The sequence below is a fragment of the Cynocephalus volans genome, chromosome 2 (assembly GCF_027409185.1).
Source record: "Cynocephalus volans isolate mCynVol1 chromosome 2, mCynVol1.pri, whole genome shotgun sequence".
Classification (NCBI taxonomy): domain Eukaryota; kingdom Metazoa; phylum Chordata; class Mammalia; order Dermoptera; family Cynocephalidae; genus Cynocephalus; species Cynocephalus volans.
This window is the reverse complement of record NC_084461.1, coordinates 66636788-66780966: the sequence shown is the minus strand read 5'-3', so window position 1 is coordinate 66780966 and position 144179 is coordinate 66636788. Positions and strand designations below refer to the sequence as shown.

Below are 144179 nucleotides of genomic sequence, written 5' to 3'. Positions count from 1 at the left end.
GTCAAGTGCAGACTTCTCAGCTGCCTCCTGCAACCGGTCATTCAGCTGAAATGACCTTCAGCCACCCTCACCTTCTGCTCTTTCTCTGCCCCCTTCTGTAAGGACCAGTCCACATCCCTACTCGTCCACGAAGCCCTCCCTGATCCTTCCAAACTTGAGTCCCTTGAGTTTCTCTGGAGTTTCCTACCACACTGAGCTCTTGCTACCTCACGTTGTGGTTACCAACATTCCTGTGTTTTCTCTGTCCAGAGCTGTAAGTTACCAGGAGGGCAAGACTTCATCTGTCTAGCTGTCTCAGTGCCTTAATAATATGAAATTTATGCATACTGAGAGAATGCATGCTAATACATGAGTCATTTGTTTATCATCAACCCATTTGATTGGAATAAATCTAGCAAGAGCAATAATAATATTGTACATTATTTTCAAGGCACTTTAATTTCTTTTTGGGCATGTTTGAGAAGGGCAACCTGCTCTCTTTCAGCCTGAAATTAGAGCTTGAGCAGAATCCAAATAGGTGGGAAAATGAGGCCCCCCAGCTAGATTGCTCATCACTGCATAGAGTACCAGGGGCTAAAGGCACCTTGGCGGCCAGTTGGTCCCCGCTCACGGTCCAGATGAAGAAACTGAGGCACTGGGGCACTCACAGCTGTGAAATATCAGAGCTGGCACTCAAGGCTCTTCAGGTCCAGGCCTCCCAGGTACATTACACCACACTGATTTCAGGGCTCTCTTTGCTTTCTGTCTTCCACTTGTTTTATGGGGAAGGGGCACCCAGATGTTAGTTACTATCATCTCACCTCAATAACTACGTGTGGTTGGGCCATGACACATTTCCACGAGGCTGCAAAAATGGGCCTGTGACAGGAGCCATGCTGGTTTCATGTGTAACCTGACTCTAGAGATGGTGGCAGCTTCTCTAGAAGCACTGCCAGTGCCTTGTAGTCATCCCGTGGTGGGGTAGTGGTGGGAGGAGGGGGGCATGTGTGGGGACTGCGCCATGTCCCCAGTGGCATGTGGTTGGCTGGTATAGTGAAAATATTTTTAAATGCAAAAGCACAACACACACCACAATTTAATAGTTTCTCCTCTGAGGAGAGAGGTAGAATAATAGGATTTGTGAATAATACAACGGGGATTTCTAGTTATTCACATTGGCTCAGTCTGGGTGTTGAGTACCTGGGTGTTTATTATATTACTCGTACTCTTTGTGCTTCTTGGTATGTTTAGAATAGTATATATTTTTAAAGAAGACAAACCTTTCATTCCAGTTGGTCGTTCCCTGGTTATAATGAAAGCAACCGCATAAATATATCCCATCTCTTTCTCGGCAGGAAAATGAAAAAGATGTCCTCCATTCATCTTCCGTTGCCTTTTTTTCTCGCATACTCTTTGCTGCACTCATTTTTTCACAACACTGACTTGATGTCATTGACTAAAAACTACTCCAATACTGTACTCCCAGTTATTTTTGTGGGGGTTAACCTGCATTGCTGCAGTGAGAGAAGAGCTCTGCAGTACTCAGGCACAGGAAGTGAGAAGAATAAGCCCTGCTATAGCTAAGTCCGAGGTGATCCCCCTGGTTAAAAATTCCAGATTTTAAACAATTTTACGGGGAAAGGATATTAGGCTTAAAACTATTTGTATTACTCTACGTTATTCTCTGATCTTTGTTAATTCACATACCTGTGTTCTGCGTAGCTGCCATCCCTACTTAGGGATTCTGTAGTCTTTTTACTGAACTTCAGTCGCCATTTCCATGTATCCACCTAATCTATGCACTAGTCAGTGTTCCACAGTTTTCTCTCTTGATAATGTCTCAGTTTACTGCCCTTACTGCTATTGTTTACATTTTGGGATTGCTATCCAGTTTCCCAGTATGCTAGAGAGCATTTCTGTGACCACCTTTGTGTGAACTCCTTTTCTTTCTGGTCATTTTCTTGAGGTGTTGTTTTTTTTTTTTTTTTTGACCGGTAAGGGGATCTTAATCCTTGACTTGGTGTTGTCAGCACCACGCTCAGCCAGTGAGAGAACCGGCCATCCCTGTATGGGATCCGAACCCGTGGCCTTGGTGTTATCAGCACCGCACTCTCCCGAGTGAGCCACAGGCCTCCCCCTTGAGGTGTGGTTCTACAGTGGAATTAGTAGGCCAAAGAGTATGAATAGTTTTATGACTCTAAGTCCATTCCAATATTACATCAATTTATCTGAGATCCAATAATATTGGGTTTGTTGTTTTTATTATATTTTTTAATTTAATAGATATGTAATAATTATTAAAAGCTGTTAATTTCAAAATCTCCCAGATGCTCTTTTACCTTTTTGTCTAATTAGGAAAAGTAATACTCTCTCACTGTGAAAAAAAAGATCAAATGAGTGAAAGTGCCCTCTAAACCTCCACCCTCAGAAGGTAACACATTGCTTACATCCTTCACGGTATTTCATGGGCAGGCAATAGTTCTCCTCTTGAGACCACGGGCGCCATTGGGAAGTTCTTCAGAAACCCACCCAATCAGAGAGCATGGTGCTGACAACACCAAGTTAAGGGTTAAGATCCCCTTACCGGTCATCTTTATTAAAAAAAAAAAAGAAAGAAAGAAAGAAACCCACCCAATCAGTACAGGCTGTGTGTTTGGTGCTTTTCTCTTTTGCCTTACCTGTTATTTGATTATTTCCTTTCTCTCCTGACCTATAGCCGTACCCTCATTACCAGCTCTTTTCCCTGACAGAAAATAACCCAGTCTCCCAAAACATTACTTGCTTTCATTGACCTTCCAGTTGTAAGCTTATTTTTATTCTTCACAATCTGTGGTTCTATACCGAAGGAGTATTCCAGAACCTAGTTTGGACCCCACCCCAGATGATTTAAATCAGGACCTTAATGGGTGGGACCCAGGAATCTGTACTTTCATAACTGCCCAGGATTAACACCAAAGTCAAGGGCAGCAGGCCAGCCACCAAAACCAAAAAAAAAAAAAACAAAAAAAGAAAAAACTGCCTCAGGTGATTCGAGTATATAGACAGGAATGAAAACCACTGGGTTACTGTATTTTCTGAAATGATTGTTCTAAACCTGCGTGTTTCTACTTTTACACTAAGTGCTTTTTTCTTAATTCCCTATAAACTGGATCTGAGTCTTCTGCTGTTTTGAAACCAGTCACTTCCTTTGTATCCATTCAACACCATTCAGTCCTGAGAGCTGGTGGTAGATCTATAAGTTGTTTCTTCTGCCCCTGGTATACTTTTTGTGTTAATTTACAAGTTTCCTATTTGTTTCAAAGTTTCATGTTTTTAATGTATGATACTTATATTTGCATTACAATACCTAGTGGCTTAAAACAACAACCACTATTCATTTGTTCTGATGCTGCAGTGTGGTCAGGGTGAGTTGGGGATGGTACCTTCTTCAGCAGGGTAGTTGGACTTTTGTATAGAGTGTTATCAGGGCCTTGAATGCAAAAGTGGAGACTGCCAGGTTTCTGAAGGCCCACGCCTGCGATTGGCAGGGTGCCACTTCTGTCACATTCAATTGGCCACTAGTGTTTTTGAGAAATGGCTGAATTCCACTAAGCCAGTTCAGAAGTTTGAGATGCTAACTTTTCCAAAGAATAGTAAAATCTCATTAAGTCTAAATAATTGGAAGAATGGTGGCTGAACTGAGGAAAAGTTTGAGCCATTTAAAAAGATATTCAGCTTTTTCCTTTCAAGGCCATGTAGTAAATTGCAACAAATAACCACAGAATAGGACCAGAACCTGCTTAAAGGAACAAACAGGAATAATTTATAAATGTTACTTTAACAGTTTGCATGTAAGTGATGACTACTAAAGAAATTCTAGACATTTGGAGAAATACATTTTTATTAAAAGTAAGCAATATGTTTCCGTTAAACTCTTCATGTAAAAATTTGCATAGGAAATGTTCACAGGGCCGGCCTGTGGCTCACTTGGGAGAGTGCTGATAACATCAAGGCCACGGGTTCAGATCCCTATATAGGGATGGCCGGTGAGCTCACTTGGGAGAGCGTGGTGCTGACAACACCAAGTCAAGGGTTAAGATCCCCTTACCGGTCATCTTTAAAAAAAAAAAAAATTAATTGATTAACCCATTTTTACTGGTTTGTTGTACTTGTTTGGCATTATTTCTGTAGCTCACAGCAGCACAAATGATGACATCTGTCTCTCTCACTTTCCTTCCCCTTAATCTTTCATCTATCCAAGGCCAACAGAATGCCTCTGGCTTCTTGAAAATTGGAAGCATTTTCTGGCTATTGCTTTCCCTCACCTCACGCTCACCAATTTCACCAAATGATCCCGCACTTCCTTTGACCATCTGTGAGAAGTCCTTGTATTTGGCTGCCTTTGGTCCTTTTCTGTTCGAATATTAAGCATTTGTCCCTGGAGCTGGCCAATTAGTACAGCTGGTAATAGTGTGGTGGTATAACACCACGGTCAAGGATTCAGATCCCCATACTGGCCAGCTGTCAAAAAAAAAACAAAAAAACAAAATTGTTACTGATGATGTTTAGAAATATTGGGCCTTGTTATTTCTAATTCTGTTGTTTTACACTCCATCAGGCATACTGCTCCTGAAGCAGTTCCTAGGGCCTCTTACTTTTCTCTCTTCAAATTTTCTTCCTCCTTTGTTGTGTAAGGGTCAGGTTGTCCACCTGGCAGGTGACATGTGGGGGGTTGCAGACTGGTGAGGGGATGTTGTTGAGTAACAGGGAGGCTACTTGGGAAAACAGTCTGTGATGCTCTCAAGGCCATCAATGTGCTCAAAACTGGGGAAAAGAGTCTCTGGGGTAAATGGGAATTTGTTTGGAGACACATAAGGTTTTTCTTAATGAGTTCTCCTGGATGTGATTCAAAGATCCATAGGAAAAAGTGACCTAACCAAAAAAGAGGGCCACAGATATTTCTGCCATTTGATGTTACAGCCTATGCTGATGAAATAGCTTAAGTTCATAGCACAGAAGGCCTCCTCAGGCATTTCCTTGTTGGTGACCTGCTGCCCCCGTTGGGAGAAGTTGGGAACTGAAGCCTTTGATCCATCCTCCTCCAGTCCACTACGTTATGGGTCTTCATTGTCTTGGCCATCTTCCCCAGACATACTTTGTTACAGTGTTCTTGAAGACCTGTTAGGCCATAAACTGCCAACAGTTTGTCTAGTGAGTTTATGTTAACCCTAAGTAATGCCAACGCTCTTTATTTTATTTCCTGGTTGAAAATGGATGATTCCTAATTTTTTTGTGAACGATCTGTCCTTGTTCCCCTCTCCTTGTACCAAGAGGCTAAGCTAAAGCCATCTTTCTTGGCAGCCTTGAACTAGGAAGAAGTGCCTCCTGACTTGGCATTCTGCCTTAGCAATCTTATCCTTAAAAGGGAGTTTGGCTTTTTCATCTCTAAGGTCCCTCTGGCTCTGGTTCCATAAAAACATCTTTACCAGTGAGAAATGTCTCAGATATTAAAGGAGGCTTCCCTTTTAATGAACAAGATTTCTGGAAACAAAAAGAATGTGCTTGGAGGAGGGGCTGAATTTCAAAACAATTTTCAAAACATGAGATTTACCACTAGGAGGCACTGTTGACATATAAACAGTTCTGTCTGAGGCAATATTTTATAAATCAAAGGTTAAAAGAATGACTAAAGGTTACAATAATTTGTATGACAATAAAGTTCTGAAAAGAATATTAAAGGGACTTGCATTATATAAAGGAATAGAACAGTAAGTCCCTTAAAGTTTTTTCTTTTTTTCTTGGAGGCTGGCCAGTATAGGGATCCTGTATTACTCTGTTTCTGTTGCTTATAACAGAAATACCTAAAATTGTGTAATTTGTAAAGAAACAATATTTATTGCTTAGTTTCAGAGTTCGGGAGATCTACAGTCCAGGGAACACATTTGGTGAGGCCCTCGTTCTTCGTGGCCACTTTCCAGTGATACAGGTTATCACATGGTGAGAATGGCTTGAGCAAGAGAGATATAATCTTCTCAGTTGCTCTCCTTTTAAAGCCATCAGAACCACATTCATCAGTCCATGAATGGATCAATCCTTTCAGGAGGACAGTCCTCACAATCTAATCACTTCTTTAAGGCCCCACCTTTCAATACCATAATAGGATTTGCCACCCTCTAACACTGTTACAGTGGGGATTAAATTTCTAATACATGCAACTTTGGGAGACACATTCAACCCCTAGCAGATCTGAACCCTTGACCACTGTGTTACCAGCACCATGCTCTACTGAGTGAGCTAACTGGCCAGCCCTCCATTAAAGTTTCTACCATCTGTGAGTGAAAATTTAAATGTTAAACTAGGTTTGACAATAGAAGGGAATGGTAGATAGGAACTTTGCAAAAAAACCCAAAGAGTTTTCTCATTTCACCTCAGTCATATGCAACCTCTGAAAGTTGTGCTGCTTTCGCTCTCTTTCTGTACATTGGCTAAAGAAGGGTGTATTATTAATTCTGTTAGTAAGAAAATTCTTGAAATTTATTTTGTTTGAATACTGCTACCTCCTTTGTTAAAATTCCAGCATACCTGTGAAGTAAGTAGATAGTATTTTTTTTTTTTTAAAGATGGAGAAATTGAGATATAGAGATTTCTTGTTGGACTTACCAAATTGTTGAATTGAAATAACAAAAATACAACCAATATAATCTCATTGCTCTTCTTTTTTAATAGCTGAAGAAATTACAATGATAAAACAGTCAACCAATTGAAGAATGTCTAGAAAGCAGCATGAATTATTTTGGAAGGCAGCTATGCTCACCACTATACCACCAACGCGCTCAGCATGAATTATTTTGTAATACATGAAGGGTAGCCATGTTTATTCTATTTTTTTTTTTTCGGGGGGTGGCTGGTCGGTATCAGGATCCGATCCCTTGACCTTGGTGTTACAACATTGTACTCTAATGAATTTACCTAACTGGCCAGCCCCGCCATTCTTATTCTAATAGTCTTGCATCTTCAGGCTTGATCTCTCATAGGAGAGTAGATATTAAATCACCAGGTAGAAATATCATAGTTCAATCTAGGAAATCTGGCTAGAGTTTGACAATCTCTTTTTTCTTATTATACTTTAAGCTACCAAACTAACTCAAGCTCACTGCTCCTCAGCCTTACCAACTGGAATCATTAGGTGGATCCAGTGTCGAGCAGGATGGAGGGGCCAAAACAGTAATGTCTCCTCCCTTCTACCCACTGGTTGGTCCATCTGTTAGCAGTAGAAGTGGGTCAGGAAATAGAAGAAATCTGAAAGCAGGACTCTGAGCTTTGAATACTTGTTGAGCAGGCCCCATATGACTGACCTTCTTGTAAGAATAAACTTAAATAGGAGAGTCCCCATATCTGAAGTGTCCCATGGAAATGTTTTTCAAACTGTGGGTCAAAACCCACTAATGGGTCATAAAAATCAGTTTGAAGGGTTTCAACCAGAATATTTTATTAATAAAATATGACAGGAATAGAATAGAAAATACCAGAATGGATCACACACCTTATTTCAATGGTTATATATCATATGTTTTCCTGGGTCACTATATAAATTGAGTTTCTTACTAAGGGTCATGTTCAAAAGAGCTTAGAAGCCACTTTCCATAGCACTTTATCTATTCCTGGCTGGTTGCTGAGTCATTTATGACAGTTCATGTCCCATCCTCCCTGGTAGCCTACCAACTTCTTGAAGTGGGATTAACATCTGAATTACTCTGCCTATGAGACAGCTTTCCATAATACCTTACTCATGGTGGGTGCTTAGTAAGCCTGTTTAAGATTTATTTCCTATTTATTTAGCTTCTAACTAAACTTCTAAAGCATACTTTCAACATTGTCAAGTGCTATTTGTAATTCTATTTTGATCCACTAATACTAATTATATGTACAAGTTGACATTAATACAAACATTGCTTTTTAACCATCCATTCCTTATTTATAGGAACTGTGACCCAAACATACAGGAATATACCCAAAACAGGTTCCACTGAGGCTACTAAACAGATTTGAATTTCTGTCTGTCAAAGAGCTCTTTCAGCTGCTGCTCAGATGTGGCTTCTTTCTGCTGCATCAGCTCAGCTGTTCCTTTGGTCACTCCCCAGGCATCTGGCTTTGATAATGAAGGGTTGTATGGCCTGCCTGAGGCTATCTGAAGATTCTCCCAATATTCCTTCCTAGCCCTGTGCGAACAAAACGTACAACATCAGACTCCTCCCACAGTGTTGGTCCTTATGCCCCTGAGGTAGACTACATCCACAGAGCCATCTGCATTCTAAGAGTTTGTCCATTAACACACACATTACTCTGGATAACACACACATTAATCTGGACTTCCCCCCCCCCCCCCGAATCTGCAGGTCTAGTATTATTTTGAATTTCTTCTTTTAATATATGTATGAGAGTACTTCAAACAGTTTGTGGAAAGATTCCTATTATCTTTTAATTCTATTTTCCCACCAACTTTTGAAGTACCCTCATATAGGGATCAAAAGCTAAGAAGTTAGAATAGGGATATTTTCTATCCAATGCACACTACCTCCCCATCCTCATGTTCTAGCGCGTCTCTGCCTCATGAACCAGCTGAGTCACATCTGTTGCTCTTCCCAAAACCCAAGACAACACATCTGCACCTCTGACGGTGGGTTCTGCTTCTGTCCTTTTCCTTTATGTTTCCATTGTCTCCTTAAAGTTCAGGCCTCAACATGTCTGGTATCCCTTTTAGCAAGGCTTCTCACAAGACTATTCCAACATGCTCACTTGCAAATCTAACCTTTTTCTGGGCTGCTTGACACCCTACAAGCTCTTCACTGCCTAGGGATGAGGTGGCACATAGCTCATGAGCATGAATAAAAGTATTCCTCCTCCTCCCCCTGGAATGTGTCTTCTATCAAATTCTGTCTCAGGTATTGTCAAACTTCTAGTTTCTCAGCACACCATCCTCTTTTCACCTCTCAGTGCTTTCCTGTAGGCCGTTCCTTTGTCTGGCAATGTAATTCCTCCTTCAGAATTCAGCTCAGGCATCTGCTTTCTTAGAAATCCTTAATTAACACCCCCTCTGCCTTTTGCCCAGAGGGCCATCAGCTCAGACCCTGCACACCTGTGCACATCTTCATCCTTGAACTTACTATACCCATTTGACCTTACCTGTTTATCTGTCTACTAGACTGTTAACTCCTTGGGGACAGGGTTGTGCCTTGTCCAGCTTGCTACCTCAGCATCCACAACAGTGTCTGACAGCTGTGCTGAATTAATGTCTGCTGACTGGAGCGGAACTGCTCTCTCTGCTTGGAGGGCCCATCCTCCACCCACTTCCTTCTCTACCTGGTGGAAGCCTACTTAGCCTGCAAAACCCAGTCCCCAAACCCCTTCTTATAAAATACCTTTCTATTAGGCACAAAGTCATTGTTGTCTCCTGTTACTTTTTAATCCATGCCTCTGCTAAAGCACTTACCACAGTATAATGCACTGGCTTTCCCCGGTGGACCGTTAGTGTCTAAGCCAGGGTCCAGAGCTTTAAATTTCTATATTTCTGGTGCCCTGCATGCTGCCTGTCATAAAATTTGTTTACGTGTTTGCTATTCATGTCCTCCACTGGAGTGTAACTCTAAGGGCAAAGATCTAATTGAGTTTGGATTAGCAAACATAGTTTCAAGGTACTTACCTTGCTCTAATCCAAGGTTTGGTGTGCATGTCCAACCCACTTCCCCAGCTGCCATGTTTTTCTGAAGCTGCTGGCAAAAAGCCTCTTTCTGGGGCCAGCTCTTCTGCAATGGCTCTGATGTGATAGGGCTCAAATCCACAGCACCCGCCAATGTACCTGACCCCCAGATTATAGGCCTCTCGGGCATACTTGTGAATATCCCATCTGGTGGTAACTCTGGGCTCCAGTCCTATAAATTAAATAAGTTATCAATATTCAAATTCTTAAGTTTTTGAAACTGTTAGCTACTTTGTGTTTATATGTCCAGTTTTGCATGCTGTGGCATCCAGCTTTCAAGATGGTTCCCAATGATCCCCGCCCTCTAAATTTCTCATCCTTGTGCAGTTCCCTTCTGCATCCTATCAGGGTTGGTCCATGAGATCATTAGAATATGGCAGAAGGGATGGTATGTGACTTTGGAGGTGAGGTTATAAAAAACATGGTGTCTGCTTTCCCGTTTCTTGGAGCACTCATGCTGGGGGAAGCCAGCTGCCACGTTATACGAACACTCAGGCATCACAATGGAAAGGCCCATGAGCTGAGGAACTGAGGCCTCCAGTCAACAGAGAGCAAGAAACTGACACCAACTCCCAACAGCCAATCTAGTGAGCTTTGAAATACATCTCCCAGCTCCCATCAGGCCTTCAGATGACTATAGCCCCTTCCAATATGAGGAAGAGACCCTGACCCAAAGCCACCCAGCTAAGCTGTTCCCAAATTCTTGACCCATAGAAACCGTAAGATAATAAACATTTGTTTTTTCAAGGCACTAAGTTTTGCAGTACTATGACATACAGCAATAAATAACAGAAGGGCTTTGCTAATCTTCCTCCATGGTTCTTCCAGAATTATTATATTTCATAATATCTTACTTCTTCAAGAGGCCCTGTGGAGTATAGGATAGGTATAAGGACCTTAGAATGGAACAGGAGGCTGGCCATGCTCTGTCTCTGCTGACCTCTATGGCTTGATTTTTGGGGTGGACTCACACCCACTTGTCAAACATGCTGAGAGGCTCTATCCCTCTGCCTAGACTGCAAGTATTCTTTCACCTTATCTGCTTGGTCTCCCCATTAAAATTTGTTTCTACAGATAACCCAATGATGGTATCTTCCCCACATTTCCCAAACTCTGGAGCATCTAAGCAATATTCAAAATAGGAGTAAAGGACCTTGGAGATAACTGGTCTAACCTTATTTTTCTGAGGAAAAAATTAAGATGTAGAGGAATTCAAGGATTTTCCTAAGGTCACAGAACTCAGCAGCAGAGCTGGAACCAGACCAAATGTCTGCTGATTCCCACCCAGGAGGGCATCCTTTTTTTTCACCCACTTAAAAGTATACTAATTGGCTCTCTATTTAGATGCTGATTCTCCTCTGATTTTACATTTAAGATAAGAACTCTTCTTAGCTAACTGTTCCCATCTTTTCCTTCTGCTCCTGTCTAATATCAGAGGGTTTTTGGCTGCAGGGACAGAGACTGGGACAAGAGATGCAGAGACAAGCAGTTGTTTCTTCACTATGAAAAAAGCTCTATGACTCTATGTAGATTTATTTGAAATTTACCAAACAAAGATATTAAGGCTATTTATAAAATGTCTGTCTTACCAAAAGGGAATTCTGGGAGATCGATAAATCCCTGTTTGTTGCAGTCTGGGGTGTGGAAGGCCAAGGGCTGGCTCATCAGGTGGGCTTTCAATCGGGCAGCCTCCAAGCCCTCTTTCATGAGCTTCACTGTTTGTAAACTAATCGTGGGGTCAAAGTGGCAGTTCACACCAACGATGGAAGCTCCTGCAAGTGGAAGGACATTTCAGCTTTAGGGATGCACCAGATATACACAGCTCTCCACTCTATAATCGGGACGCTTTTATTTGGACTGATGAATTGGAAGTACAGCATTTGGTCCTCACTCCCCACAAACCTATCTTAGCTTGGAGAGAGAATGATTACTAGCAGGCAGGAAGTGCTTTCTGTGAAAAGTACTTTGAAGTGTCTGGTATAACTGAAGTGTCATTTAGGCACACTTGGCTGTCCATCTTTTTTAAAAAAAAATCATTAGAGCTTTTTTTTAACTTCAAGTAGTAGTAGTCAATTTTTCAACGTTTGACCTTATGTTGCAATGCAAGCACAGTAATTTTTCAACACTCCTTGCTGCTAGATTGTTCCTTTCCTTGCCATATTGCTCATTCGAGGTGCAAATCAATGTTCCCTTTCACCAGGCAAGTTTACTAATTCCACTAGCCTTCTTGGGTCCATAGCATGACATACTTTAGAAAAAAGTTTTTCAGAAATGTGTTTTCTAGGAATTTTGTGTCTAGGGTCAGTATTTTGGAAGAAAAACCTTGAAATCTTTTGACTTCAGCTACTCAGTGTGGTTAGCAGCCTATCAATCATTTCCACAAGCTTTTCATTCACATTTAGCCTCCTCAGATTCACAACTATACAGGATTGTCTTCTTATAGCTTTCCTGTAAAATTTGTTGCTGTATAGTTTGAGGTAGTGAGAACAAAATATTTTTTAGATACCTCCATTTTTTTTTAATACTTTCTTTATGGTCATTATGTTCTTAATTACTGTATACATGGACCAAAGATGATTTATCATGGCTGTCATTAGACATGATTTTGGAAGTTTTCTCCTCTAGAAGATTTGAGGACGCAACATGACATTATAATTCTTTTATTCCATCCTCTCAAAATGGGAAAAATTCCTAAGTAGAACTTTTCTTTGTTTTCTTTCGAATTTTAGAAATTGTGTTAAAACATATATCACATAAAATTTGGCATTTTAACGATTTTTAAGTGTACATTTCAGCGGCATTAATTACATTCATGATGTTGTGCAACCATCATCACTATTTCCAAAATTTTTCATCTACTCAGAGAAACTCTGTACCCATTAATAAATAACTCCCAATTTCTCCCTGACCCCAACTCCTGGTAACCTCTAGCCTACTTTCTGTCTGTGGGTTTGTCCATTCTAGATATTTCGTATAAGTGAAGTCATATAATATTTGTCCTTTTGTGACAGACTTATTTCATTTAGCAGGATGTTTTCAAGGTTCATCCCTGTTTAGCATTACTCAGCCATAAATAAAATTTCATTTCTATTTATGCTGTTTGCTCTTCAGTCAAAAACTGTGGCTACCTACTCTGAACAGAATGATGTGGAAGGATTAGATGCAGACCAAGCACCCCTGCTAATTTAACAATGGAAATGATGAAGGCCCTTCTCTGATCTTTTTGAAGAAAGTTTACTTGCTTCTCCCCTATTTATATATTTTTTCCATCAAAAATTAGGATTACACAATTTTATCCCTAAATCTACATATTTGTTATTGCTAATGACAAGTATGAATGTGACTTTCATGAAAAATCAGGAGTTGGATAAAAATCAGAAATTAAACAGACAGTCAAAATTTCTGTTACACAAAGTAAGTTGGACTCTTCCACTGACACTGAGTTATTCCTTGGGTTTAAAATGATGCAGTTTTGAAAACAGTCTGTGAGCTTCTCCTAATTGAAATAAAACCCAATATTAGAGATGGAAATTATATGAAAAGATATATTAGGTAGTTTATATTTCATATCAAAGGATTTTTTTAACCCACAGTGAGATGCTGGATATGTCAAAGAATTTTTGATTTATTATACCAATTACGAAAAGCAAAGCATACTAGTAATTTGTGAGAATGGAAAAACCTTGGCAAAGAGGGCAATTAACGTTGTTAATATTTAAAGACCTCTATTTGAGATAAGCTCAAAATAAAACACAACTTATCCTAATGCTTCCTTTAAGTTACTAAAACATTCTCACGTCTAGGTGTTAAACCTGCATAAGTCTAGTTGCCTTTTTTGGTGTGTGTGCATTTTTTAAAACCTTTTTTCCTCTGAGACTCAATAATGATATTATCAATAATTCTAAAAAAGTAAATTAATGGCTTTCCTGTTAACAGAATTAGTATACAGTGATTTATAGATGGATGTGCATTTGTATTTTCATGTTATTTTATTTTATTGTTTTGGTGGCTGGCCAGTAGGGATTCAAACCCTTTACGTTGGTGTTACAACATCGCACTCTAACCAACTGAGCTAATTGGCCAGCTCTCTGTTAGTATATTATTCTACACTTGATCTTAACCAAAAGGCCCAGTGGTAATACACATATTATTTTAAAAGATTCACTAATAGCAAACTGATTGAAATCTGTCATCACCTGCTTTCACCAGGCGCACTGCACACTCGCCAGGGGTCACACCGTGCAAATCTCCTTCTGGGCCAATGCACATGGTTGCCGCCACTGGCTTGCCAGATGCTTTCAAGGTTTCAACTGCCCACACAGCTTCTTCAACATGTTCAAAATACTGAAATAAGTGAAGGATATCGTACTTTTAATCTTGTTTCTCTCCAAACAATTTGGAAACTTATTCTATTGCTTAATAACTTGATTAGCACTAGATGAGTGTTTTTCAAACTCTTAAACGGAATAGAATAGAATGGTGATTTCTTACTGTGGATTGCAGTCAAAATGTTTGAAAACATTATATTAGATTAACTAAACCAAGTTTAGCAGAAGCCCTAAAATGGAGAAAGATTTCAAAAATTAAATATTAGTATTACTAGTTATAACTGTCAACTAAACCCACATAGTCCTCATGAAAGTCCACATAAATCCTTTTGCCACATGAAAGCAAGAGGTGGAGAAAATGTACTAAGGGTACTGGTACAGGGATTGAACCCTGGACCTTGGTGTTATCAGATGCTCTAACCAACTGAGCTAATGGGCCAATCCTTTGATTATATATTTGTTTACCTCTGCAATCAAGAAGTCCACATTCTTCTTCATAAAGACCTCTAATTGTTGCTGGAATATTCTTTTAACTTCAACTTCACTCTTGCAGCTAAGATATGAAGGTGTCTGACTCACGCCTCCTGCTACCAAAGCATCTCCCTCATTAGCCACTTGCCGGGCAATGTCACAAGCAGCTTCATTGACTTTCTGCCCCTAAAATGGGTGAATATATGATACATCTAAATTTTCATGTGAAATGGAAATAAAATTATTATTCAAACACCCACATCTCAGTTGTGTGTTTACAATAGTGATTTTATTCCAGAAAAATACAGTTATGGAATAGTTCAATGCTTTACCAAGTTGAGCAGTTTGCAGTAACAACAACACTAACACAAGCTGGGTATTCCTTATCTGAAATGCTCGAGACCACAAGTGCAATTTCCGATTTTTTTTTCAGATTTTGGAATATTAGCATTATACTGGTTCAGCATCCCTAATCTGAAAAATCTCAAATCTGAAATGCTCCAATGAGCATTTCCTTTGAGTGTCATGTGAGCGCCCCCAAAATTTTGGATTTTGAAGCATTTTGGATTTCAGATTTTCACATTAGGAATACTCAACCTGTAATAGTGATAACAACAATAAATCTAATGTAGTATCTAGGACATCATACCGAAGATGGTGATAGGGTAAAGGTTTTTACATAAAAGGATGTGTTCTGGTATCTTCCAATGCCTAAATTATACTTAGAAGAGTACCTAGCAAATAGTGGTGGTGGTGATGATTTGCTTTTATAATTAATAAGATTAAAATGACTAAAGAATTCATGACTTTGTCATTATGTATTTTCTCAATTAAATACATGCACAAGGTAAATGCATGACTAGTAAGTTCTTTTCTAATTATTCAGACATTAAAAATTGACCATTATCCTCAAAAAACAAAACAAAGAAAACCCTCAGAACCTAGCACTGTAGGTCAAATAAACTCATGGGATTTTAGAACTTCCTTTTCATTTTACAGATGAAGAAATCTCAGCCTTGGTGGGGGTAAACAGTTTGCCCAACATCACAAAGTTGATCATAGCTGAATCGGGCACTAATCCAGGTTTTTCCCCTACACTATGCCACATTAAAAAACTGTAAGGATGTAAGAATTTATAAAGGATGTTCAGTTTACTCACTAACTTAGAGACTGGGAGAAGGATTAATCAACAAAATACCTCTTCTTTAATTTGCTTCATTAAATGCCTTTCTGTTAATTTGCTTCATTAAATGCCTTTCTGTTAATTTTAGAGACTCCAGGTAAAACATAAAAGTGTTATTCTTATTTTTGTATTACTATTACATGTCTCTTATTTTTGTATTACTAGAAATAAACGAAACTCTGAAGAAGCTCAACATTTTTCTCTATGAGAACTTTGGTGATGAAATGTGTGTCTGTGACACCCTTCTAAGAGTTGCTCAGGTGGTGCTACTCACAGATATCTTCTCTGCAACATAGTTTCCCCTGTTCTCCAGCTTGTCCTCACTTGCATAGAAGGTGAAGGTCTGCATGACATTTGATCCAGCTCTGAGGAATTCTCGATGAAGCTGGCGAACTGGGAGAGTGAATGGGGAAAGGTATCATTTCTATCAGTATATTAACCCACGATGTTTTCAAATGGCTCTCAGATAAACACACATGAAAAGAACTGCTTACATATCTGGTTGCTTGGCATTTGCATATCTAGGGGGATAAATGAGAGGCAGATCTGGGGTTTCTTGGAAACTCCTGCAAACCTGCTATGGCTAGATGAATGGGTGGTCAGAGGCAGAGCTCACATTCCTGTATTTGCTCATTTTGTACATTGTTTATTTTATTCATTATTCACTGACTGTATTTGTGGAAGGCACTCACAGAGATAAGGATGAACAATCCATTGCCCTGTCCTTGGAGCACTTCACAGTTCATCCAAGAATAACTGACTACTGTGTGGCTGGGCTATGCAGGAAGTGGAGATTATTTCTACCATGGACAAGAGACAAAGGGACAAGGCAGGTCCCACAGAGGAGGAATCATCTGAGCAGCACTTCAAAGAATTCAGCACTTTTTTGCCAGGCAGAGAAGGTAGAGAAGGGCATTTCCTGCAGAGGGAACAGCCTGAGCAAAGACAATGAGGCAGGAAAAGCCTTGGCATTTGGGGGAATGACAAGTAGTTGAGTGTCTGGAGTTGAGGATATGTTGGAGCAGTGGTGGGAGCTGAATTGGAAAGGGGCTGGAGGACAGAGTACAAATGGTCTAGCACATCATTCCAAGGAGTCCAGGCTCCAGACTGCAGGCATCAGGGAAACGTCTACCATTTTTAAGCAATTGAGTGATGTGATTAGCTCAGTGTTTCTGAAAGATAATTCTTACAGCAGGGTGGAATAAGAATTGCAGCAAGGTTCCCAAACACAGGTCCATGGATGAATGCTGAGTGACAGAGTTTCACCAGCAGGAGGAAATATCGTGGGAATATTTTTCCATATAGCTAAATGTATTCAATTTAAAGAATTATCCTTTGCTCTAAAATAGTGGTCCTAAACCCTGGTTGCCCATTAGATCCCCTGCAAGGTTTTTAAAAATTACGGATATAAGGGTCAAATCCACATACATTCTAATTTAATTGGTTTGGGGTGTGGCACAGGCATTTAAAAAAAACAAACAAAAACATTCTCCAATGAATTCTTGTTTTCAGCCTTGTTGAGACTGCCATTCTGAGACAGTGGAAAAATATTCATTTTATAAAATGAGAGTGAGACTTAAATGGTGTTGTTTTGTCAGGGAAATTAACCACGCAGAGAAAGGAATCAGCAATCCTATATCAGTCCCTCAAATTTATTCTGAAATTTCAAGGCCTATACAATCCAAGGGTCAAGGAGCAACTCTATCAGAGGCTAGGAAATTGCTTGGTCACTGGAGTTCTTAGACCTTTAAGGGCTAAGACTGGAAATGAGGTTATACTCATCCATTCTGTATGCTTCTAGAACATAGAAGCCTCAGTTTTTGTTTTTAAATGAAAAAATAAGCAAAAAAGCTTTTGAATTTTAGAAAATACTTTCTAAGCTTGGAAGGAAGCCTTTTTCATTATTTAAAATTTTTTTTTTATTTTTAGGCAGCTGGTTGGTATAGGATCTGAACCCTTGACCTTGGTGTTATCAGAACCACACTTTAACCAACTGCGCTAACCAGATAGCCCTCTTTTTCATGATTTTTAGAGTCATGAAAACTTTAGTTCTCAAAGTTTAGTTCTTAAAAGCATGCTTAAATTAGTGGGCATCAAATTTGGGTTTTTTGGTTTTTTGTTTTGGTGGCTGGCTGGTACAGGGATCAAACCCCAGACCCTGGTATTATTAGCACAGTGCTCTAACCAACTGAGCTAACCAGCCAGCTCAAACTTGTTATAATTAGCAACAGAACCAATGAAATACATCTTATATGGAGTCTCCATGTATCAATCAGATAAACACGGAGCTGCTATGGTTGGAAAGGGGAAAAGGGCCTATAGATTAGGTTCCTGGATATTAGGATGGAACAGTTTATAACCAGGAAGTCCACCCACGTGGTCGCAGGGTGGATTTCCAGAGCTTCTGTGAAAAAACCATGAAAGGTATGCAAATGTTTGTGTACATGTACATTTTACAGTGCAGAAGGTTTATAGGCTTTTATCAGATTTTTCTAGAGGGCAATGACCCCAAACTCCTCGTTCTTAATTGATTTCATTATTCCATCATGCTTCTTAAAGCTGTAGTGCTTCTATTAGTATGACCAATCTTAGACTCACCAAGTATTATAACTGCATATTCCTCAAACTCCTCCAGACCCAGCAAACCTGAATTCATTGCTGAATTCAATGCTGCTTCCACTGGGCACAAGAACCATGACTTTGGACATAAACTTTAGCAGGAGAATTAGGCCAATAATTTCTGGATATCCTTTTAACTTCTAATTCCTGTTTTCCCTTATTATAAGGTTCATCCTGGATTCATCCTCTTACCAAGAATAGGATGTGACTGGTCCCTATGAAACAATGACACCACTTACACTAATTAATTACCTTCATTTTATGGCCTTAAACTCCTCATTATTATAGTTTTATTTTAACATCATAGATGCTAAATGTTACATGGTTATATATATATACAGAGGATAGTTGAATATTAACCTTCCAAATATAGCTTGAGAAATGCAAGTTTTTGAAATTTTACAGCAAACTCTAAAAGGGCAAGTAAAATTCTGCAATGTTTCTTCAGTAGAATAGTAAGTTTGCAGCAAAATCATTTGGGAGCAAAATGTTACCTGAACTAACATGAAGGTACTTATAATTGTATACCAACTAGTGTGGGTAGTCATACATTATTGTGCAAAAAAGTACTAATGAGTTTGATTACAAGGGCTGCTTCAGGGCCCAATGGGAGTATTACATAATATACAGAATATGAACTGTATTAACTTCCTAAAATCCCCAAATTTCTGGATTTCAAAACACATTTGGCCCCAAAATTGTTTGGATAAGGTATTGTAGACCTGTGGCATAATCTTCTCTTTCTCACTGCCTTCAGCACTAAAAAATCAGGCCTGGGAACCTGATATATAAAAATGTTTCAGATGAAATCCAGCTTGCAAGAAAACTCTTCAGGTTCTATATCAATTTTAGCTACCACTCAGTCTAAATCATAAAAGCACTTGCAGATACACAAATTCATTTGTATAAAATAGCATGAAAACTGATCACCCCTCTCATTCAGAGCATAAATGTTTTAAACACTTTTCACCTCCCCAAAAAGTCTAAATACAGCCACTGTCCTATGAGAACGGTCCTGTGAAGATGTGTTACAGGAGATTTGTCTTTTCTTTTCTTTTTTTTTTTTTTTTAAAAAGATGACCGGTAAGGGGATCTCAACCCTTGGCTTGGTGTTGTCAGCACCACGCTCAGCCAGTGAGCAAACCGGCCATCCCTATATAGGATCCGAACCCGTGGCCTTGGTGTTATCAGCACTGCACTCTACCGAGTGAGCCACGGGCTGGCCCCGGAGATTTGTCTTTTCTGATGTGTCTCATCGTCCACTGTGCTTGACAGTATTTGAAACAGATTATGACAGAGTCCAATATATGGGATTTCAGTCTGTAGCAGAAGGTATTAAATCTAACAACTCAGTATCATGGAGTTTTTGTAAATTCTTGAAAAGCATGGGCCTCCGAGAAGAAAAAGTAGAGCAAATGTTCAACATACCTAAACAAGCTTAAAATACTAAGGACAAAGATGGCCAATAGATAAAATGTGCTATTTCCGCATTAATAAAACCAAAGAACATATCAGAGCAGTTTCTCCTGAGCTCCTCTAATACATAAGTTTTTTTTTTTTTTTTTTAATGTGGCTAACAAAATTCAAACTTGTGGTTTAAAAAACATTCTTATTTATGGGCTGGCCCGTGACTCACTCGGGAGAGTGTGGTGCTGATAACACCAAGGCCCTGGGTTTGGATCCCATATAGGGATGGCCGGTTAGCTCACTGGGTGAGCATGGTGCTGACAACACAAAGTCAAGGGTTAAGATCCTCTTACCGCTCATCTTTAAAAAAACAAAACAAAACCAGTCTTATTTTGTCCACATGACAGGGTCTGGGCAAGGGTTGTTTATCAATAATATCCGTTTGGCCCATTAAATGTTTTATTCTGAGTTTAACTCAGCAAGCAGACCATAAGAAGCAAACCAGAGGTCTATTTGAAATTCTCATTCTAGGTCAATTGATTACCCATTGTGTTCCTTAAAGCCCTTTAGATGCAATGCTTCTTGAAGTGTGGTTTACTTCACAATCACGGGGTACAATGATTATAAATACATGTTCCTAGACCCCTTCCAGGATCTAATGAACGCAAGTCTCTGTAAGTGGGGCCTAGGAATCTGTAATTTTAAACAAACTCCACTGGTGAAACTAAAATTTGAGCTTCCGAAGCCTTCTAATGTCTTCTCCATTTTTTTTTTTAGGGCAGAACACAGTATTATTTCTACTTTTGTTTGGAAATATAAAAGTTGTATACATTTGCTGGGCTTCACAGTGTGAATATAGCTCTTTTACTTTGGATACTGTTTAGGGATTGTGTGATTTGTACTTCTGTACTTCTTCAGCAGAAATAGATTAATATAACCAAGAACATAGTCAAGAGAAGAAACAACTCAGCTAACCTAATAGCAATAGTTAACACATATAGTGTTTAACATGTGCCAGGCACTATTTTAAATACTTTTTCATATAACTTATTTAATCATCTTAAAAACCTTATCAGGTACATGTTAATATTATGTCAGTTTTATAGAACAGATAACTAAGGCCCAGAGAAGCTAAATCATTTCATCAAGGCCACACAGCCAAGTGGTTGTGTCAGGATTTGATCCAGGCAGTCTGGATCAAATATATGCTTCATTTCAAAGCTGTGCTATCTCTTAATCTGTTTATGTTCATTGTTAGTTTCTATCCTTTGTCACTGAGTTCAATAAAATACGCTCTTCTTTATTTTATTTTTTGGCGGCTGGTTGGTATGGGGATCCAAACCCATGACCTTGGTATTATAAGGCTGTGCTCTAACCACTGAGGTAACCAGCCAGCCCTGCTCTTCTTTAATAAACATTTTAAAAAACTGTTCATCTTGTATAATATCCACTAGAACTTCATTTAGTTTCATCTGAAAGACTCAACTTTAAAAGTGTTTTGCATCGCAACCTGAGCAACCTCACTTCCACTATTTCATCTTGCCTTCCTATCTCAGGCACATACAGCTCAAATCCCCTTCATCTACCCTCTAAAACAAAGCCATCAAATTAGAATGGCCTCTCCCACTTTTCTCTTCCCAGACCATTCAACTCTTCTAAAATCCTCCCTTCCATTACATTATTCCAAACCAATCACAGGAGACCTATGTCTTCAATGCAGTGCTCTTCATTAGACCTTAGAATAGAGCTCTGTACCAACCTGCCTCTGGGTGCTCCACAGCCGCTTCGGGGGTCCAGGGGCCTGCCTTTACATAGCCCCTCTTCTCCAGTGCAAAGACAAACCCTCCATCTCCAATCACAACCTCGCCAGCGTTTAAACGTTCTAGGATGCCCTAAAATTATAGATGAGGAGGAAAAAAGGAGGTATTTGAGTTTTTAAGACAATTTTCTACTCAGTATTTTTGCTAAAAGATTTCTTGAGAAGTATGATTTTATTTTTAGAATTCTCAGAAAAAAATACATATATATTTTATATATAAATTTATGGCTATCTATAAGACAAACAACCAGGATGTTCCTATAATAAAAATTTGTGTGTGCATGTGTATGTGCTGGAGGAGGGGGTGTCTTTTAGAACACATTAAAGAATATTTGAAGAATATTGTGGGAGGATGTTATGTTTTAAGAACTATCTGCTGAGGGATTAAGTTAAAAGATTTTGTTGTAAAGCCTCAAATCTATACATAAGCACAGATTCTTAAAATGGTGAATCCTAGTTTTACTCTATCAGTAAACTACAGAGAAGATTAAAATTGTTAAAGCAGTTGAAGTGGCATATAACGCTATTAAGGAATTTTGGAACTGAAAAGTAACAATGAAGGGGACCTTAGCCAGAGAATGGCCATCTTTTGGGTAACTAAGACCAAACAGAAAATTTCAGTTATCCATTAACTTAGAACCAATAATCACCAATTCCTTGAGGTTAGCACAGGAACTGAGAAACTGAACATATGGCTGAAACTGCCAGGGGACGAAATCATGCCCCAAAAGGATCTCTCTAAAGTTTATTTCTGGTTATCTCCCACTACACCCTCTTATGTTGATTTACTTTAAATCTTGTGTGCCTAAAATTAAGAATTGAAGCTATGTTTTCTTGTTTTTCTTATCTTTCCTAATCAACTGCAAACAAAGGAATTCCAAGAGAAAGGCAAAACACCCTATATGATTATTAACTCACCTTCTGGCTTAAAGGAAAATTGTGTCCACGTTAGTTAAAGGTAAGAGTCAGATATTTTTATGTTCCAGTGATTCTTTGAGCTCTTTCTAGGAGTCCTTCTCGAGATAACATCAAGAGTTTGAAACTGACCAGTCCACCAATTGCAGATTCCATGAGGCCAAAGCACCCAGTCCATCACAGGACCCTGACATCTGACTTAGACCCTTTGCTGATCCCATGACCAGCCTTCCCCTTTGCCTGCAGGACAAAATTCTTACCTCACCTTCCCACCTCTTCCCCTTTATAAATCCCAGAACAAGCATCAGAAGGTGGGATGATTTTAGCCTGGTCACTCCGCAGATGCCAGTTATCTGAATAAAGCTACCAATCTTTGCGCCAACTTATGGACTTTTGGGTCATTTGCTTAGTGTGAGAGGGCAAGAGAGCGTGTTGACGGTAACAAGACACTTGGTAAAGACAGAAGAAGATTCTATCACAAAGGTTGCTAAATCACTTAAAGACTTCTATCTTTGGAGTAAAAATTCGGTTTACATAAGAGTAGCTATGTTATGGAGTCCAGGAGTTTATGAATGTGCACGTTCTGTATTCTAAGAAGAGACAAGTCTTTGTAAAATGATTTGCAGCCCAATCTCCACACCTATTCCATTTTAAATGAGTTGAACATTTAAAAAGGGTTTTGTAAATTAAAAAGTAATTTTCTAGTGTAACCATTTTTGTAATTTCAAAGAATCATGGACTATAAAAATAAAAGGTACCCAACATTCAGTTTAGGTGGCTCTCTCTGATTTTACAAATGAGGAATTAAGGTCCAGAATCCCCAGGTAATTTACACAAAGTCTCCCAGATGGGGAGCACAGGGCTTCCTCTTTTATCCTTAAATGAGATCTAGATTTTATTTTAAATGGTCTGGGGCTGGGGTGGGGTGGTACAGCCCTGAAAAAACTATGTCGTGTAAAGGAATAACTTGGAGCGTTTTTACCTATTGTGTTCCATTTACTATCAATATTGGTGAATCAAACAAGTATATATATAATATATGTAAACAAATACATATATAATAAGAAGGGTTACATAAATCTGTGAGAGGCATTCACAGGATTTTGCATCCTAATTCCTCATCACCTTCTTAGAGCCTCCCTAGTTTTAATCGTCTTCACCTCCACTGCCCCTCCCCATGCCATTTGGACAGCTGAAACAATTCACATTTGCACCTTAGAGCAGTAAAATGGGAGGATTATGCTACATGTTCTCTAATACCCCTTTAGGATAAAAAAAAATTTCAGGCCTGGAAGTCCAAAAGATAACCAATAACTGCAAAAATACAGACTTGCTCATATGTAATTTTGAAATCCAAACACTTGTCATGATGACAATGTGTCTAATATATACTGCTGCCAGTGCAATTATATCAAGAACATGAACAAGGGTCACAAAAATGAGCCATGACCTGTTACTTTCATTTGGGTGAAATAATTCATGACATTTTGGCAGTTAGCAGCTCTCATTGAATGTATATATGTTCTCAAACTTTCGTATCACACCATTTTAATGCACAGCATTGCTAAGAATCTGATATTTGGCAGTGGGGTGGGTTGTGGTGATTCAATTACCACGATGTTTATAAACTTGTAGAGCAATTACATCTGGAAATACTATCTCTTAGATTCTACTGCATTTTCAAATCACCCAGACTTAAGAATTTTCTGTTCCTAAGCTAAACAGGTTTTTTCTTAAATAAGAGGTTGAATATTGCTATGAAAAATATTTTGTAAAAAAGTATTACAAAATTATATGTGCAATGTCAGCCCGTTTTTGTTTAAAAAGTATAAATTTGCCTAGACAACAGACTAACAGAATATATCCTAAAATTTAGCAGGCCTGTTGTTTGTGCTTTTCCTTATTATTTATTTATTTATGTTACAGAGAAGCATATTATATTATTTACTTTTGACATTTAATTTCATTAGTCTGGAGTGTTTCGTTACATGCCAATTGATTTTTGAAAAACAAAAAAGCACCAAGGTAATTCAATAGAGGAAAAGAAAAGTCTGGTTTTTGTACTTTTCCTTATTGTTTAAAATGAAGATGTGTTAGCTTTGTAACACATATTTTAATTTTAACTCAGATGTGTAGACATGTTATTGTCCATGTTTTAACACAGTCGTACTCAACAAGGTTACAGAAGAAAGTTTTTTTAAAAATCATATGTCCAGGGCCGAGCCAGTGGCGCACTCGGGAGAGTGCGGCGCTGGGAGCGCGGCGACGCTCCCACCGCTGGTTCGGATCCTATATAGGACTGGCCGGTGCACTCACTGGCTGAGTGCCGGTCACGAAAAAGACAAAAAAAAAAAAAAAAAAAAAAATCATATGTCCATCTGTTGCTTAGATAATTTATGAAAAATAATTTTTAAAATGTTAAATTTTCTGAGTTTGCGTTTGGGAAGTGGGTTAGAATCCATGGTTATGTCAATGGGGCCAAACCAAAAATGAGTAAACAAATAAGTAAATGTCTATAGGAATCATCCTTCTCAGTCTACATGGACTATTCATTTAGTAGATTTATGGATGGTCAGAAATTCTCAACCTACTTGAACTGGTTACACACTATAATCCTTTGCTATCTCACCATCCTCTCCATGCCATACATTAATGCTACGTGGCATTTGAAATATTTAACCGAATTAACCTTTTTCTTTGTGTGGGTTTTTTTTTTTTTTTTTTTTTTTTTTTTAATTTGAGGGATCACACCTTTAGAAACCGTGCAAACCCCCCGGGGGGGGGGGTGTGTTTCCCAGCAGTATGGGCACTGAGAATGAGAGGTGGACCTGCCCTAATGGTCCTTACAGTCGAGGGGTTACAGTCGTCCTGGACTCCTTTGCCTCCCTCCCGTTTCCCTGGGGCCTCTGTCACTGGCGCCGGGCCCGGGGCTGCCCGATTTGATACCAAAGGGTCAGGCATAGTCCCTCTTCCCACCATCCTCTCCTTTCCCACCCGTCCAACTATACTCCCGCAGTCCGTCCATCTATCTATCCATCCATTCCCCGAAGTAGACGAAGGCCAAATGTCGGGACTGAAAACACTTGTCCCAACAAGCCACTGGGAAAGCGAAGAGACCGGCCGGGTTTTTGGTTTTTAAAATCTTATTAACAGCCCTTCTCAATATCTTATAGCCACTCTGGCCATTTTTTCTTAAACCGCGTTTCTGAGGCTCGCGTGGTGCATTTTCTGTGATCGCGGAAACCTACCATGGTCGGACCAACGCCTGAGCCTCGGGTGCTGCGGCCGGGGTGGCGCAGCGAGAACCTGGCGCGGAGGCGGCCCCGAGAGCCCGCGGCGCGGGTCGGGCGCAGGCAGGAAACGGTCGGCGCCGGCGCCGCGCGCTCCTGGCGATCCGGCCCGCGCAGGGCGCCGAGGGAGCGCGCAGGGGACCGGGGCACAGACTCCGAGTTCCCCGCAGCCCTCCCGCCCCCGCCCAGGGCGCGCTGCGGGGCGCCAGCTGTGCCACCGCCAAGGGGACTGGAAATCGCGTCTGCGAGTCTAGGAGCAGCATCTCTGAAAGAGTTCTTTGGACTCAGAAGGTGTTGGGAGCCTGGGAGCTCTGGGTGCGCCCTGGAGTCGGGTATGGCTCGGAGGGCGTCCTTGGGTCCCGGAAGCAAGGATCACAAAGATCTGGGGCGCACTCTGGTCCAAAGCGGGGCTGGGGATGGAGGAGGGAGAGGGGGGCCCTGGCGCGCCCTGGACATGGGGCAGAAGGCTCAGAGGCGCCTAGGGGTGTGCAGGAGAAGTTCTGGGAGCACCTTCCGGTCTAAGGCTGGGGGAAAGGGGGATGCGAGGCCCCCAACCGGGCTCCGAGAGCCCCTCTGTGCTACCCGAGGCTGGGCTGCGGGACCGGTGGGCCGGGACTGAGGGAGTCCTTCGGCCCCCTGGACACTCACCTTCTTGGCCTTGGTGCCCCCAATGGGTGCCATCTTCGTGGTGTCTGGACGGGTACTCGGCACGGATGGGGACTAACGAAGCGAGCTTTTGCCGCCTGCGAATCTCGGAGCTGTCCGGCGGCCGCAGTCAGCCTCTTTATACCCGCCGCAGGGAGCGGGGTGCGTTTCCCCAGCCAAGGCGCGGTCCAACGCGGGCCTCGGGCCGGGAACCCGCCCACCAGCCTTTTATTCCCACCAGCGGCCCATTGGGAACCTGCCCAGCGGAAGAGATGGTCGAGATTGTTCTCCCTAATGGGTGGAAACACCGAGAAGCAAAAAAGGAAAAAATAAAATAAAATAATAATAATGAGGTTGCTACTCGTTCAGGTTTCAAACCTACCTCGCGCACCGTAGCTCTCTGCAACCCGCGGGGCCCCGATCCTGATCTACCACTCCCTTGCCTGGGATCATGCACCATTACTCACTTAAGCCGCCAAAATACGTTCAACGCCCAAATATTTGTCCAAGGCCAAGGATTCAAGATTACTGAAGAAGGACGCGATGCCCTGGAAGAACTTAAGCCTCAAGTGTTATCTCCAGTGTAATTACACGAGTACATACAGTGGTTGTGGAGTGGAACACAAACATGGCATTTATGGCAGCGTTCAGTTCTAACCCTGAGTTAGTGGGTATGTTCAAAATGACCTTCTGCCCTTATATTTAAACATGTCTTGCAGTCTAATATACACAGTAGTTTCTAGTAAGAGTATCTTTGCAATGTTTAACAAGGACAGACTAACATTTATACATGAAAGTGAAAGTGTATTTTGAAGACTTCAAAATTCAGCATGAAAACGTATAGACATGAGAACTGGAATAGAAATGTTAACAGTAGTTATCTGTTGATGGTGAGCTTGTTTTTATTTTATTCTTCATGTTTTACTGTATTTTCCAAAATATTTTTATAAGAACATATTGATTTTAAAATAACGAAAATATTACTTTAAAAAAATGTACCACATGACAGTAAATAGCCCACAGAACAACTAAGTAGTCTGAAACAGAGTTTAGAACCTTTTACCCAAATAAAGCACACAATAAAATTCTGTATGTGTAACAACCACCTCCATTTCAACATATGCAGAGAAGGAAATTGCTGTAGCAGATGATGAGTTAATAACAATTTAATTGTTAAAATGATGTGCAGCTGAAATACACCTGAGAACATAGGAAAGTGCTTTGCTTCTGATAAGTATGTCAAGTTCCAAATGGAAAAAAAAAAAAAATGAAAGGACAAAGGATATGTTGTAATTCAAATAATCAAACATTTCACCTGCCCTCCCACCATACCCACGATCTGGGTTCAGCAAGAATGAGGCATGAGCTAATGACATCTTTCGTAGTACCTAGATTTTTCACAATTAAGGAAGGCATTGGAGTATCTGAGTAGGTAACAGTTTTGTTAGTTATTGCATTAACTAGTTACGGTTTTAACCTGGTATTGGTGACATGTCAGGTCCAGAGAGAGCCCCACTGTGACTGCAGGGAGCTGCTGCAGTGGTGGGTACTAGGCACCAGGGGGCAGTATCAGGGCTCTCACAGTCAATAAAGGCTGAGTGCAGACCTTCCTTTTCAGTGTGGGTTTCCTCAAAATTCAGCAAACCTTAGAAGAGGTTTTAACTAGTAGCATTAAATTTAAAAATGAATTATGAATTCTAATAGGTAATATAGACATATGGCAACAATTTTAAAACGTCTTTCCCCATCTGCTGTTGCCAGTTCAAGTCCCCTTCCTGGAGGTAACCACTAATACTATTCTTCTAGAAGAATTCTGTGCATATCTAAATGTATACATGTATATAAAAGGATTTGTATTTGAGTGTAGGGAATTTTATCTAATCACTTATCCACCCCTACCTTTTCCAAAATGATTTATAGGCAGCTGTTGAAATATTTTTGATTTTCCTCAGTCTCTCAATTTGTTGTCCTAACCTTCCCATCCACCTCCCTCCCATTAGGTACATTAAAAACACACGCACAAACACAAAAACCAAAAAAACAAACAAATGAACACACAAACAAACAAACAAACAAACAAACAAACAAAACCCCCCAAAACATTCACCTCCTATTTCCATAATAGATAATAATATCCACAGTTCATTGAATGCTTACAATGCACCAGGCACTAATTAAGGCACTAATTTTACATACACAATATTGTTTACTGCTCACACCTCTGTGACATAGGCACCCCCTCTTTGTACTTCAGAACTGTAAAGTCAGGGAGTTAGAAGGGTTATCAGCATGAGCTCTAAAGTTCCTTTGCCCCATTCCCAAAGAACTAAGTCTGCTTGGATACCACTCAGGAAGTGAATTCTGTAGTAAGCTGTTCTTGAGAGGCTGGCTGCCCATGTTCTCTGATCTCTGCTGAGCAATGAGATGAGGGAGATGATAAGTCGTTGCCTTGTACAAAGATCTTCAGGGTCAAACATAAACTCGGATGGGAAAGAGGAGGGTTAGAGCTGGAGATCCACCCTCTTAGTTTTATAACTTCAAAGAGAGATTATTATTCTGTCCCTTTCTATACTTCTAATCCTACTTATTCATTCAACAAACATTTATTAAGTGCCATTAATATATTGTTTCAAATACCATGTATGGTGCTGGAGGTAAAGGATATTTCCTCCCCTTTTTTCTCCGAGGAGTAGATAACACTGTCTCCTACAAGTGCTAAAATGTCCCTTTTATTGATATATAGATGGGAAAATGTCAGTTTTCATTTTCCATTCAATTGAGATTTCCTTTCAAATGAAACTGGCTTTTCATACATCTTTTTAGGCTAAAAATGTTTCATTTAGCTTTAAACCACTGAAGATGTTTTCAGTTTTAACACCGTTTAATGATGTTTTATGTTTCAACACTGCAGAACAGTGCTTGCACACTGGTGACACATAGCCAACCTCTGTTTCCTTTGGCAAGGCCAGTGTTTTTTTAAAACTTGACTGTGAATTCCTTTGTGTGAAACATACACCCTTCCCATTTGCTAGTATGTACCACACCCAGTTACCCTACACTCTTCTGGTTCACATATTTACCTTACCTTGAAGGCATTAGAGTTTTCAACTTCTGTAAGTAGAGGGTATATTTGGGATTATCAAATACATGTTCCCCAAACTGGCCCCAAATGGAAGGTTTCACTTGCCTTATATTTTCCTAGTGTCATTTATTTTTCATTGCCACTACCCACGATCAGCATAAAGGGATGGTGGGGGTAGATTTTTCTTGTAAAACTCTCTTCCCGGGGGGAAAGTCTTTTCTCGATTCATCCTTTCTGGTAGTACTTCATTCCCTCTGTCTATTGCAATGGCCATATTCAAACATTTATCCCAACACATTAGGCATATCAAACCATATCAGACAATTACTACCCTTTCAAGAGTCTTGGTTTCTTCATATGTAAGATTAGAAGTTGAAGCTAGGTGACCTTTCAGATTTGTTTTTACGGTTAGCTTAGCATAAACTTAGAGCACAAAAACAGCCTTTCCCCGAACAGCCTTTTGCCTTCCCCTTGAGGTCAGGAAGCACTTCCTTAGCCTGGCTCTGAGAATGCCTCTGGCTCCTGCTGGTGCCTCCAACTTCTGCCCACAGTTGAGCTCTTGCTTTTGATTCCCTAGTTCTTGGAGAAGCAGCAGGGTTTTTTGTTTTTGCTGGACTGCTCAGGGCTTCCTTTTACCAGGTAAAAATGCTTCTCTCAGAGCTTGCAGACCTGCCAGCTTGTTCAACATCCTCCTGGCTTTCCACAGAGGAGTCTCTGTCCAATGTTCCTGTTAATTCTGGACACCCCCATTTTCCCAGAACTATCCACCCAGTACGGTAACTGCATCCGGAGTTCTCTTTCTAACTCTGAATTTTCTTCTCTTTTGCTTTTTCTTTAAGGCTTTGTAACAGGATAATTAGCCCATCACATGTTCTTTAGGTGCTTTTCTTTAAAAAAAAAAACTGATAACTATAACTTATGAGAATTTACTATGTGGAGTTAGCTGTGCTAAGTGCTTCACAGGCATTATGTAATCTTCACGATAACCCTGTGAGGCGGGGACTTTGCCATCCTGATTTTACTGATGACAATAGTGAGGCACACAGGTTAAATGAGAACTTTCGCAAGATCACGTCAATCGTGAAACCATGGTCTTTAGAGCTGCTCTGTACTTTCTCTTTGGTAAGCTGGTTTTCTAAAAAACTTCCCAAACTATAACCTCATCCAAATCATGGCTGCTTCACTTACCTTACCCAACACAGAGGTCCCTTCTCCTAGTCAGGAGAAGTTCAGACTTACTGGACAAATTAATTAGTTACTGACAGAAAACAGTCTGCCCTGTCCTGGCTATCACCCACCAAATACACCAGGACTTTTGGATTGTGTATAATCTTGGGGTTGTCCAGTCATTTTAAAACATTGTTTGTTATTGTTTTAGATAAGTATTGAAAAAGAAAAGCAATAAATTCCTGGAATAGCCACTCAAATCTTGGTCTCCTTCATTTTTTTGAGCTGCTGCAAAATGAACTAAGACATCTTTTACCTCTTTGAATTGGAAAAGGTTGGCGTGGAAGCTGAAGATCACCTTTGTCATGGAGAGCTGGCACACGACGTGTGATCCATCAGCCCTAGCAAGTAACACCTGATTTGGGGACTCAAACCCCAGGGACAACCCCGTGACTTGGTCTAGACTGCACGGGAAATGCAAACAAGGCTGGAGGGTATGTGGTGTGAGAAGGAAAGATGGAGACGTGAAGAAAAGATCAATAGCAGCTCAGGGAAAATCTGGTTATAGTGGCATGAGATGTGGTTTCTAACCCAGGGAAACTTAGAAATGAGCACCATACCAAGGAGCTCACATTTAATAGGAAACTCAAGATTACGTTGAATCAAAGATTCCCTCCCTTTTTTTCCTCACAAAAAAACATGCCATTTTCTTATTTCCATTTCCTACTGGTTTGCACATAACTGTTTTACTAGTCAATTGCATCTGGAGGGGATTTAGTGAGAGCTGGTAGTAGAAATCTTTGTCCACATAAAACATTTCTTTGGTGTGAGCTGGTACATGACTTCAGTCTACTTAAGATTACTACTGTTCAGGGCTGGCCCATGGCTCACTCGGGAGAGTGCGGTGCTGATAACACCAAGGCCACAGGTTCAGATCCTATTTAGGGATGGCCGGTTAGCTTGCTTGGGAGAGCGTGGTGCTGACAACACCAAGCCAAGGGTTGAGATCCCCTTGCCAGCCATCTTTAAAAAAAAAAGAAAAGAAAAGAAAAAAAAGGGCTGACCCCGTGGCTCGCTTGGGAGAGTGCGGTGCTGGGAGGGCCGAGGCCGCAGGTTCGGATCCTACATAGGGATGGCCAGTGCGCTCACTGGCTGAGCGCGGTGTGGGCGACACCAAGCCAAGGGTTATGATCCCCTTATTGGTCACACACACACACACACACACACAAGATTATTACTGTTATATAGCCCTCTGTTCACTTGGAAAAGTGGTAACACATTTCTGAGTAGCAAAATTTTCATCACCCACCAGCTTCTAGACCTCGAGAATATAGGAACTTGCATATTTTTTCAAGCTAATACATGCATATAATAAGAACCCCAAGTAGAAAAAAAAAAAAAAAGAATATACATAAAAAATAAGGTTTTCTTTAACTTCCATTTCTCTGGTTTCAACTTTTTTGGTACTTATATTTATAACCTAGTCAGCTGAAAAAATTTCTAAAAGGAGTTGGTACTTTCAAAAACCAGCTACCAGTGATACCCTACATATCCACAGGATAACTAAAAAGAAAAATATGAAATGTTGGACAGGATAGTGAGCAACTGGAACTCTCATCACTGCTGGTAGGAGTGTAAATTGGTATAACTATTTAGAAAAAAAATGTCTGGCCGTATCTATTTGAGCTGCACACACTATATCAAGCAATTCCACTCCTGGGTGGAAATGTGTACAAGTGTTCTTCCAAAAGACATGTACAGGAATCTGTTCATAGCAGCCCATTAATAAATTGCCCAAACTGGGAACTACCCAAACACCCGTCAACAACAGAATGCATAAATATATTGTGGCATATTTATACAATGGAATGCTATGCACAATGGAATATGCACGTATAAGTACATGCAACTATATGGATAAATATCACATAGTGTTGAGTAAAAGAAGCTAGACACAGAAGGGCACAACTGTAAGATTACACTTATATGATGTATGACAAAAGGCACTGCTAAGCTATGCTCTTATAAGTCACAGTATTGATTATCTTAGGGGAGGGGAGAGTGACAAGAAGGGAACGGGAGTGCTTCTGTGGTGCTGTAATGTTCTGCTTCTTGGTCTTAGTGCTGCGTACATGAGAATGTTCAGTTTATGAATAATTTCAACAAGCTGTACATTTACAACTTGTATACTTTTTAATGTATCTTTTACCCCAGTAAAACATTTTAAACAGAAATTAAAATTACATAAAACAGCTTCTTGGCCTTTTGTAAATTTTAGGAAAGGCACAATAAACTAACTAAAAAAACTAAAATAAACCAGTCTACATTTTGAATATAGTCATTTTACTGGTGGTAAGCAATGATTTAGACAGACAATGTTAATTCCAATAGTTTCCTTATTATAAAAGTAATTCATTTGAAAAATAAATTTAATACTTAATATATATAAAGATATATAGATATGGTCCCCCAAATTCAGAAGATCATTAATTATTAATGAGATTAACTATACGATCATGATCTAGAAAAAACAATAAAAAGGGAAAATTAAAATGCTATTTTAGGTTGCTAGTTTCATCTTATTTTTGACTGGCTGTTACAGGGAGCAATGCGTAATGTGTAGAAGATCCATTTTTAAAAAGTTAATTAAAATAGGTAATTAATTAAAATAGGTAAGACATTCACGTGGTTCAAAATTCAAAAGTTAAAAAAGGGTATCCTGTCCCTCATGCACCCAATTCCCCCAATCAACCAATGTTTCATGTCTTTTGTGTCCATTCTGAAATACTTTATGCATGTGCAACAAATATTTATAAACATTCTTTGCCCTTCATTTAACCAAGTGGTAGTGTACTATAGATACTGTCACCATCTTGTTTTTTTAACTTACATTATATCTTCCAAATCACTTCCTGTCAATCCACAAAGAGCTTCCTCTTTTTTTTTAACAAGTTAATAATATTCCACTGTATAGCTATACCAGGATTTATTTAACCTGTCCCTACTGATGGACAGTAACATTATTTCCATGTTTTGCCATTTTAAATAAAGCCAGAACGAATAACTTTCCACATGTATTATTTCATAAATTTGAATAAGTATCTGTGTAGTAAATCTGGAAGGCAAGTTAACTTTGTATTACCTGACATACATTTGCTTTCTCTACTCGGTCATTTTTGTTTTGAACTCAGAACAATCAAAAGTGAGTTTTAGAGTTACAAGTTGTAAAGGTTCCAGGTAAAAGAGATTGATCCATTCATTTATTTATAGCTTCAACAAGTATTTATTGGGCCCTACTTTATGTCAGATACTGTTCTCTATAGTGAGCAGAAAAGATTTCCTGCTGTCTGTTGGTTACATTCTGGTTGGAGGTGGAAGGGGGTGAAGACAATACATAAAATAAATAAATAAATTATATGTATGTTAGGTTAGATTAAATGCTCTGGAGAAAAATAAAGTGGAGAAGGGGGATAGGTTGGGCCAGGCAGTCCACCCTGAGGACTTTGGCATTTATCCTGCAAGAGGTGGGAGCTATCAGAGGGGTTTTCCCTACAACACGCTTTTTTAAAATTACCTTTTTCTTTCGGAATAGTTTTAGGTTTAGAGAAAAGTTGCAAAGATAGCACAGATAGGTCAGTTTCTCACCCTAGATGGGACCTAACATGAGCACACAGCTCTTTAAAGCTTAACTATGGGGATTTCCAAAAGCAGATTGCCTCCCCCAGTTTCAGTTTCCCCAGATGTTATTATCTTACATTGCAGTGGCACATTTCTCAAAACTAAGAAACCAAGACTGTTATATTTCTATTAACTAAATTCCAGACTTTGAAAAGTTTTCACCAGTTTTCCCATTTATGCTCTTTTCTGTTCTAGAATCCAGTCCAGGATACCACATTGCATTTATTTCTTATGTCTCCTTAGACTCCTCTAGTCCATGACAGTTTCTCAGTCTTGGGTTTCACGGCCTCGACAGTTTTGAGGAGTACTAATTAGGTATTTTGTAGACTGTCCCCTGGTTTAGATTTATCTGATGTTTTCCTTATGATCAGACTTAGGTTATGGATTTTGGAAAGAATACTACAGAGGTGAAGTGCCCTCTTCGTCACATCATATCAGGGCCACATGACATCCACCTGACAAGGTGAATGTTAACCTTGGTCACTTGGTTAAGGTGGGATCTGCCAGGTTTCTCCACTGTAAAGTTAATATTTTTCCCTTTCTCCATTCTTTGGAAGCCCATGTTCTAAGTCCAGCCTACCTGCAACCAACTACTCACATTTTAAAGCTCCCTTTTGGCTGCTGGTTGAGACTAGATTGTAGGAGGACAAGGAAAGAAGCAATACGCGAGGCACAGCTGATGGGGACTGCGACCAATGTCACCACGGATGAGGCAATGGGAGATGCCTGGCTGCCATTTTCAAACTTCCAAGGGGAAACCCAGAGCCAGTTCCACAGGGATGCGAGGAAAAATACGGATGGTGCAGCCGACCACCTGGAAATCACTTCATTCTTGCACCTCGGGGCTGGACTTGGGGTTTTACTTCTCTCTCTTTGCATGTTACCTGAGGAAGGTTCTGGACATAGATGGGAGAAGGGGAAGTTTGATTTACTCCCTGAATTAGATAATTAATGTAAAGTGCCAGGGATATAGAAGTTCTAAACACATGTTACTTTTGTACTTATTATTTTTCATTTATTGTTCCATGGTTATTAATCGAGAGTCTATTATCTATTTCTAGATATAAGCAAATAATAATTGTTAGATAAAAACCTACCACAGTGCCTGCCTCTCGATAAATACTTGTTGAATTAACCAGAAGAAATTAGACAGCAAGTGATGGAATGGCCAGAGTGACCCCCCGGGATCCCAAGACTCCTCTCTACCCCCGTCATTACCATCACTTGGAATTTCTCCTCTTCTTTCTCTTTCTTCTTCAAATAGCTGCTTTCTAGGAGCATCCCTTCCCCTCACCTTGACCCCATGCCCAGTCAGTTTGTTCTGGAGTTAGTTTGTTATGCGGCAGAAAGTGAAAATCCTAAACAGCTTCACCCATCCAAACTTACTTTCTTCTGAAATAAAATAAATGTTACTTGCTTTGTTCTTCTGCTTTGAGCATCCACCAAGCTGCCTTTAGCACCTCAGGGAGTGACAGAAGAGTTACTCTTTTTATCCCAGCCCACTGTTAGAAATCCCTGTGGTTGTAAAGAACCGTGGTGGGATCCTATTAGGTCCTATACAGTTGGGATGAGAAGCCGAAACTCTATTCTGTTTGGCAGTTCTTCCGCCTGAATGTGCTTCTTGCTCTTCTCTTCCTGTTTATCCCTTAAATTTCAGGTCAAAGTCTTCCTTGGAAAACCTTCTCTGACCACCCCTTCCCATTTTAACCCAGAGGAGGAACTTTGTGCTGGCTTGGGAAATCCAGTCACCTTCTGCTATGGTCTGAATGTTTTTGTCCCCCCGAATTCATACATTGAAATTTTAACCTCGAAGTGATATAGTATTTGGAGGTGAGGCTTTTTAGGAGGTGATTAGGTCATGATGGCAGAGCCCACATGAATGGGGTTAGTGCTCTTATAAAAGATGGCCCAGACAGCTGCCTTGCCCCTTCCACCGTGTGAGGACGTGGCAAGAAAGTGCCACCTGTGAACCAGAAAATGGGCCCTCAGCAGACACCAAATCTTCCACGGTTTCAAATTGCTGTGGTTTGAAACTTTGGTTTGGAATCCCCTACAATGTCAAAATAGGGCACCAGTTCTGGCTTCCTTATTTGTACAAGGCCCCAGATTTGACTGCATTAACAACTGAAATTTTCTAGGCAGATATTATTCTCTGGATCTTTTTTTATTATTATGGTAAGATAAATAGAACATAAAATTTACCATTGTAACCATATTTAAGCATACGGTTCAATTGCATTAAGTACATTTCATTGTTGTGCAGCCATCACCATCATTCATCTCCAGAACCTTTTTCCATTTTCCCAAACTGAAACCTTGAAACAATAACTCCCCTTTCTCCTCTCCCCAGCCCCTGGCAACCACCATTCTACCTTCTGTCTCTATGAATTTGACTGCTCTGGTGCTATGGGTTTGAATGTGTCCCCTTCAAAATTCATGTGTTGGATACTTAACTGCTAGTACAACAGTGCTGGGAGGTAGGGTCTTTTGGATCATGAGGGATCTGCACTCAAAAATAGATTAATGCCACTATAAAAGTGCCTGACAGAAGGAATTTGGTTCCATTTTTGCCCTTCTGCCTTCTGCCATGTGAGGACACAGTGTCCTCCCCTCCAGAGGATGCAGCATCAATGTGCCATGTTGGAAGCAAAGAGCAGTCTAAACCAAACAGCCAAACCTGCTGGCACCTTGATTTTGGACTTGCCAGCCTCCAGAATTGTGAGAAATAGATTTCGGATCTTTATTAATAATCCAGTCTCAGGTATTTTGTTATCACAGCACAAAACAGACCAAGAGGTCTGGATTCTCCTCATAAGTAATATCATACAGTATTTGTTCTTTTATGACTTTTATGACTAGCTTATTTTATTTTATTTATTTATTTTTTTGTGACCGGTAAGGGGATTGTAACCCTTGGCTTGGTGTCAACCACACTGCTCAGCCAGTGAGCGCACCGGCCATCCCTATATAGGATCCGAACCTGCAGCCTTGGCGCTCCCGGCGCCGCACTCTCCCGAGTGAGCCACGGGTTTGGCCCTGACTAGCTTATTTTACTTAGCACAGTGTCTTCATGGTTCATCCATGTTGTAACATGTGTCAGAATTTCCTTCCTTTTAAAAACTGAATAATATTCCATAGTGTGTACATACCGCATTTTGTTTATCTGCTCATCTGTTGATGGACACTTGAGTTATTTCTATCTTACAACTATTGTGAATAATAATACTATAAACATGGGTGTACAAATATCTGTTTGAGTCTCTGCTTTCTATTCTTTTGGGGATAGACCCAGAAGTGGAACTGCTAAATCATGTAATAATTCTATTTTTTATTTTATAAGGAACTGCCTTACTGTTTTCCATGGCAGCTGCACCATTTTACATTCCCACCAATGGTGAACAAGGATTCTAATTTCTCCATATCTTCTCTAATACTTGTTATTTTCTATATTTTTTTTGTCATAGTCATCCTCATGTGTATGAGTTGATATCTCATTGTGGTTTTGATTTGCATTTCCCTAATGATTAGTGACGTTGACCATATTTTCATATGCTTCTTGTCCACTTGTATGTCTTCTTCAGAGAACTATCTATTCAAGTCCCTTGCCCATTTTTGAACTGGGGTGTTTGCTTTTTGTTGTTGAGTTGTAGTTGTTCTTTATATATTCTGGACACTAACCCTTAATCAGATATATGATTTGCAAATACTTTCTCCCATTCTATGGGTTGCCTTTTTTTTTTCTGACTCTATTTTTGGTTGTCTTTTAGATGTTGGGGCTTAGAGTGATTTAGTGACCTTTTAAGATCATAAATATCTTTATTAGAGCCACTGGGACTTGAACATGGGTCTCCCTGGTGTTGAACATGAGTCTCCTGTAGGTCCTTTACCTAATCTCTTTTTTACTATCACTCTACCTCTCTAATATTTGGTCACATCAATATAAAAATTAGTTTGTTCCATGGCAGTTGATATTGTATAGGCAAAGTACCAAGTAACAAAATCTTAACTAGTCTGTTGGATGACCCACACTCTTTCTGCTATCCCCTCATGGCCCCCTCCCCCATCATCCAGTGTAGTGGTGCGTATAGAGATACAGAACTCACCTGAGTTCCTTTAGTTACCTTAATTAATTAAATTGATTTTCTCCATGAAATCTTCCTTAAAATGTTCTGTTCTGTTCTTTAAAATGTTTTTAAGAATCTGAACATGTTTTCCAAAGGCTATTTATTTACTTTAACAACTTCTCACTGCTTTATAGCAACAGCTGGTGGGTTTTTTCTACCACACTTTAAAGAAGACTCTTATTAGCTGGTTGCAGACCTTTCAGTGGGGACATCAAGATTCCATGCTCTCCAAATTAATCTCAAAGCACTGATGCTAATAAATGCAAGCTACTGCCTAGTACAATGCCTGACACAAAGTAGGCCCCCAATAAATACTTGTCAGATGAATGCCATGATGCCACAGAAGGGTAGAGGATTTGTGGGGAAAGTGGCCCAAATGTTTGATTTAGCCGGGAGAAAGGTGCAGTATTTCTACATTATAGCCCTTGTGGAAATTGGTTTTATTTTGCTCATTCTTCATGTCTGAGGCTTTGGGATACAGCACACCCAGGAGGGGTGCAGAAATAAATCTCTGCAGAAGAACACAGCAACACAAAGTGACCTTTCAGGCTGGATGTTGAAGGGAGCAAAGACTTGGACCCTTTGTACGAAAGCGTCCTGTGTATATTGTGGGAGGCTCTGATAAATGGTATTTGGAAAAGCAATGAAACTATTTGGCATGTCAATATGATTTCTTTTTTAACAATGACCTTAAGTAAATAATTGAACTTTCCTGGACCTATGTTTCTTCACATCAGCAATAATGGAGTTGAACCAGAAAAGATAGTCTCCTTGAGCTCTAAAATGCCATGTATCCATTTTAGTATTCAATTCGAAAGAAAATCTGGTAAAATAAATTGAGCATGTCTAACAGTTAAATGTATATACTCTATTTTAAATTAGATCCTCATGGTCATTAAAATTTCTGGAAAACTTAAATGGATTTTTCTCCCCTCTGTTTAATTTTTATTTCAATAATTACCTCTAACTTGTATTCCCAGCTTTTGATCTCAAATATGTATTAAATATGATATATATGTCATACATATGATTAGATTCTAATGTAATAACATCAATAGGGGTATTTCTAGTCAATCGGATATTTGATTTCTTTTTTTTTAATTAAAAATTTTTTTTATTCTTTTAAATTTATTTTATTTATTGAATCAAAATTGGTTAGACATATTTTAGGGTTTCACGACTGAGATATGTTGATCAAATCAATATTATTAGCATATATATTGTTACAAATCATAATTATTCTTTATGTCCCTTGTCCAATCTCTCCCCATCCCCCCATCTCTCCCCCATCTCCCTCTAATTACCCTAGATTTCTTCTCTCCTTCTGAAAGAATAATGGTTATGCTGTTGATTTTTTGCCTAGATGATCTGTCCAATGCTGAGAGGTGTGATCAGGTCCTGAGGCGATTTATCACGCTGAAGTGCAAATTCAGAAGAGCAGCTTCAATTCTGCCGGAGGTGGGAGAAGTAGACCGAAGCCAGTTGTTTAGGGTGATTAGCTGTTAACTAATTTTTCATGGGGTTGGAGCCCATCAGTCTAGTAAGGGCTTAGCTTAATTAAAGTAACTGATTTGCATTCAGTTGATGTAGGACGAAGTCTTGCAGTCCTTAGGTTAGAAATTAAATGAGGGGAACTCGGTCTGTTTAACCTAAATTTCTAGTTTAGGGTGGAGAAGACTGGTGCGAGAGGGAGGAGGAGTGTTGACAGTGTTACGAATGTTGGTAGGAGGAATGCTTGTTTCGTGTTTTCGAATTGCCATTTTGTTTTTGTGTTGTTAGTCACTGGGAATACAGTGAGGGCTGCGGAGTAGATCAACTGTATGTAGAAGCACAAGTTGAGTAGTGCTGCGATGGCTACGAATGTGGGCAGGGCAATGTTGCTGTTTTTACCACTTCTTGGATGATAATTCATTTAGGTAGGAACCCCGTGAGTGGAGGGAGTCCTCCTAGTGACAGGAGGACTAGGAGGATTGTGGGGGTGACTAGTGGTGTTTTGTTTCACAGGAGTGCTAGAGAGGGGATCGTGTGGTTGGTGTAGGGGTTGAGCACGGTGAAGATGGTGAGTGTGAGTGTGATGGAGATCAGGAGGTTGAGGATTATGATCGGGGGCTTGTAAATGAGGATGGCCATTGTCCAACCTATGTGTGCGATTGATGAGTAGGCTGTGATTTTTTGTAGTTGAGTTTGGCTGAGTCCTCCTCACCCTCCTGCTAGGATGGACAGGATGGCGTCGGTTAGGGTGATGTGGGGGTTGAGTAGTGGTGACATTTGGAATGTAATCGAGATAGGGGCTAGTTTCCGTCATGTTAGTAAGATTATGCCTGATGTTAGAGGGATTCCTTGTGCTACTTCTGGAACTCAGAAATGAAAGGGGGACAAGCCTAGTTTTATGATTCGTGCTAATGTTGGTAGCGTGGTTGCTAAGGTGATATTTATGTTTGTGATTGTTCATTGCCCTGAGTTTGTTGTGTTGATTATGACGGCTATGATTAGGAGTGTGGATGCTGTTGCTTGTGTGAGAAAGCATTTGGTGGCTGCTTCCGTTGACCGTGGGTTTGTTTTTTTTATTAGAATGGGAATGAAGGCAAGTGTATTTATTTCTAGGCCAGTTCAGATTATTGGCCAGTGGGAGCCTAATATTGTGAGTATGGTGCCTGTGAGTAGGGTCATGAGGTGATAAGAAGAATTATGGGGTTAATTAGTACGGGAAGGGTATGAACCAACATTTTCGGGGTATGGGCCCGATAGCTTGTTTAGCTGACCTTACTGTAGGATATGGTGTCATAGACAGCATGGAGAGTTTCGAGTTCTTAGGAGTGGGTTCAATTCCCATGGTTCTGGAAACAACAGGGTTTAGACTCTATCAAAGTAAGTCTTTTGTCAGACATATTTCTTAGGTTTGTGGGGGGATGCTTGATAGTAGAATAGGTATTGAGATGTGTCAAATACATAAGGCTGGTGTTAGTGGGAGGAAGTTTTTTCATGGGAGGTGCATTAGTTGGTCATATCAGAATTGTGGATAAGAGGCTTGGATTCATAGGAATAGGGCTGTTAGGAGGAGGGTTTTGGTGGTAAAGTTTAGTGTGAAAATTTCTGGTGTGGAAATGTCATAAAGTAGTCCTAGGAAGATGATGGTGGTGAGAGCGTTTATTATGATGATGTCGGGGTACTCAGCTATGAAGAACAAGGCGAAGGAGCCTGTGGCATATTCAACGTTGAATCCTGATACAAGTTCTGATTCGCCTTCTCCTAGGTTGAATGGGGCTCGGTTGGTTTCTGCTAGTGTTGAAATGAATCACATTATGGCTAGTGGTCACGATGGAAGGATTAGTCATATGAATTCTTGGGTAATGATGAGGGTTGATAGGGTGTAGGATCTGTTTATAAGTAAGAGTGACATGAAAATGATGGCTAAGGTGACTTCAAATGAAATTGTTTGGGCTACCGCTCTTAGGGCTCTAATTAGAGCATATTTAGAGTTTGAGACTCATGCTGATCAGAAGATTGAGTAGACGGCTAGGCTTGAGGTGGCTAGGATGAACAATATTGCCATGTTTAGGTTGCCCACGGGGTGGGGTATTGGTAATGGCACTCACATGGTGAGTGCCAGGGTGAGGGCTAGTGTAGGTGCGATGATGTATAGGGAGGTAGCTGATGTTAGTGGTCGGAGTGGTTTTTGGTGAATAATTTCACTGCATCAGCGAAGGGTTGAAGAAGACTGTAGGGGCCAACAATGTTGGGTCCTTTGCAAAGTTGTATGTAGCCGAGCATTTTCTGTTCTACAAGAGTGAGGAATGCCACTGCAAGTATAATGGGAATAATGAGTAGAAGCACGTTAATGACGTACATGTTGTTAGGAAGAGGAGTTGAACCTCTGACTGTAAGGTCTTAAGTTTTACTCTCTGCCATCCTAAGGAGCCCTGCTCTTGGGTGGGGCATCTGGGGATGGGCTGAATTGAGATTACATCATTCATTGGGGTCGAAGGCGCTTTTTGAAGTGGGCCTTATTTCTCTTGTCCTTTCCTACTGGGAGAAATGCAGTAATAGATAGAAATCAACCTGGATTGCTCTGGTCTGAACTCAGGTCACATAGGGCTTTAATCGTTGAACAAACAAACCTTTACTAGTGGCTGCACCATTGGGATGTCCTGATCCAACATCGAGGTCGTAAACTCTGTTGTCGATAGGGACTCTAGAATAGAATTGCGCTGTTATCCCTAGGATAACTTGTTCAGTTGATCAAGTTGTTTTGGGTCAACTGATGATTGTGTTGCTTCCACTGGTTGGTCTAGGCCATAGTCATTTGGAGGTTTTGTTTTACTCCGAGGTCACCCCAACCAAAATTTCTGGCTCAGAGGGTTTTGTTGTTGCTGCCTGGGTTAGGTTTTTGTTGTTTTGCTTGAGCTAATTAAAGCTCCATAGGGTCTTCTTGTCATATTTTTATATCCTCGCCTCTTCACAGGGAGGTCAATTTCACTGATTGGAAGCAGGAGACAGTAAAACCCTCATGTGGCCTTTCATACAAGTCCCTAATTAAGGAACAAATGATTATGCTACCTTTGCATGGTCAAGATACCATGGCCATTGAACTGTGTCACTGGGCAGGCAGTGCCTCTAATACCTGTAATGCTAGAGGTGATGTTTTGGGTAAACAGGCGGGGTTTATAGTTTCCAAGTTCCTTCTGCTTCTTTTAATCTTTCCTTTATGCATGTCTGTGTTGGGTTAACAATTGGGGGTATAAGTGGATTTTGGTTGGACAATTTTTATTTTATTGTTAATTATCAGTGGGCATCCGGTCTGATATAGGCTTTTGCAGGGAGAATGGGGTTCTTGTTACTCATATTAACAGTATTTCTTCTATATAAGTATAGATTGGTCCAGTTGGGTGCTAGGAGTTTGGTGCAGGTGGTAGGAATTAAGTCTTCGTGGTTGTTGATATTGAACAGCTTCTTAATTGGTGGCTGCTTTTAGGCCAACAATGGATGGTTCGTAGCTTACTCTGTACAGGGGGTTGAGTCCCAGGTCTAAAGGGCTGTACCTCTTTAGACTAGCATTTAAATTCACATTTGGAGTAGTGAGTTCTTTGGGTAAATTTAAAGTTGAACTGAAATTTTGCACTGGACAACCAGCTATCACCAGGCTCGGTTGGCTTTTCACCTTTACTCATAGGTCTTCTCACTATTTTGCCACATAGATGAGTTTGTCCTTGTGACTGCCTGTGAGTAGTTCGTCTGGTTTCGGGGTTTTTGGCTAAAGTCCTCTTTGTCAAGGTTGTTCTAGTTAATCCGTTATGCGAAAGGTACAAGGGGGAAGCTTTGCTATTTGGTTCTGGAGCTTGTTCTTTCATCTTTCCCTTGTGGTGCTGTCTCTATAGCGCCTGTGGACAATTTCTATCCCCTATACTTTTAAAAGTGTTTAAATGGTTTGGTTTAGAGTTGAGTTCTTTTTTCATGTTTGAGTTGTCTGGGCTAGAGCTGGTTCAAAGTGGTCAGTTGGTGTGAAATCTTCTGGGTGTAGGACAGATGCTTTGAATTAAGCTACACTTTGGTGTGTCCAAGTGCACTTTCTAGTACACTTACCTTATTATGACTTGTCTCCTCTGGGTCTGTTGGCAGTAGCTTTGGTAGAAATTTCGTCTGCAGTGGTATTTGAGGAGGGGGACGGGTGGTGTGTGCGTGCCTCATAGCCTTTTTCAATCAAGCTCTCTATTCTTGGTTTACTACTAAATCCTCCTTTGGCCTCCAATTTTCATGGGGGCTGTCGTGGGTGGGTTGTTCTGGGTTCGAAAATGTAGTCCATTTCTCCCATCTCATGGGCTGCACCTTGACCTAATGTTTTGATATGGATTCTTGTGCTTACTTTTTGTGGCTTGGAAGGGTTTGCTAAAGATAGCAGTATACAGGCTGAGTTGGCAAGGGATGGTGAGGTATATCGGGGTTTATAGATTACAGAACAGACTCCTCTAGAGGGATGTGAAGCACCGCCAAGTCCTTTGAGTTTTGGGCTGTTGCTGGCAGTACTCTGGTGAGCAGCTTCGTTTGACTAGCCGCCTGGGTTTATGGCTGAGCACAGTGCGGTTTCTAATCCCAGTTTGGGTCTCAGCTGTCATGTGTTCAGGCTGTTGTAAAGTCACTTTCGTGGTTTATTTTGTCTTTGGCTATGGCTTTTTACAGTTTGGATGTGGTTTAACTTTATTTGTTTTTTGTACCCTTAAACACGCTTTATGCCGAGCTTTATTTGTTTGGATCAATTGTATGACCGCAGTGGCCGGCACGAAATTTACCAATCCTTGGTTAGCATAACTTAGTCAAACTTTCGTTTATTGCTAAATTTTTATCACTGCTGTATCCCGTGGGGGTGTGGCTAGGCAAGGCGTCGTGAGCTGCCTGGTTGGCGTGCTTGATGCCTACTCCTTTTGGTTGTTGGTGACTTAGAGGGTGTTTTCGCTGGGGTGTGGATGCTTGCATGTGTAATTTCACTAGCAACTAATAAAAAGGCTAGGACCAAACCTATGTGTTTATGGAGTTTTGGGGACTCATCTTGGTATTTTCAGTACCTTGCTTTGGTAATTTAAGCTACATCAACTCTACTAATTTTCAGCTGGATGCTAAATTTTTGAATTTGGGTGCTATGTGAGTGTTGGGAGGGGGGTTAGAAACCCTGATGAGAAAAAGGGTTGGGTTTCAGACCATTAAGCCTAAATTTTTGCAAAATTTGGGGCAAAAATTAAGTTGCTTTACTTGAGGGTTGGGCTGAAACCTGCTTCTAGATGAGTTTATAATTAAATTTGGGGGGTGTTGTATGAGTGTCCTGTGGGGTTTTGTTTTGACTGTTAAATTTTAGTTTTCATAAAGTTTTGGTCATGGGGTGCTGTAGTGGGTATCTCCAGTCAATGGGCGGGGATATCGATTTTGGAGTTTGGCAGGAGGAAATAAACACCTATGGTCTGTTAAGATTGGGGAAGTTGGGAAGGGGGGTTTGCGGATTTAATCAGGACTAGTTGTGTGCATGCACATGGGTTGCATGTACGTGGGTTGCATGCATGTGGGTTGTGCCCTGAGGCACTGGCATGGTGTGCCTGGCTGTGGGAGGAGGGTCCGGTCCCCTTCCCCATGCCTCAGGTCCCCAGGTGGGCCCCGAAGCACTAGCGTCATGTGTCTGGTTGTGGGAGGAGGGTCCAGTCCCTGGATCCATGCCTTGGGTCCCCCGGCAGGTCCAGAGGCACTAGGGCAGTGTGCCTGGTTCTGCGAGGGGGATCCGGTCCCTTGATCCAAGCCTCCAATTCCCAGGCAAGCCCCAGGGCACTGGTGGTGTACCTGGGCCACTCAGCAGCTCCAGCATTAAAGTGGCTGCAGCCCGAAATACTCAGAGCAGTTTTTTCTTTCTCTCATCATGGTTTCTCCCACCTTCATGCACTCCGTAGGTCTCTCCTCCTCTTCCCCTGCACTCCAGCAGCCCTAGCTTGACTGATGTTACATTTTTATAGTTGTAAATTGGTTGATTTGTGGGAGAGAGTGACGCTGGGAACTGTCTGTTCTGCTATCTTGACTGGAACTCCCCTGATTTCTATTTGTTAATGTGGTCATGTTGTCTGGCTGCCTACCAACCTTTGAAAATCCTTCCTATGTTTTGGGGGAATTTCCCATTAGGAGTTCTGCCCTCCCAAGGTAGAAGCCTCATAAGTCACTTTCCCAGCTTTCCTAACAGCTAGGAGGTAGCAGGCCTGTGACTTAGGTTCCATAATCAGACACACATCCTTGAGACTCTGCGTAAGAAGCAAGCAGTGTGATGAAGCAGAGATGAACCAGAAAAGAACCCCTTTTTTGATGGGTGCTATAGCTAAGGTGCAGTGATGGAGAAGCATCCTTATACCTAGTGCTAGCAGGGTGGGCTGCAGCGTCAGTGCGCAGCAGTAGCAGTGGGGTCATGCATAGACTGGTTTGGGTGTTGTTCATTTATAACAACCTGACTGTGGTCCTCCTGGAGGACCTATGAAATTCTGAATGAAGTTTAACAGATCCTCTTCCTGTCTAAACTAGATAGAGCGGCAAACAATAATACTGACTGATAAAGTTCATTTCCCAAATAATCTCTTACTCATCCTAGATCTAAGTATTTTATTTAAAAAAATAAAAAATACGGTAAACTTCCAGTTGTCTGTTCAACTCAGAAAAATTTTTAGTCCATAAAATGCTATGACTGATACTTTAGTAGCAGTTATTCATTCAACCTATCTTATGCTCAGAGCTGGAAAGGGTATGGTGACGAGTAAGGCACAGCCTTCTCTCCGAAAGTCCACATCTGTCTTAAAGCAGAGCATCTATTCTTGGATGACTTAATAATTCTTATAATAATGTAAACATTCATGAGTACTTATCCTGCTCCAGGCACATGTGTTAACTCATCGAATCCTCCCTATACCCCTAAGAGTAGGTACAGCTATTGTTCCTACAGATGAGGAAAGCAAGGTGCTTCCCCTGGCTGTCACTTGTTCAAGGCACCTAACCAGTAAGTAGTAGAGCTGAGATTCATACCCAGGCTGCCTGGTCCAGACCACACATCCTAACACCCCTTGATGGCAGTACCTTCATGTCACCATGAGAGTTTCCATTTAGCTGACACCATTTATATTCTTCATGTTTGGAGCCAGGAAAGAGTAAAGACTCCCTCCTCTACTCTTTTTTTAAAGATAAAACTGAGCCCGTGAAACAGACTGTAAGCTTTCCCTTAGTTTCCTTTGGCACAGCTGAGAGGGACTAGAACTTTCAAAAGAATTGTTTAAATGCTTAGCCTCCCTGTCCCTGCTGGTTTATTCTTTTTTTGCAGGGAGGAGGGTGGCTGGCCAGTACAGGGATCCAAACCCTGTCCCTCCTGTTCAAAACCTTCCAGTGCCCTGCCATAGCACTCAGAGTAAAAGCCAAAATCCTTGCTAAGATTTACATGTTCTCACACAATCTAACTCCCCTTATTTCTCAGATCTCATCTCCTGTTACACTCCCCTCTCTCACTGTGTCCCCAGGAACCCTGGCTTCTTGGCTGTTCCTTGAACATGCTGGGGAAGCCCCTGCCTCAGGCTGTGGACTTTCTGCGCTGCTTTTCTTCAGGATATCAATTGTCCTCATCTGCTCTTGGTCCTTTGTTTTCTCTCTTTCTTCTTCTTTTCTTTCTTTCTTTCTTTCTGGTGGCGGGCCGGTTCAGGGATCAAACCTGGGACCTTGATGTTATCAGCACATACTCCAGGTCTTTTCTTGAAAGTAGACTTTCTAGTAAGGGCTTTCTGGGGCCTCTCTAGCTAAAATTTCAACCCCACCTCATTGATGTTGGCTCTAGGATGGCCAGAGTTGGCCCAGGACAGAAAGGTCTCCCAGGACACAGGACTTTCAGGGCTAAAACTGGGTTAGTCCTAGGAGAACTAGGACAGTTGGTCACCCTATGCAATTCTAGCACCTAGAACAGTGCCTGACTCATTAAAACCTTAATAAATATTTGTTGAATAGAATGAATGAATGAATGACTAAGCAAGTGGGTAAGAGAAAGAAGTATTTTTAGAAGGGAGTATACGGAAGTATTTATTGCCCCTAACATCAGAACATATAGATATGTCTATCCATTATAGCGACTTGTAAGTCTTCTTCAGCACAGAAAGAGGCCCAACTTCCATGAATGGGGGAGTTAGTCTTTGTTCATCTCCCCATCAGAAATGTATAATTTATTAATTTTGTTGTTATTGAAAGTGGTTTGGAATAGTCTGTCCCACACTCATCTTTTAGATGAAGGGCCAAATGGCTGTGTTGGTTTTACTTTTTTTGGACTTTAAAATGGTTCCCATATTTTAAATGGCAATGATGCATTTTTAAGTATGTACATTTTTCTATTGCCAATGATCCTGAGTCCCAACTCTCTCCTCTCTCCTAAACACTCCCTCCATCTGCTCCCGTCTGGCTTTTCCCAGGGTTGCCCCCATGCCATTCCACTGGGGCAGTCTGCCATTCCACTTCCCGATGCCCCGTTTCCTCCTGCCAATCTCCTCACTTTCAGCCTCTTCGATCTGAAAGACCAGCACGATCTGATGCTGGTCTCTCATATATCACTCACTTGCTCTTCAAAATGCTTTTGGCAAGAGAATTCAGCAAGGCAGCATGAGACAATGGCTTACTCATCTTTGTGTCCCTAGACCCTAGCATGGTTCATTCACTCATTCATGCAGTCATTCACTCATCCATTCAGTCATTCATTCAACACATTTCTTTGAGTCCTGTAATATTCCAGGTACTGAGAATACAACAATTAACAAGATATTTTCACTGCCCCTTCTGGTAGGGAACAGGCGAGTAAAAAGGAATGACCAAAGGAATGTTAACAGTACATTGAACTGATTCATGATAAATACAGGGTATTATGGAAGCATATAGGAGGGGTGCAGTGACTACCATAGGTCAAGCACTAAGTAAATGTTATGTGAATGATGAATGGATGAGTGAGTGATTGAGTTAATGAATAAGTGAGTGAACGAGTGAATATAATTGGTTATGAGAGCACAGAACCCTCAAGGTAAGTAGTCACCACCAAATGGAAAGATGCTTTTCCAATATCACTATTTTGAAGGGGACAGCTCATCTGGACCTGTATCATGAAAAATACAGCTTTAATTTCCTTTTCTCTCCTCTCCCCTCCTCTCTGCTCCAGCCAAATAACAGAGGTTATAAATGAAACGCAAATGCCAGAGTGCTGACAGTGCCACAATTCATGTCCTATCTACGTTTCTCAAAACCCTGTAATAAAACAACCCTGGTGCCAGGCAAAATTGCATGCTTCTGAAACTCTTTTCAGCATTTTCATTATTGACTAAACAAAATATGTGCTCGTCTTCCAGGTAGCTGACTGTACAGCCAAAATGGGTTGCTTAACTTTGCTTATGATTTTGCATAAGGTATCAAATCCTGGCTGTGACCATTGCAAAGCAGGAATTGTTTTTCTAGTTGACCTTCACCCTTAGTTTCAATGCACCTTTTCAATCCCTTACAGGTGGTTTCCACGCCAGCTATTTGCTGGATTGCATTGTTGATTCTTCCCACAGCAGGGTTTATCGGAAGGCCATCTGCTATTTTTGATAACTCCCTAGTACAGTAAACATCTGCTGTGGAAAGAGCTAGTTCAAGCCAGTTTTTCCTAGTTTCACTGATCACTCTTATTTTTTACAGGCCGTTAACCTTTTCTTAATTTCCCCCTACCAAATCAAAACCTATGGAAATCTCACCTTTTAAAAAAGCCTCACTTTTGTTTGCTCAAATATTTAAAGCAAACCATAAATAGTAATTTAACACTTAATATGCATTTAAAAAATTTGTATGCATCTCCAAAAATTAAAAACATGTTCCTATATAGCTAAAATTAATTCCGATTCCTTAGAACCCAGTTCATGTCAAATTTCCCTAATTATTCCCAAAAGATCTTTTATAGCTGTTCCATCCAATTCAGGATCATGCATTACATTAATATGTTACATACACATGAGCAGTCCCAGGACATTGACCTGTGGAAGAGACCAGGCCAGCTGACCTGTAGAATACGTGATTTACCTGATTGCTTCCTCATGGTGGTGTTTACCTTGTTCCTATATCCCTTGTATTTCTTCTAACTTGGAAGTGAAATCTAAAAGCTAGATTAGATTCCACTCAGGCACGTTTGGCTGGTATACACCATTGGTGATATAGTGTTTCTCATTCTGTATCACAATGGGAAACTCATGATATCTGGGTTTCCCCCTTGAATTGGGAAATCTTTATTTTTTATTTTTAAATTTTATTTATTATTTTTAAAAAAAAGATGACCAGTAAGGGGATCTTAACCATTGACTTGGTGTTGTCAGCACCACGCTCTCCCAAGTGAGCTAACCAGCCATCCCTGTATAGGGATCCAAACCCGTGGCCTTGCTGTCATCAGCACCAAACACTCCCAAGTGAGCCACGGGCCAGCCCTTTTTATTTTTTTATTTATTTTATTTTTATTTGTTTATTTTTTTTAAAGACTAAGATCATAGAAAATATGTTTCCTGACCACAGTAACAGAAAGAATTTTAGAAAACTCATACAAGTGTGGAAATTAAACAACACTCTTTCTAAATAGACAATGGGTAAAAAGAAAAATTACAGGGAAATTAGAGAGTACTTTGAGATAAAGATCAAATTGCAACATAACAAAATTTATAGGATGCAGGGCTCATGCAGTGCTTAGAGGAAAATTTATACTTGTAAATACCTATATTAAAAATAAGAAAAATCTCAAATAAGTAATGTGAACTTCTACCTTAAGAAAATGGAAAAAGAAGAACAAACTAAACCAAAAGCAAATACAAGTAGGAAATAACAAAGATTATAACAGATATATATGACATAGGGAATTTAAAAAAAAATAGAGAATATCAACAAAACCAAAAATTGATTCTTTAAAAAGATCAACAAAATTTGCAAACCTTTATGTAGACTGACCAAGAAAAAAGAGAGAAGACCAATGTTACTAAAATCAGAAATAAAGTGGGGGCACTATTACATTGTTATTATGGCTTTTTTTGGTAGTAAGTCTCAGTTCTTTCCCTTCTCATTTGCATTTTTGTTTTTGTTCTTTCTTGTGGTAGTAATTATTGTTTTTTGGATTCCAGATGCAGGACTTCCTTGAGGATTTCTTGTAGGGCTGGTCACGTGGTGGTGAATTCCCACAGCTTTGGTTTGTCTGGAAAATACACTATTTTTCCCTCATTTCTGAAGGATAGCCTTGCTAGGTATAGTATTCTTGGCTGGCACTTTTTTTCTTTTAGTATTTTGAATGTATCATCCCATTTTCTTCTGTCCTGTAGAGTTTCTGTTGAGAAGTCTGTTGTTAGTCTGATAGGGGGTCTCTTACAGGTGACTTCATGCTTTTCTCTTGCTTCTTTTAAGATTCTCTCTTTGTCTTTGAGCTTTGCTAGTTAGTTTGACTATAATATGTCTTGGAGAGGAATCTTTTGGGGCTGAGTCTGTTTGGGGATCTTTGAGCCTCCTGGATCTGAAGGTCTGTGTCTCTCCCTATACCTGGGAAGTTTTCTGTTATTATTTCAGTGAATAGGTTTTCCACACCTTTTCCTTTCTCCTCCCCTTCTGGAACACCCATGACTCAAATATTTGTGCACTTAAAGTTGTCTGCTAGTGCTGTTAGATTTTCTTCATTTTTTAAAATTCTTTTTTCCTTTTTTTTTGACTGCCTGTGTTATTTCAAAAAGACCATCTTCAAGATCAGAAATTCTTTTGTCTGCTTGTTCTAGCCTGCTGCTTAATCTATCAGTTGTGTTTTTTATTTTGTTGAGTGAATCTTTCACTTTCATGAGTTCTGCTACATTTTTTTTAAGGTGTTGCACTCTTTGTAAATTTCCATCTTCATAGCCTGGATTTTTTTTCTCATTTCATCATGTCGTCTAACTGAGTCTTCTTGTATCTCAGTGAGTTTCATTAAGATTGTTGCTCAGAATTCCTTTTCATTTCAACGGTTTCCTCTTTATAGGATTTGGTATTTGAGAATTACTGTATTCTTTTGTTGATGTCATATTTTCTTTGGTTTTCATATTTCCAGTTTCTCTACATCTGGTCATCAGATAGAGCAGCTGCTTCTTCTATTATTCTGGAGTGGACTTTAAGGAGAGAGATGACTTCTTCTTTTCCCAGTGTCCTCTGATGACTCTTCTTGTGTCAATGCAGTTGAGTGTCGGGCAGGCCATTCTGCACTGTGGCTGTGGCTGCTGCTGTGGCAGTGAGCTTCTTTTTTGGCAGCTGTGGTTATGGCGGTGGCTGTGGTGGACCACCCATGTGGAAATAGTGTTTTTGGCATGCTCTCTTGCTTGCTTCTGGATGGAGGAGGCTGCAGCCCTCTGCTCCTTCCCTAGGAACCCAGGTGTGCTCTCTTGCCTGCTTCTGGGCAGAGGAGGTAATAGCTCTTGGTTCCTTGCCTAGGACCCCAGGCATCAGAAAATCTTGATGTAAATTTTGAAACTAACTTATTTTATTGAAAAAGTAATACCTACCCATATTAAAAAGTTAAGACACTGAAAAAGGAAGTCTTTCTCCTGCACTGCACTTTCAATCACCAGTCTTTCTTTCATGAAAGGAAAATATTTCTTCCAAAAATCTTCTATATGCACACATTGGGAGTATACTTTCATTTAAAAACATATCTAAGAGATTCTTCCCTTTTAGTACATATTGGTCTGAGGTATTCTTTTTAATGACTCCATTCTTTAACATCCTGTAGATGTTTCATAATTCACTTAACTAATATGTCATTGATGGTTATTTAGGTGGTTTCCAGACATGCACCTTTGCACATATATGAACATAATTGTAGGTTATATTTCTAGAAGTCAAATTGCTCTTTCAAGGGTGTATGAATTCTAAATTTGATACATATGGCCAAATTACTTTCCAAATAATTTGTACAATTTACACTTCTACAAAGAGTGTATGTGTGAGAGTGCCTTTTCCCCTGCACCCTTATCACAAAAGGTATTATCGACTTTTTGGCCTTTATCAATGATAGGTTAAAAACGGTATCTCATTGTTGTTTTGCTGTGCATTTACCTAATTTTGAATGTGTTACTTATCTTTTGCTATATTTAATAGATTAGGGATAAGAAAATCTGTTTCCTAATTTATAGATAAAGAAAAGTTTCTCTTAGTTTATCGAATGTATGCAACTATTTGAGGCAAGATATTAACACTCAGATTGCTTTAACCTGTAAATTTATTATTCCCCCCCCTTTATTCTTGGTACTGGAAAGATGTAAAGTGAATATTTCTCCCACCTCCAAGGTTGCCTTTGAGGAAAGAGGACTTCATTTTCCCATTGTTTTTAATGTGACGTCCTATTGTAACAACAGATCAAGAGGGAAAGAGGGTTTTTCAGAAAACCTTAAATGGTTGTGGGTATTGAGAGAGGTAGGGAGGAGGCAGGATGAGGTGCATGTGGGGGGCACAGGAGCTGAGAGCTGATCCCCAGAAGTTGCTTAAGAAGGGAGGGGACCTGCTGCCTGGGAAGGGAAGAGTCAAGTTGGGCGTGGCAGGTGCCACATTAGGGGATAATGTGTGGATGCTCAGAAGCTGTCTGAGCTCTGTGTCAGTGCCTGCAGATCTGATACCCTGTATCCGCTCCACTAAGTGCGCCATGATTCTTGGGGCATCTAATTCACTGTGTCATATCCTACACCCGGAACACTGACTGTCAAGTAGGGGTGATGGTGATGATGCTAGTGCTGGCACCAAGGTTTTGCTTGGTCCCCAGCTGGTTATATTTCCCTTGTAACACCTGTAAGCTCAAGACAAAGGGGTGGAGTAGGGTTCTAAATGCCAATCACATAGGTGAGCCCCGCCCCCTGCTCACATATGAGTGGGGGGAGGGTTGAACTAAAGCAGCTCAGGACCCCGTACTGGGAGAGTGATTACTGTCCCCCACTACAGATTTTTCCCATTTGACTTACGTTTGTTTAGAGTATTTTTGGGTGTGTATGTTCATACATTCAAGATGTTTATATGGTAAAATGTATCAGTTTTTTTCTTTTTCTTTTTTTCTTTCTTTTTTTTTTTTTTGTCTTTTTTGTGACCGGCACTCAGCCAGTGAGCGCACCGGCCATTCCTATATAGGATCCGAACCCGCGCGGGAGCGTCGCTGTGCTCCGAGCGCTGCTGTGCTCCCAGCACCGCACTCTCCCGAGTGCGCCACAGCTCGGCCCCAGTTTTTTTCTTTTATGGCTTTTCTTTTATGGATTTATGGTCAAAACTTTGATCAACCTTGAACTTATTCTAAGAGATCCAGCTTTTTCTTCCAAGGTGGTTGACCAATTACCAATCATTATTAAACAATCCAGCTTCTCACTGACCTGAAATACCCACCGTTATCATGCATTTTTATCTATGTTTATATTGCTCTGTTCCAGTGATTTTTTTTTTTAAATACAAGTACCCAGTGGTTTTAATTATTTTATATTACATATAGTAATTGTCTGGCAAGGCTACACGTTCCTCACTATCCCTCTTTTTCTAATTTTCCCATAATCCCTACTTTTTTTTCCACATGAACTTGAGAGTTTGCTTGTCTATTTCCCCTCAATCCTGATGGTACATTTCATTGGAATTATATTACATTTGTAAGTCATTTTAGAGCAACTTGACATCTTAAACTAATATGTCTTCTGTGAACATGTGTATAGCCTGATTGAGGTCTTATTCTGCATCCTGTAGTAGCACCCCCAAATTTCCTTCAATAGCTCTTGTACATTTCTTGTTAATTTTATTCCTACATGTTTAATCATTTTTACTAAAAATGTAGAATATTTTCTTCCATTATACTTTCAAAATAGTTGTCAAATGTATATAGGAAAGCAATGACTTTGGTATATAAAAATTTTAACCAGCCACATTACCAAATTCTCCTCTTGTCTAACACCTTTTCAGATGATCCTGAGATTTCTAGTTGCATAACAATTTCATCTGGACAAAATAATAATTTTATCTTTGCTTTCCCAATATTTTTAATTCTCTAGATGTATTATATAGCACTGTTAGAATAAGGTAAACAAGAGAGGAGGTACTGAGCATACTTTCTGGACTTTATTTGCAGGTACAATTATTAAATTGGAGTTGAAATACATGGTTTGAAATACTTTTCTCCAATATGTTTTTATTATTATTTAAACTGTGATCCAATCACTATCTAAATTTTGGAGTATTTCAATGTAGGAAATCTCTTTTAAAAACTACTTTATTGGCCTACCTGCTTATTACCTCTTGGAAGTTTAATTTCATCAATATCCTATTAGAGGCCATTACATTTACTACACCAAGAATGAAACTTGGCGTGTTGAACAAACTAGAATGACTTTTGTCCTATCAATAATGCTCAGACTACAAATCTTCAAAGCAAAGCAACATACACAAAGAGATTATTAAAGACTCTTTTTGAACACAATTTTTGGTGGCTGCACACTATTTCATCAAACAAGTGTAACCTACATTATTGCTCAAGCTGATCTTTATGCCACATCCCATCTTCTCTTGTCACTCTTGGTCTGTCTGCATTTCTTCTTCAAATTCATTTTTCTTTATTATCATCCTTATTCATATCTTTCAACCCATGCTACTCCAGTGACTAACACATTCTGAAGAATATATTTTAACTATTTTTTGCATATATCACAATTGTCAACCTGAAAAGCTGGTGAATGTCTCTACTCTTTTTAAACATCCAAATGAGTCACTCTTTGTTAATATGGAATTCAAGTGATGTTCATTTATTATGGACCAATGGACCTAGATTTAAAAATGAATATATAATTCATTTTTATTGTTACACTACTTCTTTGAAACTAGATGAAGTTCTTAGTTTATGCTAGTGCAGACCCAAGGAAGGGATTCAGGGTGGAGGACAGCTCCCCTTCCTGATGCAGCCTCTTCGTTCTTGCTCTTTTCACAATGTCGTGCACTGCCCTCTTCCCATAATCTTAATCTACTAAACAAGCAGTTATTGTGTGAGCAGTCCACTCCCGGAGTGTGATGCTCAGGACGAGGCATGAAAAATAAGCAGAGACTTTGATAATAGAGTGTGCCCAGAAGAGAGTCACCATGAGGATGAGAGAATTGGAAACCAAGTCACATATATATTACATTAGATAATGTGCAGTGAGTGCCTACTATGTGCCAGGCACTGTTACTAGGTATCTTGTTATCTCAATTAATCCTCTTAGCACTCCAATGAGAACAGTTCTATTTTTACCCTCATTTTACAGATGAGGAAATTAAGACAGAAAATTTAAGTACTTTCTAATGTCACACAAATAGTAATTGGCAAAGCACATGTTAAAAGCCTATGCCTTTTGATGAGTTGATGAATATATTAACTACCCTGATCATTATACAACATATATACATATATGAATGAAATCATCAGATTGTACTCCTTAGATATGTACAATTACAATGTGTCGATTAAAATAAATAAGTATATTAAAAAGCCTATGCCTTCTGGTTGTAAAAAATGAGGAGGAGTAAGTATAGGAAAGCTGTAACAGCTATCTTTAAAATTTTGAAGAAACCAGGGCTAGCCGGTTAGCTCAGTTGGTTGGAGCACAGCCTTATAACACCAAAGTAATGGGCTGGGATCCCCATATTGGCCAGCTGCCTAATTAAATAAAACCAAGGAGGAAAAAGCTGAGCAGATTAAGGCCTGGAAAATAAAGTTAGCTAACATTATATTAAAAATTTTTTTTAAAGAAACCATAAATTTGTTCTATGGGTACTCAAAGTATAATATTTGGACCAGCAGGTAGAAGTTGTTGATAAGTAGATTTCTAGTCAATATAGGGATTAACTTTCCAAGAATGAGATGTATCTTAAAAAGGAATAATCGACGATCTTGAGAGGTAGTGAGTTACTACTGGCAGGGTCCAGACAGAAACTGGATGTCCCTGGTTGGAGATGCAGGCAAAGATATTTAGGCACTTATTCAGTGGTTTGGATTAGTCAGTCACCCTCAAAGACCCCAAAGCTCTTGAGTCGATGGTAAATGATTCACCCTAATTTCTGGTTGCATATTATGGGTAAAGTGGCAACATGGAATGAATTCGAGATTGTCAACATTACAGAAACATCCACGTCAAGATTGAAGAGTTGATTCATATTAAGGAAAGTTGATAAAAGTACCTTAAACTCAGCAACAGAAAAATTTGAATAGACTCTGATGAAAGTAGCAGCTGTGCGCATGACAGAGGCAGTGCAATATGGCGGTTGAGAACACGGAATCCAGAGCCAGACCATGTGGTTAGTTTAAACCTCAATGTACTAATCCCACATGTACTAATTGTGTGACCTCGGGCAATTGACTTAGCCTAGTGAGACCTCAGTTTCCTCCTCTGTAGTGTGTTAAAAACACTATCTCATTAATCCCTGTGAATAAACACACACACACACACACACACACACACACACACACACACACACACACACACACACCGGGTCTTCAAAAAGTTCATGGAAAAATTCCCATTATCTTTTAAATTCATTTTCCATGAACTTTTTGAAGTATCCTCATGTGTGTGTGCACACGCGTGCATGCGTGTGTGTGTGTGTATGTGACAGAGAGAGAGAGAGAGAGAGAAACCTAGAACAAAGCCTTGGACATAATAAGTAGTAAATAGTTGTTCTTATTCCTAAGAATATCCATGAATTTTAAATATTCAAACACTACAAAAGGTAAATTATTTTTAATTTTACCAATTGTCATGAATTCACACATTGTTGTGAAAAAAAAGAGAAACAGGCATACAGCAAATAACACAAACATAAGTCAAGAAAATATTAGACCAAGATAGATTTGAACTCTGACCTTTAAAAAGGTATTATAAAACTGTTTATCCATTTTTACTTATTTTAAATAATCGACAATAAGTATTTCAGTGATTATCTATTATTATGTCTAGCACAATGCTAAATAAGCGCAAATGTAATAAGAAGCTTATGACATGGTCCTCGTCCTTAAATAGTTTATAATCTAGCTATTTGTGATTATATAGACACATTTTTAAAAAATTCTAGGACCTAATACCTTTAAGTAAAAATCATCTTTGAAAATCATCACTTTGAAAGGTTATACATGTATTTCAATAATCCTGCCATTGCGTAAAACAGTTTTTGCATCTTTTCTTTTGGGATTCTCTTTGCAGTGATTATATAAATCCTTTAAGAAACGCAGACCCATTGCTTGACTTTAGAGTGCCGCTCCATCTTCCTCGAGCACCTAGCTAGTCACCTGAAGTATTCACTAGGTTTGGTTCTCAGTGACTTCTGCTTATTTTAAAATGTCAGATTTACCCTAAAAGATAAGTTTGGCTGTTTTCGATGGTCTTGAAAAGAATGCACTGCAGAATTACAGGCCTTTCTCACTCCTCTTAAACTCTGCCGCAGCACCCATCGCAGCGCTTAACCATGGCAGTGTTGACTTGAACCGAAGGGCCTGTGCATGTCGGGGTCACAGCTGGAGACGGTGGGGTGGTCTGAGGATAAAGGCGAAGAACGTTCCAGATGGGGCTGGAGGGCAACTTCTTTCTCTTCTATTACTTCAGTGTTTTCTTTCACTACTCCTTAGACGTCTGGCTTTGATAGTGAAGGACAGAAAGGTCTTCCTGAAGCTGGCAGCAGATTCTCCCAATACTCCCTTCTAGCCCTGAGTTAAAAAAATATAATTAATTAATTAATTAAAAGTTTCGTGCCAGTTCTATAAGTCCGATGTGTCATATATGTACGCCTATATGTATGTAGGTGTGCGCGTATGTGTGTGTGCATATACACCACATACAGACTTAAAGCTTGGTGGATGATCAGGCTACTGTGGAACTTCTGTTTCAACATACAAACAGAAAAACCATGTCCATACCCATTAATGCTAGTAGCCTTTCTCACATTTCTGTTCTTGGTAACAAGCATTAGGTTTCATACCACCTCTCAGAAAAAGATGTGTTTCAATTTAACATGTTTTTAGGAATTACAGTCATTCCAAAATTTCTAGCAGAGTCCTCCTAACTCTACGCAGTATTTTAATGTAATGAGAAGTATATGAAGACAGTTTTTAATGGAATAAGACAAAGTGTAATTCTTCAAAAAGTAACTAAGAATAGAATACAAATTACTTTGTCAGTATTTGTTCCTTGTTTTTAGACAAAGAAAGAAGAATACAGAGGTTCCTGGTCACAGACCTTTGTGTTAAATATATTTTTACAGCTTATCCCACTTTACTTACAAAGTAATGAATAAATCAGTATTTTTGGATGATGAAATACCAGAAATCTGGGTTTATACAGGTTTCTGTGTAATCACAAATTTCTGTGAACATCGGTGGGTTTGGGAATTCAGGGTACAAGGAGTGTTTTGTTTTGGTCTACAGAATAATATTTTGATTTTAATGGCTAATGAATTTTAAGGATTCCTAGAAGATGATAATTAAAATAAGCTATTTCTCATTTATTGAAACTATTTTAATTGTCACCAAGCTACACTTTCCTCACCTTTTAATTACATTTATATTTAGTACTTTTTTCTAAATATGATACCTAAATATGGTACTTTTTTCTAAATATGATACCTTCTCTGATAAATATCCATCCTCCCACAAGAAAGGTTTGGCTAAGTGATTTATTTTCTGCATTTACAGTATAAATAAATTTACGTTAGGAAAGTTATTCCAGTTCAAAAATGAAGACTATTTCAAATCCCACTGATATGAATAAAGAAGTACAAAATGGATTAAATACATAACAGCACCGAATAGAACGGAGAAGACAGCAGCAATTGTGACTGGTTTCTAGAAGACAGAAAGGTGATGGCATTGGGGAGAGTCAGACATGCAGTGACCCAAAACAGAACAGTAATTCAGGGGGCCCCAAGAAAAATGTCTTCAATAATAAAGTGACTGAGTGTAACTTAGAAATTGGAAAATCTCAGAGAACATGAAGGCCTGTTATTTTTCTTTCAATAATGAAAAAAGAAGTTAATTAGAGATTCCTAGAAAACCAAATGCTGTACAAATAAAGTCAATCCAAGTATGAAGCAAATTGAAATATGGCATGAATTTGGACAAAAGATGAAATGTAAAAGAAGAGAATCTATTTGACCTTGAAGCTTGGAACATTCTCCTACAAATGGCTCAAGTTTTGTAAAATAGGATCATCTCTCTTTCTCCATGGTCCCACGCATACCACTTTGTTCTGCAGTGAATGTTTAGAAAACCACTCATATAACAGGGTATTAGATTGGAAGCTTTATTGGAGACACCAAGATATGATAGATGTCAGGTATCGAAGGGAGTTGCAGGACAGACACTGCAGAAGTTTCAAAGTAGGTGGCCAAGAACCAGTGAGATGACTTACCTGACTCTACACTGGAAAATCTAGATCACAAGAGAACAACGGGCCAGTTACTTTGCTTGTGAGCAAAGAGGATGCTGTTAAATTGAGATCAGACCACACTCTCAGGGTCTGTTTGTATAATGGAAGGGTGAAAGCCATTTTGAGCCTGATGAGAGCAAGAGAGCCAGCCTGGAGATATCTATAATCTGGCCCACGAGAATCACTAGGAAGGACAACAGGACCCCCAAAATAGGGAGTTGCCTGCTGGAGGAGTAGCCTGCTGGAAAAGCCAGGGTCTGAGGAGGAAGTAGCAGTGGGAGAAAGATGCCTGTGGCATGAAAAGTACAGACAAAAGTTAGCAGTGGAAGGCTCTGAAGAACCATGAACGTGCTCATGAAGCTCTGCCATGCTCAGCGAACGCAGGCTTCGTATGCGATGCCAGTCAAGTAACAACAGTATACTCCCTTTTCTATCTTCTCTCCTCATATTTTGAGTCTGAAGAGGAAAGGGAGGGTTAGAAGCACAGGGCAGAGAAAGAAGGATCACACTGTCCTTTCCTGGTTTCTTGCCTGTTGAAGGCTTCTGTTGGACAAAAGGAGAAGTTTTAAGTTTGAAACATGTTCTGATTATTGATTTTATGTGGAACCGAACACTTTTGATTACTGAATCAACACCGTGTCTGCTAAGTAAAGTGATTATGGAACTTTCTATTGCCTAAGAGTACCCAGAGAAGTCCTGGAGCATGTCAGTGTTTTCAAACAGGGACAAAGGAAGGAATTTATCCATTGAGCAGGTTTAAAGGAATGGAGGTAGACAAAAATATAGTTGCGTTCTGATTATATTTCATGAATCCTGCTTGTTTAATATGATAATTATAATAATAATGTAAATGTTATTCACTGGCTTTATATTTTTAGGATCAACCTTCAGACAAAGTTTGGCAGACTTAATTATGATTACAGAACAGAACATAATGGTTACAAACCTTGATGATGTAAAAGTAATGGGATAACTTAAAGAAGCCAAGAGGTAGATGAGACAGTAAAAGTAGAGAGAAGCAGAAGGGAATCAATTCTTATTTTATAGAAAGTAGAGTCAAGAGATCCTGCCTTATACTGATGGATTAAGAAATAGGTGGTTAAATATATTTTTAACTTAAAAAGTGTATGAGTCTGTCTTTGTTGTTTATAACAAAATACATGGAATTGGGTAATTTATAAGCTTACAGTTTCTGAGGCTGGAAAGTCCAAAGTCTTTCTAGAAGGGTGGTGACAGTGACCCAGGGGTCTCACATTGCAAGATGATGGAAGCAGAGAGAGCAGAGAGTGACAGACTCTTCATGCTCCCCTTTTAAAGCCTTCCAAACCACACCCATGACTACCATTCTTAATCCACTCACTACTGCACAGTCCTACAATCCAATCACCTCTTCAAGGCTCCACCTTTTGATTACCATGATGTGATTTCCCACCCTTTTAACAGTCGCAGTGGGGGCTAAGGTTCTAACACAAAAAACTTGGAGAATTCAAGTTTCAGTGAGTTTTGGGGGGACATAATTCAATCCACTGCAAAGAGATAACCAACAGAAGAAATGAAAATGTTATAAATCAAAATTGGGAAAAGGAGAACAGGAAGACAGGGAGACAATTATGTGATTTAAGTTCCTTAGCTTTTGTAAAGAGTTATTAGTAATTATTGCTTAAAATTGACAAAACAAAAAAATAGAGGTACAAGACTTCAAAACACAAATAACAAACAGGTTACCTCTGAGCTATGGTCTGAATGTTTGTGTTCTATCCCCCCCCCCCGCTCTTTTAAAAAAGTTTTTATTGAATCCAAGTTGATTATACATATTTTGGGGGTTCAAAATTGACATATGTTGATCAAATCAATATTCCTAGCATATATATAGTTACAAATCATAATTATTCTTTATGCCCCTTGTCCAATCTCTCCCCATCCCTCTCTCCCTCCCCCCCATCTAAGTACCCTAGATATCTTCTCTCTTTCTGAAAGAATAATGGTTACTCTGTTAATTTGTTGCCTAGATGATCTGTCCAATGTTGATAGCTATGATCAGGTCCCCCAATATTATAGTAGAGCAGATGCTTCTTCTGTCACTCTGAAATGGGTTTTGTGAAGAGAGAGATCCTCTTCTTTTCTTTATCTCTGCTGGTGACCCTCTGGGTGTCAATCCACTCCAGTGGTTCGTAGACCATCTGCATGGTGGTTGTGGTGTCTAGCCACTTTCACAGCAGCCATGGTTATTGTGGTGGCTGTGGTGGGCCACCCACAGGGAGGTGATGTTTTTGGCATGCTTCTTGGAGCTGGTGGTATGCCTGGTTGTGGGGAGTGTCTAGTTCCTGGATCCATGCTTTGGGACCCTGAGCAGGACCTGAGGCACTGGTGCAGTGTGCCAGGTTGTGGGAGGGGTATCTGGTCCCCAGATCCATACCTCAGGTCCCTGGGAGGGCCCCGAGGTGCTGGCGTGATCTGCCTGGTTCTAGGAGGGGGGTTCAGTCCCCTTCTCCATGCCTCGGGTCCCTGGGTGAGCCCCAAGGCACTGGTAGGGTGTGCCTGGTTGTGGGAGGGTGTCCAGTCCTCAGATCCATGCCTCAGGTCCCCGGGTGGGCCCCAAGGTGCTGGCATGATGTGCCTGGTTGTGGGAGAGGGTCCAGTCCACTTTTCCATGCTTTGGGTCCCTGGACAGGCCCTGAGGTGCTGATACAGTGTGCCTGGTTTTGGGAGGGAGATCTGGTCTCCAGCTGCATGCCCTGCGACCCCAGGTGGGCCCCAAGGTGCTGGTGGTATGCCTGGATGTGAGAGTGGTGTTGGGTCCACAGCTCCATGCCTCATGTCCCCTGGTGGGCCTCAAGGTGCTGGTGGTGTGCCTGGGCTGGGACTAATTTTTTTGTCATTTGCTTACTTCTAAAATGGGGGAACTTCCTGTGGAAACCAGTATTTGAGCTCTGCAGTTGAGCTAAATTGCTGCTTTGCTGCTGTTTCCCTAGGGAAGGCTTTTGTGCAGCTCAGGGTTTAATGGTTGATCTTATAGGTACTTCCGGCTCTCCAGAAACCAAGTGCACCTCGGTTGTTTAGAAACTCTGATCTGGGCCTGAGTTTTTCCCTCAAACTGCACCCCATGCATTTCTGCATTCCCAACCAGTCTCCTCTGAGTGGTCCTGAGCTGATTGCAGGGGGTGAATCAGCTGTCCTTGCTGTGTCCCAGTGTTCCCCCAGTGGGCCCATCTCCCCCACCGCCCATGCTTCAAACACTTCCCATGGGGTGGGCCCTGCACCAGTCCCTTGCGATGACTCACTGGCCTCTGAATGGCTTCCCTTTTTCAGCTGTTCTGGCTCCTTGCTCCTGTGTGGGTCCATGGGAACCCTGTTAGTGCTCTTGCTGTCCTGGGGGTCACCAAGGCTCTCTTCTCCCCTGCTGCCTCCAAGCAACTCCATCTGAAGGGCACAGCTGCAGCTTCTGCCAGCTCCTGCTCCATGTGCTGTGGCCTGAAATGCTCCAAGCAGTTTTTTCTTTCTCTCATCATGGTTTCTTCCACCTTCATGCACTCCGTAGGTCTCTCCTCCTCTTCCCCTGCACTCCAGTGGCCCCAGCTTGGCTGATGTTACATTTTTATAGTTGTAAATTGGTTGATTTGTGGGAGAGAGTGATGCTGAGGACCATCTATTCTGCCATCTTGACCAGAACTCCCCCCACCACCCGCTTTTCATAACGTTGAAACTTAATCACCAATGTGATGGTATTGGGAGGTGGGGTCTTTGGGAGGTGGTTAGGTTATGAGGGTGAAGCCCTCATAAATGGGATTAATGCCCTTATAAAATAGGCCCCAGAGAGCTGTCTTGCCCCTTCTACCATGTAAAGACCCATCAAGAAGGCACTAGGAGAAAGCCTGCTCTCATCCAACGCCAAATCTGCCAGCACCTTGATCTTGGACTTCCCAACCTCCAGAACTGTGGGAAATAAATTTCTGTTGTTTATAAGCCACCCAGTTTATAATATTTTGTTATAACAGCTAGAATGGACTAAAGACACCTCTGGGAATGGAACAGGAGGGGAGCTACTAGGCCTCATGGCTAGCTTAATATCAGCACAGCCAGGTTAAGCACCTTTCCCCCTTCTCCCCCTCTCCCTTCCCTTTTCTGCTCTGGGAACTGAGATTCCTCTCCTGGGAAGGGATAAACATTACCGGTATCATCAAGGGAACGTCTTGTGGGCTGTGTTTAGCAGGCTTCGGACTGGAATGATTTGTACTGAAATAGCGGCTAATCAAAAGCCTATGCCCTAACCGACAAGATGTCATTGGACCACAAGGGCTGTGTCATCTTGCATACCACTGATTTCAAAATTGCCCATCATTCTGCCTGAACCCTCCCTAAAAGTCTTATAAACTCATGTTTTCCTTAGTTCAGGGGAACTGATCTGGTTTAGTCTCCCCTCCACATTAGTGGAATAAACCTTTTGGCTGAAATGGCTCCTGACTCGGCTCTCTCTCTCACTTCTCTCGGTTTTGCCAAACCTGACAGAGGCAAATTTTACTTTTCATTTCATATACTTATATGCCTTTTGAATTTTCATTACCATATACAGGCATAGTGTTTACAGTAATACATAAAATGAGGATAAAGGAATGTTAATTTAAAAATTCCTACCTTGCTCTAATCCACGGTTTGGTGTGCATGTCCAAACCACTTCCCCAGCTGCCATGTTTTTCTGAAGCTGGTGGCAAAAAGCCCCTTTCTGGGGCCAGCTCCTCTGCAATGGCCCTGATGTGGTAGGGCTCAAATCCACAGCACCCACCAATGTACCTGACCCCTAGGTTGTAGGCTTCTCTGGCATACTTCTGAATATCCCATCTGGTGGTAACTCTGGGCTCCAGTCCTGTAATACAATATACAGTTAATGACCTTTTCGTTACTGTCCCCATTTTTAAATGATAGATGCTCTGACAGGCATTTTTTTTCCAATTAAAAAACTGTAACCATCAGATTATGCATTCTTCAGCTACCTCATTTTTTATTAACTTTGAATGTTTTTGTCTTATGCAGCCTCATAGTGTAAATCTGTACCATAGTTTATTATAGCCATTTGAATTTCGTCACAAAGAGAAATACAAAGATCTAATGCGGTCCCGAGCTTACCAAAGGGATATTCTGGGAGGTCCACAAACCCTCCTTTGCCACAGTCGGGGGTGTGGAACCCCAGGGGCTGCACCATGAGGTGTGCTTTCAGCCCCGCAGCCCCAAGGCCCTCCTGCATGAGCTTTATCGTCTGCAGGCTGATCGTGGGCCCAAATCGGCAGTTCACCCCAACGATGGAAGCCCCTATGCAAAGAAATGAAGAACTTTCACATTTTATTATTTATTCATTTGTTCGTTTATTTATTTTTTAATAGTTGGGAGGTAATTTAGAGATTAGCTATCCCCCTCCACCTCCAAAGATTTACAGATAAGGAAACTGATTCCAGTTAACTCTTTTATTTCCAAACTGCTCTGACAATATCAAGCACACCGTTCAATTTCATAAACAGCAGATGAGCTGATTACCACATTCTAGATCCGAATTACCTGCCCTCACCAGCCGCACAGCACATTCTCCGGGCGTTACATCACGCATGTCTCCCTCTGGCCCTATGCACATGGTGACTGCCACAGGTTTACCCGCTGCTTTTAGGACTTCCACAGCCCACACAGCTTCTTCAACATGCTCAAAATACTAAGAGAAATGTCACTTTTTATATTGAGCCAAATATAAGGCAGATTTTGAATGGTAGAACATAAATGTTGCAAAGCAGTTATAAAAATTACCAAATATATAAGATGTAACAAAACTTGCTAAGGATCGTGTCTCTATCAAACTGACTAAAGAGCACCTGAGTAAATATTTTAATTTCTTTAACGATAATATATAAATTTTGATTCACGGAACATAGCTTTTCAGTGAGATGACTTAATAAAAAAAGAAAAAGAACAAATGTTTTTAAAGTAATTGAGTATTTAAAATCATAAATTTTGAAGGAAAAAAGTTTTACTAACACATTTTGGACTCATCTTTTATAGACCTGGGGTAATCTCTGAAAAATAATGAATAGTTTATCATGCTTTACACTTCAAAGTGCTTTTATCTTCACTTGTAGTTAGAAATTCATAAGTGCTCCACAAAGCAGGAAAGGAAACATGATTAATTGCCCAGATGAGAAGACAAAGGCATAGAGTGGGAGGCAGAGCTACTCGGTTTCTTTGCCAGTGGTGGATGGGACACCTTGTCTGGTAAACCCACGTCATTTGCAGGGGTGCTTCCCAGGAGCCCCCTTAAAGTGCCACAGTTGAAGAGCTGACCTTAAGGTAACTGGAGAAAAGCCAGCCAGAAATCTCCCTGTTTCTTCCCCCTTGTCTTGGAAACAAGTTCTGCAGAAGCAGTGTGTGAAGAATGGCAGAGAGAACCGAAAGACAGGCTCTTAAACCCACGAAGTAAGTTGTGTCCCCACCCATCCACAGAACACAGAGGGCAGCGTCTGTGCTAGTGTCTGTGGATGATGGTTTAGCCTGGCTTGGGCAGCACTGATGAGGCCTTGGGAAGGCTGACCAGGCAAGGTTTACAGTAGAGTTCAGTAAAGTGATTGGGAGAAATAACAGTTTGGAGACTATTTCTTGTTCAGGATAAGGACTTGGGTTGAGGGCTTGACCCCAGGCCATAGCACGTGTGGGGAAATGAAGAATGAAGGCTTTCTTTCTGGAGGTGGAGGGAAGAGAATGTTCTGGGCCTTCCTGTCCAATTCTTACTGATTGTTTCTTCAAAATGCCACTCACATGTTACAGCTTGAGTGAAAACAGAGGGGCAGGAGTGCGCAAGGCAGGGACGGACAAGGATAAGGAAGCTACTGGGTGCTGAGTATATTGGTGGGGCCTGGATGAGCCTGAACAGCCACCTACATCCCAGGCTTTGCTCCCTCACGGTCTCCAGCCCCCTCGCCCCCCGACACACAGTGCCTTTCAGCCTGGCCCCTCTCTCAGCAGGGGTGCTCCCTGAGCAACTGTTTCCTTCCCCTCACCCCATGTTGCAGGGTCCCCTAAGTCAGCTGCTGCAACTACCCAGACCATAGAAAACCAAAGGCTACGGTCAGGCCTCTCCTGAGTCTGTCCTTTGGCTCCACAGAGAACCTGGTATACAAATGAGGGAATGTTGGCCTTGACTGCAGTGCATTTAAATAAACCTTTGACCATCCACATGGAGGAGATGAGGGCAGAAGGCAGTCCAACACCCTAATGGAAGTTGAAGACTCTGCAGTTATTCTGGTCAAAATAGGTCTGATCATTTTCCTCTAACACTAGGCTTACCTCTGCAATCAAGAAGTCCACATTTTTCCTGGCAAAAACCTCTAGCTGTAGTCGAAAAATTTTTTTAATTCTAGCTTCATCCTTGTGGTGTTTGTACACTGATGTCTGACAGATCCCCCCTGCCACCAAAGCATCGCCTTTGCCAGCCACTTCTCTGGCGAGGTCACAGGCAGCAGCATTTACATCTTCCCACTGAGGTTAGAGAGCAAGAGTTCAGATGGTGAGCCTAACATTTTAAAGGGAAAATATACTAGATAACAAGAAGGCAATGAGCAAGTGAGATGAGGACTGCGGTATGAGAAGATGAGCAGGTTTGGACACATCGCTTCTGTTACCAGTGACCTTCTATTTCCATTATTGTACTTACCACATTGGATTTTAATAACTGCTTACGTGTTTGTCTCCCACACTTGACCGGGAGCCTCTTCAGAATGGTGTCTATGCCTTTGTATCATCTTTGTATCTAGTGTGGAGAATGGACTAGAACAGGTACTTAATAAGTGATGGTTGGTGGAATGAATAAATGGGCATTAACATTTACAAGTATTAACACTTTACATTTGCAGAATAGTTCACAATACTTCCACCTCCTTCATCTTCTCCACTCTTCTCAACAGGTCTGTGAACTTAAGCATGACTGTTATATCCATTTTGCAGAGAGAAAACCAATGCTCAATGCTGTTAAGTGTCTTACACAAAGTCACACAGCCAAATAGGTGGCAAAGTTGGATACCAAACCTAGTTTTTCTCATTTCTAGGCCAGTGCTGTGTTCTTTAGGACCACTCTGTCTCCAGATGGACAAGGCAGAAAGGAAAATTGTGAAATGAGAAGGTAAAAAACACAAAGTGTTTTTCCAAATAATAGCACAGAAGGATGGCCATACCCTTCCAATGGCCTATTGTCTCCCAGTCCTATCCCCTCCTCTACCTAAAGGGGCAGGAAAAGCTAATTTATTTTGCGTGTATGTTCATTTAATAATAATAGATTTTGTGTGGATTTTGTAATCAAGCATAGGAACACATCAAGTCAATACTTCCCATGAAGAGGTTACGCTCCATCCGCCCCCCATCCCCACCCCTCGGTTATAGTTTACCTTGCTTTCCATATTGTCCTCACTGGCAGAAAAGGTGAAAGTCTGCATGACATTTGATCCTGCTCTCAAGAATTCCGTGTGAAGCTGACGAACTATAAAGTAGATGGTTTTTTTTATTGAAACAAAAAAAAGGTAAAAATTATAGAAGCTATGATTTTCAGCTGCAGCAGGTCACTCACTCCCATCTCTTTCAATCAGACCCAATTTCAGACCTAGCACTGATAAAAAGTTGCAGATTAAGGTTTAATCTTGGCATTTCATATGGGTTAACTCATCAGTCCTCACAACCAGCCCATGTTGTGCCCCCATATAACATATGAAGAATGGATCCTTGGAGAGGTCAAGTGACTTGTCCAAGGTCACACAGGTTTGTCTGATACACTGTGCACATATGATTAAGATCAGAGCAAACCAAAAGTTCCATTCTCAGTTTGCATTCTATTTCACCCATTGCATTTTTTGGCTTTATTTTCCCACTTTAATTTAGGAGGGCAAACACCAAAAAAAGTCAGAATAGAACTAAAGTTCCAATTTGATGTTGCTAACCAATCCCCATCACAGTTTCTACCCCCAACTCCTTTTTTTCTCAGCCAGGAGGATGATGTAAAACTCTTTCTTTGCTCCCCTTTTCCCAGAACCCGGCTGTCTGTACTCTGTGAAGCTGGTGACTACTGTTAATCATTCTTCCTATACACACTGTTATAACATAGTATGCACATTAGTCAGCAGGATGAATCTGAAACAATAACAGTTTTAATAGTTTAAGGAAACTTAAATATCTACAAGGTAAATATTCATGGAACAAATATTAACATGTATATTTTAGCACTGCCTATACCTGAAGATGCAAGTGTGTGTGTGTGTGTGTGTAAGAGAGAGAGAGAGAGAGAAAAAGAGAGACATTTTCTTCCATATGCTTCAGCCCATGTACTACCATAGTTTCCACATCTTGGCAATTTTGGCAAATGAAACAGTCCTTAGAAACACTTGCAATTACTTCTCGATCTTCTCTCAATCAGTTTTGAGCAAAATATTACTCGGATAAACACTCTGGGGTGAGGTGGGCGCTGACCTGCACTTGGATGTTCTACCACTGCTTCCGGAGTCCAGAGTCCAGCCTTCACGTAGCCTCTCTTCTCCAGAGTTATGAGAAAGCTGCCATCTCCAATCACAACTTCCCCACTGTCCAGACGTTCCAAAATACCCTGACGAAGAGAAAGAAAAATCACCTAAGCACTCCCCCACACATACATTTATTTTTCCCTGAAAGCAATTTTTAATTTGAGGAAAAGTGGTATGTTCTTGGAGCTCTACTTGTTACAATTGTGTCTAATACTGTTTCAGAAAGATTGAGCATACTATATTTTTTGGCTAATGCAGGTACCTATTTTGTGCAATCAAAGGGCTGTGACTATTTTTTCTCAACATTTAATGAGTCAAGTTATAGTGAAAGTGCTGATTCAATGACAGTTATTTGGTTTTTCAACATGTTTGTGGCAATACTGTTTGTAGCCTAATTAATGTGCATTCTCTATTCTTCTTTGCTATGCATTTTGTGTGGAGAGACAATGTCCCAACCCTAAAAGTAATTCTCAGGCTCCCTTGCTGTCCTGAGTGGCTCTGTAACACAGTGCTGGCTGATGAGACATAGGTGAAAGTTGGCTGAGGATTTCTGGAAGAGTTTTGCTTTTCTGATATGAAGATGTCCACTCCCTTCCATCTTGTCTCTTTTTGTCCTTCCTAACTGGAATGTCAATACAATGCCTGGAGGGACAGCAGTCACCTTGCAGGCATGCCATTGAAAGCAGCATGCTGAGGCTGGTGAAGCCAGCTGATAACAAGAACTCGCTTTTTTAATGTCATCCTTTAGTCGGTGCACCAGCCTCCGACTGCTCACCGTGTGATCTCTTGTTAAAGAAAAGTAAACCTCTTCTTTGTGTAAGCCACTGAACACGATCCTAGAGGAGACAACACTTCATATTCATGCCCTGCATTGGCCAGCGTGTTCACGTACATGTTTTCATTTGGTACTCCCAAAAGGCTGTGAGTGAGGCAAGGCAGACAGTTTTTATTCCCATGTGTAAATGAGGAAACTGATGCTGAGAAATGTTGCAACTTGCCCAAGATCACAGAGCTAAGTAAAATAGCAGACATCAGATTTTCTAAATTCCTAATTTACTCTCTATTTTACCCCCTTTCTATTTAGCCCATCCATAACTTACTTAAGACATTGTATCCAGAGCACTTAGCCACGCGTTGCAATTTCCTGTGTCTAAAGCATACCTCCCCTAGATGCCTGCATGGTTCATCCCCTCACTTCCTTCAGGTCTTTGGTCAAGTGTCATCATTTTTTCAGAGATGCCTTCCCTGACCACTCCAAACACCCCCATTGCAATCCTGATCCCTCTTATATAGACTGCATTAATTGAAGATACACTTTTTATTGGAAATAGGCTAGTTCATTTCAGACTTGCCCACTGCTAGACACAAAGCAATGCATGAAGGGGGGAGAAAAGCCCCCCAGTGCCTTTTCTAACCAGTCATATCTGTTCTGTGAAATCAACATAAAACTGTTTTGGTCCTAAATCCAAGGAAGACATTAAGCAGGGTACAGATGCAGCTTATTGGGATACATGTTGGGTTTAGGGTAAAACTAAGCAGCTGTAACAGAGGCCTCCCCAAACCGTGGCTTTAAATAAAGGTATTTTATTTTTTCTCTCACATAACAGTCTCAAAGAGCACAGTCCTTTCGTCTTAGTGCTTTGCTATTCCCTATGGCGGGGGTTGGCATGTGACAGCCCACAGGCCAAATCTGGCAGGCCACCTGCTTTTGCAAGTATGGTTTTATTGGAACCCTGCCCACTGATCTCCGTATTGTCTATGGCTGCTTTCACACCACAACAGCAGATCCGGGCAGCTGCAGCCCAGACCGCAGGGCCCACAAGCTCAGAATATTTGCTACCTGGCTCTTTACAGAAATCATTTGCCACCCCCTGTCCTGGGGTACTGTCCTCTTAAGCATGGCTGAAATTGGGTCAGAGTCACATTCATAATCTGTCTCAAATGATGAAAAAACAAAGTGTGATAAAGCTCATCGTAAAATTTTTAGCCCAGACCTAGAAGTGACACATTTCACTTCCACTCACACTCCCTAAGTGCGACTCTAGCCGCGTGGCTGTACTTCACTGCAGAGGGAAACCAGAAAATGTCCTCAGGGGATGCCCATGTGTCCAGCCACAACTCTATTACTATGGAAGGAGGGGAGAACAGCCTGGAGAGAAACTGGCTGTGTTCTAGTGTCTGCCACCTGATATTTCTGCTCAGCTCAGTCCACACCCAAAGTGAATGGCCCAAGGTGGTCAGGAGCAAGTTTCATAGGACACTGAGAACAAAATGATCCTGGTCACATTTTGGCCATATTATTCGGCATATTATTTTCTTCAATCTTTTCCCAGGAGGCTGGAAGGCCATAAAGGCAATAAAGAGTAAAAGTGAAGTGAATTTGATCTTGGTTGCAAGAGACTTTGTCCTTACCTGAGTCATTCCTGGATCCAATAAAAATAACCAGGAATTAAAGCAGATGTGTGAGGATCTTCCCACAGAAACCATTTTGTTCTACTTTTCAGGACAGCCCTGTTAACAGTACTGAACCAAACATTGGAGGCAAAATGTGGCTTGAATAATTTCTCAATCTCCATCCAATGATATGACTAGGGAGGGGGTTTACTCTGGCTTTATCCCCTATGTCCAATTCAGCTGCAGAAAATACAAACCACACCAGTTATTTTAAGCAGAAAGGAGTTTAATATAGAGAAATGGGTGCGTAAAAATCCACACTAGGCCCCCAGGAATGACTCAGAAAAACACCACTGAACTGGCCTGCTGGGGGCTGCACTCTCTACCACAACTAAGAGAAGCCACTATCGAGCCGTTGGCTTCAGGAATATATCACACAGCTGTAACACAGGAATAAGCGGCTGCTGCAGCTGCCAGGGCTGCTTACAGCTGGACACTGGAATGCTGACTGTGGTTGTGCTTGCTGTGCTTCTGCCTTTCCAGACCCATGTGGGTGCATCTGACTGGGGATCCTGATTCTTGTGTGAATCTTAGCTGAAAAGGAGTCTGGAAATGTGTTTAGCTTTCTTTCCTCTGCAGTACAAGAAGGTACATTAGAAGGGTTTGCACTGGAGGCTAAATACCAGCTCACCATATCTACAACATTTTACTGTGCATGTGGAAGATGGTCAAATGGAGCCCAGCTATGCAAACTGTGTTAACCAAAATCAGTTGTGGCAGAGAAAGCTCCTGACTCTGGTTATTTTTCCATATTTTATATCTAAAGCTGAATTTTAGCTGAATGTGGAAGAAATGTTAATATTTACTATGATTCTCACCTTTCCCTACTCCCTCCATAAAATGTAATTCACTTATTCATTCTTTTCATTTCGTACTGTTGAAACATAAAAAAGGACTTAAACCTTAAGCTTTTATTGAGAATTTCCCACATGTTAGGTATAGTTCTAGGCAAGTGGGATAAACACTGGAATAAGACAGGGTCTCTGCCCTGAACAATCTCAAAGTTTGGGAAAGGCCAATAGATCAATAAATAATCACAGCAAAATTGATAAATGCTGCAGAGGAATATAGAAGAGAGAATTAGAGGTATGGTCATTCTGTACAAGATCTTTCCTGAAAATCTAATACACTTCTGTATATGTGTTAAGAATCTAAATTAAGGCTGGCCGGTTGCTGAGCTGGTTAGAACACAGCCTTTTAACACCAAGGTCACAGGTTTGGATCCCCCTACTGGCCAGCTGCCAGAAAAAAAAAAAAAAAGAATCTAAATTAATATTACACATCAAACAATTCTAGAGAGGAAAAACATTGGCACAGAATTTGGTTGTTATAAATTAGTCTCTCACCTCCCACATCCAATCTGTCTCAGGGTTATGAAAAGAGTATCTATTAAATATTGCTCATATGTCCCCCCCTTTCTCTCTGCCATTGGATTATTAAAGTAGTCTGCAATTCACTCCAGCCCTACTCTAAACTATCTTCCATTGCTGCTAGAGAAAAGCCTGGCCTGCCCCATTCTCAGCTGTGATTGCCCCTCCTTTGTGTCCTGCTAATGTCATTCATCCTCCATTCACGCATCCACCTGTACTGCGCTATCTGTTTACTTATTTGTCTCCTCGGCTTGACTGTAAGATGCCTGGGGGCTAGTAACATATCTTATTTGTCTATATCCCTACCACCTCATATAGCACCTAACAAATAAACTATGCCAGGAGTTAGCAGAGAGACAGGACTGTTTTGAAAATGTCACATGTGACATTTGTCACATCTGCTAGAATTTTGGTCCTGTGAAGAAAAAAATGCCACTCTTTAACAGAAAATTAGCTAGGGTTTTAAGAACATTGTAGTACATATTTTGACTGTGTCTTCATGATACCAAGTAAAGGTAAGACATTTTCATCTGTTATCTGAATATTTGGTAAACATTTTAAATTTGCCATTTTTCTACACAGCAATTAGCAAAATAACTAAATCATCAGATTTGAATTCAGAGCATTTTTTAGCTCTTCCTTCTGCTACATTAGCCATCTCAATTAATTACTACAGTAGTATGATATGAAGACAACTCTAGAATGACAAATACAGGAATGTGTAAAATAAGGAACACTGTAAGTTAATTTGCAGTACATTTATGTTTTCATTCCATACCCCCCTTCAGTTTGACAGTGAACCTGCTCTGGGTCTGAGAGTAACCTGGCTGGCCTGAAACTAGTCCTGGGCAAGGACACCTCCGGAGCCGGCACAGCAGGTGGAGGGTGGATGGGGTTTGCAAGGACCCCTCCTCTTCCTCCCACCCGGTAGCCCCCGGCTCCCAGCCTCTTTCCCAGATGTCGGCATTTTAAAAACCTGTTTAAAAAATGAACTGTAAAAATGAACATAGCATTAGTAGAAGCTGAGGGAAAGAAGTCAGCACGATGTTCTTTGCTTATCTCTTCATTAACCTTACTTCCTTCGATTCCCACATTTTACTTTTATATATTAAAAAAAAGTATCCCAAAACATGTTTTTTAAACCCATATTCCACATCTTATGTCACTATTATCATTAGTGTGTCCTTTTGATACAGTTCGGATCAGTCTGTGATGTATATTTCCCTTTGTAACAACATTGCCAAAGTACTTTGCCTGTTCCCATACTTGGTTTTTTAATTGGCTGCCTAATAACTTATTAAATGGATGAACCTTAACTCCTATACACCCGTTGCAGGGTATCTCAATCGTTCCTAACTCTTTGGTATAAATAAATTGGTGGTGCACATTTCCAATCCTATATCGCCCCGTTCCCTCTCCCCCCACCCGCCCCCACTTCTGAATTATGCGGCTCAGATGGGTTGCTTTGAAGGGTCCTGGGGATGTCCTTCGCTCAAGTTCATGTCCTTCCTTATTTTGTTTAGTTTCTCCTTCCCCAACCCCCAACACATACCCAGAGTAGAAATGGGGGGATAAAACGGACATCTGGCGACCAGACTGGGAAAGGGGCTGGGGGAGCCGGGGGCTACCGGAGGGAGGAGGCGGATAAGTCCCCGCGAACGCCGCCACCCACCTACCGCCTCCTGTCGCGGCCCTGCGGGTGTCCTTGCCCAGGACTGGTTTCAGGCCCGCCGGCGACTCACAGGGCCAGGCTACCGCCTTTTCCAAAACGCGAGGGAAATCCGACGAGGGAGGCAAAAATGAGCGCGACCTCCGAGTCCGAAAGCCATATGTCAAACCCCGCTCACCCCGCACTAGATCGGTGGCTCAGATCGAGTCGCCCGACTCCGAGCCTCAGTCTCCTCGCCTGTAGGATGGGAAGATGAGGAGATACTTTGTGCAAAGCACTCTGCGGTGCCAGGCACCGAGTAAGGGCTCCGTAAAGTTAATCAATACGTGATCGGGTAAACCCAGGCTCAGAGCCGTCCAGCCCAGGTGCTCTGCCAAGGCCGCAGGGCTCGGCTAGCGGCCGAGGCGACATCTGAACCCGAGTCGCTGGGAGTCCAGCGACCAGGGGCTCCGCGAGGAAGCAAGGGAGGAAACTCACTCTCTTGGCCCCCGGGCCTCCAGCTGGTGCCATCGTGCCGCCGCTCTGCCCGCTCCGGTCCCCGGGCGCGACGCCGTCCAGGAGCCCGCCCCTGGCCCGGGGGAGGGTCCGACTGCCGCCCGCCGGCCTCCTCGTGCCCCCGCCCCTGGCTGCCCGCTGGCCTCGCGGCAGGTGCCGGCGCCCTCGACCTCAGCCTCGGCCTCGTCATGTTCCGCCTGGGCGCGCGGCTGCTGCGGGGCGTCCCGCTGCGGAGCTGCTCCCCGGGGACCTCCCCCAGGCGCCCGCTCTCGGTCTCGGTCGGCGGCCGGGAAGGGTGAGTGGGACCCCGGCCTGCGCTGAAGCCGCGGCCGGGCGGCGGCGGGGTGGGAGCGAGCGGCTGAGGCAGCCTCCCGGGTTAGGAGCTCTTCGGCCTCCTGGAAGTGGGCCTTGGGATTTCTTCTTGAATTATTTATTCGTTACAAAGTGAAACATAGCTAAAGGTTCCCCGCGCAAAGTCTCTCCTGTCCCAGCCCCTTGCGCAGTCAACAACTGTCAATAGTGTCTTCCCTATCTATCGGGAGATGGTCTGTGTGTAGGCAAACGCAGGTATGTACGCGTCTCTTTGGCTTACTTCCACCTTGCTTTTTACAGTTATCAATATATCTTGGAGATTGTTCCATATAAGCACATATTGATTTGCCTTATTCTTTTCAATGGCTGCATAATTTTCCATGCTGTTAATATCCTACAATATAATTAAGCGGTCTATTCATTAACATTTAGATAGTTTCCAGTTGTTTATTACTGCAAATAATGTGCATGTGGAAATTCTTATGAATATATCTTTGCACAAGTATGGGAATGTGTCTGTAGAATAAATTTTTAAAAGTGAAACTGCTAGGGAAAGGGTTACGTTCACTTGAGAGATTGAAAGGTAGCAACAATTATCCTTCAAGTGGGTGGGAAGAGTCTGCATGCCGCCCACCAGTGTGTGTCTGTTTCCCACATCATCCCTGGTTCCTAGAGTAGCATTTCTTTTTTTTTTATCTTTGCTAAATTTGGTAGGTAAAAATTGCATTTTCTTATTTTAATTGGTCTGTGTTTAAATATGAGCGATACAGAGCATCTTTTGACTTCTTTATATTTGTAGGTTATTCGTGGCTGCAAGGTAAGCTCTGTTCACTAGCATCATTCAACATGATTATGAGTTACTCAACTTTTATTTTACTCTGATGTGAAATTCTGGAATCAGAATACTTGTTTTCAAGTTCCATCCATCCATCCTTTCCTTCTTTCAACAAATATTTACTTGGTGTTTGTGATGTGCTAAGCTTGTCCCTGGTGCTGAGAATATAACAGCCACAAAGTCACAATTTCTGCTCCACGAGCTACACAAGGTTCGACTTTACACTTCTGAGTTTCAATTTCTCAAGCTATAAAATGCGGACACTAATATTTGCTCTGCCTATCTCACAGGGTTGCTGAAAGTATTAAATAAGAGAATGCATGTGAAAGTGCCTTGTAAACTGTATAGCATCACGAAAATATTTATAGTAATAATGAGACTTACTTTATCAATGCAAAATGAAATAGAAATTTACCAAACTTGAGTTGACCTATTTAAAACTGATTAGACAAATAAAATGCAAACTTCAAGATTACCTACAGAAATATTTTGCATTATTCATTTATCGATGTATAGCTCTATATTGAACAAATCAAAATTCAAATTATTTTATTTCTGTTGCATATTCTTTATATATCCAATCCCAAACTATCAAAAAGTTTTATTCTGGAAAGCACTTGGAAAAGCACACAATTTTAAAATTTCCATTTCTAATATAGAAGATAGGTAACCTTGGTTTTTTGCATGGCTCCTGCTTTATTTGATTTCAAATAATTTTGTGACCATCTGGCTACTTCCAGAAGAAATTTAAGATAGCTATCCACATGATTAAAAATCCTGTACCTAGTCTGGAACCCATTATGGTACACTGGGCAGAAGAAATGCTATACATTTCATAATGTTTTATCATATGTTGCCAAATAGAACCTTCACAGCCCCATTTTGCAGATGAGAAAATTTGGGGACCCTTGTCTAAATTTCCCTAAAATAGCAATTCAATTAAATTGGAGACTGAGACTCAGGTTTCCTGATCTTAAGTTCTTTATTCTTTTTGTTTCACCAAACCACTGTCCTAAAAGAAATAATATTCTTTCTTTTCAATGCACAAAAAAGAGCCTTTAAAATTATGATTATACGTATATATATATGAAATATTTAAGAGTAGATTGCAAATATCACTTCCCATATAAGTATTCTAAGAGTTCCTTGTACAATTCTTGCAACTTTTCTGTGAGTTTAAAATTATATCAAAATAGAAAGTCACTCCCCAAATTAGTTGAAACAATAAAGAAAATATGTCTTGAGTCTAGATGAACTTCGAAGGCAGCTTAGAATTTAGATATCAAAATTGTTTAGCATTGTTATCTTCATCAGATAAATATATTATCTCCTTCCAAATAAAGAGTAATAAAATAGGTTATTTAATTAGTGTTATTATGTGAATTCTGGGGAAAGTTTCTATTTGGTCTTTTTCTCAGTTTAAAACTTATCCTCAAAATTACAATTTTTAGATTTTTGTGTTAACAAGATATAATATGGGGAATCTGCCCAGAATTCTTGGTAATTCATATTGTGAATCTCTAAGTTGGAAATTAATGTAAGAAAAGTAAAAGTGACCAGGAAAAAGGAAAATAGTAAGAATTGGGTAATAAAAGCATACTATTCATTAATTTACTCAACATTATTTATTGAGTACCTGTTGTTTCGGGTGTTCAACATACAGTAATGAACCAATAACCAAAAGAGAGGTAAGGGGCTCCCTTGGGAGCCCCTCTAGCGTAACTTTGCCTCCACACTCTGGTCTCTGTGGCCGTTCAGTGCCCTGGACTCTCCCTGTGCTGTCCTGCCACATAACTGCCCCCACGGCCTGGCATATTCTTCCTCATCTTGCTTGTTTAATTCTTCCTCATCCTTCAGACCTCAAATCAGCAGCCTTCCTGCATACATACTCTCATAGAATACTTTATTACTCTGTCACAGCAACTTCATTGTTGTAACTCACACATTTATGTTCTTACTTGATTGATCTCTCCTCTGTTATGTTGTAAGCTTCAGAGAGTAGACATAATGTCTATTTTGGCTCATCTTTGCTATGTATCATAGTGCCCTGTTCATGGCACAAACTCAGGAAATACCTAATGAACAAATAGGGAAGAATGAATGAATGAATTTAAATGTATGTGTTAGAAGTATAACCTGTGGAAATAATTAACAAATCCCTCTATCCTAATGAGAACTACCTTTTCTAGAACTGCATTCTTTTGGGGACTTATGTAGGAAAAATATGATCAATAGAGGGTCGAGGGTCGACCATGACAATTACCAAATTTATTCATTCCACACACATGCTAGATGTGGGCACTGTGCAGATGCTGACGATCAGTGATGAATAGACATTGTCCCTGCCTTCAAAATGCTCACTGTCGGGCCGAGCCCGTGGCGCACTCGGGAAAGTGCGGCGCTGGGAGCGCGGCAACGCTCCCGCCGCGGGTTCGGATCCTATATAGGACTGGCCGGTGCACTCACTGGCTGAGTGCCGGTCATGAAAAAAGACAAAAAACAAACAAACAAACAAAACAAAAAAACCCCCAAAATGCTCACTGTCCAGCTAGGAAGACAGTCATGCAAATAAATACATTAACCAGTGAGAAGTAATTATAAATGAAGAAGTGTGTACACAGTGAGAGGAAGTCAAGCAAGGGAGAATATTTTACTCCATCTGGCTCTCTTCAGCCTGGAGAGCATTGGAGAGAGGAAATGATCCGTGATTTATGGGAGCTAAACTTCATGATGATTATGGTTTTTCATGGAATAAAATGATTATAAATGTGTTCTTTAAATAAGAAAAAATATTTTCTAGATTCTTTGGGAAAAAAATAAACTACTTGCTTATTTCTTTGGCAATATTAGTTACCTACAATGGACAAGAACCATTATATGGAATGGGGTTCAAATGCCCCCCCTTCTCCAACCAGGTTGCCTAAGTCAGTGTTTAGAAGTCCCAAATTATTAAATCAGCACCATGCAAACCTCACAATCACTAGCCATTAAGTACTAGAGAAACGGGTAAGGGGAAATGCATTAGACCTAAACTGTACTTATCACAGCCAACTAAAGTTACCATTAAAAAAAATTGTCTTCCAGAGAGGAAAAGCCACCCGTACCTACAGAAACAAAATGGAAAGACAGAGCAGAAACAGTGATCATTGGAGGTGGCTGTATTGGTGTGAGTCTGGCTTATCACTTGGCCAAAGCGGGGATGAAAGACGTGGTCCTGCTGGAGAAATCGGAGCTCACAGCTGGGTCCACCTGGCACGCAGTAAGTAAAGCACCCGAAACTGTCCTATGTTCTGAGTTGTGCACTCCATTTTCAGTTGTGCAGTCCATTTTCTTTCCATTCACAATTCCTCTCTGTGAGCTCTTCAGAGTGAGTTCCCTTTCAATAGCATTGGGAATTGCGATCACAATTTAGTTGGTGTAATCCCAGGCGGTGATTAATAGTTGTGATGTCTTGATTTTGATCATATACCTTCTGGATTCAAATCCTGACTTTGCTGTTTTCTACCCATGTGATTTCTAGCAAGTTACTTAAGTTTCCATTTTCTGATGTATAAAATGGAAATATTAATAGTACCCACCTAATAGCACTGTGATAAAGATTGAGTTAATATGTGTAAAGTTATTAAACACATGGTTGATGTTTAATAATAAATGTTAGCTTTTGTATGGAAGGATACAGGCTGGATGATCCTGAATGTGAGCCCAAGACCTTTCTCTATACCTCCCTCACCTACATTTGGTGGCCCTTTTATTTTTATTTACTTATGATTTTAATTTTGTGCCTTGAGACAACAGCTTGGCCTCCCAAGGACTTAAATATGAGGACGGCAAATGCATGCTACAGGTCAATCAAACACAAGACCAGGTCAATCTTGCATACTTAATGGTGTACATAATTGTTCCAGTGCTGCACAATAATTGGGCTTAACTGGAAAGCTGCTCAGGGAAATGAGGTGATTGACATTGCTTTCATATTGCCAAATCAACTGTTGCTGAAGTTGCTGAAGTCAGCTAAGGATGGGAGATTTTCATGACACGAATGCAATTGCCTTTTGAAGGAAGATTTGGGTGGCTTTAGCCTCATCATTGCTTTTCGACATTAGCTTAACTCCGCTGAGAAGAGGAAACAGAGGGAAACCCTGCTTTGAGGGGCTTTTTGGTACTCAGCACCTGCTCAAAGTGTGGGGTGGGGAGTCTAGCACAAAAAGGGTTGGGGGAGAGTGCTGCCCAGAGTCCCAGTCATCACACAGACTACACACTGGTCGCCTAGAGGCTCTTGGAAAAATCACTCCAAACCAGCTCCTCATCTCTTCTACGTCTCCTTTCAACCTCCTGTCCCTCAGCCTGGGAGGGAGACTGGGGCACCCGGTACACCCCGAGTGTGATTTTAGAGTCTTCATGGCTTGCTTGTCTCTTATTTCACCAGTTCTCCCTCAACTTGCTTCCTCCTACCTGGAGAGAGGGGTCAGAACACTCTTTGCTCTTTTCCCCTCCCCAAACTAGATTTTATATGTAGGCTTCATGTTATCCTGCAAGAGAAAGGCTGCTTTCCCCCTATGGCTCTCCTGTAACTTTTCCTTAGTGTACATTCAGTCACCCATTTAACAATATTTATGAAGCGCCTACATTAAGTCAGGTCAGCAGTGCTCTAGGAAGGGAGGACACAGCAGGGAACTAAACAACCTCCCCCACTTATAGCACTCACATCCTGGTGGGGCAGACAGAAAGCACACCACAGTGCTAGGGAGAAAAGCAACACAGGGTAAAGGGTGCAGAATGCTGGGGGAGGAGGAAAAGGAGCTGTTAGGGAGGCTCCTTCTAAGAGGGGACATGTGAGGGGAGACCCAAGAGTGAGCGAGGGGGCCAGGCAGCTATCCAGTAGGAGCATTTAGGCAGAGGGAATTTAGACAAGTGGAAATACCCCGAAAGGGAGCACTTACACCCCTCACCGCTTTCAGATTGTTAAGGAGGGCATATGCTTTAATGTTTGAATTACTTCTTTGCACATTTATACACTGATTTGATATGGTCTGCATTTTAGAATAGATTACAGAATTCCCTGGGATTTGCAAGTCAAAGAGGCTTCTTCTGAAGAGAAGCATGAAGAAATCCCACATATTATGAATTTTTCACAGACATTTTTGGAACAAATATGAGAATATGGAAGGCTGGGGAGCCAGCTAAAGGGGCAGACAACAAAAATAAAGGCAGTCTCGCCGAACTATAATATGCGCTCAATGTCAAAAGTATCTAGAGAGTGCAAGGATCAAGGGCTTGGGAGAAAGGCACAGTTTGCAAAGTTAGTATTCAAAATGGAATCACAAATCCATAAATCCTGAGGTTTTGCTATATTTTAACAAGACTGCTTTGTCAGCACATGACACTCCTAGCAATATAGAGCATTTCATGTGGGATGGAGGGAAAGGGGAGAGCATGGAGTGACGAGCAGTTTGAGAGCATGGGGTCCCCAAGGATAGGCTGCCCCTGGGGATGGTGCCAAAGTAGATGTTTTGGAGAACTGAGGACTAAAGATGTAAGACGATTCATTTGGGATGTAGGAGGACAATATTAGAGTTTTCCATTTGTTTTTATCTACAAATGTAGGAAAAATCAAGCTTTATTGGTATTTATAAATAGCCCTACATTTGATGTGGGCGATGTATTGTGTACAATTCCAAGGTCGACTGAGGGGGAGATTGGTGCTCCATGGTGGAAGCACCCTCATTCTTTGGTCTTCAGCATATCATGAGATAGTGCAGATTGAGTGCCAAAGTCTATCATCATTGTAGTTAGTTTTTATGAAGCAGAACTTTAAATAATGTAATTTGTTTGAAAGGGAGAGGGGGTAAACTTGAGAGTGTTCACTGCACAAAGGTTTGTTGGTTATCTCCTAGTGATAATTAAAGGAGCTGTGAAACTTAAAGATAAGTTTTTCTTTTACAAAAAGACAAGTGTCCCAAATTTGGTGACCTTTGTAGTGATGTTATAATGGTTTGGCTGCTGGTCGTTTCTACATAGCAGAGAGAGAGAGAGAGAGAGAGAAAGAGAGAGAGAGAGAGAGAGAGAGAGAGAGAGAGAGAGAGAAAGGAGATTCAGTCTGTCCTTTCAAAGTAAAAGTAATGCTTGCAATAAGTGAGAAATAACTGCCTTTTGCAAAATAGTCCTGTTAGGAAGAGAACATTTTGAAAAGGGATGATTGGAAATGTTGGTATTATTAGATTTTCTGCAAAAAATGATATGTATCACCTAGAAAAACTCTCATATATAGGAGGATTATTTTTTTAACCTATTTTAAAATTTTCCAAATGGGGAATTTTAGTGGGATTTGCCCCAATTTATTTAAGAGACAAAAAATGCAATACCTTTCAATTAGTTTGTTTCAACAACTGATGGGTGAGAGAACATGAAGTGTGACAGTTAAATGTCCACATAAGCCTTTGTGCAGGTGCTGATTGGGCTGGAGGAAGGGGCATCAGGATGCCAAGAACACTTGGGGATGTGTGTCATTGAGCCGTATCTTCTTTGGCTATCACAGCCATTACAACCAGTTTCGAAATAAAACAAACCTAGAACCAGGTCTTCACATTGCTGTATTACAAATGCTAATCCAGTATATATATTCTAATAATGAAGTACATTAATCACACAGCTCTCACTAAAATGCTATTAATAAGCTTAATATTCAAAAGCTTTTCTACACAATAAATAAAAAAAATTATTTAAAATATTTCACTCATTCCAAGTTGTTTTTGTGTGTTTTATGATCTCTACTAATAAAGCAATACATATTTATACGTCATGTGTAAATAGAGAACTATAAATATTTTAGTGGTTATGTTCAAAACTTTTATTGACTGTAAGTATATGGATAAGAGATTTGGAGCCACTGGGATATAGGATGGTTGAGGTCAGTCACTAGACTTTTTGAGGCAATAAAGGCTCCTGAAAGAGGGGAAGGATTATTAAAGAGACAGAGAGGGCACCGCTAGTTAGCATCCATTATGCCATCCTTCATTTAGCATCCATTGATGATTTTTCTAACTCGATCATTCCTCTCATACTTATTGTTAATCTACTATAAGGAAAAGCTTTCCCTTGTCCTTTATTTATTTATATCAACAAGGATTTCTAAATTCTTAATTTATTCAAAGGGTTATAATTCTTTCCCCCCCACAATTAAATAGGAGGCTTAGTCATCTCACAACAGACAGTAGTGCAGGAGTAGAAATTGTAAGTTTCTTTTCAAAAAATCACTCTTTTCAAAGCTCCCATTCCTCAACACTTAGATACCATGGCCGAGGAACCGATGACAGGGCCAGAGGGATTTAGGAAGTCTCTGTGAAAAGAGAGTGGAAAGGAATGGAAAGTCATTCCAAGTCCAGGATGCCTTGTGAGCAGCCAAGAGCCCTATGAGGAGTTGATGTTCACACGCTCACTCTAACACAAACACGTGCAAGGGACACAGAGAGAAGACACACAGACAAGCAGCAGAGAGGGGACCACAGCAGGGCAGTCACACACATATGGTCTCATGCCACGACCTTCCAGTTTTTTTGTGGCTGTCTCCCCTGGGGACAGAGAGTGGTGGCCTGAGCCCTGAAATAGCACATGCTGGTCAGAGGAAGAGAAGGGGAGCAGGTGGTCTGCAGGTTATGATTCTTAATGATTACATCTCTGTTTCTTCTACCCTTATTTATCTTCTCCACCAACCTCAATGATTTTCTTTCTTCAAATCAAAGTTAAGCCCTCTTCCAGAAGGAGACTTCTGTGACCCTTCTGTGCCCTTGATTTAACTGTTTCACGTATGAAAGTTTTATGACCTCAATCACACTCTAAAAATCCTGAAGGATCAGAACAGTGTTTTCTCCTTCAAACTTCCCATTTAATATGTCCTTGTTGAAGTCACAGAAGAGGAAAACATTGTGCTTTCCTTGTATCCATTGTCACAACATTGGCCCTTAAATAAACAATAGACACCATGCAAGATATTACATTCAGATAACTTAAATAGAAGCACTGATATGGGTAACCCCAAATTTTAAACATGGATTAAAAGACAAAACTCAATGTGTAGAAGAGGATGTGCAAAAATTAAATCATTTTATGCCTGACTGAGAAAATTAAGTTCATATCTTACTTCTGACTGCCCTAGTGGCAAGAAAAAGAGGGTAGTATGTATTGTACTGTAGAAACAGGTATACTATTTTGGTAAGGGAGGCTAACTTTTCCTCGACCACGAATTTCTAAAACGATTTGTTCCCTCTGCAAAGTACATTGGGCTAAATATCTTGAATAACAGTTTTATAAAAATGAACTCATGGGATTCTTTCAGATGAAAGAGCATTAACTCATTATTTCTGGTGTGGAGAAGAGGATTATGTAGTGTAGATAGATAATATAACTTTCTGGTGGTCTGGCTTAACCCAGGTAAAAACCTCAGAGGATATTGAGGAATGAATGGTGATCAGAACCCTAGGTCAGTGCTTGTGAATATTAGTTTTCTCAACTGATAGGAGATATATCGAAGACAAAATTGGGGTCACTAGCAGGTACCTGAAGGTCGAGAATTCTCTATTAGTGAGCCAGAAAAGTTCATGTGCACATTGGATGCCAACCATGATAAAGGAAAAGGGGATGTTGGAACATGAAGTCAAAGAACCCGATTTGCAGTTCCACTGGAATAGAAGCCCTCTTTACCCCTATGTGGAGCTGTGCTACAGGAGGACCTATAAGCTGAGCCAGGATTTTTCTCAAAAAAAAAAATAGCTGTGCCTATGTCCAGATGTTTGAGAAAGTATTAGAGAGAAGGTCCAGGGTCCAGGTTCATAAAAGATAATTGACAAACTTTAATGGGATGTTTTTAAGTACGGGAGAATCAAATGCCCACCACTACCATAGAAGTATCTTATGAATACTCCTACGTAGATTTTATCTTGAACAGATCATGTTCTGATGAGCTTCCCAGGATAAATTAGCTACAAAATGAGGCCCCGGATATTTAATTGAGAGAATAATTCATATAATTGCTTAGAATTCTTTGTCTGGATACTACATTTCATCTGCCAGAGTTGGTAAAAGGGGTTTTGGTATAGCTAATATTTAGATGTTTTTTCAGAGAGTAATTAATTAGCGTTTATTCAACAAATATTTGTGGGGTCACACCGGTGTTCTCATCAAATAGGTTAAGCTTTGACAAAAGGCTGTCGATCTATTCACCAGGCTCTAATTATACGGAATTTTATAATTCTTGAATTTTGCAATTTCAGGAAAGAAACAGGAGGCCTGCTCCATTCATGTGGACAGTGGGGATTGGGTTAAGAAAAACCCTTTGCTAGGGAACACACATGGTTTGCTGGCTTGAATCCACATTTTATGCCACCCCCTGTACTCTTCCTAATAGACTATATTCCTAAACCTTCCATGTAAATCATCCCATTTCTGAATCTCCAAACAATCCTTTCCCTAATAACTTGGAGGGACTTAATGTGTATGTTTATTGGCCGGCCCTCACTTTACTTGTATGGCTCAAGTTGCTTCTTATAACCTGCCATGAGCCTTACGCTCTCGTGTACTCAGACTCGTGCTGATGTGTTTTCCCAATGGACTGGCTGGTGCTTCTCAGTTTCTTGCCGGCATTACATTACTGCTTAACACAGGAAATATCAACATTTCGAGAATGTTAATTTTTTTCAGTATTTCCTTTCCTACCCACTTTTAAGGCAGGTTTAACAACTTACTTTCATCCTGGAATAAACTTGAAGAAAATACATTATGATAGCATCAAGCTTTATGAGAAATTGGAAGAAGAAACTGGGCAGGTAAATGCATTTAACTTGAAATTGCTAGTTCAGTCTCTTAGAAATATGTAAGATTTCTGAGGATTGAGACGTGTCATTGTGTGTTGCTATGTGGAGTGACATCGATGTCATGTGCAGTGTTCAATGTGGTAGGGAAATAGGATGAGAGTTTGAGGTATGAAACTCTGGAGTTTGCTTTAAAATCAATTTAATTTCTTGAAGTGTATTTCTTGGTTTTTCAAATGAAGGAAGAATAAAAAGCCACTTTCAAAAATATCTTTATCCAGTTTCTATATCTAGAAACTAAGAAATCAGAGCCTTTCAGCAAATGGATTGCAAAGGGTCTGACAATGGTGTATGCCAGATTGTCACACAGCTTTGAAAAGTACTTCGCTAAAAGCCCCTCACTTTTATTTTTATCCCTTCCTATATTTACGTGTCCTCTAAAGTAAAGTGGAGGCAAAGAGTATCTATCCATAGGCTAAGATTGAAGTCTATTTAAATTTTTCATGCTATTTCTCTTGCCTGGAATCATCAAATGGCTCCTTACAGTCTACAGGATAAAAGCCAAAGGATTAGCATGGCCTTGGCAGCACGACCTTCACCAGCTGGCCCCTGCCTCCCTTTCCAACATTTTCTCTTGCTACTCTTCCCTCTGTTCATGTGCTTCAGCTAGCCTCAATTATGTATGTTCTGGAATATGCTGGGCTCTCTCAAATCAGCTCTCTCAAATCACTGTTTTTTGTTTGCATTGTTTTCTGCTTTTTTCTGCTGCTTCCTCTCCTGAAACAACATTCCCCAGGCCCCATCTTCAGCATTCACCTCCACCCTTCCCCGGGGGTTGCCCCCTTTGAGAAGCCTTCCTTGACTTTCCCTGCCTGACAGTCAGGCCATGCTGGTAGCCTATCTCTTGGTTCTTAGAGCATTTGTGCACAAATCTCTCTGTATTGTAATCATTGCTTCACTGGTTGGTGTTCGCTACAGATTGTGAGCAACTTGAGTGCGAGGACCGCATCTTTTATCTCTGTAACCCAGAGCCTAGTCAAGGGCTTGGCAAATTGAAGGACTTCAGTAAATGTCAAATGAATGTTTATTTCAATTCAGCGTTAATCTCATCATTGCAACACTCTGATTCTTCATAATCTGTCCTCAAATCTTTTGTCTTTCTCTTTTTCACATAATTTTTTTTTCACTCTGTACATTAACACGCATTCCATGTTATTGTAATTATGCATTTAGTTATCTGTCTTCACCTGTAGACTGTAAGTTGCATCTAGACAGGGTCTTTGCCTCTCTTGTTCACCTCAACATCTCTGGGGCTTAGAATAGTGCCTGGCATGGAGGAGGCACTTAGTAAATAGTTGCTGAACAGATGTCTCTTCATAAGATGCAAACATTTTTATAGTTAACTGTCACTGCATAGTAAATCTCTTTTCTTGTACACCTGCATTTTCGTTGTACTGAAGAACCATGTTTGAGCACCAATGATTTATTTATGTGCTTTTATTGGAATTATTGTCACAGGCGGTGGGGTTCCATCGGCCAGGTAGTATCAGAATTGCTACAACTCCTGTAAGGGTAGACGAATTTAAATATCAAATGACTCGGAATGGCTGGCATGCAACAGAGCAATATATCATTCAACCTGAAAAAATTCAAGAGATGTTCCCTTTACTCAACATGAACAAGGTATTTATCTTAAGGGCATTTTCACCATTTGTTGACTTGAATTAAAATAAGAAAAAGCTCTTTAAGAAGTTAATTAAAAATAAAAAACTTTGTACACACATTTTGAAAGGCAAAATCAGCTGGAATTTGGGTAAATTACCAGGTGGGCTATTATGTACATGAAATTAAATGTGAAAAAAAGTAATGAAAAATCTTATTAGTTTTCCACCTAAGACAACTGAGGAAACATTTTCAATACCTTTCTATTACTGTATTCCCTTGATCTGAGAGTTTCCGTACATAAACCTTCTGTTTGAGAACTGCAGAGAGAATGATAACCCAAGATAATAAATATGTCTAGAAAGAATGCATTATTAAAAATTTTTTAAATTAAATTAAGAAGTACTACACTTGGGCTGACCCTGTGGCTCACTCGGGAGAGTGCGGCGCTGGGAGCGCCGAGGCTGCGGGTTCGGATCCTATATAGGGATGGCCGGTACGCTCACTGGCTGAGCGCAGTGCAGTCGACACCACTCCAAGGGTTGCGATCCCCTTACCGGCCACACACACACACACACACACACACACACACACACACACACACACACACAAAAAGAAGTACTACACTATATTGCTCTACAAATGTCACCTAGCTAATAGCTGTATTTTCCTTACAGATTCTGCCAGGTATGGATCTAGATTTATACCAAATTTGCCTGAGAGAATCCACTTGGCAAGGAATTTAGTGTTCTTCCCTACTGGATGATAATCCCTTTCGAATAATAATAGCAATGACTAACACTTACTACAGCCCATATTTATGTATTAGGGTACTATACTAAGACCTTTATGTACATAATTTCATTTAATCTTCACAATAACATTATGGGATATATATTATTACTAAACAAGAAACTGAAGCTTAGACAGCTTACTTAGTGGGCCCAACCTTGTTCAGGTGGAAAGAGCTGTAGCAGAGGTTGAACCCACTGACTTCACTGCACTGAACATACTGCCCAAGTGTACCAGGTGGGGCTGCTCGGGGAAGCAGATGCTCATGTTTCCCTGCTGGTGACTGCTGCAGTAGTTATGATCTCTGAAGGTCATTGATCTGGTGCTAGGGTCACTTGCCCTTGTGAGTCTTTACAGGCTGCTGGCACTCCCTTGTCTATAGATATGTGTGATGCCAGCGTGATGACAGATCAGTGTTGTACTGCATTGTCTGCATTGAAATTCCACCTCCACTGCTGCTAAGGATATGTTTTTATCTGTTTACATGTCAATTCTGGAATGCCTTGCTGGAAGTCTTCACGTCACAGATTTTTCTCAAGGGTATTAGGAAATGAAAATATATGTGAAGAGTAATCTCTTGATCTGGGGCAGGGTGCCAAATCAAAGATATGAGATCACTACATGAGGACATACCCATTCTAAAACAGCAACGTGGCATTTGGAAGTCTTTAGGAATGTAACTTCCATTAAAATCAAAAGTGCCTTCCACCAGTCCTATAGTAAGTAAAAGGATTGAATTAGTCCTATAGTAAGTAAAAGGATTGAATTAGTCATCAAACACCTCCCACAAAGAAAAGTACAGGCCCAGATGGGTTCACTGGTGAGTTCTTCCAGACATTTAAAGAATTAACACTAACCCTTTACAAACTCTTCGAAAAACAGAAGAGAAGTGAACTCTTCCCAACTCATTCTATGAGGCCAGTATTGCCCTAACACCAAAGCCAGACAAAGGTATCACAAAAAAAAAGACTGTATTCCTTATGAATATAGATGCACAAATCCTCAACAAGATAATATCAAGCTGAATTCACCAACATTCAGAAAGAATTATACAGCATGACCAAGTGGAATGTATCCCAGGAATGCAGGATTGGTTTAGCATCTGAAAACCAATCAATGTAATAACAGCACATTAATAGAACAAAGAGCAAAACCCACAATCATTATAATAGATGCAGAAAAAGCATTTGACAAAAGCTCCTTGCATGTATTTGGTGGTCAATAGATTTTTGTTGAATAAATGAGACCTAATTATAATATTTCACCATGTTCACTCTATCAAAATCATTTTATCTGAGTTTTATTCTTCTTTGTTCCCCCACAGTACCTAGCCTGAAGCCCTGACACAAAGTAGGTATTCAAGAACTAATTGTTGAATGATTGAATCAAGTGTAAATTTTCCTGACACCAGATATATATGAGGGGTCTTCAAAAAATTCATAGAAATATTCAAATTATCTTTTAATTCCATTTTTCCATGAACTTTTTGAAGTACCCTCATACTTAACACATGAACTTATTAACAGTATTAAACAATTAAATATAAACTATAATTGATATATCAGTTAGGATTAGATTTGGCTTCAAATGTCAGAAACCAAAATTATAATACTTAAACAAGATAGAAGTTTGTTTCTCTTTCACTTAGGTAGTGCAGGACTTGAATGGTGACCCTTTTTTATGAAGACTTCAGGGACCCAGTCATCTTCCAGATCATTGCTCTGTCATGAGAAGGGTCTGACTCTTGTGCTCTTATTCCAAGATGGGAGCTAGAGCTCCAGCCATCATGTCTGCATTCCAGAGAGCTAGATGGAGGAAAGGGCAAAGAAGAAGGGGCAAAGGGCATATGCCAGTTGTCTTTTTAAAATGGTTCATGGAAGCTGCCAAATGACACTTTCATTTGCATTGCCACGGACCAGAACTTAGTAATAGTTTCAGCTACCAGCTGGAACTAATAGCTGCCAAAAAGGTTGGAAGTTGTATTCTTTGTTCTTAGTGGCCATGTGTCCAAATAAACATTTGGGTTTCATTGCTATAGGAGAAAGGGAGAACGGATGTTGGAGACAATTGTAAGCCTCTATCAAAGAGCCTGTCTCCTTAACTCTCAGAGTGAATCCTGAGTAAATCTGGGCTTTGATATGGGAAAAAGAAGTATGGACTGATCAATCTGAAGTTTGAAAGATGCACTTTCAAAGTCCAGTTTTGTTAAACTTTTACTGCCAGGATATATTTACACTAATAAGTATATGTTTGTTTGAATATTGACTCTTATGATTGATTTAGATTTTAGCTGGACTGTATAATCCTGGAGATGGTTACATTGATCCTTATTCTCTAACAATGGCTCTGGCTGCTGGGGCTAGGAAATACGGTGCCCTTTTAAAATATCCTGCACCGGTGACTTCTCTGAAACCCAGGTCAGATGGAACGTGGGATGTTGAAACACCACAAGGATTCATGAGAGCAAATAGGATTGTGAATGCTGCAGGTAAGCATCACATCTTTTTTAAAAAATAGTGTATTTTTAAGTGGCAAAAAATAAGATCTTTAGCCATAAAATAATGTTTAATGTTACAAACATTGTTATGAAGCACTGTGATGCTCCCAAGTTAAACATTTTGTCTGTTTCTAAGCTACAAAGCCCTCCCTCCATCACTTTGCTCTTGGTGTGTAATACACTCTGTCCTTGGTTATCCATAAAAAGTTGGCATTTTGCTCCATTCTCCATTTTCTTCTGCTACAGATTACATTTTACCAAATTAAGTTTTTTTTCCTATCCTATGTTCCCTGTTTCTTTATATTAATAACTAAATTGTAGTGTTAAAATACATGAGTATCCTCTTTGTTCTCAATTTGCTTTTCAGTGCAGATTTGATGATTTGTGTTCTCTCTCATTCATTTTGATTACCTTTGAGTCCATTAAAACAACTTTGAACTCTCTTCCTTTCAAAACATTATTGAACATATTTCATAATCTTCTCTTTAGGTTGTTCTGTTACAGTTTACATGCTTAGAGCAGTAAAGCCAAAAGGGATATTTGAAATAATCTAAGAACCCACTCATTTGCCATTTGTAGAGGGCAAGGTCCAGAAGGATCATGTTACTGGACCAGGCAATGGCAGCTAGTTATCTCAGAGCTAAGACTGGGAACTTTTGGTTCTTGAGTTCTTTGGTTCTTTAGTTCTTTTTCTTCTTTTGGGTCTTTTGGTTCTTGAGTTAATAATACACTTCATAACAGGTCAGTTGCATATGAAGTCGTTTTCAACTATCACACATACAAAAATAAGTTTCAGTGAAAATGCTTGTGTAGTCTAAACTGGGCTAATAGTTCACATTTTTCTATAGTTCATAATGGTTCCTTTAAAGCCTAAAATAAGCATGAGGCAGTAACTTATTTTCTTTGAGTAACTGCTTAAATTATACAATGAAAATAATCTTTATTACTAATCAAATCAAATGATATGCCATTAAGACATGCCAGAAACATAACCTTATGAGTCTTTCCTCTAAATCGTAACTTCTGATTGATGCTATTTTTTAACAAAACATTTTTAGTAGTCCTAGAAAAAGTCATGTCTTCCTGTCTTCAATATTTAAGAGTCTAAATTAGTATTTTTTAATCTTTCTGACCCATGCCTTCCATTTGAAAAGCATAAAAATCTCATGCTGTTTTTAATATAATTTGAACTTCAAAATAATGTAAAATGACTTGCCTAAAGAATAAAAGCAATGGTGTAAAAAACATTGCTTTGTTCTTGAACCTCTCTTGCCCTTCCAGTCTCTATCTGATACTCCCCTCTCCCACCATCCTTGGGAACCTCTGGTCTAAATTCTGTTAGAAGATTTAAGGCAATGAAATCATTCACACATTTTCCAAGTAGCAAGAATTCTTTGTTATCTTTCAACTTTTTTATGTTCTCATGAATTCAGCACCTAAAAATACTTGACTGTTTTCATAGTGATAGCAAATACTAAACAAACATACCCAGACTCCCATATCCAGCACCTGTGGCAGACATTGCTACTAGGTCACAGCACTCATTTCACACGGCCTTGGATAAAGCCCCACTATTTTTCTCAACACAATGCTTTAGGCAGTTACACATTCCCAACTGATATTTTGAGAAATAGCGTGGAAGAGCTTAATTTAACACATTTATCCATTGTTTTCCTAAAACGGATAAACTTATTGATTTGCCATTGTAATAAATGTTTTTTTTTCTAAACTACATACCATGAGGAATAAGGAATCACTGAAGAGGAAGATAGAATGATCTCCAAAGAGATCTGACCTAAACCAGGACACTGGTGACCAGATGAGGTTTCCTATGCAGGTGTGAAATCTCATGGGGTGATGGGGTGGGGGGAGCAGTCACAGCAGGTGCTTGAGAACTGCTGCCTCGTGCAGGCCTGGAAAAACAAATCCTGGGAATTAGGTCAACAGTGTGGCCCTGCATGGAGAGGTAACACTTCCCTTTGTTCTTTGTTCCTGATGCCTTTTTTCCAGCCATATCCACTCCTGTTCCCTGGTAACTCCAGGCAGTTCCTTGCTGAAAGCTGTGTGAACTATCCTGACTCAATTCTCAATTGTTTTTCTCATTCAGGTCAGATCTCTACTCCATCATCTTTTTTTTTTTTTTCCTTTTTCTCCTCCAACTCTTCTCTTCTCCTGGGCAAAAGTTACTGGAGAAAATCCAATTGATTACATATCAGTGGTCCACAGGAGGTGTGGAGGGGAGTGTATACATGTGTTTAATTATTTGTAAGTTTGTTTTCAAACAAATCTTATTCATCAGATGAGTGGATAAGGAAAATGTGGTATATCTACACAATGGAATACTACTCTGCTATAAAAAAGAACAAAATACTACCATTTTCAGCAACATGGATGGACTTAGAGAAAATTATATTAAGTAAAATAAGCCAGGCACAGAAAGAGAAATACCACATGTTCTCACTTATTTGTGGGAGCTAAAAATAAATAAATAAATATACAAACAAATACATGGGGCGAGGGGAAGAAGACTCAACAGCCGCAACAATTCCTTGAACTTAAGACAAGTGAACAGCAATGATTCTGATGGGGGTAAGGGGGAGAGAGAGGGGAGGGGAGAGGGAGAGGGGAAGAGGAGGAATCGGTAAAGGGATATGAAAATCAACTACATTGTATATTGATAAATTGAAATTTAAAAAGAAAAGAAAAGAAAAAGAAAAAAAACAAAAACACCTTATTTAAAGGATAGAACGTTCCCAAAGAGTCAGCCTCAGTAATTGGGGGCAAAGGTTTGAATACGCCTCCTTCTAGAATTAAAACTGACAAAGATCAATTTCACGAATAAAAGCAACCATCTACCGAAGGCTTCATGCTAAAATGATTTGAGAATGTGTGGCCAATGGAATGTTTCTCAGAGTGACACTAAGACGTCTCACAGATTTAGGCAAGGCCCTCAGGCCCACTCTGAAATCTAATTAAAGTAACCAGAGTAGACTCGGAAATATAATCAAACTGTGAAAGAGTAAAGGTTGCTGGGTCTTCAGTATAGCCATAAAACGGGAATCCTACAAATAAAGATTCGTCCGTTTGCTGATATGTTTGGAGCATCATCCAGGGCAGTGGGACTCTCTGGCTCAGAGACACATGCATTGCCAAGCCTGGGACTATTATAATAATAATAGTATTATTATTATATACTCGAAAAGTTATTATGGGCAGTAAATGAGCTAATAATTAAGGTGCCCAGAACAGGCTTACCAGTAGAAAGCACTAAAAAAATTAGGGATAATAATGATAACAATTACGATTATTATAATTATTTTCTTGATAGTCTGTGCTCTATTCTGGGAGACAGCAGCATCAGGTTATCATAGCTTCTCAGTAGCAGCCTTAAGATGACTCAATGCCTTTCTCTTGCCCTACAGCCACCCAGCACTCATTTTGCTAGAAAATTGACCTCCCAAAGAGCTTGGTTATCAAGCTAGTGTGCAGAAAAATCACTTTGGAAGTTCTCCAGCCTTCAAAAGGATTCTAATTCAATTGGTCTGGGGGCGGGGGGGCGGGCAGAAGCTGTATTTTAAACAAGTACTCCAGGCACTGTACTGTCTGTACCAGATGATTTGCAAAACATCTTTTGAGAAACACTACTGCACAGGCTTTCCTACAGGAGAGAGTAGCGACCGCATTCTTGAGCAAGCTGAGGAAGTTGCAGATGCTCCCGACCTCTCAGTGTGCAGTAGTCTCACTTGCTTTATACTCGAGCTTTCAAAATCTGTTTCATTTTACCTTCATTCTACCCCTCCCCTCAGATGCAGCTCAGGGACATGGCAGGTGCTGTTTATTATGACACAAGCTTTTTCTCTGTGTGGTGATCAGTGTTTCCATTGCCCTCACTTCTAATTGACTCATTAAGCCTGAGATAACTGTAGAATTTATTTAAGAATTTTCCTAATATGGTAAATCATAGAGGTGATTGGATCATGCTAACATAAAGGCCAAAGTTCAGCCAAAAAGAATTGCTTAATTTTGCCTGATACTCCCAGTTGAAGACTAAAACCATTGTAATCACAACATAAGCCATCTAGTAGAAGTAAACTGGTCCCTGAACCTTTCTCTTCATTTTAACCCAATTTCTATTAATCACTGCATTTTTTTAAAAAGGAAGCCATGTCCAGTGGTCATTTTTATTGACTCTCCTCCTTAGTTGTTTTTCAGGTGATAAGGGTAGAGTTTAGAAAGCCTCTTCCATACTTGTCTCTCTTCTCTTTGAAATTGGTGAGGGGGTGACCAACTGGGGAATGAAGTGTAATCCTGACTATATTTAGGTTAATTAGATTGACATATAAAGGAAAAGAATGCCAACAGACACCACTATAGGGTAAAACAGTGTAGAGTTTGCTATGGCATTTGAAGTAATTTAGTTACATGATACTTATGTATACACTTCCACTTTATTTTAATGAAATGCATTAATAAGCAAGCAAAAGGACTCAGAAATTCATAAATATGTTTGAATGGGATAGAATTTATTTCTTCAATTTATGTTTTTAATTGAACAAGTATATTGAGGATACTGCAGTAGTTTGAACTGCTAGGCTAAATATTTTGACATTTTATATTTTTAAAAGTCTCTAGTGCATATAACTAGAATATATGGTACTATATTTATTTTCCTACAAAGTCCTAACATTGGTAATTCGTATCTCCCTACTAGCAAGAATAAATTAAGTCTCTAAATTATTAAAAGACCAACAAATAGCTCTGATGCACACAGGTCAGATTTCTGGTTTGCAAATGGGCACCCTTTTCTGTGGTTATTATACAAGTGAGAACAACTTAGCTATTAGGCCAAAACAAGGGTATTGTTTAGATGATTAAATGGAAATAAACTTTGGCACATAACAGTACATAATCTGGGTTCCCAGACTGACTCATGATGATGATTTTGTGTCTAGCTCTGAATTTCATAACAATGAGACTTCAGAACTCCTTATTAGAGTCAGAAAAAAAAGCGGAAACCGAAATGGTTAAAAATTTAAAGAATGAAACCTCTAAAGAAATAACTTAAATAAGATCCTCCAATCATTTGAATGATTACTCACAATTATTATGAAACAAGCAAGCAAATACAGCCCCTCCCACAAATAATCCATTGATGGGTTAGGTGACCCCACATTCCTGTCACTTAATAATCACTTTTATTATTTTAGATTGTAAAGTACCTTTATACAAGTGAAGGTGTCTCAGATTTTTAAAATAAAGTCTTTCCACACAAGAAAACCTATAAGATGTGATGATTACAGGATTTCCCGGTATGACCTTGGGCATGTCTTACCCTCTTGGATTTTAGCTCCCACATCTGTGCACTGAAGGGTCCATTTCAGAACAAATCGAGGGTTCTTTCAGCCACAAGTTGTCCAGTTTTATCTTTTGCAAATGAAAAAATAATGTTCATTGCCACCAATAAGACATTCCCCATGCAGACTGTGAAATAAGAAACATTTATTTTGGGAGCTCCCCACTTACATAGGAGCCCGAGGAAAAGGGGCACCTTTTTCCTCGGGCTCCTCTTCTTTCCTGTTTTTGAGTCTTGGTGCCTCTGTGCCCTTTACAAGAAAGGATCTTACAGACTGATTCAAACTAAACTTTCAAAATAACAGATAAAACTTACTGTGCCATCTCTCCCAAGTTTTATACATTTTCCTTTTTTTTGGCAGCTGGCTGGTGTCAAAGTATATACGTTTTAGAATTTTAAGTTAACAGAACAATATTGTATTTGTGGAATTTTAGGCATCAACAATTTGGGGAGAGTAGGGTTTGGGGGATGGAGGAGTTGATTTGCAGGGCTTTATTCTGTATTTTATTATGTATTTTGTTGACCACATCATTGTGGGGGCTTCTTCCTTTGCCTGATCATCCCTGTTCATGAGTAGGGTCAGTTCATTACCACATTGCTTACCTACATTTGTACATTTTATATATTTGGATTGTTTGTTTTTTCTTTCAAGTAAAATGTTTTGGGTTTTTTTTTTTTTCTGCCCACCTTTGCTTATGTGCAAAATACTTTTTTAGGAATCATGGAGTTCCCTTAGATTACATATATCTGTAAAACTCTGGGCAATGCAAAATATTGTCTTGTTTTCTCTTCCTCCATTTCATTTTGCAGTGACAAAAAATATAATGATTGTTATGATATTCTTTAGACTTTGCTATGAGTACTCAAGCCTTCTACATGTGTTATTTTAATATAAACTGCTGTATCAGTGTCAGATGTGGTATGTCGACATATGGTGACATTTTTAAATGATTTTTTTTTTTAAGGATTTTGGGCTCGTGATGTAGGTAAAATGATTGGACTAGAACATCCTCTCATTCCGGTTCAACATCAATATGTTGTTACATCGACTATACCCGAAGTGAAAGCTTTAAAACGAGAACTCCCTGTGCTCCGTGACCTGGAAGGATCATATTACATCCGGCAGGAAAGGGATGGGCTTTTGTTTGGTCCCTATGAAAGTCAGGAGAAAATGAAAGTTCAGGACTCCTGGGTCAACAGTGGAGTCCCTCCAGGTGGGTTCAGCCAAGGAAAGTGTGTGCAGGTCAGACACGTGTGGTTCACCCTCTCCCAGGCGGGGGCTGGCTGGGGAGGAAAAGGACACCACAGTATTACCTATCAGACACCGGCACGCTGGAGCTGAGGGGTTTGTGGTGAGCTCTGTTCTGATATCCCTTTGAACAATCACAGCAAGGACCGAGGAAAGAGGGAAGATGCCGTTGGTAGTGGAGAAGCGGGAGAAAGCAGTTCCATCTGCTTTGAAAGGTTCCAGGTGCATTTTTACCTGCCCACACCAACTTCCTGCCTCCCCGCTTTTTCCTCGATCCACTGCCTGCTTGATCTAGTTTCAAAAATTGATACTAGCTGTTATTGTGCTTTGACAGTTGGAAATGCAGCAGGTTTCAGAGGCAGGATATCCATCCTACTACAAATGAAAGCCCAGAAGTCTATTAATGAGCAGGGTAGGTTGATACTGCTATCAACCTACTCAGGCCCTCCCATGCGACTTACATGGATATGGAAAAGGCTCAGGCCTCTGTGTTAAAGCAAGAGGTGCTAGAGATTCTTTTTCAAGTTCTGTAAGGGAGATGGGTCTGGTTTTTGTTGGTTTGTTTTTCGTGAAACATTTCCATAGAGTCAGATTAAGGATTGGGTCTCCTAAGGAGGATTTAATCTGTAAAGGGAGCTCAAATATCCCCAGGGCACTGACTTATTACAGGGAATATCAAGAAATGGTGGAAGTTGTACTTTCTAGAATTATACTTTGACTAGCACCTTGGGATAGGGAATGAATCCCTTCCTCCTACTCCGCAAAGTATAGGTCCATATAATAGCAAATGATCACTAAACTGCTTTCCACAGGAGTTGGGCCAGCTAGCTTTAGAGCTTTAGTTTTGCTGAATGGGCTGTGCATATTTGGGCCTGAGTGGGATTGCTCCTGTTCCTGGAGGGAGTACTGGTCTGCCACCTGAGAGTCTCCCTCTCTGCTCTTCCCCCATGCTGGCAGCCTCTCCTCCAAATAAATGTTAAATAAATACTTAAGTAATACCAGTTGGAGGAAGAGCCATATTGTTAGCTGTCCCTTGGTGTGGGTGACCATGTGTCCTAGCTAACTCTGGTAGTCTGCAGGCCTCCATGCAGCAGACCCAACAGGCAGTCCCCAGGAGGAGCCAAGAGAAGCTGGCTGGCTACTATGCAGGAAAAACACCAGCGTTGGGAGAGATGTCCTGTTAGAAGCTCACCTGTGGCCCTGTGTTTAATCACAGTGACTTTTAGGACAGGAAGATGATTGTACTCCAAGGCCCTGCCTCTTTTCACAGAACTCTCTAGCCCTTGGAATGTGTGTGGGAGCAGGCTGGAGGGATTCTCCTTTCCCTGCTGAAAGGAGAGCTAAAGGGCATCTAAAATTCAGCATCTTAGATCCTGGAGTAGTGTTCCACTTTTCCCAGTGTCCTGGCATGACTTTGTAAACTCCCATTTGCTTTCATTGGAGCGAAACAGGCCGTTATGGTTAATTGAAGGATAAGGATCTTTTTTGACATATCAAATTATTGTTGTTTGTTTTAAAATTGTGTTAGGATTAAATATTGCATACATTTAATTTTCTATTAATTAAAAAAGTTAATTTTCATGATTTGTTTCAAGAACAGTAACATTATTGTTCTCAGTAATATAATAGGTACCCATCTGTTGATAGTGCATATAAAGTTTAGACTTAAAAAAAATTGGAAGTCTCTTCCTTTTTAAAGGCCATCTTTAAATGTAGGCTTTTTCAGAGACTTAAATCACTTAAAAGTACTTATCAGTTCAGCTAAGGCATTCTGACCACAACTGCATATCTTTTCAGATTTTGGAAAGGAACTTTTTGAGTCTGATCTAGACCGAATCATGGAATATGTGGAAGTTGCCATGGAAATGGTTCCAGTCTTGAAAAAGGCTGACATCATCAATATTATCAATGGTCCTATCACCTATTCTCCTGACATTCTGCCTATGGTGGGGCCCCACCAGGGGGTCAGAAACTACTGGGTGGCTATAGGCTTTGGGTGAGTATCTCCATGTAATTCAACATTTATTATAGAATCACTTATTTAGCTAAGTCTAGTCCCATAATCTCAGGCCCAAAAAGGACAATGTGGGAGAGAGAGAGAGAGAGAGTTTTCTTCCTTTCATGACCAAGGAATAATACAAAGAATAAAATATTTCAGCTTTAAAACACCAACTATATAATGGTTTAATCACTTGTATAGTTTTCCAAGATAAGCACATGGAAGGGCAATGATCTCTTGGGGATTTCTCTTTGCGTATTTCCTGCCACTTCCATTTTTTGTGTGTCTTTAAATATTGTGTATCATCAGAAAGGTCCATTTGCCCCAATTTTGCAAGAATGTTTTCATAACACGATGTGACAAAGATAATTCAAAATATCAAATGTATAATATAGCTGGTACATTTTTCACCATAATTCATGTTTGTCCAACATGATTTGTTTCTTTATAATTCCTCGGTTGCTTCCTATTTATGATTCCATTGCCTCTTTGATGTTTCATTTCTAATATTTGTTCCATTATTTTGGTGAATATTGATGTCAAGCCCACTTTACTATCATGTCACAGCTTCTAATATTCCATTTTTCTTCCCCGTTTTGTTTGGCCATTTATTTGGCTGACAGCTGATGATTGCCAGCTCTGTGCCAGGCCCAGTGCTAAGCACTGGGCTCTTGAGGACAAGTGACTGACTGAACGTGGAAGGCTGTTTGGGTGCTGTTCTGCCAATATGGGAGGGAGACTGGGGTCTGAACTCAGGTAGCAGCAGTGAGGACTGAGAGACGGGATATAAAATTATTTAGATTTGGTGACCAATTGCACATGGTCTTAAGGGAGAGGGAAAAATAGTAAATGATGGCAACCTTTCTAACTTGAGCAGTGGCTGGATGCTGGGGCCATGGGGAGAGAGAACCAGGAAAATATGAGTTTCATTTCTGATGGGTTATGTTTGAAGTGTTGAGTTTAGGTCTGTTGGACATCCAGAGAGAGAAAGCCAGATGGAGACATGGGATGGGAAGGTATAGTGGAATCAAGGGCTTACGCAATCACCTGAAGGCCCATCGGCAGGTGTGTGCAAGTAGGAGTGCTTCTCTCGCATGCCACTGGTATTCCTCTTTGGGGAAATGTCTATTTATATCCTTTGCCTGTTTTTGTAATTGGGTTATTTATCTTTTTATTGTTAAGTTGCAGGAGTTCTTTATCTGTTCTAGATACAAGACCCTTATCAGGTACATGACTTGCAAAATTTTTCTCCTATTCCGAGGGTTGTCTTTTCACTTTCTTGGTGGTGTCCTTTGGAGCATAAAAGCTTTTGATTTTGATGAAGTCCAGAATGTGTATTTTTTCTTTTGTCATATGTACTTTTGGTGTCATATGTAAGAAACCATTGTCTAATCTAAGTTCATGAAGATTTAAACCTATGTTTTCTTGTAAGAGTCTCATAGTTTTAGCTTTTTAATTTAGGTCTTTGATCAGTTTTGAGTTAATTTTTATATGTGATATGAGTACGTGTCCAGCTTCATTCTTTTGCATGTGGATAATTCAGTTGTCCCAGCACCATCTGTTGAAAAGACTATTCTTTCCTCATTGAATTGTGTTGGCTTCTGTGATGTCTTTTTTCTCATACCACTTCTCACACCAAACGTATGGTGTTTTCCAACATCCACTACCAATTTTCCAATTCTCCAACACCAACTGGAGGTCCAAAAATTCAATTCATTTCTGACACTAACTCCTGGAGTTAGCACAGACACCCACAGGTTAAGTAAGGGCTCAGTCCCACAATATTGCTCCCACTTCAGACACCAATCTCATGTCCTCCCAGGAGCCACCATACTTTTGACCAACTGGCTATAAATTAAGGTTCCCACAAACCTCTCCTCAGGTTCAATAATTCACTAGAAGGACTGACAGAATGCAGGGAAATACTTATGTTTATTGGATTATTATAAAGGATACAACTCAGGAGTAGCCAAATGGAAGAGATACACAGGGCAAGGGTGTATGTGTGTGTTTGTGCAGAGCTACCATGCTCTTTCCAGGCATGCCACCTTCCTAGTACATCAATGTGCTCACCAACCCACAAGATCTCTAAACCCCATCATTTAGGGGTTTTCATGAAGGTTTCATTATGTAGGCATAATTAAATTAAATCATTGATACTTGAACTCAATCTCCAGCCCTTGTACACTCCCTGAAAATTGGCATAGGGAATGAGGTTGAAAGTTCTAACTCTCCAATTTTATGGTTGGTTTTTTGGCAAACAGACCCCATTCTGAAGCCATATAGGACTGCTCCCTCCTTTCCACAAGAGCATCTCATTGGCATACAAAAGACAGTAAATTCCAAAGGTTTTAGGAGCTCTGTGCCAGAAACGGGACAAAGACTAAATACATATATTTTATTATATCACAGCATCCTTGTCAAAAATCAACTAACCATAGATGTATGGGTTTATTTCTAGACTCTCCATTGTAGTCCATTGATTTGTGTCTGTCTTTACACCAGTACCGCACTGTTTTTTAATTACTATACCTTTGTAATAATTTCTGAAATCAGGAATTGTGAATCCTCCAACTTTGTCTTTTACAAGATTGTTTGGCTATTCTGGGTTCCTTAAATTTTCATATAAATTTTAGGACCAGCTTGTCAATTTCTGCAAAGAAGTCAGCTGGAATTTTGATAAGGACTGCTTGGAATCTAGACCAACTTGGACTCCCCAGCTGTTATTGCCATGTTCACAATATTAAATCTTCTGATTCATAAACATTCTTTCCATTTATTTAGGTCTTTTAAGTTTCTTTCAACAATGATTTGTAGTTTTCAGAGCATAAGTTTTGACTTCTTTTGTTAAATTTATTCCTAAGTATTTCATTTTTTGATGCTGCAATTGACTTTCAGTAACAGAAATTGAAGATCATTGACTATAAGCCATGCTCTGAGCTGTGAACAAGCAGATAGCATCACTGGTCTCATGATGTTTGTACTTTAGTGGAACACCTATTAACTAATTGCTAAGGAAATTAGGAAGTTGCTTCCTTTAAAACACCAGTTACTCATTACCTAGGAATTATATCTACTTGCTTCTGCCTGATGTCAGACTCCCACTCTGATTGATCTGGCAAATTTTTCCAGGTTAGAGATATTGGGAGGTGGGAAGAGAAGATGACAGGTGGGGGGTGGGCAAAGTTCCTCACTCTTTTTGGCAGATTTGGTCTGAACCAAAAAAGCCTTCCCATTACATAAAAGTTGAGGTTTCTAAGGTATTTCTTAAGTTACAAGTGGAAGACCCACAGTGGCTGCCCCTCCTGGCTTATATCAGTGCATCCATTCCATGGTTCTGGAGACCAGTGGTTCTCATACCTGGGTGAGCAGCAGAGTCATCTGAGGAGCATGTTAGAAAGTAGAATCTCAACCATGTGGTCAGTCACTTGTATATTTTTCATCATCCTTTACCTCTCATCTGTGAAATTCCTGTTATAGAACCCATGTGGCTTAGTCTGCCCTGGCTGCCAAAACACAGTACCATAGACTAGATGACTTAAACAACAGAAATTTATTTCTCACAGTTCTGGAGGCTGGAAGCCTGACATCAGGGTATCATTGTGGTCAGGTTCTGGTAAGGGCTCTCCTCCTGGCTTGCAGATGGCCACCTTCTTGCTATGTGCTCACATGGCCTTTCTTCGGTGTGTGTGTGTGGACAGAGAGAGAGCAAGCTCTCTGGTGTCTCTTCATACACGGGCAGTAATCCTATCATGAGGGCCCCGCCCTCATGACCTCATCTGGTCCTAATTACCCCCCACAGGTCCTGTCTTCAAATACCATCACATTGGGGGATAGGGAAGCAACAGATGAATTTGGGGGAAACACAAACATTCAGTCCATAACATCATGCAAGATGTGTTGAATTGGAAAACAAACAAGCAAGCAGATTCCCAGACACCACTCCTAGAGATTCTGATTCAGTGGTCTGGAGAGAGGCCCAGGAATCTGTATTTCAGTGTTGTCTAATTCTGGTACCACCAGTCCAGGAAATAGGTGTTTGTGAACTGTCTACATATGTCCCAGTGCTCATTTACCTGACCCACAGAATATCCACCATCAAAGCTATTTTACTTTTGACATTTGTTTTGTCACCATTATAACAAGCTTTTCTGTTTCTAGGTGACTAACACAATGCCCCCAAAATGTATTATGAATTGTATTGAAGTGAATATGGTTTTCTTGGCTTAGAACTGATAATAAGCAGCAGATTTTTTTTTAATCACAATGTAATTAATTATACCTATTTGTGGGGTAGAGTTAAATATCAATACCTGTGTACAATGTGTAATGATCAAATCAGAATACTTACCGTATTCATCATTACAAAACTTAATCATTTCTTTGTATTGAGGGCATTCGATCTCTTCTAGTCATTTGATAACAAGTAGTAAATTAATGTTAATTATAGATGCCTAGCTCGACTGTACATCAATAGAACTTATTTTTCCTAACTAGTATAAACAGCAAATTTTAAAAGGGGAGAATGCTATAAGATGAAACACCTGATAGTTTAGCAGAGTGATCATAAAAAGCAGACACAAACACTCCAAATGCATAACAGCCTGGATCCATTTAGAAGAATCTGGCTCAGCAGATTAAGCATTCAGATTCTCTTCACCTGAATGCTTCTAGAGACAGAAGAAGAACCCAACTCTCTTCTCCTCATTAAGTTCCCTTTTACTTCTATATCACACATTACTTCCTTATTAAAATCCTTCCAGCTGGGCATAGGCATACTCTGTTGTTGATTATATAAAGGCCTAATAACCACCATGTATTGCTTGCCTACTAGGTGCCATGCAGTGTACTAAATGCCTTCACCATTAATTTTCACCAACACCATAAAGAAAGTGTGCACATGAGAAGACCAAAGCTCAGGATGGTTACACAACTTGTCCAAGGTCACACAGCTAACAGTGGCAGAACAAGAGTCATATCCAGATCTCTCTTTCTCCATGCTTTTATAGTTTTAGCTGCTAAGCCAGGTGTTCTCTACTGATGTTTCATAACACTCAGTTGTATGGCATTTGCATATAACACGTTACTGGTAAGAGAGCCAATTTGTAAAGGATTTACTTTTTAAAAATAAATTAGATTTGATCCAGGATTTCCCCCTAATTACAGCCCTCTGCCCCATTTATTTGCTCATGTGCCTTGTGGAAAGGGAATAAACATGATGGTATAGCAGCTAAACCACAGGAAACCAAAGCACCACCCTGGCTCTGCCCTGGGAGTCCTTCAAGGATGTAAATAGTATCTGTCATGTGTATCTTGGCTGAACAAAGTTTGAGAACTACTGAAGAGTAAGTCCAGTAACAAGGAGTATACTCTCTGGGGTCAGTTGACTGAATCTGTATCCTAAATCTGCTCTTTATTGCTGTGTGACCTCATTTTACCCCTGTGTATGGGCTGATTTTCTCTTTTGTAAAATAGACTTGCTAAAGAATAAATCAGCTGTACATGTTAGATGCTAACAATGCCTATTAGGCACTCAGTAGATATCAGTAAAACTTTACACAGCTTCAAGTCTTATAAACAGGATCTATAGCTCTCAAATTCTCTACTAACATTGGGCCTGATTAAGTGAATGTGCTAAACTTTAATAAACATTTTAAACATATATTTAATAATTTTTCTTGCCTTCTTGAAATTTAGAGAGGTTGTTTGTGGATAATTAGGATGACTCATGTCTCTTTTAAAATTCCTACAGGAGAATTGCTGCCTTGTTATTCTCTTCGAGAAATAGCCTTATAACTAATTTAGGCATCCATTTTTGTAGAATAACAAAACTGGTGTCTTATGGGAGAAGTAAGTTAACATTTCCAGTCTTTACTAAAGCTCCTCCCATGCTTTTAGAACCTGTGATTCTGGCTAGGTTGCCGTAGTTTGGGATACTGGAGTTTCTTGTGTCTTGATGTCTGCTCATGTAACGCATTTTCTTTGTTCTCTCCCTTGACTCCCTACTCATTCAATTCCTAAAAGCTTCTCTTGACTTAAGCCACAGATAAATCCACAGTAAAAGTCTTCATTAGACAAGAATGAGTGGGTGGAACTGCACATGGCCCATGAAAAACTGATATCTCCATTTTGATATCAAAAACACTTTACTGGCCATCGTGTCTTTTTTTTTTTTTTTTTTTTTTTGTGACTGGCTGGTACAGGGATCCAAACCCTTGACCTTGGTGTTACAACAACATGCTCCAACCAACTGAGCTAACCAGCCAGCCCAATGTTTTTGGTTTTAAAGCATCTTCTTATGGAAATAGAAAACAAGCCCTCCTTCCCAACCAAGTGACCCATTAGTTGCAAAATACAGAGGTCAGCATTCCTTCCCACCTCCTCCCTACAAGTCTCCAGGTGAGTGTCTCTTCACCTGAATGCTTCTAGGATAATAGCCCAAGTTCCTTGCACAGAGGTCATCACTTCGGGAGGTCAGAACTAAATTGAGTCTAAGAAGAGATGAACAGGACACTTGTCAGGACACGTGTTTCTCCCAGAGTTTCCTATCAGTCAGGATAATCATAGCTCAAGAGGATTGGTAAGGTACCACATCTGCCGTTTTGCTCCCTCCTTTCACTCCCCCTGTTCCCATTTTCCTAAAGCGAAAGTCCTTATTATCTTATTAAGAGTCAAGGATCATTGAGCCTTTTCCTAATAAGGAGCAAGTATGCATCTCTTGAAACCGTGGGAACACAGTAGCTATCAAGTTGGGCGTGTTTAATTTAGATGTCTAAATATATTTTTTTCTTTAAGGAAAAAATTGACAGCATAAAGATTACATTACTTGTATGTTCTGAATAGTACAGAACACTCCAACTTTAAGTCCCAGTAAAACATTTAGGCACGTTCTATTATTTGAAAACAACATGTTGTAATAACAAGGTATTTATCTCTGTATTTGAAAGATATGGCATTATCCACGCTGGTGGGGTAGGGAAATATCTCAGTGAGTGGATCCTGCATGGAGAACCTCCTTTTGATCTGATAGAATTGGATCCCAATCGCTATGGCAAGTGGACAACAACTCAGTACACCGAGGCCAAAGCAAAAGAATCATATGGATTCAACAATATTGGTAAAGTGCAAATTTACTGTTGTTTATGAAGTGTTTACAGAATTGACTTGCAGAACCTCTGACTTTAGATACTCTTTATTCTCTTTGCTGGGGTGGTGTTATACTTCTCTCTGTGTAATGGAGATGCAAAAAAGGATGACTCAAAGCACCATGAATGTGATGAGAAGCCTGAAGGAACTGTACCCCAGCAACTCCCCTGTTAGGAGAAAACTGGGTACAGCCCTGATTCAAAGTTAGTTTCTGTTTTTTATTGTAAAGACAAGGAAGTTTCACAAGAAAAAATCAGTTGATTCAATCATTACAAAAGGACACAAAGACATGAGCAGTGTTACAAAAGTTATCTATGTCTAAGTATAGCTTAAACAATGGACACTAGTAACATCAGTAAAATGAACAATGTGACATTCCAAAGTACAATTTGTGGAAAGTTAAATTGGTTGAACTGTGCTCATTATCTAAAGTATAACCTCTCCTTAAGTGATATAAGTAGAAGTTGCATTCTTATGATAAAATCTAAGTATAATTATCTCTAAAGTTTCCACCAACAGACAGCTTGCCCCTGGCAAACATTTTTTTCACATCTTTCCCTACAGCAATTCTTAAAATCTCTTAACAGGATCAGTATGACAACCACCTGTTAGCTCTAAAATCATTCAAGTATACAATCCCATACCTAAGCAGTGGTTAGAGTTGATTAGATGGGCTGTTGCCCTCTGGCTGTAGGCTGTGGTCTCCTACCCGAGGGCTTTTGCCCTATACATGCATTTTACTTAAAAACCCTATTCTAAAATCAAATGAGAATCAAGATTTCTAGCCCTCTACAAGGTGGGGATGTTCATGGACTCTGAAAAGTTTTGTGCCTCTAAGACACAACAAAGAATATATATGAATGTATATATTTAATGTGTGGAGTTCATCGCTGATTTAAAATTTTAAATATATTTTTACTTTTCCTTTGTGATCAGTATGTATAATAGCTTTGTTTTTTACATAAATTATATATAGGTATATTTACTTATTTGAGGGTACTTCAAAAAGTTCATGGAAATATTTGTATTATATTTCAATTCTATTTTTCCATAAACTTTTTCAAGTATTCTCACATATGTTTCAGGCTTTTAAGAACTGTATTTTCCATTTTCTGAATCCCTTCAAAGTATTTATTGTTTAGTTATATGCTGTTCAAAGTACCGATTTTTCCTTTTTCAGTTGTTTATCCTAAAGAAGAACGGTTTGCTGGGAGGCCAACTCAGCGAGTCAGTGGGCTCTACAAAACCCTGAAGTCCAAGTGTTCCATGGGGTTCCATGCGGGCTGGGAGCAGCCACACTGGTTCTACAAACCAGGCCAGGACACTCAGTACAGGCAAGTGAATGACTTAACCTGCCCGTGGTTCTGACCAAGTGGAGAGACAGCAGAGAAGTGCTGAGTCCCCCTCCCACCCCATCATTCCACTCCATTCCAAGGAGCCTTTTCCTACAAAAAGTATTTTCCAGTAGTGGAGGTATTAGTCTAGCCCACATGACACTGGCCCACATCTAGGACCCATGTGGCACGAGAGTCCTATAACCAGCCCAGGTGAAGCCTCTTCTACTTGGCATTTATCAGAAGGTCAGAGGAACCTTCCCAGCCTTCTCCAAATCCCTGCATGGCTTCAATTGACTCCTCAACATTTGCTGTGGTTTAGGATGCTTGGTGAAATCACACAGTATACAACCACAAATGAAAAGTGTCTGAAGTTTTTCCTAAAGGACTCAGATAAACACCAGCTCTATTCTTCACTTTGTGCAGTTTGAATCTGGCCTAAGTTTCTTTACCATTTTAATAATTAAACTGCTGGAAACTCATTTTGCAGATTTAGCATCCTGCTCTGAAGTTAGAATACCACATTAGAAGTCTACTTTGTAAAGTAGAAAGGAACCTTTGTAAAGTCAGGAGACCTTTAGTCCAGGCTTAGCTTTGTCATTAACTAATGCAAAGACCTTGGAAGTCACTTTGTACCTTTTCTCAGAAAAAGGAAGATGTTGGACCAGGTCCTTGCTTACTCCAGGTGTGGGCTAACAGCAAGGGCATTGCCTGGGAGCCTGTTAGAATGCAGACCATGGGGCCCCACTCCAGACATACCGCATCAAGTGCAAGTGATGTGTATTCTCATGAACGTTTGAGAAACACTGGACTAGATTGCTCCGACCCACAGATATTCTGATTTAATTAGGCCCAACCACTGGTGTTTTTAAAATGCTCTCCAGGTGATTTTAATATGCAACCAGGGTTGAAAACTACTGGACTGGTTGACTTCTAAGGTCTCTTTCAGATCTGAGAGCCCATGAGTTCTGTCTTGTTTTCTAGTTAATTAATACTTTGTTCACTGTGAAATGGGTCAAAAGGATAGAGGAGTATCTTTAAAAGGTCAGATTCCAACATGAACATATGATTCACAGACAGAATTTTAGGTTGCATGTTCTTTCCCCTATGAGTTGGGTTTATAAAATATTATTATGTGATTTTTGAATGGCAGTAGTTTTAAAACACTAAACATTGTGTTTCAGGCCAAGTTTTCACCGCACAAACTGGTTTGAGCCGGTGGGTTCTGAGTACAAACAGGTTATGCAAAGAGTTGGGGTGATTGACCTGACCCCTTTTGGCAAGTTTAACATCAAAGGCCAAGACTCCATTAGATTGTTGGACCATCTCTTTGCAAATGTCATTCCAGAGGTAAATAGCCTTGCATGGATACAAGGTCCAGGATTCTGACCTGTTTAATTATTCATCCTCTTATTTATTTCTTTTCCAAAATCAATATGTTACTTTAGTTCATCTAATGATTTCTGTATAAACACTACAACTCTTCATCTGACCAAAAGTATACAAGCTAATTTTCAAATTTAAATTTTTGTTGAGTGGATTATCATCCAAGGACTTTATGACTTTGCTTAATTATGTTAATGGAACTTAAAATTGACTGCAATTAAATGAAATGCAATCTTTATGACAAATAGTTTCAAATGATGGTTTAAATTGAGAACGTCAAATTAATCTTGGGTTTAGGTTTATAGATAGTTCATACATTTGACATAAATGATAAGAGTCAGATGCTTTTCATTATTAATACCCACATCTTTTTTTACATGTGTGTTAAAAAGATGAGGAAGATTTTTATTTCATCCTAAGGTAATTTTAAATTCTTTTGCATAGGTGGGTTTTACAAATATAAGTCACATGTTAACACCAAAAGGTCAGGTGTATGCTGAGTTGACTGTTTCTCATCAGTCTCCTGGGGAGTTTCTTTTAATAACTGGTTCTGGATCAGAGCTTCACGATCTTAGGTGAGTACACATCCAGGAAAAGACATTTTGTACAGATTATATGTTGGCTCAGTCTTACACTGAGTTTTTCATTTACCAGTACTTGAAAATACAACTTTAATTCTTCTTAAACCTGATTGTTTCGAATAAACTTTATGTTTTATAGGGAAATATTTAAAGGGAGGGCTCCTGCCCCCAACAAAGGTAATCCATTCATAGAGTTTACTAGTTCTAATAACATTAACTCCCATTTATTAGGCATCATCAATGTGCCAGAACCCCTTTTAGATATTACCTCAATTAATTCTCTTAATATTGACCTGGTATATGTATACCTGGTAAGGTATATATACATATATATTTTTTAAAGATGACCAGTAAGGGGATCTTAACCCTTGACTTGGTGTTGTCAGCACCACGCTTTCCCAAGTGAGCCATGGGCTGGCCCTGGCAAGGTATATATTATTCCCATTTTCTGATGAGGAAACTGGGGTTTGGGTTAAAGTAACTTGTTCAAGCCAGTCTTTCTGATTCTGATGCCTGCACTGGGTGCACTTCAGTAAGCTGCCTCCCTGAATTATCTTCTTTCTCTGTGATGCTTTGTGCTCTCCAGCCCATAGCACAAGTTGAGCCTTTGCAGGAATCTTTATTTTATTCTATCTGTAGTCTTTAATCTAATATTTTAAAATGTTCGGAATATTATTATCTAATAAATGTCTTACTCTGACAGATTCTCACCTTAGTTATAAAGTGATGCAAATTACATTCTCCAATCCAGGATGTGGTGGGACCATCTCAGTAGCTTAGCCTTGTGCAAATCCAAATGAACATTTTATAACAGACTTGCATAGCTCCGGTGACTGCTCAGTAAATTATAACCCAGCCCTATAGCTGGTTCCGATAACTCAACATGACTTAGAAATTGAAACTAGAGTTTTTCTCTTTTCCTTATGATTATCAGAGCAATTATGTGTCTTGTGGCAGGCACGTTATTAACCTTTAGCAACACAAGTGTGCCTCTTGTGTACAGGTATTAGAGAAAATTTGGGCTTAAATTAATTTTTGAAGATTGTATCATTAGTTTTAAATGCAATGGGGCTGTTGCTATTTAAAAGAATTGTACAGCAGAGCTTGCTTAAATTGAAGGATCCTCTGTAGTGTGACAAATTACCCCCAAATTTATAAGTGGGTGATTTAAAGAGAATCATTTAACATTTCAGGGACCTGGTTTCCTCAACTTTAAAAATCAGATGATTGTATGAAATGACACTCTGGGAACGTTCCAATAATTCTAGATACAGCATGTCTTCAGAGAAATAATGTTACCAAAATACATTATGCAAGCAATATTTAACACAATGTTTGTGACTCCAATGCAGATGGATTGAAGAAGAGGCAGTCAAAGGTGGATATAATGTTGAAATTCAAAACACAACTGATGATCTTGGAGTCCTTGGAGTTGCTGGGCCATGTGCAAGAAAGGTCCTTCAGAAGCTGACCTCTGAAGACCTTAGTGATAATGTTTTCAAGTTTCTTCAAAACAAGTCCTTAAAGATTTCTAACATTCCTGTCACTGCTATTAGGATATCTTATACTGGTAAGATTGGAAAACAACCTAGGGTATGTCTCTGAAATTTAAAAGGAGATGCCACCAGAAATGTGTGTGTGTGTGTGTGCATGTACACACAGACACACAGACACATACACTCCCTTTTGTCTGTGTGACTTTGGAGGAAGATTTCTTCTGCCCAATTCCTATGACAAGTCTGTCTATTCACTCCTACTCTTGAGAGTAGTTCCACCGATTTCCAATTGTTGCTCCAGTCCCTGGCTGCCTACAATTTGGAAGGGTAGATAAGAGTGGGAAGAGGAAGGCTGTTGGAACAGTGGGAATATTCAGGATGGGAGTCTTGTGCAGAGACCATCTTGAATATATCAAGCACTTCTTTTAGAGCATTGCCAATGATCCATCCTTTCTTCCAGACTGTAAGGTCACTAGGAAGTCTTCATCTAGCACCCAACTTTGCACGTAGTAGGCATTTGATACAGAGATGAATGATCGCTCTTCAGTTCTCCACTGGTGCTCTGAGCTCACTTCTAACTTCCTCTAGACCTCCTGGTCCTTTCACAGAAGGAGCACCTGGTGCCTAGTTATTCCCTCAAGTACGTGCTGCTCCTGTTCTGGGGGTATCCTGGAAAAGCACGTCACCATGAGCATTCAACCTTGGGGGATGAGGAGAAAACACAGTAGTAAAGGCCATAGCTCTTCCCTGGGCTTCTGCTCTACCATTTCCCTGTCCTTCTTCCACCCAACATTGGCAAAATGGTAACCAGAATAAAAATAAGCAAAATAAAAAATAAGCAGGACTGTTTGGATTGGGTTTCAATTCTTTTGATTTTTGCCCACAGCTCTGATAGTGAATGAGATGACCAAGTGGGGAGTAGGGGGAGTCAGAAACTCTGGCTATCCCACAAAAGACAGTTCGAATAATTCTCTGTTGACTGTTGACCTTGTGATTCTTGGGCAAGGGGTTTGGATTGGGGTGTTTAAACCCTGAACCCCTTATCTTGGTAAAATATGCTATGTTATTCACCTAACATCATTGTCCCTGGAAATAATCAAGCCTCATTATGAAGCTAGGGTCAAGGGTGGAGATTAACTCCTGCATTGCAGTCTTTCTACATACTGCCCTCCGTGTGGGAGGCAGGATTGGACATGAATGCCTCTGTGATATGGCAGGTCCCTTTGTAGTGGGGTCTTGTTGCAACTTTCTGCAAAGTGGTCTTTTAAAATCTGACAATGTCCATGTTGCTTAAGTGGAATTTCTCCTTTTATGTGTTTTAGCTAATGCATGTTAGACCTAGTGATCATTGTTCTTACTCTGGTGTGGCACCTGTGGGTTTATTTCAGGTGAGCTGGGTTGGGAGCTGTACCACAGACGAGAAGATTCTGCAGCACTTTATGACGTTATCATGAATGCAGGCCAGGAGGAGGGAATTGACAATTTTGGAACATATGCCATGAATTCCTTAAGACTGGAGAAAGCTTTCAGAGCCTGGGGGTCAGAGGTTTGAATTGCCAGCATCTTCATTGCAATTTTATGTATCTGATTTTTGTATAGGGCTAGTTATAACTGCATCAACGTTGGCTCTGGCTGTAAGAGAAATTACACAATATTAGATACCTTTATTTAATTAGGGGAAGAGGTTTTTCTCTCCAACTGCCCAGTTGAAAGTTCAGTGGACTTCTGACATATGTTTTCTCTGCCTTAATTCCTCCTGCTTGGCAGGGAGCCCTAGACATCTGTCTGTGACTGTGGGGAGCCGCTGGTCTACCCCACGGGATTTGAGACCACCTTTCAAATTCTCCCCTTCTCTGTCATGTCGCCCATCCTCATTTTCTTATCTTGCACCTTTTGGTAAGTTAACACTCCTTCTCTCTGAGGGGCAGAGGCAATGGTCCAAGATGTGTCAATCTAGCCCGCCTCCACTGTTAATAACGGTAGCTAAGAGTTTCTATTTGTATAGTGCTTTACTGTTTACATAACATTTTCATATGCATGATTTCATTTACCTTCTCAGCTCTTCAAGAAGGTATTATTGTCATTACCCTTATTTTACACACAATCATGCTAAGATTCAGCGAACAATTTGGTCCAGATTACACAGTAAGTGGCCAAACTGTGGTTCAAACTCTGTGCCTCTATTTTATCTCCAGTATGGTAGGCTATCTCTGGACCCATTAACTTTTTCAGATCATCTCTTTGTTTCCTTGGAAGACATTGAGATTTTAGGCCTGAGAAGTGAGATAAAGGACAGTGGTAAAGATGGACTCAGAGTGGGGACTCAGGTTTGAATTTATCCTCCACCACATACAGCTATGTGGCCTAACCCTCCAGAGCCTCTGTTTGCTTTTCTATATAATGGACTATTTGTCCTACAGAATTATCATAGATATTAGAGACAGTCTATAAAATGCCAAGCACATAATAAAATGAACTTAATTGGAGGGCAAAGTGTGTTTGAAAGCCCAGGCAGGGACCCTTGGGCATTTAGACTCCAGGCAGAAGCACGTGGGCTTTGAGGTGGTGAGGCAGCCGACCCGACCACCACGGGGGACAGGGAGGGCCTGGAGCGAGTCCTGCATGCGAGGTGCTCTATTTGGGGATTCTCTATCCACAAGTGGGGCGTTAGGTGAGGCTAGCTTCAGAGAAACAGAGGACAGTCTTCTCCACACTCTGCAAGGAATGAAGCAGCAGAAGCAGTCCTCTGGGAGTCAGACATTTCTCCATCCTCTGCCCTCAGCTTCTCGCGGCCCCTCTCCCTGCTTTTCTCCATCTCGGGTGTCTCTGATTTCTCAGCAGTGCCAGAGCGCCCTCTAGTGTTGTTACAGCAATCAATCTTCTCTGCTTTGTTTTTATTTATTTTTTCCCCCTGAAGAAATCGTGAAATTTTGAGCAGATAAAAAATAATTTTACAGGAGCTCAAGTTGATTAAGAAATATGAGACCAAATTTAATGTTATGTAAAACAAGTTTATATTATTCATTTGGTATATGTAAATGCTTTGTTGTCTTTAAAAGTTTGACTACTTTTTAGGGGGATTAGGCTAGTTCTCTTACAGCAAAAGAAAACAATAAAACAAAGAAGCAAAAACCATTAACTTCAGGCCTATTACCAAATACTAGATTTTGCTTTGACTTGATGTATATTGTAATGACTCAACTTTCAATGTATTTGAAAAGATTGAGATCCAACCTTTATTTTTTTCCTTTTTCTTTCCTGAATTCTATGGAAGTCATTTTCTTGCCATCTGTTTTTCCCTCTCCTTACCCTAATTCTTGGCTGATTTTGAGATTAGTAAATTACTTAATAACTTTTTAAAACCTAATTATTACATAAATGTGTGAAACATCATGTACTATACTTCAGATGTTCATTAAAATAAAAGCTATGGAAACAAACTTAATTTTAGTTTCTATATTTGCTAATTTGAATGACAATATTTGCTGAAAAGCTACATTTGAATTTTGGATAATAAATTGTTTTGGAGACCAGTCCATAATTTGCCTTTTTCAGAATCTGGATCCAAAAATCAAAAAGTGTCTCTCTCCAAAAAATTATGTGTGGATATGGAAGTGATGTTACTGAAATGATTTGCATTCATCTGAGATTTAAAATGTGTGTTTCCCTTTTAGATGAACTGTGACACAAATCCCTTGGAAGCTGGACTGGAATATTTTGTTAAGTTAAATAAGGTATGTTTACATTCCAAAGTATGCTTGAAGTAAATCTTTATGATGCTGTTTTGTGACAGAGCTATGCTTTACAATTTAACCAAGTTTGATTATAGGAGAAATGAGTTGAACACAGATACTAAGCATTGCTCAATTTCTTAATATTAATCTTTGTCAGAATTTGATCAGTTCAACCTACTGGAGTGTGTTTGTAGACTTAAGATAGCAAAATCCAGCATCATTAAGGGCTAAATCAGAATCTAAGATGAAAATTAGTAAAGATAAAAAGATTATGAGTCAGATTTCAGGAAACATTCTTGTAGGAATTGCACCATGTCATATAAGTTACATTAACTCTTGGTGACTTGTGAAGTTGCACATTAGCTAATCAAACATACTGCATCATTGACTCTTCCTGGATGCTCACAGCATGAAGCAGCCTCCCTCAGCAGATCTATCCATCTGCTTAATGCTTAATCTATCCAGATGCTTAATGTTTCTTTGTATGTAATGGCAACATCTGAATATAAACAAATCACACATTTCACATGTTCAGCATAAAATGGATATTTACTGAGAAGCTAATATGGGCCCAAAGAGACAGAACTGATATTAAAACTGCAAAGGAAACCCTACTTCAGTGGTTCTCAAAGTGTGGTCCTCAGACTCAAAGCATCAGCATTACCTGGGAGCTTGTTAGAAACGCAAATTCTCAGGTCCCACTCCAGGCCTACTAAATCAGACTCTCTGGGAGTCAGGCCAACCAATCTGTATTTTAACAAGCCCTGCGGGGGATTCTGATGCACCTACGGTTTGAGACAAGCATAATTATTGTGGAAAAGTATATCATAAACCAATTTATTACAGCCTAGCTTATCAACATAAGACCTGCAAATATAAATGAGGTTATCCCACTGAGCAGTGTCTAAAATGTATTATAAAAGAAGTTAATAGAGTTGTACTTAGTGGTAGTATTGAAGGATAGGAACAGAAGCTGCTGCTGTTTAGGGTACTTGTTAGAATTCCAAAAATAAACTGTCCTGCCCTAGGTGCTTATAAACTGAAGGCTGTTTTCCAATCCTGTGGAAATATGTGAACACATGTATGTAAATAAGGCTAAAGAAACTTTTTTAATGCCCCTGTATCAGCTCCCAAATTCTGAGCTAAAATATTAGCATAAAACATGTATATTTACAGTATTAGGTTTTAGGAGAAAGAACGTTCTAAAGGGTTTTAAAGGGAATAGCTTTCTGTACATTTTTCCCATGGCTTTTATTTTTATGAGGTACCATCTCCCTCCAGAGCAGAGAAATCAGGTGCTTGGAATTCATGCAGACCCTAGCAACAGATTGCTCCTTCTGATAACAGAAGTCTTAGTTTAGCCATTTAAAATGAGGATAAAAATGGCCTGATTCTTGAAAGCATTAAAGTTCTGTTGGTCACTGATAGATAACTGATTCTTTTGCTTTGGTGTTTGGATATTATTGTTTGGGGATAAGGAATAGATAAATGATCTCTCATGTTGAAATTGGATTTTTAAAACTCTTTGTGATTATTAGCAGGTGTGGATTGTATATTTATTAGTTCTTTTAAATTGCATAACTGGAGGGCCAGCCCTGTGGCTCACTCGGGAGAGTGCGGCACTGGTAGCGCCGAGGCCGCGGGTTTGTATCCTATATGGGGATGGCCAGTGCGCTTACTGGCTGAGCATGGTGCGGACACCACCGTGCCAAGGGTTGCAATCCCCTTACAGGTCAAAAAAAAAAAAAAAAAAAATTGCATAACCGAATAACCAAAGCTCAGCTCAGAAGGAAATTAGTAGTTTAATAGATGCTAATTTTGATTTACAGTATGTTTATATAATTTCTGAATTGACAGTTCTCATTCAGGTGTCACAAAGTTAATTCCTAGTGAATTTATTGGATCAAGGTCCGTGTAGCCCAAGGATTGGGCCCTGACTGAGCCAATCTTTTTCAATTATGTTGATTCAGGTAGTTAGTTGGTATCAACCTAATCATGGTGATGCTTGCTAATTTCCAAGACAGGTGAATAGATTGGATCAACTTTGTTACACAGATCCTGTTTGGTGGTTTCACAACAACTTTATTGTGGTTTAATAGCAATTTCAAACAGGTTCCTGAAAAACTTATTAAGTTTGTAACTTGATAATTCAGGTCATGTGCCTAAAAACCAAAATGTTATCTGAACTGACTTCTTACAACATTTTAAAGAATAATATACTGCAAATTTATATTGCTTGGGAAAATTTATGCTGTAGGGAAAGTGAAGGTAAATGGTCAGGATCCCTCAGCGGTTTGGAATCTTGTCGAGCATTTGATGTAAATGATAACTGTGCACGTGCACCCAGGTGTTCCTGGGTTGTCTGACTCACACCCAGGTGTTCCTGGGTTATCGGACTTAAGTATAAAGGATGAGTGGCTCTGATCCACAGTGCCCCCCACCCCCACCCCTGGAGCAACACAGGGGGCCACAGGGAGACCACGAGGGGGCCGCTACTGCTGCTAGAGGATGTTGCTGTGAGCTGTTACTGCAAGCTTTTGCTGCCAGGGCCCCTGGGATACTCCAGGAGGCCACCGCTGCTGCTCCTGGAGGCTGCTGTAAGCTGCTGCTGCTGAGGAAGCTGAGGACTGAGCTCACATTGGAATGAATCTATTAACTCTGCCAGTGGCTCCCAGGATCTTTTTCCAATTACCTAGCTCGTGACCTGTGTGGGGTCTGTGACCCAGCCTGTATATGAGAGATCTGTGACCCAGTCTGTACAATGGGTTTGAAGGGTCTGAGCCCTAGCCTGATAGATTCTATATGAAAACAGAAGCAGCAGCTAATACAAGGGGGTATTTCTATTCAATAACAAAACAAACAAAACAAAAAACCCTGCCATTTTACAATTGTTTGAAATCAATCCTTTCTTTCCCTTCAAAGCAAATGTGTAGAATTCTCTGCTTGGCCCTTAAGCATTTACACAATGATTGTATGAGCCATAATGTGAAGAATACAGAGAGGCAGCCTGTGTCAGAGCTGGAAGGGTCCCTGGAGATCACCCGATACCCCCTCCTCATTTGAGGGTGAGGAAACTGAAGCACAGAGAGGTAGAGACCTGCGGGAGGTCATGGCTTCAACCCAGGTTGAATGTGACCTCTGACCTCATTGTTGAGTGCTCTCATCCACCACTTTTCCCAACAAGGTCCTTTCCTACGATAGGCTTATCAGACTTGAAAAACTGCCCAGGAATTTCTTTTTCTGGCAATATATACTATAGAATTTGCACGAACTACCTTTTATTAAATGACACCTCCCACAGTCATGTTTTTGTTATAACTAATTTTGTGTTCTATGGTAGGATCAGAGTAACTGCTTTGCCCATTTTAAGGAGGAAGATGATTGGGTGAGGAGATGGGCCATCAGGCCTCATTAGGGTGAATTGTGTTCTCAAACGAATAAGACGGTAGGGAAAAGAAGAATGGAGTGTTGAACACTCTTCAATCACAAAGCAAGACGGTGCCAGTGCACCTGCTTCCTTCCCTCGTAGAGGTGCCTCAGCCTCAGCCCCCCAACACTGACCTATGTAAAGTAGACACGTGTATGTGCACACATTCATCTAGTAAACACTTATTAAGTACCACTTATTAAACATCTTGCCGAACCACAGGTCTAAAAGTTAAAGATACACTCTTGATGGCTCTCAGATCTCATGAAGCTTGCAACAAATGGCATTTCAGGAATTAAGGCTGTAGAATAAATACATTCTGAACCTCAATTCTGCAAACACCACTCTGCACGGGGAGGGTTGTCAAGCAGTATCCAGCAGTGCCATCTTGTGGAGAATGAGACATGGGCTCTGAAAGGAAGCATTTACCAAAATAATTGAATACTGTACATACTTTTAAAATCTCCTTAACTAAAAACCTTTTACGTGAAAGAACTCGTCTCGTTGTTCTTAATGGTATTTTGATTTGTTCCAAAGGAAGTTACTCTTGGGGGAAGAATCAGTGGCTTTTTTTGTTGTTGGAAATGGAAGAGATACATTAATCAAAAGCAAGAGGAAAATCAGCTGCCTTAGGGTGGAGTCATAGATATTCTTGTAATTTTCCTTTGGGAATTACTGAATCTTTGTCCATTTCTGGAAAACCCTAGCCAAGATTCACAGGGACTCAAGTACTGGGTATAATGTATTTAAGCAGATCAGAAGAATTTTTTTAAAAAATAAGATTATTCCTCCCTCTCATGCTCCCTCTTGTCCCTTTCCCTCTTCCTGTCCCCCTCCTCGTCTTTCCCCGTCTTGAGTTTCTAACCAGTAGAAACAATAAATTGTGGTATATATTAACCACAAGTTAGAAGATGATGATTCTGGAAAATACAGTGTCTGCTGTTGAGGAAAGATTATTTAAAGCATAACTAGTAAGCAGAAACAAAACAACCAAAAATAAACTGCTAAAGAGGTAAAGCACTCACCACCAGGCCTGTGTCCTAAGCATTCAATGAGCATTAGCTGTTATGAAAACATCAAAGGGGAAAGAAACCATTGTTCACAGACAGCAAGTTAGAAAGGAATTTTTAATATGTTGTAGTGGTAAAAGTATCCAACTGTCTTGGGAAAATTTTAGGTAGATAGTAATAAGAACTGAAAAGGCAGAAAATTTTCAGTGATTCTGTCCTGGCTGGACATTAGAATCTGGGGTATGATTTTTTCAAATAATATCTTGCTTTTAAAAATCTCAAGGCCCTGGCTGCACCCCAGATCAACTAAAAAAGAATCTCTAGGGTAGGGACTCAGGCATCAGTTGATTTTTAATTCCCCAGGTGATTCCAGAAAAGATTGAGAATGACTTTTTTAGGCCAGTGATTTTTCAACTGGCTGAACATTACTATCTTGAAGAACTTTAAAAATTACCTGATCCCTGCCCCCGTGGTTCTCAAAATGTGGTCCACAGACCAGCAGCATCAGTGTCACCAAGGGATTTAGTAGAAAATGCAAATTATTGTATATCATTCCAGATCCAAAAACCAGAATCTCACGGGGCAGGGGGCAAGGGGGAGGCACGCAACAGTATGGTTTAATAAGCCTGCCAGGGATTCTTTTTTTAAAAGGTGACCAGTAAGGGGATCTTAACCCTTGACTTGGTGTTGTCAGCACCATGTTCTCTGAAGTGAGCGAACCAGTCATCCCTATATGGGATCCGAACCTGTGGCTTTGGTGTTATCAGCACCGCACTCTCCCATGTGAGTCACGGGCTGGCCCCTGCTAGGGGATTCTGATGCAGTTTGTTTGAGAATATTGACCTACTTCAAGCCAATTAGTTCAGCTCTGGATGTAGGGTCCAGGTTTCTTTTTAAAGCTCCACAGGTAGTTTTATTATGCAATGAAGATTGAGAATTACTGTCTTAGTTCTTTCAACCTCATACCAGCTATGTTCCTAAGAATACTCAGGAAAGCAGAAAATGAAGTGGGCTGGTCAGAAGACAGTGTTGTAGAATCTGTAGTGGATTGGAAGTGAGTTAGTAGATCTGTGACCTCTCCTGGTAGGCTACTGGTGAATGATATTCTAGCCTGAATCTGTGTTCGTTTGTTTGTTTAGAATTGGGCAGTAAGTGAATTTTTTTTTTTTTTTTTAAGTCACCAAGTTCTGGCTATGTGGCCTGGGAAAGTCATTTAACTTCGTTTTGTGCCTGAGATTTCTAATCTGAAAAATAAAGGCTCTCTTTGCAAGTTTAAAATTCTATGACATACCACTTAGCGTAGTGGTTGAAGACATTGGTACTTTGTTATCTTTGTGAGCCACATAATTGTGTCATTTTAATTAAGACATCCTTATTGTCTCACCCATTTTCTGTTGTCGAGTGATAAGGAGGAAAAGGGGAGGGGAGGGGAGAGCAGGGGCAGTAAAACCTAGGCCGAAGTGTAGTTGATCATTCCTGAAACAGCTCCAGAATATGTTGAACTCGCAGCCATTGAATGATTATCCTTATGTATCCAATTTCTGTTGTGTATTCTAGATACAAATCCTTTATTAGATACATGCTTTGCAAATATTTTTTCCCCAGTCTGTGTCTTCTCTCATTTGTCTAATAGTGTCTTTCAAAGAGCAGAAATTTTTAATTTTTGAATTTTTATAGCCTTATAAATTTGTCCTTTTGTGGATCATGGTTTTGGTGTCATATCTAAGAAATCTTTGCCTAACCCTAAAGTCACAAAGATTTTTCTCCTGTGTTTTCTTTTAGAAGTTTTATCATCTTATTTTTTACAGTTAGGTCTATGATCCAGTTTTAGTTCCTTTTTGTATCTGGTATGAGGTATGGATTGAAGGGTTTTGTTCGTTTGTTTATTTGTTTGTTTGTTTTGGCATGTGGATGTCCACTTGATCCCAGCACCATTTGTTAAAAACATTGTACATTCTGCATTTCATTGCCTTTATTTTTTTTATTTTTTTTATTTTATTTTTTCATTTCATTGCCTTTATACCTTTGTCAAAAATCAGTTGTCCATATGTTTGTTGGTCTATTTTTAGATTCTACTGTGTTCCTTTGGTCTATTTCTCCTTCTTGACACTAATACTACACTGTCCTGATTACTGTAGATTAAATAAAGTTGTGATAGCCTTGCAACTTTGTTCTTTTTCAAAGTTGTTTTGGCTATTCCAGGTCTTTTGAATTTCCATGAATTTTAGAATCAGCTCATCAATGTATACCAGAAAAGCTTGCTGAGATTTTGATTGGAATTGCATTATATCTATAAGTCATTTCGGGTCTTCCAACTCATGAACAGGTTATGTCTCTCCATTTGTTTAGGATATCTTTAACTTCTCTCAGAAATGTTTTGTAGTTTTCAGTACGCAGTTCTTGTACATCTTTTTACAGATTTATCCTTAAGTATTTCATATTTGGATACTATTGTAAATGGTATTTTTAATTTCAATTCTCAGTTGTTTATGCTAATATATAGAAATATAATTGGTTTTGTATGTTGATAGTATATTTTGCAACTTTCTATATCAACTTAGTAGTTTTAGTAGCTTTTTTTAGATTCCATTGAATTTTCTACATGGACAATTATGTTGTATAAAAATAAAGCTTTTTCTTGTCTTTACTAATCTGGATGCCTTTTATTTCTTTTATTTCTTTTTCTTGCCTTATTGTACTGGCTGGAACGGACGTCCACTGGTTGGATCTTTAAGAAAGGTGAATAGATGTAGGGCTAATAAACATTCTTATTTTGTTCCTGATCTTAGGTGAAAAGCATTCAGTCTTTCATCATTAAGTATGATGTTAGCTGTAGGTTTTTCGTGAGTGCTTTTTGTCAGGCTGAGGGCATTTCCTTCTATTCTTAGTGCTATTTTAAAAAAATAAATAAAGAAGAGATACTGGATTTTATCAAATGATGTTTCTGCATCTACTGAGATAATAGTATGTTTTTTAATTTTATTTTTTTTACTTTGTTATATGGTATATTGCATTTATTAATGTTCTAATGTTAAGCCAACCTTTTACTTCTGGGATAAAAGCCACTTGGTAATGATGTATTACCTCTTTATATATTGTTGGATTTTATTAGTTAATTTTTAAAAGAAATTTTGCAGCTATGTTCTTCTAATAGGACTTAGAGCTTGCAATGATTTTGTTTATTTTTCCTCTTTTTCTTTTGAACAGAACCTAAACTTCTTGAGTACAATACAAGATATGTTTTATCATTTTATACAAATGGTGCTGTCAATACAAAATATGTTTTGTTTGTCATTTTATCCCCAACACCTAGCTCAGGGCTGGCACATAGCAGATGCCCAGTAAATATTTTGTTGTTGAAAATAGTGTCAAGAGATGATTCTAGAAAAGTCTTAGGACCTCATCATCTCATCTGTCAGGCTAAGAAGTTTGGAGTCTATCCTGAAGTTGTTGGAGAGAGATTGAAACACTTCAATTAAAGAGTGACACTGGTGATAGAAAACAAACGAGAAGTGAGTTGAGTTGGTTTGGTCACTGGGAGATCATTTTCCCAATTATTAAAGAAATCTAGTGCAGAGATGGCAAAGGCTTCAACTAAAGCAGTGGCCATAGGATGGAGAAGAAAGAGGAATGAGTGATATTAGAAGGTAGAATGGTGACCACATGAGGGACTGCATGTGAAGGGGTGGAGAGAAAGATGGAGGACAATTAATGAACTGGGAAACACAGGAGGAGGGGTGTGGTTGGGAGGTTGGGAGGATTTGTGGGTTGGAGGTTTATGGGATAGCCAAGTGGAGAGTCCCAGAAGGCAGCTGAGCACATGGGTTTGGAGAGCTCTGCTTTGGAAGTATGGCTTTGGTTCCTTCATATAGAGAGGGTAATTGAGGGGAGTATTGGGGACCCCTCTTCTATAGCACTCTGTACCGATCTCCACCGTGGTGCTTATCACATCGCGTATTCCTGGCTGCCTCCTCAGATAGGCTGAACTCTGAGGACAGAGGCCAGGAATCCACAGGGCCTAGCACTGTGTCTGATCATTAGTGGGGGCTCAGTAAATACTTGTTGAAGGGTTTGAATTGTGGTTTTGCCACTTACTGGTTCTAAGACTAAACAAATTGCTTAATCTAGAAGCACTTCAGTTTTTTTCATGTGTAAAATGAATAAAATATCTGCCTCATAAGTTTGCTATAAGTATTATGTGAGATAAAGAACATTTGCTACTTCACTAAATGTTAGTTCCTTTCCATCTTATTAAATTGAACCTAAATAAATCGTTTAGGGAAAAGCAGCTATACGTAAAATCTTTTCAGTTTTTTGAAGACCCCAGCAAGGAAGATCTTGGGTCCCTATTGAGGCCTCATTTCTTCATGCTTTTCTTATTTCCTTCAGTAATTATTTACTTTGCACTTAGGTTTAAGTGCGATACTTAAAACACCAAATGGGCAATTGTTCTTCACTCTAGAAGGATGAAAACTCTATACTGTAATTGTTGCTAAAGCAGTTAAACATAAATCTGATAAAGTCACGGTCCATTTCAGTTTTCCTTTGAATCATTATATTCAAAAACTGAAAAATAAATGTTCTCTTTAATGTTGAATCTAGCAGAAGTCATTACGCACATTTTATGGGGGCTATTTTAGTTTTCAAAAATCTAGTTTGGTTTGAATGCTAATAAACCTGATTATTGGCCTGGCTTAGAAATAATATTGTAAATATTTTCCCCAGGTTTCTATTTTATCCCTTCCTTTCTTTTAATTAATATGGTCCCTTTTCTTGTTATATTAAAGACTTTTTTGAGATGAAATTCTTAACTGGTTAGTAATTTTGCTTAGAAAAATGCTAGATGAGTTGTTTCTTTTAAATGGCTAAGGGCAGAGAATGAAAACTACGTGTCTGTGGGAGTGCTCATTTTCCAGCCAATAATAACAAACTTTAGTTGCTAAACTAATAATTTAACATTCTGCTATCAGATATTGAAATTGTGGTTGTTGGTAACTTACGTGGAATGTTCAGAAGCTCTACGCAGTGGAGAAGGAACCAAGAGTTGAGGAGCCTGCGTTCCAGGTTTGGTGCTAACTCACTTTGTCACTTTAGGCAAGACTTTGTTGGGCCTTATTTTTCTCCTGTGAAAAGCAAGACCGGACTAAGTTTTCTACTTGCTTAAAGACTTCCGTGATTCTAATTCTTGGAATATGAAATGAACAATGCTATAATTTGTCTTGAATGGGGGATGTATTAAATCAATCCATTCCCCCAGATGAATGAATCCAGTGAATGGTTTTATTAGTGTTGGTGAGACATCTGCAGGTGTACAGGGTTCTGAACAACGGACCAAAGGAATTTAGGATTTACATAGACCGTAGGTTAATAATGGCTACATGCTTCACAAAGGGATTCCCATTAGGATTGTTTTAAGTGATGATCCAAAGCCCATTTTAAATGAGGAGCTTTTCAGGAAAGTATTAAAGGGCAGTGGCAGAAGCTGTCACCTGGATTTTCATCTTCACTCCGCCACTTGCAGAAGCTGGTGAGCGGTGGGGTCTCTCTTCAGTCTGTGCCTGATTTCTAAGGAGGGGGTTTATGGGAATACAGGATGTTACACTGGTTCCCTTATGTCTTTAGAACTTTTGATATTTAGATTAAGAGGATTTTGGCTAAAAGATTAAATCAAACTGATGACTTCCATGAATTTTCTGATGCGTTTTGACTCTGCATAGACAGAAAAGGAAAGGTCCAAGACTAAAGTTCCATCGTCTCCCCCTTGGTTTGTTCCAGCCAACTACCCTGACTCTCCATATCGGACTCTTCCTACCACTGCTGCTGTCAAATTTGACTTTAACTACATATCTGAGAACTCTCCATGGCCCTAAGAATCATGACCAAAAAAATACTGATTTGTGCTTTAATATGTGTGCTTTTAATAGAGCCAATAAGAGATGAGTAATTATATTTCACCTAAAATTTACTTAATATTTTCATATAGGTGGATGTTATATTTGGTACATGTTACAGGTGGCTGTTTTAACAGCTCTTATTGCTATTTGAAATTAATAAATTTAAAAAACACCAGCCAAGTCTATTTTTAAGCTATAGTCTCAGTGCCCCAGAAATGTGTACATTTCTCAGAGATATTAATGGCTATTTATATAGTTAATTTGGCAATGACTCATTAAAGAAATATATTCTTGGGTCATCTCGAAAGCACCAATTTTAATTACAGCATTAACCTTCAGGCACATTTTTCTCTCATTTATAATTAATAACTCTATAGTAGAGTAAAATCTACAATCTTGGGAGGAAAGCCAAGTAAAATGAGAATGCAATTCGATCACCCCACTTTAAATCTTCCTAAGTCAGGAGCCTGGTTAGTTTGGGGAGGGGGAAATGTCTCAAGGGGCAGATGCTATCTCCTATCTGTGTTGTGAGTATGTTTCTTACTTTCAGTGAGGTTTGGTTGTTGTTTGTGAGAATATTGCTTTCATTCATGTCTGAGGATGATATTACTAACAAGATCACTTCCTAATTCAGGGATATACAGATATAGATGTCAAATTTTATTAATAATAACCTTCAGGGTGTATTCAAATACTTTCACATAGTGCAAAAATATGGTGTAATGCATGTCATTCAAAATAGGATCAGGCCACGTAGAAGAAATTTAAAAGAAACACTCTTCATTTAGAGTATTTATATCAGCCTTGCTTTCTAGTGATAGACTCCAGGCACAGGCATTTAAAAAAATATGGATTGAATCTGAGGTGCTGATTTATGTTGCCTGTAACTGAGCCTCCGTTTACTCTTCCGTAAACTGGGGATGAAAATCTCTATCTCATAGGGTTGCCATGAGGATTAAATGAGCTCATGAATGGAAAGCCCTCAGCATAGTGTCTGACACATGACAGGTGCCTAATAAAATTGTAAATGTTACTTATTAATGTTATTTATTATTTTTTACTGAGTTTATGACTGTAATTTTTTTTCTAAAGAAAATAGTCTGCCCTCCACCCCAAACATGCACACACACTTTGCTGTTTGTCTCATGATTAGTTGAAACCTGATGTTGTTACTTGGCCTTTGTTAAAATTGTGAATTGGCAAAGGTAGAGTTAGGCTCCTCTTCCAGCACTCGTCCCCTTCCTGACACCCCACCCCAATAGCTCTCATCCAGCGGCCCCAAAAGGCCCCAATTCTGCAAGCTTTGGTCATGGCCAGCTTTCCAACATCCCCTCCAGAGGAGTAGCAGGTATTGGCTTCAGTGGCTCAGTGAAGGCCATTCACAGTAGAGGAAAAGAATGGGGCTGAGACTCCTGGGATCTTGCTTTTTAACCAGTTTGTTGATGGCTTGTCTTTGGCTGAGTTAATTCACTTCTTTTAGACCCTAAATTCACCATCTGTGGATTGTTGGGAAGATCAAATTATAATGTAAGTACAAGCGCTTTTGGAAAAGGTTATGCAGACAATAGTTATTATGAAACCTATTCATCTTTTAAAACTCAACTCAAGCCACTTTCTCTATGAAATTGGTGGTAGGAGAATGCTGCCCCCATTCCCACCCTCTCTCCCCAGGCAGAAGTGGTGGCGCTCTTCCCAGTGCCCCCACTGTACACACCTCTATCATAGCTTGTTTGTTTATCTGCATTTCTACTCCACATATTAGACTTAACTTGTTTTAAGCTTATACAACATTTGTGATTTTTACAAACAGAACCAACTATGAGTCATGGTTTCAAAACCAGTATTGCTGATTGATATGCTACCATGTGTTATGTTTCCAATAATCTCCAATTGTTCTTTTTTCCTCTAATATGTTACAACATTGAGGAGATATAATAATTTCAGGACTGGGCATGTTGCGATGTGGAGGGAAGGGGGTCGCACTTCCCCAGGGGCCTCCCCGAAGCTGCACGACCATGTTCTATTAAGCTCTGAGTACTCCATGCCTAACACAGTATTTGATATACAGCAGGGACTTAACAACAGTTGAATAATTGTAAGAAAATTCTTTAATAAGGAACTCAGAACGACCAAGAACCTTCAAGATCTAAATGGTGAAGATTCAGATTCCATAACAGGAGGTGAGGAAATGATTTAGGATCTGCTGGCCCTCTGCAAATCACAATCTAGTGTCTAGTGCATGGGTCACTCAGAATTGTGCTTTTCCACACAGTTAAGGCATGAGACTTTTTTCTCTTTAGCTACTGACTGCTACGTAGACAAGAACTTACAAAAACAAAAACAAGCAAACAAAAAAACCCCACCACTTGTCATTATTTATCTATGGCAGCAAGTCCCCTTTTAAAAAGATAGCAAGGGGCTGCAGTTGCTCAGTTGGTTAGAGCATGGTGTTATAACACCAAGGTCAAGGGTTTGGACCCTCCAGATCCTTGTACCATCCAGCTGCCCCCTCCACTCCCCAAAATAAGATAGAAAAAAATTTTGTTGTTGTTACAGAGTTCTTTTTTATTTATTTATTTATTTATTTATTTATTTATTTATTTATTTATTTTTTAATTTTATTTTGTCGATATACATTGTAGCTGATTAATGCTCCCCATCACCAAAACCTCCCTCCCTTCTCCCTCCCCCCCTCCCCCCCAACAATGTCCTTTCTGTTTGTTTGTTGTATCAACTTCAAATAATTGTGGTTGTTATATCTTCTTCCTCCCCGCCCCCCGGTTTGTGTGTGTATGTGTGTATGTGTGTGTGTGAATTTATATATTAATTTTTAGCTCCCTCCAATAAGTGAGAACATGTGGTATTTCTCTTTCTGTGCCTGACTTGTTTCACTTAATATAATTCTCTCAAGGTCCATCCATGTTGTTGCAAATGGCAGTATTTCATTCGTTTTTATACCTGAGTAGTATTCCATTGTGTAGATGTACCACATTTTCCGTATCCACTCATCTGATGATGGGCATTTGGGCTGGTTCCAACTCTTGGCTATTGTAAAGAGTGCTGCAATAAACATTGGGAAACAGGTATACCTTCGACTTGATGATTTCCATTCGTCTGGATATATTCCCAACAGTGGGATAGCTGGGTCGTATGGTAGATCTATCTGCAATTGTTTGAGGAACCTCCATACCATTTTCCATAGAGGCTGCACCATTTTGCAGTCCCACCAACAATGTATGAGAGTTCCTTTTTCTCCGCAGCCTCGCCAGCATTTATCGTTCATAGTCTTTTGGATTTTAGCCATCCTAACTGGGGTTAGATGGTATCTCAATGTGGTTTTGATTTGCATTTCCCGGATGCTGAGTGATGTTGAGCATTTTTTCATATGTCTGTTGGCCATTTGGATATCTTCCTTAGAGAAATGCCTACTTAGCTCTTTTGCCCATTTTTTAATTGGGTTGCTTGTTTTCTTCTTGTAAAGTTGTTTGAGTTCCTTATATATTCTGGATATTAATCCTTTGTCAGATGTATATTTTGCAAATATTTTCTCCCACTCTGTTGGTTGTCTTTTAACTCTTTTAATTGTTTCTTTTGCTGTGCAGAAGCTTTTTAGTTTGATATAATCCCATTTGTTTATTTTTCCTTTGGTTGCCCGTGCTTTTGGGGTCGTATTCATGAAGTCTGTGCCCAGTCCTATTTCCTGAAGTGTTTCCCCTATGTTTTCTTTAAGAAGTTTTATTGTCTCAGGGTGTATATTTAAATCCTTAATCCATTTTGAGTTGATTTTAGTATACGGTGAGAGGTATGGATCTAGTTTCATTCTCCTGCATATCGATATCCAGTTATCCCAGCACCACTTGCTGAAGAGGCAGTCCCTTCCCCAGTGAATAGGCTTGGTGCCTTTGTCAAAGATCAGATGGCAGTAAGTGTGTGGGTTGATTTCTGGATTCTCTATTCTATTCCATTGGTCAGTGTGTCTGTTTTTATGCCAGTACCATACTGTTTTGGTTATTATAGCTTTGTAGTATAGCTTAAAGTCAGGTAGTGTTATGCCTCCAGCTTTATTTTTTTTGCTGAGCATTGCTTTGGCTATTCGTGGTCTTTTATTGTTCCATATAAATGTCTGAATAGTTTTTTCCATTTCTGAGAAAAATGTCTTTGGAATTTTGATGGGGATTGCATTGAATTTGTATATCACTTTGGGTAGTATGGACATTTTCACTATGTTGATTCTTCCAATCCAAGAGCATGGAATATCTTTCCATCTTCTTGTATCCTCTCTAATTTCTCTCAGCAGTGGTTTGTAGTTCTCATTATAGAGATTTTTCACCTCCTTGGTTAACTCAATTCCTAAGTATTTTATTTTTTTGGTGGCTATTGTAAATGGGCAGGCTTTCTTGATTTCTCCTTCTGCATGTTCACTATTGGAGAAAAGAAATGCTACTGATTTTTGTGTGTTGATTTTGTATCCTGCTACTGTGCTGAAATCATTTATCAATTCCAACAGTTTTTTTGTAGAGGTTTTAGGCTGTTCGATATATAGGATCATGTCATCTGCAAACAGGGACAGTTTGACTTCATCTTTTCCAATCTGGATGCCCTTTATTTCCTTCTCTTCTCTGATTGCTCTGGCTAGTACTTCCAACACTATGTTGAATAGGAGTGGTGAGAGTGGGCATCCTTGTCTAGTGCCTGTTCTTAAAGGAAAAGCTTTCAGCTTTTCCCCATTCAGGATGATATTGGCAGTGGGTTTGGCATATATGGCTTTAATTATGTTGAGATACTTTCCCTCTATACCTAACTTATAGAGGGTCTTTGTCATGAATGAGTGCTGAACTTTATCAAATGCTTTTTCAGCATCTATAGAGATGATCATATGGTCCTTGTGTTTGAGTTTATTAATATGGTGTATCACATTTATTGATTTGCGTATGTTGAACCAACCTTGCATCCCTGGGATGAATCCCACTTGATCGTGATGAATAATTTTTCGTATGTGTTGCTGTATTCTGTTTGCTAGTATTTTAGTGAGGATTTTTGCATCTATATTCATCAAGGATATCGGCCTGTAGTTTTCTTTTTTGGTTATATCTTTACCTGGTTTTGGTATCAGGATGATGTTTGCTTCATAGAATGAGTTTGGGAGATTTGCGTCCGTTTCAATCTTTTGGAATAGTTTGTAAAGAATCGGTGTCAATTCCTCTTTGAATGTTTGGTAAAATTCTGCTGTGAATCCATCTGGTCCTGGGCTTTTCTTTGTTGGGAGCCTTCTGATAACAGCTTCAATCTCCTTTATTGTTATTGGTCTGTTCAGATTTTCTACGTCTTCACGGTTCAGTTTTGGGAGCTTGTGTGTGTCCAGAAATTTATCCATTTCCTCCAGATTTTCAAATTTGTTGGCGTACAGTTGTTTATAGAAGTCTCGAATGATTCCTTGTATTTCAGATGAATCAGTTGTAATATCGCCTTTTTCATTTCTAATTTTTGTTATTTGAGTCTTCTCTCTTCTTTTTTTTGTTAGCCATGCTAATGGTTTGTCAATTTTATTTATCTTTTCAAAAAACCAACTTTTTGATTCGTTGATCTTTTGAATTGTTTTTTCGTTTTCAATTTCATTCAGTTCTGCTCTGATCTTAATGATTTCTTTCCGTCTGCTAACTTTAGGATTGGATTGTTCTTGTTTTTCTAGTTCTTTAAGGTGAAGTGTTAGGTTGTTCACTTGCCATCTTTCCATTCTTCTGAAGTGAGCGTTTAATGCAATAAATTTCCCCCTCAGTACTGCTTTTGCAGTATCCCACAGGTTTTGGTATGATGTATCATTGTTTTCATTAGTTTCAATAAACTTTTTGATTTCCTGCTTGATTTCTTCTTGGACCCATATGTCATTAAGTAGAATGCTGTTTAATTTCCATGTGTTTGTATAGTTTCCAGAGTTTTGTTTGTTATTAATTTCTAGTTTTAATCCATTGTGGTCTGAGAAGATACATGGGATAATTCCAATTTTTTTGAATTTATTGAGACTTGATTTGTGACCTAATATGTGATCTATCCTGGAGAATGATCCATGTGCTGCTGAGAAGAATGAATATTCTGAGGTTGTTGGGTGGAATGTTCTGTAGATATCTGCCAATTCCAATTGGTCTAGAGTCTTGTTTAGATCTTGTGTTTCTCTACTGATTCTTTGCCTAGATGATCTGTCTAATATTGACAGTGGAGTGTTCAGGTCCCCTGCTATTATGGTATTAGTGTCTATTTCCTTCTTTAGGTCTAATAGAGTTTGTTTTATAAATCTGGCTGCTCCAACATTGGGTGCGTACATATTTATGATTGTTATGTCTTCTTGATGGATCAGTCCTTTTATCATTAAGTAGTGTCCCTCATTGTCTCTTTTTATGGTTTTTAGTTTAAAGTCTATTTTGTCAGATATAAGAATAGCCACTCCAGCTCGTTTTTCTTTTCTGTTTGCATGGTAAATCTTTTTCCATCCTTTCACTCTTAGTCTGTGTGAATCTTTATGGGTGAGGTGGGTCTCTTGTAGGCAGCATATAGTTGGGTCCTGCTTTTTGATCCAGTCAGCCAGTCTGTGTCTTTTAATTGGGGAATTTAAGCCTTTAACATTAAGAGTTGTTATTGAAAGGTGTTGATTTATTCCTAGCATTTTCTTGGTTGTTTGGTTGTCTTAGGTGTCTTTTGTTCCTTGCTTTCTGATTTACTGTTTGGTTTCTTTGTTTGTTGGTTCCTTAGGTTGTAGATAGTGTTTTTGTTAGCTTGTTTTCTCTTCATGAATGCCATTTTTATTGTACTAGCGGGTTTAGATTTTTCTTAGGTTTTTATGGCAGTGGTAGTTATTTTTCAGGAACCAAACCCAGTACTCCCTTGAGGATTTCTTGTAAGGGTGGTCTTGTGGTAGTGAACTCCCGCAGTTTTTGTTTGTCTGAGAAATATACTATTTGCCCCTCATTTCGGAAGGATAGCCTTGCAGGGTAAAGTATTCTTGGCTGGCAATCTTTGTCTTTTAGTATTTTGAAAATATCATCCCATTCCTTTCTAGCTTTTAGGGTTTGTGATGAGAAGTCTGATGTTAACCTGATTGGGGCTCCCTTATAGGTGATTTGACGCTTCTCTCTTGCAGCTTTTAAGATTCTCTCTTTGTCTCTGAGTTTTGCCAATTTGACTATGACATGTCTTGGAGAAGGCCTTTTTGGGTTGAATACGTTTGGAGATCGTTGAGCTTCCTGGATCTGAAGATCTGTGATTTTTCCTATACCTGGGAAGTTTTCTGCCACTATTTTGTTGAATATGTTTTCAATGGAATCTCCATTTTCCTCCCCTTCTGGAATACCCATGACTCGGATATTTGAGCGCTTGAGGTTGTCTGATATCTCTCTCAGATTTTCTTCCATGTCCTTGATTCTTTTTTCTTTCTTTTTGTCTGCTTGTGTTATTTCAAACAGCCCATCTTCAAGTTCAGAGGTTCTCTCTTCAACTTCGACAAGCCTGCTGGTTAAACTCTCCATTGTGTTTTTTATTTCGCTGAATAACTTCTTCAGTTCAGCAAGTTCTGCTACATTTTTTTTCAGGACATTGATTTCCTTGTATATTTCCTCTTTCAGATCCTGTATACTTTTCCTCATTTCATCATGATGTCTAGCTGAGTTTTCTTGTATCTCATTCAGTTTCCTTAGAATTATCACTCGAAATTCCTTGTCAGTTATTTCAAGGGCTTCTTGTTCTATAGGATCTAGAGTATGAGATTTATTAACTTTTGGTGGTGTACTTTCTTGATTTTTTGTATTTCTGGTGTCTTTTTTTTGGTGTTTATTCATTGTGGCAGGGGGTTTCACAGTCCACCGGTTTAAGACTAATGACTAACTAGGATGTTGCTGTGGTTGCCAATTTGGTATGGCTCCCGCCGTGACTGCTCAGTTGGCCTCTAGTGTCTTGTGTGTGTGGTTGCCTCGGGTCCTGGGCTTCTCCGGGGATCCACCTTTCTGGTCAGCTTGTACTCTGCTGGGCTGGTGGATCACGTACCACAGGGTGTGTGATCTCTGTTGAGCTTTCACTTTCTGTACAGGACTTCTCCCCGTTCCGTGTGCTCTGGCCCAGGCTGTTAGATCGTGCAGTGGCGACCCCACCGGGTGTGGTTTCTGTCGAGTCTCCGCCTCCCTGGCCGCAGGTCTCCCACCTCTGTGCACACTGTGTTGGGCTGGGGCGTGTCTTCTGCACCCCTCGTCTATCAGCTGGGCCTTCAAGACCCTGCTCAGCACCGCCTCGCCCAGGAAGTCTACCAGGTTTCTGCTAGGCACAGACGACCGGTCTCTCTGGGTGCCTTTGTAGCACTGTGTAGATCTTTCTCGGGTCTTGTTCACCTTTGTATCCCCCCGGTATAAACCGAGTCTAGTGCCCGCCTGCAGCCTGCTCTCCGGCAGTTTCAAGCGGACCTGGGAACTCTCCTACCGCACTATTCCCAACCAGAAATTCGTTAGGCTTTTTTCCAAACTGGTGGTCGCAGAGATGGTATCTGCCTCCCAGTAACAGGAAGTTTACCGGGGCCGGAGCCCAGGGTGTGGTGGAGTGACAGTCGGCCCGCCCGTACTTCCTAGCCCTCCCAAAACTGGTCAGGACGCCCCACACCCCCAGTCCTGCCAGAGAACCGCGGAGGGAGTGGGAGAGGAGGTCGGCCCGCAGGGTCCGGAAAGCCCCGCGCCAGGCCAAGCAAATGGGCTCAGTGATGGCCGAGCAGGGCAGAGCTGCCCGCACCTGGGAAAATGGAGGCAGCACCGTGGCAGTGAGTGGCCTGGTGGTGCAGGCGGGAGCCGCGTGGGCATTCACCCCCCGAACAGAGCTGTGCCAGGGATCACTCACAGTGCTGTGCCAGGTCGGGCGCTCGCTCTGTCTCTGGTTTGTTGCCTTCCGTGTTCTCGGCGCTGCCGCCTCAGGCTGTTCAGTCGCGGCGCCACTCGGGCGCTCCCAGGAATCTTCTTTAATGCCGGCCTGAAACCTCGAATCCTGAATAGGGCAGCTGGCCGCCTTCAGTGCGGCCCCAGCCTCCGGGATCCTGGCTGCATCCACAGCAGCCCTGGCGCCGTGTTCCCTGTTTCAAGACTCACTTTTGCAGCTAAGAATCAGTTCTTTTCCTGCTCCACACTTCAAAGCTGTTGCCTGTAAATGAGGCAGCCTCTCCTGCCGGGGGCAAAGTGGCGTTGAGCCCCCACGACCGGCCAGCAGCAGCAGTCCTCCCTTAAGAGATGGCCAGAGGAAGGTCCACAAGTTTCCCGGCTGCCTGAGGCCCAGTGGCCACCTTTTCCACCTCAGCTACTCCGCGCCAGCCGCCGCAGCCGCCGCCATCTTGAAACTCCCTTTTTTATTTAGATATGCATGCTTTAATTATAGCAAACTTTGGTTGTTATGACTTTTGTTATTGTGCATTTATCCTATATATGAATTCAAATAAATTGAGTTCTTCCTGTGATTTTTCCCCCCATTGGTTCTGTATTAAATAATGTGGTTCAAGTGTTTTTTTGTTTTGTTTTGTTTTGTTTTCAATTTTTGTGATCTCGTTTTATAATAAAGCCATATAGTTGGTTCTTACCACCTGGATCATGCCAGGGAAGGAGAGAACTAGACTTTCATTTCACATTATTTTAACCTTTGCTAACGGAAACTTTCTTTAGCTCCCTGTGCGGATCAGCAATTTAAAGTTGCAATATCCGTAGAGATCCTACTTTATTTGGGCTCATCCTAGAAGCTCTGTATCAGAAAAAAAGAGGGAACTGGGGGAGTCTCAGGCAGAGGACAAGTGAGGGCAAGTGAAGCCTGTTGCTGCTTCTCTGGGAGGCTAAGGGGGTGTATTGTACTCAGTCCTAAATGTTTCGTGTGCAGAAAGAGCTGTACACATCCTAAATGTTGGTGATGAAGGACATCTTTGACATGAAATATTGTTTCCTTCTTAAAGTTTGTGGCGGTTTTCATGCTTTTCTTTCCGAGAGTAGTGACTCTGTATATGAGAAATGTTTTGAGAATCTTGTTTTCCACATTGTCATCTCTGATTAAATCTCCTTCAGCAGAGACATAATTTGTATATCACAAATTCCTTAAAGCCTCCACCCCTTCATAAGATAAGAGCTGCTTGTTTGGGCACACTATGTGGACGCCTACCCTGACATCCCACGAGATGTCCGCCTTCCCTCCTGGGCAATCTCCTTGCTCTTAGCCTCTGACTAGTTTATCAGTTAGCAAGTGTTCCCGGGCATTCTGGTTGGGTAGAATAATATCTCCCTTATGAGCTCAGTGTCTCCACTGAGGAATCATTGCTCACCTGTGTGTCTTACTCAGTTGTGAGGAGTATTACTAATAAGTGGGATAGTCTTCAAGTTTGCCTGATTCCTACTTTTTTTTTTTTTAACACATAAGAATGGATTCAAGGTTATCCCTACAACAATGTCACTCTCACTCACTTGTACTGCACAGGGAATAACCCTGAGTGTGTCCATGGGAGTATATTAGAAACATGAATGTCATCTGTCATGTATTGCATGGAAGAAGACATGTTGTAAAGCACAGTGTTAGAGAATAAGATCTTTGTCAAACTGTTGGTGTCTGACCCATTTTGTAACCAAAGGGCCTAGCATGATGCCTCACAGATAGTAGAGGCTCAATAAATGTTTCCTGAATGAACTAATATATGCAACCCAATACTCAATGAGTTCCAGAGGCCGTTATTCTGAAGGAAAAAAAAAATGACATTTTGGGGTTGTTTTAGCATCACATTTCGAAAAAGTGACTTTCTTTCCTGTAAAAGGCTTCCTATATGTAAAATTGAGTTGTGCTTTGCTCATGACAGCCCATACCCCTGTCCGGATCTATTAGATACAAGGGTCACTTTCATAACCCACCGTCACAATATGCCTGATGCTTTTCTGCCTAGGTGGTTCTGGTAAAATTGTCATCACAAGTTATTACTCTTAAGTCTAACATTCTGAAGGAATAGATGGTTGATACTGTCATTCGAGGACTAAGAAATATTTGTCTAGACATTTGATCCAATCTGTATTTTTATTTAATGTGTAATTGAAGAGAAAATAGCAAAGACAAATTTAAATGCTTGCATCTCTAACCTTGTCACAGTGTCTGAGCATTCATTCATCATCATTATCCTGGATTCTTGCAGCCAGCAGACTTCATAGGAAAGCAAGCACTGAAACAGATTAAAGCCATGGGGCTGAAACGGAGATTGGTCTGCCTCACCTTGGCAACGGATGATGTTGACCCAGAGGGAAATGAAAGCGTCTGGCACGATGGCAAGGTGAGTGCTGAGGTCCTTACTGCCCAGGGCCACGGCAGCTTCTGCAGCAGACACGCTCCTTGCTTCTGTCGGTTTCCCTTTGGAGTCTTTTGCTGTTTATTTGTTTGTTTATTTGAGGGATGACACACTTTTGATTTCTGAGCTGACATTCAAGAAACAGAAAGCAATTAAATGAAAGGAAAATGAAATGCTGTTCATTTTTGAAAACATAAAATTCTATATGCTTTGATTAAAAAAACAAAAACAAAACCCAAGGACCTGAAATACACAAGACAATGAGGAAGGTATGATTTAGAGGTGGAATGATTTATTTACTCACCACATCCATATCTGCGAATATAAAAGATAGATTTTATAAAGAATTTGGCCTTCTGATTTAGCTTCTCAGGGATCTTTCAGAAGGAGGTAGTTAGCATATCAGCAGAAAAAAATTTCCAAATGAAAACACCTGTGACAATAGAGGGTAGAATCTTAGAAAGTAAAGTGAAAAGTGGAAACCATTTGGTTCTTCAGGAAAAGCAAAATTACCTTTTTCTCACTTTGGAATTTTACGTTTCATTCTCTCTATTTGTATTCAGTAAAACCAGAGCTCATTAGATGACTTAGCAATGGAACTTCATTTTCTCCACTTTTTATGACTATTCGTAAAACCCAGTTTGGTTTCCCATTTTGATGTGGTTTGGCTGGTGTTATCAGGCAGGTGTGGGGCACTCAGCTTAGACCACGGGGAGGCACAGGGCCTTCAAGGCTCATCCAAGCAGCTGTTCTATACTGAGTAAGGCCAGCATGGTCAATACCCAAAACTCAGAGGTTCTGTGTCTGAGTATTTTCTAATTCACTGCAGCTTACTTTATGTGAGGATACTTAAACAATTTCATGAAAAAAATTGAATTGGAAGATATTATGAATCTTCCCGTGAACTTTTTGAAATATCCTCATATTTGTTTCCATTTTCTCCATCTCTTCAGTGCCAAGAAGAGCGCTAGAGGTGGGGAAATCCGGTCAGATCACAGCCTTTGGATTACTAAAGAAATGACAATTTGGGCTAAGGCATGGGTCAGTTTGACCTAGAACTAACATCTACTGAATTCCTATTATATGCCAGATATTTTTCATGTACTCTCTCATATAATTTTACAACACCCCTGCCAGATATGTATGATCATCTCTATTTTAAAGATGAGGCTTTGGGGCTCAGGGAGGTTAAGTAACTAGCTTGAGGTTACACAGCCTGTGACTAGTGGAGCTGATTTCCAACTCAGGTATAGTTGGACTCTGGGTTTCTTGTCCATTCTTCTAAGAAATGCTGAATGCTTGAATTTCCTCTTTTCTGTCTCTGCTAATGTCCCCTGTTGTCTCTTTGGAACTTAATAATATACCCACAGTTCTTGTACTTTTGAGTAGCAGGTGGATTTTATTAGACATTGTGAAGTCAACACTTTTCTCAGATCTCAAGCTCCTTCACCCTTCTATCGTACTTGACAGGCTGACCTCTACTTTCTTCTTAAATTAGGCTGAGTTGGCTCTTCTGTTTAAGCCATTCCTACTTTCCTCACCAGCTCCCTTTCCTCTTTCTGTTCTATGTCTCTTTCAACCCTGTTTTCTTAAAATATGTTCTTACTCCAATTTCAGATTTGCCCATAATTTACATAATTTCTACTGATAACCAACTCTGCCATTAACTAACTGCTTGACCTGATCCTGACCTGATTTCTGGGCCTCAGTTTCCTCATCTATAAAATGGAGCCATTGGCTGAGATAATGTCTAAGGTTCTTTCCACCTCTAATTAATTTTTTTCTCTAGTCATTTCATTTTCCCCACCTCATCTTTCCTTGTTTTTACATTTTCATTCTATTTCTACCCAACTTCCTCAGTCCTTCTTAATATGATCTACACTCTTCCTTCCACCAATGTTCTGTTTTACTTGGCCATGTAATGACAGAGATGTTATGCTGTAATATTCTGTATTCAGCCCCACATCAACCACAATCAACTGACAAATTTTTTAGCCATCATGAATATGATGATACCCAAGTTAAAGGTAAAGAACCTGAAAACCCAAGCTCCATTTTAAAATTTTATATCCTTTGCCATATGGGTACTGACTTTACATGATATATTTTTTCATCTTTCCTACCACATGCCATCTGCTTATAGAGCTGCTGATCCAATTAGAGGATTATATCTGTTGAATTTCCTAATATGAGCTTATCTGTTCTGTGGTGCTTAGTAGGGTCGTCATTTTATCATGCAGATGGCCCTCTTTTTGATCCTCTTTTTCAAAGACCCTTTTTATACTCTGGAATGATATAAAATATTTTTTTGTTTTTTACTTCCCAACTTGTCCTGACTTGTATTGCTTTTGGTATTTGGTATTTTATTCTTTCAAATATTTTCAGTGCTGGAGAGAAGTTACACATTTATTGGTTTATTCAACAATTTTTTATTGAGTGTCTACTAAGTGCCAGCCAGACTGTAGGCACCGGAGATACAGAAGTGAACAAAACAGACAAGAATCTCTGTCCCCATGGAGTTCACATTCTAGGGGAGGGAGAGATAGACATTGAACAAAATAAACAGAATACGTGGCATGTCAGATGGTGATGAGTGTCCTGGGGAAAAGTAAAGTCCAGGCGGGAGCGGGGTAGTGCTGGAGGGAGGCATTATCATTTTAAATAAGATTTAATTTTTAAAAGGCAAGGCGCAAGGGTGGTAATGAGAAGGGCTTTCTATATTGGGTGGCTTTGTTATAAAAGAAGCTTATCTGGGAAGGGAGTTTTGAAGAAGAGGTTTGTGGGGAAGTTTGCTGAGTTTAGAAGGTTTATTTTTCATTATTCATAAACTAAAGCACACAGGGATGGCCAAGAAAACACAATACACTGTCCAACTTAAATATGTTACCTCTTTCTGAGGTCACTTATCATGTTATCTTCTATAAGTCAGTTAGAGACGTCTCATAATTTAAGAGAGGAATGAGAAAAGGCTAAAAATAAATAAAGATTATTTACCTTGGTAAAAAGAAAGTCAATGTTTGATTTAACAAAGAATGAGAATCTGCTAGGCAGAGGGTGGGGATAGGTTGTTCTTACAACTTACTAAACAGGAAGAAGGAATGGATCGAATTGAACCTGGAAGATTTTAAGCTAGAACTATTTCAAATTTATGCGAGGAAAAACATTTCTCTGGAAATTTAGTAATAAGATAAAAGGAAAAGCCAGACTTCTAAAATAACCTGGGATGCTAACCCCTGGATTAGAGAGAAATTAAAGTAGAAATGAAAGTAAATTCTAGCGGAAAGCAAAGCATATTTTTAAAATAGCACTCACAAAATAAGTATTTCCTTAGGTTACTAACGTGGAATGGCCACAAGACGAATCACTGCTGGAATGTTAGGAGATGGGAGGGGCTGAGAAAATGGCATGTGTAGTCTCCGAAGAGTAATTGTGGGCTTTTGACCCAGTGAGTAAGGGGGTTGCACCCAGAGACTTGATCAGGTCTCTTCCTGTTTTCTTAAGTTGCCCTAGTAAACCAGGTCAACTCTCCCAGGGCTCCAAACACAAATCTCTGTTTCGTAGACTGGGAAATGAAACCACGGTTACCAAGAAAGTCTTTCAAAAAGCAATGATTAAAACTCTAACCTCCCTGACCCAAATCCCTGCCTTTTACGAGTGTACTTCAAAAAGTTCACAAGAAAGTAGAATTAAAAGATAATACGAATCTTTCCATGAACTTTGTGAAGAACCTTCATATCACAACTGTGATCTGAAGGAGAAAAGCAATTTTAAATCATGTGTTATACCTTGGCAGTTAATGATCTTTCAGAGAGTAGCTATTGCTAATGAATGCATTCAAGTTTGTTTTGTTTTTTAATCAACCAGTTCTTACCATAGTAAGTTCAGAAATCACAGGGAGAGCTTCTCTGATTTGGGGTTTCAAAGAGATAATTAAACACCAGGACTACAGAGATAGGAGTCTGCATTTGAAGACATAAATGTGTTAGCATCTGAAAGACTGGAAATGTTCTACTAAGACTGTTGATTGTAGTGGGCTCTTTGGTGAGGCAGCTGTATGATCACCAGGCTGGTTCAGGTCCATGAATGTTCTGAGTGCCAGCTACAGCAGCCCACCTTGCCTGACAATGGGGCTATAGGATTAGTGCCACATTGTGTGGCCAGGAGAAGCTGTGTGGAGCAGAACTACATATCTTATTTTGCTTTTGTTGTCTTCCTCTTACTTTTTTTTCATGCAGCGTTTTGACGACATTTTTCTGCTTTTCCTTCTCTTTCATCCTTTCCTTTAGATCTGGTTTCCATTAACTGTCTTATCTTCTAATCAGGCTTCTTATATAGATAATTTTTTCTAGCATAAAGCCTTTGTTTTCATCTCCTGAGGTTTGATTCCTTGTTCAGTGTTGTTCTCTGGTTTACCATCCCAAGTTACCTTATTTCATCCTCTTTGGTTTTGATTGTTCACTTCTTTGTTCATCCCTAAGTCCATGTCTTCCCTTATCCCGGAAGGTCTCATCCCACATCTATGCTAACCTAGTTCCACCCACCTTCAAAGTGTAGAACAAATCCTGGCTCAATTATTAGTCTTCATGTTTACGCCTTGGCTTACTGATTATATTTTCTTGTATTTCTATGTTAATTCACCAACTAAGCTGTAAGCTCTTGAGGGTAGGTGCCAGGACTTGACTCATTCCTCTAGCTTCTAACAAAATGTTTTGTACATGGTAAAGATAGAAGCATCAAAGTTACTACTTATTTAAGTGCCTAACAATTGCCAGGAATTGTTAAATACTATATATTCTATACATATTCTCTCATATAGAATGTTCACCTCACATCGACTATTGATAATTCAGCACTATTTTGGCAGGCTGTTTTCTAAACCCCAACAGGGACAGTTGACTAAGTTTGCATTTGAATTTTTAGATCCCCCCTGCCCTCATCTACTAATGCCATGCTAGTGTGATGATAGAAGGGAACTTTTTGAAAGTTGAAAATGAAAGTATTCCATTTTTTCTCCTATCAGATCTCTTAGTATGAAACTGAGCAAAACAGTGCTAGGTATTAAGAAACTAGGTGTTATTATTTAATCTATCTACCTACCTACCTACCTATCTATCTATCTATCTATCTATCTATCTATCTATCTATCTATCTATCTATCTATCTATCATCTATCTATCTAAAAAGATGACCGGTAAGGAGATCTTAACTCTTGACTTGGTGTTGTCAGCACCACGCTCTCCCAAGTGAGCCGTGGGCCAGCCCTAGCTGTTATTATTTTAAAATGAGAAATTTCAGAGTAATATAGATGTGTACTTTGAGAATTATTTTTCATAATATGTAAATTTTCATTAATCTTCTCAAAAAACTGAAGTTTTCCTCGAGTGTCTCTGATGTTATCTCCAATAGAAAGCATTTAATAAAACTTTCATACTGTAAGTTGAATCTAGAGTTGAGGTTTTTCCATCTGGAGATGAGGAGAACCAAGCTGTGACCAAGATGCTGAGGGTTATTGGGTCTTGTTTTTCAGGTGGTTGGCAACACAACATCTGGAAGCTACAGTTACAGCATCAAGAAAAGTCTGGCTTTTGCTTACGTCCCTGTAGAGCTAAGTGAAGTGGGACAACAAGTGGAAGTTGAACTGTTAGGCAAAATCTATCCAGCATATATCATACGAGAACCATTGGTATTGACAGAACCAACCAGAAACCGGCTTCAGAAAAAAGATGGAAGGGGCAAAATTTGAAAAAGACCTTTAGCAGTCCACTGAATTATAGTTGCTATATGACTGTGCTTGAAATTATTATAATTGGTTCCTGGGGAGATAGAGGAAACCAAGAATTCATTTCAAAACCATTAAAATCTAGATTTAGAATCTTAATAAAACTTTCTCATAATTGTTTTCTAAGCAAGATAGAGTAATGGATTAGTGACTTTCATTGTTCTTGCAAATGAAGACATTTGAAAGGAATATTTATTACCTCATATTGTTGTTTATGAAACCCAATTAGCTAAACATTTAGATGTTTGCTAATATACAATCATTATTATAAATGAATTAAAGGACATTATATAATTTTAGGAACATATGCATATGGTTCTTGATAGCTGAAAACAAATTAATAAAATATCTCTTACATAAAAACAAATGTAATACTGTTGATGGATTCACTTTGTTGAGAAATCTTTCCTTGGGTGAATAAGTGATAGTTTTAATTTTCCATAGTGTATCTATGATGAAAATAGTAAAATTTAATATTGACATATAACTAACATTTTTATTCAATTCTTTGAAGTATTTATTATTTTCTTAATGACTTCCCTGAAAGCAATTTTATAGGACATTATTTTGCCCTTTCAAAGGTTGTTTTAGAAGAGAAATTGCAGAAAGAACACAGTCTTCCAAAGGATGCAGTACTTGTAAACGTTCAGAAA

General features: G+C 39.9%; 3 protein-coding genes across 3 annotated transcripts; 1 reads left to right on the top strand and 2 right to left on the bottom strand.

The window, feature by feature from the left end:
* Positions 1 to 6762: 6762 nt before the first annotated feature.
* BHMT (betaine--homocysteine S-methyltransferase) lies at positions 6763 to 26572 on the bottom strand. Its single transcript, XM_063086486.1, has 8 exons — positions 26396 to 26572; positions 21483 to 21615; positions 15972 to 16090; positions 14509 to 14700; positions 13912 to 14059; positions 11305 to 11487; positions 9659 to 9887; positions 6763 to 8177 (listed from the first exon to the last, which is right to left on the bottom strand). The coding sequence occupies exons 1-8, from the start codon at positions 26426 to 26428 to the stop codon at positions 7994 to 7996; spliced, it is 1221 nt and encodes a 406-aa protein (XP_062942556.1). The 5' UTR covers positions 26429 to 26572; the 3' UTR covers positions 6763 to 7993.
* A 32025-nt stretch (positions 26573 to 58597) lies between these two features.
* BHMT2 (betaine--homocysteine S-methyltransferase 2) lies at positions 58598 to 75932 on the bottom strand. The gene is made up of 8 exons (XM_063087094.1): positions 75900 to 75932; positions 69880 to 70012; positions 68808 to 68899; positions 67714 to 67905; positions 65944 to 66091; positions 65518 to 65700; positions 65029 to 65257; positions 58598 to 58679 (listed from the first exon to the last, which is right to left on the bottom strand). Exons 1-8 carry the CDS (start codon positions 75930 to 75932, stop codon positions 58598 to 58600), a joined length of 1092 nt encoding a protein of 363 aa, XP_062943164.1.
* Positions 75933 to 76105: 173 nt separating this feature from the next.
* On the top strand, positions 76106 to 143490 carry DMGDH (dimethylglycine dehydrogenase). Its single transcript, XM_063087605.1, has 16 exons — positions 76106 to 76212; positions 80149 to 80323; positions 86784 to 86882; positions 88386 to 88550; positions 91605 to 91809; positions 98137 to 98385; positions 100218 to 100416; positions 107367 to 107536; positions 108746 to 108899; positions 110084 to 110249; positions 110730 to 110860; positions 112219 to 112436; positions 113751 to 113908; positions 116037 to 116096; positions 137598 to 137732; positions 143275 to 143490. Exons 1-16 carry the CDS (start codon positions 76106 to 76108, stop codon positions 143488 to 143490), a joined length of 2607 nt encoding a protein of 868 aa, XP_062943675.1.
* Positions 143491 to 144179: the final 689 nt, after the last annotated feature.

Excerpts from the sequence above, each read along its gene's own strand:
- BHMT (XM_063086486.1), bottom strand. The coding sequence starts at position 26,428 with ATGGCACCCATTGGGGGCACCAAGGCCAAGAAG. Across the intron at positions 14,701-15,971 it reads ATGTTGCAGAGAAGATATCT|GGGCAGAAAGTCAATGAAGC; the intron begins GTGAGTAGCACC and ends CACCCATTTTAG. Across the intron at positions 8,178-9,658 it reads AAACCTTGGATTAGAGCAAG|GGCTAGGAAGGAATATTGGG; the intron begins GTAAGTACCTTG and ends TTGTTCGCACAG.
- DMGDH (XM_063087605.1), top strand. The coding sequence starts at position 76,106 with ATGTTCCGCCTGGGCGCGCGGCTGCTGCGGGGCGTCCCGCTGCGGAGC. Across the intron at positions 86,883-88,385 it reads TGGAAGAAGAAACTGGGCAG|GCGGTGGGGTTCCATCGGCC; the intron begins GTAAATGCATTT and ends TTATTGTCACAG. Across the intron at positions 113,909-116,036 it reads TCAGAGCCTGGGGGTCAGAG|ATGAACTGTGACACAAATCC; the intron begins GTTTGAATTGCC and ends TTTCCCTTTTAG.
- BHMT2 (XM_063087094.1), bottom strand. The coding sequence starts at position 75,932 with ATGGCACCAGCTGGAGGCCCGGGGGCCAAGAGA. Across the intron at positions 67,906-68,807 it reads AGGACAATATGGAAAGCAAG|TGGGAAGATGTAAATGCTGC; the intron begins GTAAACTATAAC and ends CTCTAACCTCAG. Across the intron at positions 65,701-65,943 it reads TGTGCGGCTGGTGAGGGCAG|GGGCTTCCATCGTTGGGGTG; the intron begins GTAATTCGGATC and ends TTCTTTGCATAG.